The sequence below is a fragment of the Brachypodium distachyon genome, chromosome 1, assembly GCF_000005505.3.
Source record: "Brachypodium distachyon strain Bd21 chromosome 1, Brachypodium_distachyon_v3.0, whole genome shotgun sequence".
In the NCBI taxonomy this organism is placed as follows: Eukaryota; Viridiplantae; Streptophyta; class Magnoliopsida; order Poales; family Poaceae; genus Brachypodium; species Brachypodium distachyon.
In genome coordinates, this window is record NC_016131.3 from 69948629 (window position 1) to 70074428 (window position 125800).

At 46.8% G+C, this 125800-nt stretch overlaps 19 protein-coding genes and 1 non-coding gene across 25 annotated transcripts; 13 read left to right on the top strand and 7 right to left on the bottom strand.

The window, feature by feature from the left end:
- The first annotated feature begins 3135 nt into the window (after positions 1–3135).
- Positions 3136–10283, top strand: LOC100845431 (probable mitochondrial adenine nucleotide transporter BTL3). The gene is made up of 4 exons (XM_003558568.4): positions 3136–3943; positions 8445–8748; positions 8823–9290; positions 9885–10283. The coding sequence occupies exons 1-4, from the start codon at positions 3528–3530 to the stop codon at positions 9951–9953; spliced, it is 1257 nt and encodes a 418-aa protein (XP_003558616.1). The 5' UTR covers positions 3136–3527; the 3' UTR covers positions 9954–10283.
- A 1940-nt stretch (positions 10284–12223) lies between these two features.
- LOC100845729 (calmodulin-binding transcription activator 1) lies at positions 12224–19737 on the top strand. Of its 2 annotated transcripts, XM_003558569.4 has the most exons (13): positions 12224–12493; positions 13197–13316; positions 13526–13641; positions 13773–13861; positions 14045–14087; positions 14514–14664; positions 14776–14895; positions 14979–15310; positions 15975–16346; positions 16477–17168; positions 17243–17819; positions 18577–18918; positions 19351–19737. In XM_003558569.4, exons 1-13 carry the CDS (start codon positions 12454–12456, stop codon positions 19459–19461), a joined length of 3105 nt encoding a protein of 1034 aa, XP_003558617.1. In that variant the 5' UTR covers positions 12224–12453; the 3' UTR covers positions 19462–19737. The 2 variants fall into 2 exon arrangements, with proteins under 2 accessions (XP_003558617.1, XP_010229054.1); XM_010230752.3 differs by lacking the exons at positions 12224–12493; positions 13197–13316 and having other exon boundaries at positions 13622–13641; positions 14747–14895.
- Positions 19738–20960: 1223 nt separating this feature from the next.
- Positions 20961–26060, top strand: LOC100846342. Of its 2 annotated transcripts, XM_003558571.4 has the most exons (8): positions 20961–21430; positions 21524–21664; positions 23000–23227; positions 24204–24411; positions 24645–24781; positions 25096–25176; positions 25282–25348; positions 25431–26060. In XM_003558571.4, exons 1-8 carry the CDS (start codon positions 21201–21203, stop codon positions 25770–25772), a joined length of 1434 nt encoding a protein of 477 aa, XP_003558619.1. In that variant the 5' UTR covers positions 20961–21200; the 3' UTR covers positions 25773–26060. The 2 variants fall into 2 exon arrangements, with proteins under 2 accessions (XP_003558619.1, XP_024310888.1); XM_024455120.1 differs by lacking the exon at positions 20961–21430 and having other exon boundaries at positions 21526–21664; positions 23005–23227.
- A 943-nt stretch (positions 26061–27003) lies between these two features.
- Positions 27004–30517, top strand: LOC100846646 (ubiquitin carboxyl-terminal hydrolase 3). The gene is made up of 6 exons (XM_003558572.3): positions 27004–27344; positions 27897–28013; positions 28570–28668; positions 28779–28964; positions 29057–29238; positions 29758–30517. The coding sequence occupies exons 1-6, from the start codon at positions 27228–27230 to the stop codon at positions 30155–30157; spliced, it is 1101 nt and encodes a 366-aa protein (XP_003558620.1). The 5' UTR covers positions 27004–27227; the 3' UTR covers positions 30158–30517.
- A 7397-nt stretch (positions 30518–37914) lies between these two features.
- Positions 37915–42276, top strand: LOC100843628. 2 transcript variants are annotated; one of them, XM_010230755.3, is made up of 5 exons: positions 37915–38075; positions 38180–38843; positions 39151–40321; positions 40414–40560; positions 41391–42276. In XM_010230755.3, the coding sequence occupies exons 2-5, from the start codon at positions 38787–38789 to the stop codon at positions 41873–41875; spliced, it is 1860 nt and encodes a 619-aa protein (XP_010229057.1). In that variant the 5' UTR covers positions 37915–38075; positions 38180–38786; the 3' UTR covers positions 41876–42276. The 2 variants fall into 2 exon arrangements, with proteins under 2 accessions (XP_010229057.1, XP_003561958.1); XM_003561910.4 differs by having other exon boundaries at positions 38500–38843.
- Positions 42277–42525: 249 nt separating this feature from the next.
- TRNAY-GUA lies at positions 42526–42611 on the bottom strand. The gene is given in 2 exon segments: positions 42526–42561; positions 42575–42611. It is a non-coding gene; the product is annotated as a tRNA-Tyr (tRNA).
- A 2199-nt stretch (positions 42612–44810) lies between these two features.
- On the top strand, positions 44811–48055 carry LOC100820840 (2-carboxy-1,4-naphthoquinone phytyltransferase, chloroplastic). Of its 2 annotated transcripts, XM_010230757.2 has the most exons (11): positions 44811–45235; positions 45447–45519; positions 45593–45623; positions 45792–45863; positions 45959–46097; positions 46320–46435; positions 46611–46710; positions 46801–46839; positions 46938–47048; positions 47140–47205; positions 47300–48055. In XM_010230757.2, exons 1-11 carry the CDS (start codon positions 44987–44989, stop codon positions 47408–47410), a joined length of 1107 nt encoding a protein of 368 aa, XP_010229059.1. In that variant the 5' UTR covers positions 44811–44986; the 3' UTR covers positions 47411–48055. The 2 variants fall into 2 exon arrangements, with proteins under 2 accessions (XP_010229059.1, XP_003558621.2); XM_003558573.3 differs by lacking the exon at positions 45447–45519 and having other exon boundaries at positions 45520–45623.
- Positions 48056–49017: 962 nt separating this feature from the next.
- LOC100843936 (vegetative cell wall protein gp1) lies at positions 49018–50282 on the bottom strand. The gene has a single exon (XM_003561911.4). It carries the CDS (start codon positions 50260–50262, stop codon positions 49363–49365), a length of 900 nt encoding a protein of 299 aa, XP_003561959.2. The 5' UTR covers positions 50263–50282; the 3' UTR covers positions 49018–49362.
- Positions 50283–55339: 5057 nt separating this feature from the next.
- Positions 55340–57777, top strand: LOC100844236 (alcohol dehydrogenase-like 2). Of its 2 annotated transcripts, none has more exons than XM_024460746.1 (9): positions 55340–55558; positions 55644–55780; positions 55967–56022; positions 56103–56511; positions 56616–56682; positions 56764–56828; positions 56941–57036; positions 57139–57300; positions 57393–57777. In XM_024460746.1, exons 1-9 carry the CDS (start codon positions 55522–55524, stop codon positions 57516–57518), a joined length of 1155 nt encoding a protein of 384 aa, XP_024316514.1. In that variant the 5' UTR covers positions 55340–55521; the 3' UTR covers positions 57519–57777. The 2 variants fall into 2 exon arrangements, with proteins under 2 accessions (XP_024316514.1, XP_003561960.1); XM_003561912.4 differs by having other exon boundaries at positions 55341–55558; positions 56607–56682.
- A 1674-nt stretch (positions 57778–59451) lies between these two features.
- Positions 59452–63734, top strand: LOC100821142 (alcohol dehydrogenase-like 7). Its single transcript, XM_003558574.4, has 10 exons — positions 59452–59631; positions 59810–59946; positions 60101–60147; positions 61886–62211; positions 62317–62399; positions 62597–62672; positions 62774–62838; positions 62941–63036; positions 63126–63287; positions 63385–63734. Exons 1-10 carry the CDS (start codon positions 59592–59594, stop codon positions 63499–63501), a joined length of 1149 nt encoding a protein of 382 aa, XP_003558622.1. The 5' UTR covers positions 59452–59591; the 3' UTR covers positions 63502–63734.
- Positions 63735–63904: 170 nt separating this feature from the next.
- LOC100844535 lies at positions 63905–65648 on the top strand. Its single transcript, XM_003561913.3, has one exon. The coding sequence runs from the start codon at positions 64229–64231 to the stop codon at positions 65543–65545; it is 1317 nt and encodes a 438-aa protein (XP_003561961.1). The 5' UTR covers positions 63905–64228; the 3' UTR covers positions 65546–65648.
- Positions 65649–67045: 1397 nt separating this feature from the next.
- LOC104582408 lies at positions 67046–71284 on the bottom strand. Its single transcript, XM_010231930.3, has 6 exons — positions 70828–71284; positions 70650–70726; positions 70398–70434; positions 68527–68695; positions 67897–68227; positions 67046–67589 (listed from the first exon to the last, which is right to left on the bottom strand). Exons 1-6 carry the CDS (start codon positions 70952–70954, stop codon positions 67314–67316), a joined length of 1017 nt encoding a protein of 338 aa, XP_010230232.2. The 5' UTR covers positions 70955–71284; the 3' UTR covers positions 67046–67313.
- An 8678-nt stretch (positions 71285–79962) lies between these two features.
- On the bottom strand, positions 79963–81041 carry LOC100821440. Its single transcript, XM_003558575.4, has one exon. The coding sequence runs from the start codon at positions 80818–80820 to the stop codon at positions 80299–80301; it is 522 nt and encodes a 173-aa protein (XP_003558623.1). The 5' UTR covers positions 80821–81041; the 3' UTR covers positions 79963–80298.
- Positions 81042–86523: 5482 nt separating this feature from the next.
- LOC100821748 (homeobox-leucine zipper protein HOX13) lies at positions 86524–88780 on the bottom strand. The gene is made up of 3 exons (XM_003558576.4): positions 88413–88780; positions 87795–88165; positions 86524–87689 (listed from the first exon to the last, which is right to left on the bottom strand). The coding sequence occupies exons 1-3, from the start codon at positions 88465–88467 to the stop codon at positions 87168–87170; spliced, it is 948 nt and encodes a 315-aa protein (XP_003558624.1). The 5' UTR covers positions 88468–88780; the 3' UTR covers positions 86524–87167.
- An 8972-nt stretch (positions 88781–97752) lies between these two features.
- LOC100844845 (putative xyloglucan endotransglucosylase/hydrolase protein 1) lies at positions 97753–99081 on the bottom strand. The gene is made up of 4 exons (XM_010231931.1): positions 98913–99081; positions 98516–98616; positions 98235–98434; positions 97753–98137 (listed from the first exon to the last, which is right to left on the bottom strand). The coding sequence occupies exons 1-4, from the start codon at positions 99079–99081 to the stop codon at positions 97753–97755; spliced, it is 855 nt and encodes a 284-aa protein (XP_010230233.1).
- A 2435-nt stretch (positions 99082–101516) lies between these two features.
- Positions 101517–102232, top strand: LOC104581851 (classical arabinogalactan protein 10). The gene has a single exon (XM_010230758.3). It carries the CDS (start codon positions 101667–101669, stop codon positions 102036–102038), a length of 372 nt encoding a protein of 123 aa, XP_010229060.1. The 5' UTR covers positions 101517–101666; the 3' UTR covers positions 102039–102232.
- Positions 102233–103577: 1345 nt separating this feature from the next.
- LOC100822371 (classical arabinogalactan protein 5) lies at positions 103578–104221 on the top strand. Its single transcript, XM_003558578.4, has one exon. The coding sequence runs from the start codon at positions 103698–103700 to the stop codon at positions 104055–104057; it is 360 nt and encodes a 119-aa protein (XP_003558626.1). The 5' UTR covers positions 103578–103697; the 3' UTR covers positions 104058–104221.
- Positions 104222–106549: 2328 nt separating this feature from the next.
- Positions 106550–107237, top strand: LOC100822995 (arabinogalactan protein 1). Its single transcript, XM_003558580.4, has one exon. The coding sequence runs from the start codon at positions 106677–106679 to the stop codon at positions 107064–107066; it is 390 nt and encodes a 129-aa protein (XP_003558628.1). The 5' UTR covers positions 106550–106676; the 3' UTR covers positions 107067–107237.
- A 2059-nt stretch (positions 107238–109296) lies between these two features.
- LOC100822677 (arabinogalactan protein 1) lies at positions 109297–110014 on the top strand. The gene has a single exon (XM_003558579.4). The coding sequence runs from the start codon at positions 109425–109427 to the stop codon at positions 109797–109799; it is 375 nt and encodes a 124-aa protein (XP_003558627.1). The 5' UTR covers positions 109297–109424; the 3' UTR covers positions 109800–110014.
- A 4121-nt stretch (positions 110015–114135) lies between these two features.
- On the bottom strand, positions 114136–116031 carry LOC100845155 (transcription factor bHLH94). The gene is made up of 3 exons (XM_003561915.3): positions 115407–116031; positions 114743–115177; positions 114136–114581 (listed from the first exon to the last, which is right to left on the bottom strand). The coding sequence occupies exons 1-3, from the start codon at positions 115932–115934 to the stop codon at positions 114477–114479; spliced, it is 1068 nt and encodes a 355-aa protein (XP_003561963.1). The 5' UTR covers positions 115935–116031; the 3' UTR covers positions 114136–114476.
- Between the last annotated feature and the right edge of the window lie 9769 nt (positions 116032–125800).

A 125800-nucleotide genomic window follows, 5' to 3' on the forward strand; every position in this document is an offset into this window, starting at 1 on the left:
GCCCCTGGACGTACACACCCTGGAATTAGATTTCCGGCGGCCTTTTCTTTTCCGTCAAAAGAAAACTGTTCGATTTGGTGCCGCTGCTATCAAAGTTAGCTGAAAGACGCATGCAGCGTCTAGATATGTGCAGATAAAGCCATGAGCTAATCCGGAAATGGGATCAGATTGGTTCCGAGGGAATTTGAATGCGCCTCATTTACTATCTGGATGGCGGATGCAACGAACCGTCCTCTCACATATTGAAGCGCAATATGTTGCTGCCGTCTTTCCCTTGTCACGGCAATGAATCTGCTGATTAATTGCGTTGCATCCGGCCGGTGCGACGAGTTAAGCAAGCGAGCTGGATCGATAGCGGACGACATTAACTACGTGCCGCAGATTTGTTCGACCGTGTTGTCCCTGAAAATTCGACTGTTTCAACAAAAATACATCTAGTGATCGTAACCTCATAAGCAAAATCTGATACTTAGCTCTGTGCCGCAGCAGGGAATCATCGAAACTGTTGTGGTAATTCTGGTGCAGGTGCTCCATCCATTCGCATGCAAATTTTTCACGACCCCCAGCTGCTTGTGCAATTGTACTCTCCACTAAGACATCAGCTTGCTATGTGAGTACTGTCTTTGGGCTGGACTGGAGGGTCGCCGATCGTCCTCATTCTCTGGATCGTACGCCAAGGATAACTCGGGACTATGCGTGGAGAATATGGAACAGAGGCGAGGATGTAAACGAGACACGAATACACGATCGACCGGGGTTTGATTAGGCCGAGGCTTCATCAATTCCATGGGAACGAAGCAAATGACGGGGGGCCATGAGTTGTGGTTTATAGGTGTGGCAGAGAAAAATATTCAATGAGAAACTTAAGGAGCAACTAGCTATAGCAGCAGCAGTGCGGAGGCGGAGGGCAGTGAAGGTCGAGCGCGCAGCGAGTAAACGCCGGAATTAAATTGCTCGCCCCTCCCGCCGGCCAATGCTGGCGCCCTTGCCGGTCGATGGGCGCAGCTATAGCTGCAAATGCAATACTATCGATCGCCTCCGTTTAAAGCTTCAGCTATCGGCCTGAAGAAGCGGTAGGAGTAGGTGCCGAGAGTATATGCATTGTAAGTGTACGTACTGCGTACGTTGCAGCTCAGAGCCTGTGACAAACATCAGGAATTCAGGATCGTAGCGGGGGTACCGTACCAGTGGTAAATGTAAACACGCCAAGCGAATTCCCCCACGGCTTGGGCATTTGATGTTGGCATGCCCTGCTGCATTAATTATGCTGTATTGTACACATTGTTGTTGGAGCATTTTTACAAATTAATAGAGTTCCAAAGGAATATAAACTACTTATTCGAAACCAGAAGAAATTTCGAGCGGAGGAAATTTCATATTTAGAAAGTGCGGGGCTAGCGGAGTATGAAAGCATGAGAAACTAGAATTTTTCATGAACTTTGAATAGCAACTATTTTACCAAGTCAGAGCAATCAACCGAGTCCGTAGAAGTGACGAGCTTCAGGAGGTGTTTGGTGCCTTCAACCCCGTGCCGCCTGGTACCAAGGATCCATTTTGCGAATCGACCAACCTTGGGAAGCTTTTGGTGCTTCCTTCTCCAATCTGTCATGTGTGTCTTGAGCTCTCAATCGAAGGGAGAACTTTTCAGTTCACACCTCGACCCATATGTCTCCAACCCATCTGTTGTAAAATGTACAAAATATCATTCGGCGCCACTGAGCATGTCGAATCCGGTGCCACCAAACAACCCACCTACGTATGGTCAAGTCGAGCCCAATCCATGTATCGGTGACCCTGCACTCCGCTAAGCTAAGGTTAGAACCATTATGATATGTTCGGTTGAGCTTTACTCCTCTAAGTCCACCAAGAATCTATTTTCTTCCTATTGTGAGGATCAGAGAATTCCACCAGCCATTGGAGTGTCTACGGTTTCATCAATGTGAGCACAAGTTAATTTGAGTTATTTTCAAAGCTTTCTTGTCGGAGTTCTTTTCTGACTTTACAATCTCTTATTTGATTTGCTAGTTACTGACATAAATGGTAAAGCTGGAAGAGAAAATTGCAACCAAGTGGTTTTAGGGTGTTTGCTCCATAAGACAACAAGCCGAACATCAGTACCATAATGACTTCCATGGGAAAAAAACGAGACTACCGCAAAATAAAAAAATCTGGTCGGATTAGAAGACAAGTAAAAACCCAATGCTCTCGTTAGAGACTATGTGTCGCTAAGCTATGGCCATTTGTATACATAATCGTTTATGAGGGCTAAAGCATAATATTCCGTTCCTATTAGAAAGCAAAGATATAGTATCAAGATAAGATATGTTTTGACGGCATAATCTTATGTATGTGGCACACCCTATTTACTCCCACATCAACATACGGAGAACTGAGAGCTAAAGAATCAGGAGAAGCGGTTTTGGTTGCCTGTACATGTTGAGTGGAGCGTATTACGACTTTAGACGAATTATCTTTTCAGTCGCGGGTGATATACCTGTCGGCAGCATCAATGGTGAGTTCGTCAATCTCAAGACGTTCACGTATGAGTGAGCACGTGTGGTGGTGTTTGCAACTGGTGTCTTTCAAAAAGAAGAAAAAAGTTCTATTTCCTCCGTCCAATAAAAGATGTCTTAATTTTGTCAAAATTTAAATGTATTCAGACATGACTTAGTATATAGTTGCATTCAAATTTGATCAAATTAGACATCTTTCGTTGGACGGAAAAAATATACGATGACCCGATCCAAAACCGATGCAGAACTTGTCTGATGTCTCGGGCTCTCAGTTAGGCAATGCTGGCACCATATGATTCGTGGATCCCGCAGACGCCACGTCGGCTTGTCATGCCACGAGCCAAGGAGAGCATTCGGGCCACTTGGGATTCTTCGCTGATTCCTGTTGAGGATCGCAGAATATACGAGCCCACGATTATCCAGGCCAAGCGCCATTCATCCTCTTTGCAGGATTCGTACGACCGAGCATGCACTCGATGCAGGCAGAATTTTCTGCTGTGATGCAAACCAAAATCTCCACGGAGCATCTTTATCCGACAAGTTCTTCGTCGTTTTGATACGCACGTCGTGGGGGAGAAGAGAACGTACTCTTGCGCCGTTAGCTAGCCTCCACTTAAACGAATGGTCAAAAAACGAAGAAGAGAAAGCGCGATAGAAAAATGCTATCCGAAAAATATTAAAAATCCCCGCCTTGTGCAAGCCTTGTTCCTGCTGTTTCCTTGGCCTCCTGCCAACAAATCGGGCGGTAAGATCCAAGGAGGCAATTTCCTCTACCCGCGGCTGCCAAGCAAATCGCAACTCGCAAGAACAAGAATAAAATCCCCCCACTCCGCATCTGCTTCATCGCCACCCAGCCAGTTGCCGCGCTTCCGGTGCCGGATCGAAGCGAAGGTGTTTGTGATTGTTGGATTCAGGCCACCGTTACCCTGTCGATAAAACCGATGCTTCGCCTCGCAAACCCTAGCAGCTGCCTATAGCGTCCGTCGGGAGCGTGTACGTCTTCGACCCGCCGCCATGTCGTGGCTGGAGATGTGGCTGCCTTACGCTGGCGAAGGGGCGGCCGGGGGGCTGTTCCTCGACGGTGGCGACGCGGCGGCGCACGGCGCGCTCCTCGCGGCGATGCCCGGCTGCTCGGCGTCGTTCGGAGTGCCTCGGCGGCGGCGGCGGGGGACGTCTCCGGGGTTCCTCTCGATGACGATTTCGGTCAAGGGGGGCAGGGGGCTCGTGTCGGCCCCGGTGGGGCTGCTCGCGAGCGGGGAGGAGAAGGGCGGAGCGGAGGAGGCGGATGGGTTGATTGCGGGGAGGAGGGACGAGGAGGTGGTAGTGGATGAGGATGGGAAGTTGGCGAAGAAGGAGGCTCGTTCTGGAGCGGGCGCCATGAACACGACGAAGCATCTCTGGGCGGGAGCCGTCGCTGCCATGGTCTCGAGGTATAGCCGCTTTGTGCCTTTTCATTTGGTTGGGACTGGTGATGTTAGTTATGAACATATGATCACTTTCTCATTCCGAAGTATGATTGCTGAAAATCCACTGCATTTGAAGTTGCGTTGTTTGGACGGACAAGCTGAAAAACACCATGCTACCTCTCCGATGCAATTAAATCGATCTGAAACTTACTGTTTGTGTAATGCTGTTTGCTCTCGGGGAATGAATTGAGCTTTTGCTGGGATCAGCAATTGCCGGTCTACTACATTGTTGCAGTACGATCCTATAGAACAGATCCTGTTCAAGTAAGGTCGTGGTCTACAGTATGTCTACTACATTGTTGATACGAGGTTTTGAGCGGCACGAAAGACTGTTTTATTTGATTCAGGTTCATTACTTCCATTTAAGCGCCATAGGACTCTGGGAGGAACAAACATGAGTCATGAGTGTCAGATACTGATGAATTAGCCAAGCTGTGTGTTGTGGGCTCAGGTTAAGGGGTATGCTAAATGTTAGCATATGATTGAGATGTTAGCCTTCCAGTGTCCTATTGCTCAGGGTTTTGTGATAGACCATGCATAAGTTGGGCACTTGTGCATCATTTTACTAGGAGGGTAGATGCTCTTTGCGGAGCCGGTGGAAAGGACATAACAAAATTCAGAAATGCATGAACAATGCAAGTTTTAGCATTGAATTATTTGCCATTAAATTTCGGTCCATGCTTTCTTAGATAAATGACAAAGTAATAACTTCTCATGTATTAATAAAATGTGCATCGGTAACTCCTAATGTGGCTAAACATAATATAAACATCAAAGTTGAGTAAAATTATGTTGCATCCAATTTGAGCTGCGGAAGCAAACCCTGCTGGAGCCAACTTGAGCTGCCGCAAGCAAACCTTGCTGTCGCGCCCCTAGCTTCAGCGGAGGTGACATCTGAAACAGAATCGAACCAACCGCAGCATGTACCAATAAAACAACCTTCTTGTTAATGGTAAACATTATGCATCTCAACATAACATGAGCTTACTTGCTGCAGGGTAAAGGAAACATATATGTCAAAAAGGCAATAATAAACTGCACTTGAATATCAAGGCACACAGGAGCATTGTAATTAGGCCAAATCCTAAAATATTGACTATGATTATAATATGGCCTCATATTCCCTACTTACTCCCACATGTCCACATATATAGACCATCCTACACGGGAATTATGGCAGGTTGATAACATGATTGGCACATATTTCCTATGATTGCTAAGTGTTAATGAACTGATACTGCAACTATTGAAGCAGTGATTAAAGGGAAGCACGTTCATGTTAGAAAAGTTTGGGATACAACCACCAAGTTATAATAAGATCTAAGAGTTCGATGTGGAAGCCACAAAGAAAGCAAAACGTTTGTGCCAACTGCTAAACTCAAATTAGGATGTATATTGTGGTAGTTGCTGAAAAAGATTGCACTGCTAATGTTAGCTACTAAATAGAATGGAAATGCTAGTATCACATCAAATCAAGGTGAAGTAAAAATTTACTCCCTCCGATCCATAATAAGTGTCTCAGATTTAGTACAACTTTGTACAGTACTAACTTTGTACTAAATCTGAGACACGTATTATGGATCAGAGGGAGTAATTATTAGCACATCACCCCCTGTACAGCCTGATCCACAATTGGCAACACATAAGCATGTCTGGTTACTAATAGTCTAGCAGCTAAATCTGGAGTGTACATAATCTGCTGGGACTGACAAACCATGGTTCAGAGCTCGAAGAGCATAACCACATGAGTAAATAGGAAGGGCACCTCACCTTTGTCTGAACAACGACTATTTCAGACTGCATTTCAGCCTGAGGTAGTGATATCAGCCTGCTTCACAACAGAATAATATAGGTTTATGCGTGGTAGTTTGTAAATCGAATAGTTTTGCACCTATTGGTAATGAGGAGGCCAAGAATGAAATTGAAAGGAAACTGTGACATGAAAATTTTGAATAAGAAGAAAAATTCCCAAATCATCAGTGTTTTCTCTGGGCTTGCCTAACAAGATAGAACCAAATAGCAAAACAGTCCCAACAGTTTTGACATTTCAGTGAAGACTTGGGGGCAGAGTAATGCAATCACATCCTAAAAGGAAATAAAATGACCCGCAGAACCTCACCATCCTCAATACCCTTAACTGATTTGTACATTCTGTAGGTGAAACTCCTGATCCTCCAAAGAATAAAAGTAGCGTATGTTCCTACAGAGAAATTGGTTGTGAAAGCACACATTGTAAGAGGAAGTGTGAGCATGGAGTACTCTGCAGGGAGATTAAGGAAAAGTTTAAGAGCGAGTGACGGTAAGCATGCTGTTTTGTGCTGGCTGATGAAAAGGTAAGGAGCCCAGGAAGGGAGGGCAACGAAACAGGGCTTGGGCTGGGGCTTGGGGGAGTCTGGAGAGGGATGGAAGGAGAAGGATTAGGAGGGGAGAAGCTTCTGTACCTCCAAAGGCGGCGCTGGGAGGAAGGGCTCGGGAGCGAAGGGGCAGTCTGGCGGTAGAGTAGTTAGTGTCGCTTTGAGTTAATAGAGATCGACCTTTAGATGTAGCTGATTTGATTTGATTGAAATTGACCTTCTGACTTAACAATTATTCAGTACTCCCTTTAGCTCTCTATAGCTTGTTGCTTAGGGGCATATCTGAAGTCAAACTTTTGAAATTTCTAGTACGTCAGCATCCTGATTATTTAAATGAGATACATGATAATCATATAGGTAAAAAATTTCTTTAAAAAACACTTTGGTAATATATTGTAAATACTGTCGGTTTAATAAATACATTGAAGCAGAAAATTGTGTTCATTGTTGTGCTTTGTAGACAGCGTTGATGTCCAAAATGGCAAGGTTTAGGGAATTGGAGGTTACTACGTCAGTAGCATTTGGACAGGATATGTTTGTGTGAATACACGGGCTATGTAGTTAGGCAGTGTATTTTACACTGGGGGCCTGAAGGTGACTACAGTTCTGTATTGTGGCACATGCCCCTGTTCCATCATCCACCATGGGGAAACTGGATCTGCTCCAAATCACAGCCAAAAGAATAGAGATCTTGGAAATAGAAAATCTAATATATCAATATCTCTTTGGTTAAGATCAAGGTTGCACAAATGGGTCATGACCCCACTACTTGAGATTCTAGAGGAACTTCTACTTTGCTTTTCTGCCCTAATGGGTCATGGTCTTGCATAAATGCCCTTCTCCTGGGAGTATATTGTATACTTCAGTACTGTTGTAAATTTCTTGAAAACTTTAAAAATAATCACCTAGTTGTTAAATTTGGCGTCTTTAGTTTTCATCGTTTGCCTCTTTGGAGCATCCGATCTCTATTTTCCACTTGTTTTAGGTGTTTGATTTGATCTAATTGGACTCTGCCATCTGTCATGTTTTGGGTCGAAGAAAGACCGGGACCTCTATCCACAAACTAGGATTCTGAGTTATTTCGTTGATATGACATGTTCCGGTGAAAGAACTGGTTATGTTTCACTTTCTATCATACCATTTTATCTCATACTGTTGATGGTCCCAATTGTGCTTTAATTTGCACGAATTTGGTTGGCTTTGTGCTCAGTGGGTTCAACCTTAGCTGCTTCCATTTATTTGTAATAGTTTTGATTTGTGGTTTGTTGCATTGTTATTGGCTCATGGTTGATAGGAACATCATCCATTTGGAATGCTGCTTTTTGGCAAGAGCTCGGTGTAATTCTATTTATTTTTTATTTTGATCGTATCTAAGATCCTTTTCTATCTGGGTTGCTAACTCAATGGTAGAGTGCTCGCCTTTTAAGCCTAACTGTCTTGATATGAAAGTTCTGACCATTTGCATCAGTTTTCTAAGCACCGATTGTTTACTTGTATTTTCAAGATCCCTTTGCAAATTAGCTAACTCCATGTAACCTGTATCTAAGCCTTACCTGTATCCCACCTGGGTTGCTATATCTAGTCGGAGTTGTATTCTTTGGAACTTTTCCTCTTCTGGCTGTTTGATTTGTGTTACAGCCCATAATTTTTTTCCCCTACAGATTCCTTTGCACTATGTATTTCATAGAAAAGTTTCAGATGACTCAACCTATTGGAAATATTCCTATGTTTTTCCTGTGGTGCAATCAAACACTTTTTGGTGCAAACTCTTGTAGTATTTGATGCTGTATGATTCATGGTATTGCAATCATGCATTCTTTTCTATTCCTGCATTTTCAAAACTGCTCAATTGCAAGGGATTCTATGTAGGTAATTGTTTTCTCATGCTAAGATGTATAGACTTCAAAAGAAATACAAATAAAAGGCAATCTGAAAAATAAATCTGATGTTCCATGACCTCACTGGTTTCTGGCCTGTTACTGCCAACAGGACGAAACCCAGGATTCAGCCAGTATCAGTAACTCAAACTGTGATAAGTATATGCAGAATGGGCCTATGTTTCCATTTCTCCTACTTAAACATTTTTTCCCTAATTTTTATATATCTTGCAGAACAGTTGTTGCTCCTCTTGAGAGGTTAAAGTTGGAGTATATAGTTCGTGGTGAGCAGAGGAATCTATTTGAGCTTATCCAAGTGATTGCATCAACACAAGGGTTGAAAGGCTTTTGGAAAGGGAATTTTGTCAACATCCTCCGTACTGCTCCGTTTAAGGCAGTTAATTTCTATGCATATGACAGTTACAGAAAGCAACTGCTCAAATGGTCCGGTAATGAAGAAACTACAAACTTTGAGAGGTTTATTGCTGGTGCTTCTGCTGGCGTTACAGCCACGATAATGTGCATACCCATGGATACGGTATGTGTACTTTAGAAGATTAGGTTCTGAACTACATCACTTTTCGCTGGTTCTGATTAAGCTGTTGATTTCAGATTAGGACAAAGATGGTAGCACCTGGTGGTGAAGCTTTAGGTGGGGTTATTGGGGTTGCCCGCCACATGATCCAGACTGAAGGAATTTTCTCGCTGTACAAGGGATTAGTGCCTTCACTTATTAGCATGGCGCCCTCTGGTGCTGTATTCTATGGAGTGTATGACATATTGAAGATGGCTTATCTGCATTCCCCAGAAGGAAAGAAGAGGATATCAATGATGAAGCAACAAGGTCAAGGTGCAAATGCATTAGACCAGCTTGAATTGGGTACTGTTAGGACCTTACTCTATGGGGCTATTGCTGGTTGCTGTGCCGAAGCCGCTACATACCCTTTTGAAGTAGTTAGGAGGCAGCTACAGTTGCAAGTCAAAGCAACGAAGATGAATGCACTTGCAACTTGCCTTAAGATTGTTGATCAAGGTGGAGTACCGGCACTTTATGTTGGCTTGATCCCGAGCTTGTTACAGGTACATTTTTCTTCCAGAAGAGAATCCACTTGCACAAAGGTTTAAGGCTACCTGTATGAAAGCATTCCATTTGATTCGCACATTTTACGATCAGGTTTGAGCCTCAACTCATGGTGTCCTACGCAAACTGGGGAGATCTCAGGGGGATTATTTGATAGATAATGATATCATTCTTGTAGTAGTCTTGCAGTAGTCATGATTAGGGGTGTGCAAAGACAGGTGCAGTACAAACTGTGGAAACTGGCAACCACACTGGTAGTTCATTTTGTTTTATTGATTTTAACCCTAGCTGCTAGATTAGTACTCCCTCTGATCCATAATAAGTGTCTCAGATTTTGTACTAACTTATACAAAGTTGTACTAAATCTCAGACACTTGTTATGGATCAGAGGGAGTACAAAAACTCAACCATGGGTTCACAGCTTAAGTTGAAACCGTGTTTGAACAGCCCTAGTGCTGATTTTCCTATAAAAGAGGCAATCGACCGTAGCGTTGTGCCTAGGCAGGTTGATCTGAGTGTTTGTATTATTCAAAGGTGGGTGCTAATTTGTTTCAGATTGTCTGATCTAACTGATTATTTCTCCTCTTCTTCAGGTTCTGCCGTCGGCATCTATCAGCTATTTTGTATACGAGTTGATGAAGATAGTCCTGAAAGTGGAATGAGTGCAGACTAATTCTTGAGCTCATGTAGCAAGTTCACGGGACTTAGCTGACATCGCCTTGATAAAAGTGCAAGCAATCAGCATTTATCATTTTTCCGGTAGGCATACTTCACGAAATCTTTAGAGATTGTGAGTGTAGCTTCGGTTTGGCCAAAGCGTTATTCATTTGAAGCCTTGCACCGCAGTATTACCTCCTTGTACACGAGGTCTTCCACACCTCCAAGTGAATCGCTCATCTATAGCAGATTGAGCTTGTGCCTGAGTGAAAACTTGTGGGGCAACTTGCCCTTGAAATTTCAGTTAACAAGTTCTCAATTTTCAATTTTTGATACTCCCTCCGTCGGTTCGTCCCAAAATAAGTGACGTGGATTTGTATAGATTATTATACAAATTCAGTCACTTATTTCCGGACGGAGGAGTATATGGTTGCATTGCTTGCAATTCAAAATGGTTTTTGTTTGTTTGCTACAGGGTCTTCAGAAGATATGTTTGCCTCCAGACCCTTTTGCAGACGTCTTACGCAAGTTTTTTGTTTTCTTATTTGGAGACGTCCGTTGGTTCAACTTAATGCCAAGAACTGTATATTTACAGCTATTTTGGTAATTGTGTCGGTACTCGGTACCATTGTTCTGCTCCGATGCTCTGTTCACCGTGCAGTCGTGCACGGTGCACTGGCAGCAAGTTGGGATAGACATCCTGAGCTCCGATTCTCGAGGTCGTTAACATTCTTGCGGACAGGTTTTCTCGTGATGCACAGTTGAAGGATACCTACAGGTCACATGTGCGACATGTAAACTTGGCGCTTAATCATAAACAGGATTCTGATTGGAATCATGCGTGGTGCATTGTTGGGCGTGGGGGTAGGGAGCGGGGGTACTGTCTGCAGTTCCTCCGATCCCGACGGCAGAACGTCGCACATCACACGGTTGGGCAGCGTCGGCATGGCCACTACGGCTGCTTCATTCAAGCTAGACCCATTCCCACGGATGCTTCACCTTCCCAAGCCATCTGGGTGAACAATCCAAAAGCTGTAGCTGATTGGTTTGGTTTTGCCTGGTGAGTGGCGAACAGATTGCACACCTTGCCTGTGTCCGTGACTAGTTTGCAGGAACTTGGTCCTGAGGAGTCAGCCTGAGCCACCTGCTTCTCTGCATCTTCAACATTTGACGAAATCGACGGCCGTTGGATTTGGGTGTATCCGTGGTCTGCATATGCCTCCGGGAACTAACGTTCTGAACTTCTGATCAGTGATTATCAAAACGTGTGAATCTGCATCAAAGCGGTTTAAGCATGCTTGAGCTGTAAAGCTGAGGTTGTTCAGTGGTTAGGTGCAAAGCCACTAGCTGCAATAAGACGTCGCAGGACTGGATCGATGGATATACTACTAGCCTACTGTCGGATGACGCCTAATCACCTTTTTCCCCTTATGCTAGTTTTGTTAAAGACGCGATCGCCGGGAAAGCTGGGTGACGCTTAGTGGCTGCAAATTTGCAATCATGCGCGCGTGTGCCAAACCGCGACCCAAAGTCTCTGACGACAGGCAGGCAGGCATACCGATCGGTGACCGGGACGTCGTGTCTTGCTGCCTCGGTGAAGATTATCCGGTTAATTATGCTTTTCCGCCTTGAACGGAGCAGTATAGCATCAGCATCAGCATCAGTTTGCGCTGTGAGGAGATGATCAGGGACGATGAAATGTAAGCAGGACGGCGGAAGGAGACTGCGGTGGGGGCGGACACGGGCCCGAGAGACCGAAAGAGACGGTGCGATGTCCTTTCGCTTCCCCGCTACCCTCCAAGGATTGAGAGCATGCGCCCGCCCGCGCGACGCGGCCCTCCCCGAACGAAGCGCTCCCCCGAATCGGTCGACAAGCCGCGGATCCCCTGCATCACGAATCTTCCTCGGACCCGGCTATACGTGTCGCATTCAACGAGCTACTGCCATGGGTACTCGCTTTGCACGTGCAATATGCAGCAGAGGCCTCTAGCAAAGGGACACAAATACGACACGACCGGAGTGGAGTATACTATTGTGCAGCTCGCGACGCTGACAGATTAGCTGAGGCGCCGGCGGACGCGGCTTGCTCGGCGCCTTCACCTACCACACGTCCCCGCGGCCGCGCCGTACCACCAACCGAAACGGAAGGCCAAGATCGTCCGTCCCATCGTCACGGCTCCACACCGCAGTCGATCTCCCCGGTTAACGCAAAGGGGCATAACGGACATTTCCAGCCACCCTTCTTTAGACAACGCTAGTGGCTGCCCCAGCTGTCTCCCTCTTTCCTTGCTTGGCCGATTCCGTCGGCTAAAAAACCATCACCACCTGCCATCTCTCGACTCTCCCTCTGCACTGCACCCCCTGGGACGGAATCTCCCAAAACCCTACGAAAAATTCGCCTGAATCGCCCGGGGAGGGAACCTCTTCGGGGTGGAGTCTGCTCGATCGGGGGTCCGGTGAATTCGCGGCGGTGCCCGGTCGTTGACGAGGCGGCGGGGCTCTGCGATGGCCGAGGGGCGGCGCTACGCGATCGCGCCGCAGCTGGGTGAGTGCGACCGGACTCCATAGGGCCTGCCTTGGATTTTTTTTCGGGTTTCGTTCGTTCTGATCCGCCTGACCGCTGCGGCTGGCCGGCTCTGGTCAACGCCTCGTTCTTTGTTTGGATTTTGATTTGTGTCCCTCCACGCCTGCGTTGCGTGTGGGAATCGGAGTTTGTAGCGTGGAACCTGGTGGGACTGGAAGTTGGTGCGTTGCGTTCGCCCGGTGATTTTTGAGGCCGCGTATTTGTTTGGTGCGTAGTAATTCGCGAGAATTTTGTGTTTCTGCGGCGGAGTCGTGTGCGAATTTAGCCGTTTGGTGGCTGCCGCGATGTAGAGTGGAGATTTCACGCGCAAGTGTCCTGGGAGTGGAACCATCGGAAGCTGTACCAGCTACTCGAAATAATTGGGGACTTTTGGGGTTTCAGTGGTCTGGAGATGAATGGATTTCTGCCAGTATCCTGCGTTTTCTAGGTGTTCAAGTCGTACCTTCTAATCGTTAGTTTATTTTTGGAGAAATCTATATTCTAGTGATGTGTCCACATGAACTTGAAATATGAAATTATACCGTGCAAGTTAATTTTGGCCATGGTACATGTTTCATTTGTGAAGATTGGGAAGCAACAATGTTGAAATTTTCATTCAAACGTCTTTAAATACTTTTTTTTAACGATGATTGCCTAACTCTACATTTCAATGGCTCCTGAACAGACATTGAGCAGATACTGAAGGAGGCTCAACATCGATGGTTACGCCCTGCTGAGATTTGCGAAATACTTAAGAATTACGGAAATTTCCGTATAGCTCCAGAACCACCAAACAGGCCTGCAAGTATGACTTCTACTGTTGAACACTGTCTGTAAATTGATGTTATTTTTCTAGGACTTTTGAACATTCAATTTTACTATCCCCACACTGTAATGGCATGTGTTTGGACCCTACATCTGCAAGTAAACATGCATGGGAGCTGATAAAGTGTCTCTTAATAATCAGTTCGCGGTGCAGTTGTATCTCACAAATATTCGTATCTCTTGTATTAGGTGGTTCGCTGTTCTTGTTTGATCGGAAGGTATTGAGATATTTTAGGAAAGATGGCCATAATTGGAGGAAGAAAAAGGATGGAAAGACTGTCAAAGAAGCACATGAAAGGTTAAAAGTAAGTAAAGTTGAATATTAGTAATTATTTCTGATATCATGCCGCGTTCTTCTAAGGGTTCCTGTACACCCTGTATTATTTGCTTATGAAGGAAAAATAACTGATAATTCTGTATAAATCATTAAATTTAGTCTGGAAGCATCGATGTGCTTCACTGCTACTATGCTCATGGGGAAGAGAACATAAACTTCCAGAGGAGGAGTTACTGGATGTTGGAGGAGTAAGTACAATTTATATGGTGACCCATTCCATTCTGCTTCTGTAATATTGCATAATTTGCATGCGCTGAACAACTCATGGCATGTGCATTGTGTAAGCCTGTATGGAGTCTACATGCATGCATGGGGACTTACAAATTCTACAATGCATTGATATTTAAACAGTCCTATCTTCTGCTCTGCAGGGATTTCATGCACATCGTCCTTGTACATTATCTTGAAGTCAAGGTACACCTATTTCTTCTATTTCTGCAATGTAGTTAGCTACTTGTTCATCTTATATCTGGATTTGGCCATTCTATATACTCCCTATGTCCTAAAATAAGTGACGTGGATTTGTATAAGAATCTATACAAATCCACGTCACTTATTTCAGGACGGAGGGAGTACAACCTTGTAGCGACTAGGAAGCTTCATGTTAAGACATTGCTTCCATTACAATCAAACATGAAGCTTCCTAGTTGCTAGTTGCTACATTCTATATACAACATCAAACATGAAGCATCCTAGTTGCTACATTCTATACCGTAATGGAACCTATGACGGGGAATTGACGTCATTATGGACAGATGTGTTGTGAAGAAAAGCTCTTTTTCTTGCAATTAGTCGTTTAAAGTTTCTTTTTCCTCTCTTATATTTGGTGTTGACCATCAGGCTGGGAAATCAAGTTCTCGTACTAGGGAACATGATAATATGCTCCAGGGAGCCCGTGTGGATAGCCCTTTAAGCCAGTTGCCTTCACAAACTACAGATGGTGAAAGCTCACTTAGCGGACAAGCCTCTGAATACGAGGAAACAGAATCAGGTAGAATTGTCCGGCCATCTTCTTCTGTTCTGCATAAAGTCCACTGAAATAGCTTCACTGATACTATTCCAATTATGCACAGCGTATCTAAAGCAAAATTCGGTGCAACAGATATTTATTCGGGAGGAGCCGGATACCACTCTATCTCTGGGATGCAGCAGCATGAAAATGGAGCTGGACCCATAATTGATGCTTCTTTTTACAGCTCTTATGTTCCTGCATCATCTGTAGGTATGTGGCACTGTATATTTTTATTCTGGTTATGAACCTAAGTTGAATGGATTGATAACTCTTCATTTGCTACTAATGTTTAGGTAATCATCAAGGATTACAGGCTACAGCAACTAATACGGGCTTCTATTCTTATGATCAAGATAATTTACCCGTGGTTCCAAACGAATCAGGTCATGGAATTCCGTTCAATGGACCTAATGGTCAGTTTGATCTGTCATCATGGAATGAAATGACCAAACCAGATAAAGGGATCCATCAAATGCCTCCATACGGAACTCATGTTCCTCCTGAGCAGTCTCCTTTCACAGAAGTCCCTGGAATTGAATCTTTCACATTTGATGAAGTGTATAGCAATGGGCTGGGTATCAAGGATAATTCTCATGCAGACACGGACGCAGAACCACTATGGCAGGTATCATGACACATTTCTGTATGGCAATATATATCTATATATAACAGTTTAGCTTCTCTGATAGTAAAAATCCTAGCCATATATGTCGAATTGTCGATGTTATCCCCTTATACAAGAATTTAGTGTCTGTCAGTTTTGCACAAAGTAATCTAACTAAGCACTGATTTTGTAATGTAGCGTGGTTCTTCTCAAAATTTAACCAGGAACACAATTTCTCTATAAGAAAGTACCAGACTGGAAGTACAATAATGCCACATTGTGCGTTACATGAAATAGAGCATAGAGTGTAGCCAGGTCTAACGTGTTTGTTTTTCCAAGCTTTCAGTTATCTTGGTATTATCCACTTTATACAAATTAAAGTTTCCAACTCTTAAATTGGTGGCCCTCTGGGTGGCATAGATTTATTTTCTTTGAACATACTTTAGTAGTATTGCTTTGTAGTTTGTACTACATTACTTAGAAGAAAATTTCTATTTTTTTTTGTTTTCCATAGAGAGAACTAGTTTTTCTCTTACTGGTTCTTGCGATCCCAGCAGATCTTTTGTTGTAGATTTTTTTGCACACTGCGATTAATTGCATCTGCTCGAGTTTCATGCTACTACTATTATTATTGTGCGGCTTCAATTTGTTTATGGCACTTACCCGTGAAGCTACTGAATTTCAGCTTCCAAGTGCTATTGGTGGTTCATTTGCTACAGTGGACAGTTTCCAACAGATCAATGGATTTTTGGAGGAAGCCATTAATTATCCTCTCCTGAAAACTCAATCATCCAATCTTTCTGATATCCTAAAGGACAGCTTTAAGAAGAGTGATAGTTTTACTAGATGGATGACCAAAGAACTTGCTGATGTAGATGATTCCCAAATTAAGCCCAGTTCTGAATACTGGAACAGCGAAGATGCTGACAATATCATTGGAGCATCAAGCCACGATCAGTTGGATCAGTTTACTCTGGGCCCAATGCTCGCACAAGACCAGCTGTTTAGTATAATTGATTTTTCTCCAAGCTGGGCATATGCAGGTGCAAAGACTAGGGTATGTCTTCTAAACTTATTTTCATGCTAATAAGGTTGAGTGTCCTATGAGTGTCATAAGACTGTCATGGTGGCTCAGAGTGAATTAGTTTCTTTAACTGCTTACAATTTTTTTGGTGTTTGTTCTGCAGATTCTTGTTACCGGTAAATTCTTGAAGCCTGATGAAGTTATAAGATTCAAGTGGTCATGTATGTTTGGAGAAATTGAAGTTCCAGCAGAGATTTTAGCAGACGGGACTCTTGGGTGTTATTCTCCCTCACAGAAAACTGGTAGGGTCCCTTTTTATGTGACTTGTTCCAACAGGTTGGCCTGCAGTGAAGTACGAGAGTTTGAATATCGACCAAGTAATTCCCAATACATGGATGCTCCGAGTTTACATGGTGCTAGAAACAAAACATATCTCCAGATGCGTCTTGATAAATTATTGTCTTTGGGACCAGATGAATTCCATGCAACTCTATCTAACAACACAAAAGAGTTGATTGATTTGAACAGGAAGATAAACTTATTGATGAAAAACAATGATTCGTGGTCTGAGTTGCTAAAGTTGGCTGGTGATAATGAACTTGTCATTGAAGATAAGCAGGATCAGTTCCTTGAAAACTGCATCAGGGACAAGCTGCATATCTGGCTTCTCCATAAAGCTGGAGATGGTGGCAAGGGTCCCGGTGTGTTAGATAAGGAGGGGCAAGGTGTGCTTCATCTGGCAGCTGCTCTTGGATATGATTGGGCTATAAGACCAACAATAACTGCTGGTGTAAATATAAATTTCAGAGATGCTCGTGGTTGGACTGCACTCCACTGGGCTGCATTTTGTGGCAGGTAAGTTTTCAGAGGGTGATATTTTTTTATTTGCACATCTTATGTGTACTGAACTTGATTGGCTTGTTCTGCAGAGAGCGGACAGTTGTTGCACTTATAGCACTAGGTGCGGCTCCTGGAGCTTTGACAGATCCAAGTCCTGATTTCCCTTCAGGAAGCACACCAGCTGATCTTGCGTCATCCAATGGACACAAGGGTATTTCTGGTTACCTGGCAGAGTCTTCTTTAACATGCCATCTTCAGACCCTCAATCTAAAGGAGGCCATGGGTAGCAATGCATCAGAAATATCTGGTCTACCTGGTATTGGTGATGTTAGTGAAAGAAGTGTCTCGCCATTGGCGCGTGAAGGTCTTCAGACTGGATCGATGGGAGATTCACTAGGTGCTGTGCGGAATGCTGCCCAAGCTGCTGCTCGGATATATCAAGTTTTCAGGGTGCAGTCCTTCCAGCGAAAGCAAGCAGTTCAGTATGAAGATGACAGTGGTGTGATATCAGATGAGCGTGCCCTGTCACTCTTGTCTTATAAAACATCCAAACCAGGGCAGTTCGATCCCAAGCATGCAGCTGCAACTCGAATACAAAACAAATTTCGTGGATGGAAGGGAAGAAAGGAATTTCTGCTTCTTAGACGGCGAGTCGTCCAGATCCAGGTAGGGATGTTGATCGTATGAATAATAATTCCATGTTTTTTGTATTACAGTTCTGAAAGCTCCAGATTAATACCTATGTATTTACCTTGCTGCAATATGTTCAAGAAGACAGATTCTTTGGGGTTAATTGGATCTATGCCATTATAATTTCCACCGGTTGGAGACATGCCATTACAAAAACTTGATTTGGAGAAATGCCACTCTAACTTTCTTATACCTCTAACAATGCCATTTTGTCCAATACCATCACGTATACTGTCTAAATACGTATATACATAGCTCTATATGAACAGTTTTTTTTTCATCTCAAGTCAAACAATTCTATTCCTCTTCCTCTTATTATCCCCCACGCGCTCCTCTATCCTGACCCTAACGAACCCTAGAAAAACTGGAGGCAGGTTCTGCTGTACACGCTGAAATACATGTATTTTATGAACAGTAATTGGTCTTAAGTGGACAGAATGGCATAGTTAGAGGTATAAGAAAGTTAGAGTGGCATTTCTCCAAGTCAAGTTTTTGTAATGGTATATTTCCAACCGGTGGAATAGAGAGTGGCATAGATCCAATTAACCCTTTTTTTTCTATTGCAATTTTAGTAAACCTGCATTTCTAATAAACATGCATCTCTCAATCATGTAGTGGCAATTCTGCAGGATAGACACCATGCCATTCTAACAGCTATCGTACTTTGTCACTCCAGTATCTCTTATTATTGATGCTATTATTATGATTAACCTTGTTATTGTGTACTGGCTAGGCTCATGTGCGGGGTCACCAAGTGAGAAAGCATTATCGCAAAATAATTTGGTCGGTTGGGATAGTGGAGAAGGTTATATTGCGCTGGAGGCGACGAGGGGCTGGGTTGCGTGGGTTTCGGTCCACAGAAGGTGCACCAGATAGTACTAGTAGCAGCGCCGTCGATGTGATCCCAAATAAACCTGGTGAGGATGATTATAGTTTCTTGCAAGAAGGAAGGAAGCAAACTGAAGAAAGACTGCAGAGAGCTCTTGCTAGAGTGAAGTCCATGGTTCAGTACCCCGATGCTCGGGACCAATATCAGAGGATTCTGACTGTTGTAACAAAAATGCAGGAATCACAGGTAGTGTTACGTTTTCCCATTCTTTCGGCAGCAATATTGATGTTTTAAGCTGACTTAGGCATTTTTTTAAGGGAAAGTCCATTTTTCACCCTTCTGAACTCTCGTCAGAGTATAGATATTTCCCCTCAACTCTAAATCCGGGCAAATCATGCCATCAAATATCAAAACTGGACAGATTACACCCCTGGAACTATTCCAAAGAGGTATTGGGTGACATCAAGGTCAAAGCCATGTCATTAAAAACCCAATTAGAAATAGTAAGTGGGATGTGATCTGCCTGGTTTAATAGTTGGGAATGTGATTTGTCTGGTTTTAGAGTTGAGGGATGAAATCTATACTCCGGTGAGAGTTGACGGCTGACAAAAAAACATGGACAACTGTTTTTCCTAATGGTGGGCTTACTCAATTCTTTGCTGCTTATTAATGTGACAGCCTATGCAAGAAAATATGCTCGAGGAGTCCACTGAGATGGATGAAGGCTTTTTGATGAGTGAATTCCAAGAACTCTGGGATGATGACACGCCAATGCCTGGCTATTTCTAGGAACTAACAAACCGGTGCATGTTCTTGTAAATTACCTCCCTGCTTTGTTTGTTAGCCTTACCAGATTGATAGTCCCTAATCGTATTGCTAAAGTACCATCCGTTATGGTTGTGAGTTTTCTGGATTTTTTTACTATCTAGCTCTAGCTCTTTGTACAGTATATCTCGAGGGAACTATACCTACCTAAATGATGAATTTCATTGGAAGTGCTCTGTAGTTTTCTGTAACTAAAACTGAATGTGCATGACATTTGACGAAGTTTTCATGTTACACTTTTGCCCCGTGTGAACCTTAGTTCCAGCCGAGAAAGGAAAACTGCAGCAGTGTTCATTGATGTTTGACAATTGACATGTTTGCATGTAGCATCATCCATAAACAGATGCAGATATTACCGCGCTGAAGTGCACGAACATTACCGCAGTGCTGTTGTTTTCACGCTGCGATCAGTGAGAGTGTCGCATGTTATCTCGCTTGCTTGCTTGAGCCGAAACTCACCTGGTCGCACGTCTAAGAACTATGATTAGGCACGGCTCTTGGGTCCCCAGACGCCAAGATAGAAATACCGAAGATGCTTTTTGGCAGCTCAGCTAGAAGTTACCAAACAGGTAGAAGAACGAGCAGCAGGTACGTGTCACCCTAATAAAAATGATAGCCTTCCTAGAGCCGTTTACACGTCCCCTCGCGAAAGCGATCCGCTGGCGCTTTCAGGCCACACAGATTCGTACAGAAGAATGCGAAGCGAATGGTCTGACCGTCTGAGCGCGAATATGGATGCCGTTACAATCATCTTGCTTTCCCAACCCAAAACCACCCCTGGAAAGAATCAACGCGCGGTCACAAGCCTCCAGCTAGCAATACTGGAGTAGCACAGTATTTTTTTTTTTTAAAAGCACAGTACTTCATCCGTCCAGCAATAAGGGTATATTAGGGTTCGGTTTAATTTTTGGACAGAGGTAGTATTGTTTTAAATGAATCGGAGATGGACGTATAACAAGACACGATGGGGGCGTGTGCGTGTCGGCTGTTGCGTGCACAACTTCCACTCTCGAGTAGACACGTCAACACCCCGCCCACAGTTGCCTGCCCTGGCCTGTCCGTACCCTTGCAGCACCTTTCCAGTTTCCACTCACTCGCTACCAGAGTCTGCTTCTGCCGGCCACAGGTGGAGTGGATTATTCGTGTTGAGTTATTTTTATTTTGAAACCGGTAATCTGCTATTGGATGTAATCTCAGACACAGCAATTTCGGCAACAGCCAGAAATCGGACGGAAATATTAAATTTTATTCGATTGAAACATTTTTGTTATTCAATGAGAACATGTCTGAACAAAAGCTAGAATCAAACAACCAATGCAAACCATTTGAGCATTGTTTTTTTCACATATAGTAGAGGCATATAGATCCTACCTGCAGCATGGCTTCGTCCTGGAGAAATTAAACACCACTTGGCACTACCTAGCGGCTAGCATCTTAACCAGAAATAAAACCAGCGATGGCTGCAGCCTGCTGGGCACATGCCGTTTTCCCCCACAGATCACAATCAGGTCGCCCCTAGTCGCGCAGTTCGGAGTACCCAAAGTCCAGACTCCAGAAGCAACTGAAACTTCGGTTAAATTCCAGCGTGACTCTTCCAAACCCCACGCATTGACACACGTTGTGTACGCACGCAGGCCGCGCGGAGCGCAGCTTCCTTCCTTCTCTCATCGCTCCGGCGGGGATCCCATCTCCTGCTATAGCCCATGGCCCCCGCCTCGCTGGATGAGCTCCATTGCGCCGCCCTGCTGGAGAAGCCCCCGGCCGCCGCGCCGCCGCCGTCGGCGCTGGCTGCCGTTGAGGGCGAGCTCCGGTGGCTCCGGCGGTGCGTGGGCGCGGCGGCGAAGGGCTTCGCCATCGGCTCCGGCCTCAAGGGTGGCCTCGCACTCTTCTCCGTCCTCGTCCGCCTCCGCAGCCGGCGCTCCCCTAGATCGAGGTCTCCTTCGCGCCACTGGCTCACTGCATCCCTACGGAAGTTGGCTGGATTTGTGTTGCAGCTTGTGTAATTCGTGTGGCCTGGTGCGTGTAGGAAGGCGGGAGCGATGACGAACGAGGAGGCGGTGGTGCTGGCTCTGAAGGAGACCGTGAGGTACGGCATGTTCCTGGGGACATTTGCCGGCACCTACGTCTCCGTCGACGAGTGCATCGCGGCCCTTTGGGGGCGCAAGAGGTCAGTTATCTGATACCCTGCAGTTGAAACAGTTCCCCCTCTTCTTATTTATATTTGCAAGAGTGGAAACATACAAACTTCTATACAAAGGGCTGTGGGCTTTAGCGAGCCGTGCTGTGAATTTGCATGTAGCAAAGATGGTGGGCGACTCATTTGGTGATGATTCGAGCAAATACTCCAGTTGACATTGGCGTTACTTAGTTAAATATACAGACAGTATCTGAGCAAACACTTACCGGGCAAAAAGACAGCAGTATAGCTTTTGAGGAGGTGCACTTTGATGTGGACCAGTTAGTTGTATTGTCATAAAAAAATTTTGTTGTTCGCTGGCACTGTGAGTTGAAAGCAAAGATTGTTGATTTTGGTCAGGACCTGAGCTCAACCTTTTGCATTTGCAACTTGCAACAACTATCAGTGTGGATATGGTGCTTTCTTTTTTGCTAGTTTTGATTAGATTAGTGGTGTACTGTTTGCATTGGTTCGTCTAAGAGGAGTTTGTGGACGGCTCTTTAAGAGAGAAAAAAAAGGAATCTCCTGCTACTTTCAGAGTCACATTCAAAGGTAACACCGTGGTAAGTAGGGGTGTTCAAAATCAGGTTGCCAATCACCTAGTTCATTTGCCTTCAGTAATTGGAACCTCATCTCTGAAGACAGTACCAAAATAAATAAATGAATAAATGAACTGATGGTTTTGAAGGGTTGACGTAGTCGTTGCACCTTTTCCTTTCGTGAATAGTTATGAATGGGGATCAAGAACTTGTAATTCAGCAGTAATAAGCTGTTACCATGTCAAAACAAATCAGTAACCTATAATTTGTAGTTCTGTGGTAATATGTCAAAACCGATCTGTAATAGTTGGTTCCTAACGTTGGACATCCATAGTCCATTGATACTAGGGGAATATTAAGTGGTGCAGCTTCTGCATGATCAGGAGATATTGTTTGTTGGCTAACCCAAAATAAGGTCCTAAGAACCACCTTATGGCAATCTGCTAAGTTGTTTGGATGATTTTAGGTCTCAAAACTTCATGGGATACTGCATAGTACAAACTAGAACTTGCAAACTTCATTTGCAGAGCACTGGTTCACAAACTTCACTTGCAGAGCACTGCAAACTAAAACTCACAAACTTTGCCTCATGTTTTACAATAACTAGAAAACAAATAAGAATCTGTATATTTGTAACGATAACTTATGGTTATGTCGTTTTGTATTTGCTTCTTCTCGGAGTTATACCACAGAATATGTGTTGTTTTCTGTTCCGCTGTCTTTCATGATATCCTTGTGCAACATCGGTGTCTGTTTTGATAATAACCCAATATTCTTGTTGCTTCAGAACAGCAAGGTGGAGGTCATTATTATCTGGGTTAATTGCTGGTCCTTCTATGCTCTTGACGGGGCCTGGCACGCAGCATACCAGTTTGGCAATATACATTCTCATGCGTGCTGCCGTACTTGCATCCCGTTGTGGAATAAAGAGCAGAAGGTTTGGAAAGATTTGCAAACCTTTGACCTGGTCACATGGTGATATCTTCCTTATGTGCCTTTCATCTGCACAGATTTTGTAAGTTCCATTCCAGAATTCTTTGCATTTTTTTGTTACATTAGTTGTATATATATGTCAATGTCACTACTTTATGTTCGTATAGAGACTGCTTAGCAACTGCATACTCTGATTGTAGTGAACAGAGTTATTTGGGTCTGATGACCATATATCCACATCTTGAAACTAATATAGCATGGATATATATTTTGGTGTACTCATTTTTGTAATGTCAAGTTTATATAGAAAAATGGGCCAAATACCAGTATGCCTAACCATTTTAATTGATTTCTGGAAATGTTGTATTAGCACATGGCACTATGGAAATAGTATGAACATTTTTTCCTGAAATGTAAACATTTCATTACCTTATTTCTGACACATAAGGCTAATTTGTTAACAAAGGATAGCTATACCACTCTTCAGTGGAATTTAAAATGCTGTTACTGAAATGCCATCTGCATTTTATTAATGTCATAAGCAATGCCTATAAGCCTAAAAGGCAATGCCTCATCTTTCATGTCATTCACTCTTGTCTCATCAAAATCTAAAATTCTCTTCTGTCAGTACTTTTATTTTCCGATAATGGGCAATATATCATGCTGATACCATCAACTCTAAACGAACAGAGCACAGAAAAAAACAGAGAACATTTTGATCATAGGTAAGCCCACATATCAATGCTGGGGTCATATTTAAAAAAATATGTAAATGGAGTGTGTTCTTTTTACTTTAAATTGATTTTAGTCCAGACATTTGAGTCATGGAATCATAGAGTGCATTGTTGGGGCTGGAATGTGAATGTCAAATGTGAGATGTTTGTAGATGCAAGGGCATTTGCCTTATTATATTGTTATGAAATAACTTCAATTATTTTGTTACATCATTACAAGATATGCATCATGCACGGGTAATTTGTTGTGGTTTATGTATTTTCTGGTATATATTTGGTAGCATGTGGGAATAGTGATTTTAGTCTATACTATTCATTCTGCAGATCTGCGTACATTCTAAATCAGGACAGTTTGCCTTCATCATATAAATCATTTCTGAACAAGCATGGTGGAAAGGATCATTCTATCCTGCAAGGCCTGAAGGAAGTAGTCAATCACACTGCTTTCACTAACCTAGCGGGTATTGAGAAGTACTACAAATCTGTCGGTGTTGACCTTAAATTAGATCCAAACATGAAAGTGCCTTGCTCAGTAAGTACTACAAATCTGTTGATATAATGTAGTCCCATATAATTGAATCACGCTAATATAATTTAGCCTATCAAGCATTCATTCCACAAGATCAGTTTTATGGACAACATTTTGCCATGAAATAACTGTCCTAGTGTTCCTTGCTAGCTTCATTCATTTGTTAATATTCCTTCTGTTAAGAGTTCTGTTAACCTGAAATGTTCCATTATCTAATATCTCTTTCTTCAATCCAGATTGTGCATGGTAATCAATCATGTACAGGACATTTTATTTCATTCTTGTTACAAGCATATGGAAGAGCAGTTCCTGTCTATGTTCCAGTCTACCTAGTACCTGCACTTGTAGTTCATCGGCAGGATCTCATGAAAAGGTATACAACCATATCAAGTGAATGGACATGTTAAGTTCCTAATACCTGTGGATGGCATTTTTTGCGCCCAAAATAATATTTACACCCTGCATTAGGTTAGCCTGGTACCCTGACAGTAATTGTGCTTAATTTAAGAATCACAACATAGAAAATGTATTCTTCCTATGTAGGTTGAGAAAACAACGGGTGTTGTTTAATGTTTATAGTATAGTATCTATATATCTACATCCTGTGCGAGCTTTCATGCTGCCTACTCCAGTTTTTGCAAAAGGTTTTAGTTTCTCTAAACGTGCTGCGTCCCTCACAACATGCAGGCCTTACACAATACTTGGGAAGAGTCTCCTAGGAACAGCAAGATCTAGCCTATTCCTCTCAATGTATTGCGCATCTGCATGGTGAGTTTCCAACATTTTAGTTCCACCCGTAACTTCTCATGTTAGGCATGTAGATCATCACGATTCTTCATGTCCCAATTCATGGTGTTTCTTTCTCTATTTCAGGGCTTGGACATGCTTCCTTTTTAGAACCTTCGAGAAGTGCAATACTCCACTCGTTGTACTTGGCACGGTAAGCAAAGGCAAAAATGTCTAATGCATGGTCACTTAACCATCTGTATGAAAGTATTCAAGTAACTGCTTTTCTATGACAGTTCCCAGCAGGTCTGGCACTGACCATCGAGAAGAAAAGCAGGAGAACTGAGATATCCCTGTACTGCCTTGCCAGAGCCATCGAGAGTTTCTTCACATGCATGACCGATGCAGGGCTCTGCCCTCCGATACTGCAGATCAAGCGAGCCGATGTAGTTGTGTTCAGCATGGCTACCTCGATTATTATGCATTGCTATGCCCAGGAAAGAGAGGTCTTCCGGTCCAAGTACCTGAATGTCCTTGACTGGGTGTTTGGTGTGCCGCTTCCGGCAGATGACGACGAAAATAAGAAATATTCGGCATCCAGCGATGGAGTCAAGAAAGAAATATTCTACATTGGATGATGTATTGATGTAATCAGAAATGTTGAGTAGCTTGCTGGTATTTAGATATTCCTCTAGGTGGTTTAATAGTGTTTGTGATCTTAGTGCAAGAGTAGGTAGGCGCATTAGAAGGGCTCTCCTAGCTTACAATGAGCCTTGTACAGGAGGCTCTTCCCAAATACCCACAAGCGGAATTTTGTGGGGGTAACAAATCATAGATTTATTCAATTGATTTATCCCTGTTGGGACATATGTACTGTACACTTATTGATCTTATTATGTCATGTTGTACTTCTTTATACTGCTTGAGAATGGACCTTGCTTATTCAGTTGCGGCTGTTGCGCCATACCGTTTGCCTCTTCTCTGTCACTGACTTAATTAAAGGATTACTTTTTTTTGACCAAAAATGAAAGGATGACTTCGCTCAAACTAAAAGGAGCATTCCATGATGGCCTTCCCTCAAAAAGAAGGGGCATTTTATTAAAGTGCAAACTAAGATCACTGCATTTTATCAATCTTTCCTTGCTTGGGGGGTGTCCCCTCTTCTGGTAGTGTTACCAATTCAACCGTGCCGTCCGGTTTGCATCTTCTCTATGACTAAATTTCAATCCAGTGAAATTTATTTTCTTGTGGTGAATATTTTACACTTTCACCAAGTGTCAAAAACAGTGATATGATGTTGCAACGATAAATTCCCTTTTCTAAACGAACCAACAATAAATTCATGCGTAGTTTTTTTTAACTGTGTAGTGGTCTAGCGGATGTGCACAATTGTGCTGGTGGAGTTATGCTTGCGGTGTGCACTGTTTTTGTGAAGTTTGTACTAATTCAACTACTCCTTCCGAAAAAAATATGTCTTAATATTTGTCAAAATTTAGATATATTTAGATATGACTTAGTGTATAGATGCATTCAAATTTAGCATGGTTTCACTTGGCCCGCCAATAAAATAGACAAACTCCAGGGACAAAATCTGAGAGCGACAAATTCCACAATCGGTCCTTCCACAATTTCTCTTGTCGACTCGAGGGTGTGGCGGCCTGGCGGGCGGTCTAAAGTAAGAGCCTGTCGCCATCTTTCCCAACAATGACCGATCCCAGTTTCGATCCAGACCGTCGAAACAAGATAGACATCGACGAGATAGGTCGGTTTCATCAGAATTCAGATGCCCGCACACCGGACCGGACAGGCAATGTCGATCTCCAGCGCAAGGAGGGGTTTGGTCTGATGACACTCCAGTCCTGTAGCGGCAGCGGCACACCTTTATTACATTTCGCCCGTTTCTTCCCGTCCTCCAACCATCCGTTTCCTCCTCCCTCCCTCCCTCCTCTGCTCCAGCCTTCCGCCGATCCCAACCCATCGAGAGCGCCCCCGCGATACTAGCCGAGTCGCATCGCATCGGAGCCACCGACGAGCCGGCGGTGACGTCCGCCGATCCGCCGCGGCGGGCAAATGGGAGTTGGGCGGCCGCGGTGATGGGCGCGGCGGGGTCCAGGCTGGAGAAGGCGCTGGGCGAGCAGTTCCCCGAGGGCGAGCGCTACTTCGGCCTCGAGAACTTCGGCAACACCTGCTACTGCAACAGCGTCTTGCAGGTACGGCCGACCGGGATCGTTTCCTTCCTTCCTTCACTCCCAACCCCCCCACTCGAAATCGAAGCGGTACGCCGTGCGCGCGAGGGTTAGCAGGGAGCGTGATTTTCCGCGGGATCGTGGCGCGTTAAATGTGATCCTGCGATGTTGGCATCGGTGGTCGCGGCGGCTTTTGTTCTGCGTCAGATTTGTGTGCGGGGTGAGGGTAGCGACTAGCGAGTGAGGGTTCTACGTGGTCATGGCTCCAGAGTCTAGCCCTCCTTGTGTTGTGTGGAGAACTTTTGGGGATGGCCTGATGACGAGATGTTGTTCCTGTTCCGGTTACGGTGTTATGCTTATGAGTTGTGATGTGTGTTTGAACCGAGTGATTGCATTTTTTTTTTAATTTGACAAGGTGTGATTGGGGGAACTCAGGCCCGGGTTCTGCATCGATTGCATGTTGAATTCCTCATGGATGGGAAACATTGTGAGAGGGGAGATGCCTATACATTGTGAGAGGGGAGATGCCTATACATTTTCTCGATTTATGGGATGGGCTTAATTGGTTTATCGCAGGCACTTTACTTCTGTGTTCCTTTCCGTGAGCAATTACTGGAGTACTATGCAAACAATAAAGGCGCCGGAGATGGTGAAGAGAACATGTTAACCTGCTTAGCTGACCTCTTCTCTCAGGTACAGTTGCAAGCTCTATTGGTTGTTTCTAATTTTGTGGTCTGCCCTCAGTTCTCTTCATTTGGTGCATCATGTAAAAATCACATATAGGCATATTAAATCATAACTGGCAATTTATCACATGTCCTCTGAATAACATGGGATTCCCTCTGGTGTATTTGGTGCTTGTGTGAAACTCAAGAATTTGGACCACAGAGCAACCAGGAGTCTGTGTATGAATAAACCTGGATGTGATTATAGCTATAATGTCTGTTAAATGGAGAAGTTCCATCGGAGAGCACTTGCTATTCTCTTGCTCGATCCCTATGATTTAACTCAGTAGTGAGATGATGTATAGGTGCTAGTCAATTGCTTTAGTTATTCCTTACTATGTTTTTTAATCATCTTATTATGTTTTAGTTTGAAAACCAATGTTCATTAGGTAGTTACTTTTACCTGGAGGTCTATTGGTTATCTCAAGTAATATAATTCAATACAAGTGGGAGTGCCTATGCTACACCGAGTAAAGGGATATCAAATTGCAAATAATAATTGTCATGCTCCTCTGTGCATACAGATCAGCAACCAGAAGAAGAAGACGGGGGTTATTGCTCCAAAGCGTTTTATACAACGACTGAAGAAACAGAATGAGCTTTTCCGCAGCTATATGCACCAGGTAATACATTTGGTGCATGATGACGCATTTGATATATTCCGTAGTTTTGAGTGTGTCATGTCATCTTAATATCCTAACTGACTGTGAACTGAAATATGTTTATTTTACAGGATGCTCATGAATTTCTGAATTTTTTGCTGAATGAGCTAGTTGACATTCTTGAGAAAGAATGTAATGCCACTAAAGAACCTCCTCAAAATTCCTCCTTGCAAAAGAATTCAAATGGCCCTATTAATGGTCAGCCCAATGGTAGTCACAGAGAACTGGATACTACATGGGTCCACAAATGCTTCCAGGTGAATTCTCATACATTTCTGCTGCCATCTTTTTGTGCGTGCAATCCTGCTCTTACTGATAAAGATGAGCCTGACACTCTTTGTTTCTTTAGGGAATACTGACTAATCAAACAAGATGTCTCAGATGTGAAACCGTCACTGATAGAGATGAAACATTTCTTGACCTGAGCTTGGATATAGAACAGAATAGTTCGATCACCAGCTGTCTTAAAAACTTCAGCTCAACAGAAACTTTGAATGCTGAGGATAAGTTCTTCTGTGACAAATGCTGCAGGTATGTTATTCAGTTATTCTCTCCGTTTTGACTACCATTTGTTTACTCATGTGATATCAGGTATCTCTATTTCCTCCTGGGTGACAGTCTGTAACATGGCTACACTCAGTGGCACAATTAATGATTCAGTAGAGTAGGATCAGAGGTTTGTGGAAATGTTAGTTATTACTCGCTCCATTCCATAATTCTTGTCTCAAATTTGCCAAAAAATGGATGTATCTATTCTTCAAAAACGTCTAGATACATGTAATATTTCGACAAGAATTATGGAACGGAGGGAGTACTTATTACCATTGCTTACTTGCTTTCAATTAAACCATGCATTAGGACATGGAGCTAATGTTAGGTGACAGGCAAACTTTGGTATATTTTGAATGTTAGCAGGCATTCCATTTTCGTTTTGCCTGCCGTATTTTGATCTGATATTCATGTATCACAATTGTTGCAATACTCATGCGTTCTCTATATTTACATTATCTCTATTTATCGTGGATTGTGATGGAAATTGTTCTATACCAGTTTGCAAGAAGCACAGAAAAGAATGAAGATAAAGAAACCACCAAACATCCTGGTAATTCATCTCAAGCGCTTCAAGTACATTGAGCAGCTTGGCCGCTATAAAAAACTATCATACCGAGTTGTTTTCCCTCTGGAGCTTAAACTCATCAACACTGTCGACAATTCAGACTTGGAATATTCCCTTTTTGCTGTGTTAGTTCATGTTGGAAGTGGGCCAAATCACGGCCATTACATCAGCTTGGTAAAGAGCCACAACCACTGGTTGTTCTTTGATGATGAGAATGTTGAGATGACTGATGAGTCCATGGTGCAGACATTCTTTGGCTCAGCACAGGAATTCAGTGGTAACACTGATAATGGTTACATACTGTTCTATGAAAGCGTAGCTAAAACAAGTTGATGCATTTCTCACATCTCGCAATTAGTTACACAGTTTTCCTTTTGTTATCACACTTCCTACTCTGGGCTATATAGAAGATTCAGTATATTAGAATAAGTTGAATGCAAGACCGTTCAACTTTAGATGTTATGGTGGATTCAGCATTTAGCAATAATAATAAACTGTGGCAAGTTTTGGGTAATATAGCCGCAGAACTCCACAGTTTTGTTTTTGTTTTCTTGTTATTTGGTTCATAGTACAAGTTGTATCAATCTTGGAATAATTTTTGTTAAAGACATTTATCATGTAAAGTGAGATGTTTGTATCTGGAAGCCTTTTGGCTTTTGAGTAAAATTTTGTCCGAGAGAGCCTCTGACCTGATATGCGTGGACCTTAAAAAACCTTGCTTCTTGCAGCAGCAGCTTGCTAATTCATGTGGAATACTATTTTACGAACTTGCTTCCTTTGCAATTACATACCGTACTCTGATTTGGAAGTGAAGATTGAAATTGTTAGAATATGGATTAGTGTGTAGCTGCAATTTCCCACGATCGAACTAATCTTTGCTTGCAATATCTAAAGATTAGTAGCAAAACCTACATGAAGAACAGCACACTGCCAAACTGGTTCTGCATTTGGGATGTATCAAACCGGCAAAGCGTACAGTGAATGAATAATGCTCTGAACTAACTGTTCTCCTCTAGCCACAAAGTTCTGCATAAGTACTACGGAAAAACATCTGTTTCCCAAAGTTATGCTTAGTTACTACACCAACAAGATCTTTTGCCCGGCTTGAGCTAAAGAAAGCTTATCAGCCACAGCCTTACAAGTCCAGGCTCGAATCAGCCTTGGACCAAAGCGACAACAATTACCATACACTGCTACACTGTGTAACAGAATATTCGCTGATGCTTACTGATTGATTAAGATGTCCGCTAAAGGCTAGTGGACTGCGATAGGAGAATCGGTGAACTGAATGGCAAGGCAGGACAACTGAATATCTCAAATTCTCAATGCAGCATCACTGATTGATCAGATAAGTAACAGTAACCAGAACGACAATTGTCAAGAAAAAAGTTGGACGTTTTTGTGAAGATTAGACTGGAAAACAAAGGTTGCGACATTTTTTAGAGGATGCGTAACGTCGCAACAGCGAACAGCATCAGCAGAAACATCAAATCAACAACGGCCAACAGAAACGGGACATCAAGTGCATCTTAGGCTCTTTGACCATTTCTAATAATAGGCAAAATTTACGGCACCTAATGCTTTCTGTCCAAACAGAATACCAGACAAGGGCAGTTTAGACATTTTACGTGTGAGTTGAGATCTATCCAAGTTTGGGAAAATTACAAACCATTTTTGCTAATAGTACGAGTTTACCCATGTTTTATGTTACTCCAATTTTTTGATTATTTCACAACCACCGGTCCTTGAACCCATGTATTTGCATATTTTTGGTTTTTGTTCTTAATTTGATTTTCACACAGCATAATTCGATGAAATTAATTCGGTTTTACAAACGTGACGATTACAAGCAAAAGATAAAATTAAATTAACCAATAATTTGACTAATTCGGTTTTGGCTTGGTTTATATATCCACACACAAGCTTAGCGGACCAAGCTAACAGCCCACCAAAATTCCATATGTTCGGACTGGGCCAGGGTGTGCTATTTTTGGGCTGATTATTAAAGTCTAGGACTGGTGTGAATTATTTTTCGGGCTACGAATAAAGGTGACATGTTTCTTGGGATGGGCCGTATGGAGTCACGGGTAAAAATGGGCTATGATATCCTACTGGGCCTGTGAAAGGCTGTGACACGAGCCCATATGATCTAATCTCCCTGCGTCAGTTTCCCAAAATAAAAGTCGAGATTTCTCCCCCTAAATTTTTTGAAAAAATTGAGATTTCTCGGAAGACAAAAAATGCTAATTAGTGGAGTAAAATGTTTTTGTTTCGAGGAGTAAACAGGTTTACGCTTCTAGTCTTTTTTTCTACTACTTATAAAGGCACCAACATATTCATTCCAACGTCCAACGTACACGGATGCTAATAGCCCCGCAATCAGACTCGCTAACCACGAATTATTCGCTAACCGTGTTAGCTTAGTGATTACCTGTTGAGGCTGAAATTCCACTCCGCAGGAGAATCTTTCAGCAGCCGCCGCCTCAACCCCCCCGCGAGCCTCCATGCGATCCGCCGCTAGGCCGTAGGGCGCCTCCTCAGCGGGTTAGTTGTGCGCGGCGGACACAGATCCAGCGGGTCGTTAGCACGCACCACCCTCGCCGCGTGGTGTCGTCATCTTCGGCTTCCTCCAGCGCCGCCGCAGCAGGGTGTCGTCCGCCATCTTCAAGATCTGGTTCGTCTGGGCGATGGGTTGCGGCGATCCAGACGACGAGGCCGCCTGCCTCCTCTGCAACCCCAAAACGCGCACCAACTTGACCCCTCAATGCCGCCTAATCGCCACCGTTCAAATCCAGGTCCGCCACCACCAGCAGCCCCTGTCGGTGTTCATGGCGCTGCTCGGACGTGTGTGTAGAGATCCTCCTCGGTGGTGAACGGGCGGCGCTCCACCCGCGCTCGACTGGTCAGCTCCTGGCCCCGTGGGTGCCCAGCAGCTCACGCAGCACTGCGTCCATCCAACACTAGATTTCTTCCATCGATTCATGCATCAAGCCAGGCACTAGATCCTTTGCTCCTGAGCTGTTGCCTGCCTTGGAATCTTGTGAAGTTGGAGATATGGGCAAGCCATTAATCTACGAGATTTTGTAGTCTGTTCTTCGTGAGATTTGTTCGTGTGATTGATGGACGAGATTTTCTCATGGTTCATATCAGTATTCATCTGATATGTTCTTCCTAATTCTTATGCCTAATTCATCATGTGTTCTTGATAAATTTCCATCCAAAATTCCATGGCAATTCGATTTCCCACAATTTTTCTGATCTCAAACGTGCATTGGAAACTTTGTCCAGTTCCTAACTTCTGTTGTTTGAGTTTTGTTGCCCAGTTCCTAATGTTTGATTTAGATCCGGATTCTGTCAGGTATCCGGTCCAGGAAATTTGTGTAGCTGTACAAAATTTGCACTGGACGGTCCAGCAAATGTAATAACTTTTGCTGCCCGGCCCTTGTCGACAAATTTCAATGATTTCCTCCAGTAATTTTCTGTCTAATATGAAATGTTTGAATTTGTAGCATTCCCAGAATAGTTCTCGTCGGAAATGTTATATGCCAATTATGCACGCTGTAAATTTCGGTGTCTTTCTGGAGGTAGCCATGATTTACTCTATGGAATATTTAGGAATTATCACAATACTTCTATAATTTTTAGTCATTAATGAATGCTTCTTTGAAAATTTAAAGAAACCTGATCATTGAGACTTTACCATTGGACTTCATTTTTTAAATGCTTCCTTGGAAATTTAAGAAACGATGATGGAATCTTAATGCTACTGAGGGTGGAGTATAGGAGTGAAAATTTTCAGTTTAATAGATGTATGTGAACATCATTCTTCACCATCATGGTCTGAACCGGGTAAGTAGTTCTGTTTTTCCTAATTGAAACCTGATGCTATATCTACATGTGCTTACAGTTCAAATTTTCAGCAAAACTATATTTTCTGTCTACATTGTACCATGTGCAGAAGGACCATTTTCTTTTAGGAAAAGGTACGTGCAGAAAGAACTTTTGATAGCTTGTATCCTGGTTCTTGAGGATCTTTAATTTGAATCATGGATGGTGACATGCTGTTAATAATGGGTATAGGTCAATTTCTAAAGGGTGAACTGTGCATGATTTGTAAGAAGGAGCACACCACTGCCTCCAAATGAGCTTTCGGACAATGCTAAAATGGAATTTGCTAGAACATCTCCAACCAATTTTTAAGAATATTACTATCAAATGACTGAAGCACCATAATATTGTTTTAAGTTTCGTGGAGTTACAATCAAGAACCACCAGTAGCACATGTTCATCAATGGTCTCAATGCTGGTAAATGATTTGTGGGTAGGAAAGATAACAAACTGTTGAACTTTTTCTGCATGCCATAAGATAACGACCATGGTGCCATGTTTGGTTTTGGTGGCGAGGTGTTTCCATCGGCCTAATCCTGTAATCCTAAATTCCAACTCTATCCTTAATGTTCATCATTATACCCTACCTTTGCATTTAGTCCACCGTGGCACACTAACTAGTCCAAAGAAAAGATCTACTACCACTACTGTGGAAGGGAAAAGATGTACCGAGTCCAACCAAATAATTGTCAACCATACATTGTACAAACACCATACACTGCATGGAGTAGAGTAGATGCTAACGCGGTGCTCAAACACCATACTTGTTCGGCCTGTGATCCCGTCGCAGTCATCGATCCCGTGGTCTCGCGTTCCCGCGCGTGACCGACTGACCGTACGCGAAGAAAAAACGTGTGACAATCGACGCCGCGAGGTCTGACGCGCCGGCAAACCATGGCATGCTGCCAAATTGCCAAGCAGACTGCATGCGTCCCGCTCCAAACAAGATGATTGCTATTGCTAGCCAAACTGCCGAAGCTGCGGCGCACGCATCTCCGTTTTCTCCTTGCAAAGGCTAGAGCTACCGGAGAGCAGCAGCAATTGACTGTGAATCCGCCTGATCCGTTGTTGTGTCCGAGGCTCCCGAAATCCGAGGAGATATTGAGGCAAGTTTCCTCCCTCGCGGCCTACGGAGGAAAATGGAGAGCGAAAACTAAACTCCACGCAGCTGCTCTGCATCGTAGTGGGACTGAGAGAGTATAACTTAGTGGACAAAATATATTTTAAACAATGTGTTCGTAGAGCGGCCGAAATCGAACCTTTATTTTCTAATTCCTCACATCAGCACCTTGAGCTTATCATTCCCGGCCAGTTTTGTTCACAATCCGGTTTACATTTCCGGATTGCTGACGTGTCCACGATCAAGCCTAATAACGTTGACCGGCCTCATTGCTTAAAACAAGATGGTGCTATTTGAATGATTAGTGTTGGAAAAGAAACCTCACATTCAACATCTTGGTCGTGTCTATGATTAACCGAAGTGATGTACATTTCAACTGAAATATGAGTCATTTGTGCAACTAAACTAATCAGAAATTTAAACCATCAAAATAAAGCTGCAATCTTGTAATTTTCCCGCCACACAAAATCCACCTGGCGGTAGTCGGTTGCTTGAACGTCGCCACGCCAACGATCGCTATTTGTATACGTTCCTAAGGTCATTAATGACTGTGAATGGTAAGGGCAGAGTGTTGATTTTAGAGATCAAACAAACCTTATTGGCAATAGTCAGTCGACGATCCTAGACTCGACCATGCCCGTGGCGGCGATTCCTGTTAACGTACGCTCTTAAGGTCACTAATTAATGACCCGAATAGTAAGTTCACCGTTTTGGTACGTGAATTCCTGCTAGTTTGGTGAAGGGTATAACAGCTGGGCGATGTCGATATGCATGGTTTAGTTCACCGGAGCTATTATACCGGTACATTATTTGTGCAGAAATAAATGGCCGCGATCGCGACTCGTGTGGCCACACACATTGTGGCTTCTGGCCGCGCATGGTCGCCAGGGTCTCGTATTCATGCGTGTCGATCTCGATCGTTGCATGATTTGGTTTCGCATGTGGTTAACACGAGCTCAGCTATTATTATCCATCGTTGCCAGCGGCACGATAGCCTGAAGTGGACCGTTACATCTTTGTGGGGGGGAGCCATGGGGGATGACACGAAAAGCTGGCGGCAGGTCATATCCGGGCCAGGCATCTTACCAAGCTAATATATAGCTGAAGGAATGCGCAGGACTCCACGTGTTTGCTAGCTACTTAGTAACGCAACCTAATTATATTTGGTCATCCCAGCAGAGTGTTTTCTCTTTAGAGGTTGAAGTCAGCTACTCGCCGGAAGCAACTGCCTTTATTTGTAAATCTCAAGTGAGATCGATGCGTCGTGCAAAGCGGCCGGTTCGCACTGGGCAAAGGCTGACGCAGCAGATACAATGCATATGCTAATGCCGCACTTGGCCGGCCGGGCCTGGCAGCTACCGTTCTCGGAACCCGTATATATACGTCCTTCTGGCTAAGGCATATTTACTCTCATACTCTTACAAAAGCAGTGAAAAGTTTGTAGCTTGCACGGGTACGCTTTAAGACCGATGGACTTAATTCAAGACGTGTAGCGAAAGATGATCAGGATTCCTGCAGGGGAGATGCTATTGTGATAACAAAGGAACAATGGACGTGCGCCTCCCGTTCCGATATTATCCGTCATCGTTACTTGACGTGCGCGCTGTGTGGGCTGAAGAACGCGAGGGCGATCCTTTGTGCTAAACATAGCTAGAGAGCATCTTTTTTCTCCTATTGCAATTATATATTTATTATGTAGTCCGGTTCGGAAAATATATTTATATAGCAGGCAGGGCGCTACGGACACGTCGACGAAACGGTCGCGACTTGGCAACCTGACGGCAAGATGAGAGGCGTTAACAGAAACGAAAGGGACGGGCGTACGGATCGCAATCTATCTGTAATTCCGTACGTACGTTTCACGCTAATATAAAATCTGCAGTTTATATATCTAGCATAAAAAAACCGAAAGGGCGAGTTATCCCTCGCAACCCCGCAAGAAGAGAGACGTATTAAGAGATGGATCGAAAAGGACGGCCCGGGAGCAATCTATCCGTAACCACATGTTACATGTACGTGCGTTTCACTCCTAAAAACGCACTCCTACTGGAGAAAGGACGGCCAGCGGAAAGAAATAGCTAGCGGAGAAATAATGGCACGAGCTAGTATCATGAAGCAGAGCGAAACGCACGCACGTCCCGGCTGGCCGGGCCGGAATTCCTGCGCCGGACGCTTCGACGGCCGGGGGATGGACGACACGGAAGGGCCCTTTGGTTTACGGCGGTGCGGATACGGCCAGAATCGAACCAAAACCTTGCCGTCACGTCGTCTCGTCCCGGCCGTAGCTGGCGGTGCGGATACGTCTGCTTTTGTGTGCGGTGGGCATGTATGTGTATGTCTCAGCCTCAGGTTCTTGTGTTCGGGCTAGCGTTCCCCACGCGTCATTCAGTCCGGCGAATGAATTCGACTGTGGGGGACGAAGACCGTTTCTGCAACTGTATCGTGCGCAGGCGTTGTGGGGAATAGCCGTGGATAAACGATGGAAGCAGTGCTTCGAATTTGGACCGATTTTACTAGTAACATGGAAAGCCGACAAAAACATTGATAATGAGACTACCGCTCAACGAGACGTATACGTACGTCAGCCCCCTGATGCAGCAAAAATAAAATACAAAACCGATTAAAGCACTTTGTTCAGACGAAATCATATCCGATAGAGGAGTACAGAGTACTACTATATCTCTCCCGTCAGTCAAAGCCCCCAAAAGACTCATGCGTACGTTCGTTCGAGTTCGACCCGAGGCATACTATATCTCTCCCGTCAGTCAAAGCCCCAAAAAAACTCGTGCTTTCGTAGGAGTACCGTTCGACCCGAGAACCCGAAATATTTGCAGAAAAAAGAAGGACCCGGCCGGCCGAGGACGCAACGGTCCGGAAAGAACCGGAGCAGAAGCCCCAACTTACACAAGGTTGCAGTTTTTGTTTCTCCGGCGCATCGGGGTGACGTCGCAAGGCGCTAGCTGTGCCGTGCGCCGTGCGTGTCGTGGTCACTGGTCAGCAGGTTTCGGCAAGTGTCCTCCTGATCGATCTCGACCCGCACCCGCTCCTGGAGCCTCCTTCCCTTGGCTATATCTACCACGCCTACTCCCGCGTCCTCCGCATCTCCTTCCTTCTCTTTCTCACCTCCAACTGCTTCTGCTTGATCCCAACAACAAAGACTGATAACGAGATCACCGGCACTCCGGCAGGGTTGCGTCCACGAGTCCTTGGTGCCCCGGCCGACTCCCTCCTGATCTTGGCCTGGTAATGTCCTTGCCTCCTGCTCCTCTTCTTTGATATTTTCTCGCCCGGGCTCCTTTCTCGCCTATTTTTAGACCCAGAGGAGGTCACATGGATATATGGCCCAGATTTTGCAGAATAGCTAACGAGGTACTACAGTTTTATGGGCACTCCATCTCCATCCATCCAGCTGCTTTACGATACGACCCTAGCTAGATCAACAACAAGAAGAGATCAAAACGAACTCCCCTACACCACATCCCAACCACCGCCCATCGCTACCAGGAAAGGAGACGCACAAGGCAGAACGGACAAAAATAAATATAAGCGAGACAGATTTTCTTGTTGTTAATTATTAATGGCGAGATATACTGAGCACTACTCCTATACTACGTTTGCACTGCGTTAATGGTCTGATCATGCCCTCATATTCTTTCGCTCCGTGCAGCGCCGCCGCCGGCCGGCTTCTTCCGCTGGTAGATACGTTCGCTCTGGCCTTCTCCCCGGCGGTGCCGCGCGGCGCATCAGCCAACGTGCCGGCGCCGGAGGAGGATGCTGGCGCTGTTGGCGTTTCCGCTTTTCTCCTTTGGACGGGCTCCCCGATAGACAAGGGCTAAAGCAACTGAAACGCCTGGCTGGCTCCATCTCCTGCGTACCTATCTCTTGCACAGATTCTCCAGAACAAGTTGTTTGAAGTGTCTCGAAGAATCGCGATCGCGGTGTGAGTTTCCCAGAATGGCCAAGATCAGTTGCTTCTGTGTTCTGCTCGGTGGCAGCAGGAAGAAATCAAAGGTCAGTAGTCGACACACTTTTCATTCATTTTTTCCAATCCCCCCCCCCCCCCCCCCCCCTGCAGTATTTGCGTGCAGGCACCACAATTAATTTACCAAATTAGTTAGTAGAAACACACAATTAATTTACCACATCAGTTAGTAGAAATCAATTATTAGTGTGTGGTTGTAGCATCTTTGCACTGTATGGACCTTCGTGTGATTATTTTTCCTGACTTCAGCACTGGTTTTATTTTGTGATTCTTTTTTGGTAAAATATATAAAAATGACCAGAAATTTGCCTACGGTCATCCATGCAATGTTCGCAGGACATGCAGAAGGTTTCTTGGGCTAATGGAAACGACTGCCCGAAGGTGAAACCGGTGGAGTCCATGGAGGGGACGGACGCTGCTTACACCGGCACCAAAGCCACTGGCAATGCTACGGCACGCGACACAAAGCCGGTTATCGCCGAGACACGCGCCGAGTCGGCATGTCAAGGCCATGCCGGGAACGGTGAAAAGGCCTCGACAGAGAGTAACGTCGTGGACATCATCGTCAGCGGCCCAGGCTCGCCCGGTGACAACAGCAGTGACGGCGCCGACAAGGATGCCTCACCGGACACGGGCAAGTTCCCGACGGTCACTCCATCGAGGCTGGAACGCTCGTGCTCCAACATCGAGACGGCGAGGCCCGGCTGGAGGAAATCGTCCGGGCACGACATGGCGCTGCTGGCCAAGTCACGCTCCCACGACGACCTCATGTCGTCGGCCTTGGCGCCGCCGGCCCGTAGCCATAGCATCACCACCAGCCCCAACGGCGCGCCGGACGCCAGCCCGACGACGTCCACGTGGAGCGCCGACCGCGTGATGCTGAGGCGGAGGTCGTCGAGCCAGGTGCTGCCGTCCCGGAGCCGGAAGCTCTGGTGGAGGCTCTTCCTCTGGAGCCACCGGAACCTGCACCGACCCCAAGGCGGCGGCGGCGCGGCCACGTCAGCGTCGCCACGTGCGCGCGCGGACGAGGTCGACGTGTCACGTTCGCGCCAGCGCGACGGGTACACGTCGGACACGCTGGACGCCGCCAAGAAGAAGGACAAGGAGATCGTCGCCGCCGTGGAAGAAGAAGAAGCAGAAGAAGAAGTACGGGTTATCCCGAGCCAGTGGGTCGCCTTCTCGGCGGAGGCGTCGACGCCGCTCGATCGGGTCAGCGCCTGGGTGAGCGCCCTCGCGGACCGCTCGTTCGACATCGAAGAGGATCATGAGATCATCAGTGAGATCGGTGAGTCGTCGGCGTCCGGGGCCAAGGCCGGCAACGCGCAAGCGCATGCTCAGGCACGGCGGCGAGCTGCGGTGGACGAGGCCGTCCAGGCGAGCAGCATCGTGCAGACGCTTAATGGATTCTCGTCCGTGGCGCACATTTCTGGCATGGGGCTCAAGGTCGTCCCCATGATCTCCGCCTTCTCGAGCCTCCGGGCCGTGAATCTGTCCGGCAACTTCATCGGTAAGTAAAATTCACAGCACATTCATCGGTGATTACTTTCAAGTTTCAAGGTTTGTGTTTTCTTGGGATTGATCCGTGTGTTCGTTTGGCAGCTCACATCGCCCCGGGGTCGTTGCCCAAGGGGCTGCACTCGCTGGATCTGTCGAGGAACAGCATCTCGACCACGGACGGCCTGCGGGAACTGACGAGGCTGCGCGTGCTCAGTCTCAGCTACAACCGGATCTCGCGCATCGGCCATGGTAACCATTTCTTCACAACGAGCTAATCCCTGACACAGAAATGCACGATGCACGCACCTGTCTTCAGTTATTTTCCATGCGCTTCTCGTACGTGTCCTGGTGAAAACCAGGGCTTTTACCCAAGTTGCATGCATGGAAGTATCATTCTGTTCATTGTTCAATGCTCCTGTTCTGTGTCCCTCCGGTCCTTCTCCACGATGGCATTACTAGCTAGTTGCCAGATCTTGGCCCGCTCTAGGCAGCAGTAATAGGCTGATAGCATGGTCCAAAGTACTACATACAGGTGCAGCCTTTAGTCGTGTCGACCTCGGAAACAAATACGGTGCGCTGGAAAAGCGCTTTTGGCTCGTCGTAACGCCCCAGATCCCACACCCAGGATCGACTTCATGTGTGTTTCGCTTTCATCTGGCTACGGGCAACGCCAGAATGCCAGATAGGACACGCCCGTAGTACTTCTCCGGTACCGATCGATATAGACATGTCACAATCTGCTTTTCGCTTCGGAGCTTTTGATGATCCTCGTGACCTGATTTCGTGGAATTGAGTGGATCCACTCATCTGGTACGCAGTTTTGCTGATCCCTATAGAATGACTGGACACCTAGTCATCGGTGAGCTGGTCCATCCGCTGCTCCTTTAATGAGCTCGTCTCTGTCCGGCGGGAGCCTGCTAGTACTAAACTCGGAAATTTGACGATCCTGCCGGCTGCCAGGCTTCCTCCAAACGTGTTTGGCATTTGCATGCATGCTAGATTACCTAAATCCGTAACAAACTCTGAATCGACGAGACGAGACTGACAAATGTGCGTGTTGTTCTGCTTGCTAACTTCAGGACTGTCGAACTGCACGGCGATCAGGGAGCTCTACCTGGCCGGGAACAAGATCAGCGACGTGGAGGGGCTCCACCGCCTGCTGAAGCTGGCCGTGCTGGACCTGAGCTTCAACAAGATCACCACGGCCAAGGGCCTGGGCCAGCTCGTGGCCAACTACAACTCCCTCAGGGCTCTCAACCTCCTCGGCAACCCGGTGCAGACCAACGTCGGCGACGAAACGCTCCGAAAGGCGGTATCAGGCCTGCTACCGCGGCTGGAGTATCTCAACAAGCAGGCCGTGAAGCCGCAGCGCGCGCGGGAGGCGGCCAAGGACAGCGTCGCCAAGGCGGCACTCGGGAACACCGGGTGGAGCTCCCGTAGGCGGGTGTCACGGCGGCTGAGCCATAGCCCCGGCTCATCGTCGGCGAAGAACCGGGACAGGGAAGGGAGCAGCAGGAGCAGGTCCAAGAACAGGCCTCAGAGCTTGAGCCTCACGAGGAGGTGAGAAATTAAATCAGGCAGGAAGTTAACCGTGCCATACGTACGGGAACACCGGAGGGCGTTGAGATTGCAGGAAAACGCACTGCAGCGTTTTCAGATCGGTGATGCGCATCCTCCGTGGTTATTCGCTTTGTGATGAGCTTGGAAAATAAGTGTGTTTCAAGCATTTCCTGATTGTTTTTGTACCCGAAATTATTCGGGAAAGAAGAGAGGTATGCAATCCTAGTTAGGATGCTTGCATTCGGGATCTAAATGTGTATGTTGACCGATCGATGAAGCAATTTGATTCAGGGGACAAGAATTAAAAACAAGGTTTTTACTTGTTTGAAGTCCCGTCCATACATAAGGATCTGGGTAAATGTACACATATTCACCTATAACCAGATGTACCTACCTGGTGGCTAATCCGTATTCATTCATATGCTATCTGCCACCACAACAATCCTTTCCTCCGTGGCCTCATCAAGGAAAAGATGTGATCGGACCCCGATCACATCAATGATCAATGACGCAAATGCGATTTTACACTTGATCACGCAAACAGTTTAATAGGGATATCACGGGATCAAAGGGGAGATCGGACGACTCAAATTATTTGAGAGAGATGGACTCGGCGAAAGAAAGATATGCTTTATTATAGCAAAAAAGGATTAATCCGACCTGCCGGATTCGAACCAGCGACCTAAGGATTTATCTGCAACGACTACAGTCCTCCGCTCTACCAACTGAGCTAAGGTCGGTTTTGTGAACAAATGCAGGAACAATCTATATCTACTAGAGCCGAAAAAAGCAAAGACATTCAAACTAAACCCATGAGTCATCGGTGGAGAGAAGTACTTTTTTAGTCCTCAATTAGTAATGAAGTTCATAAATGATCACTAAACTCGAATTCATATACATTAGTTCCTTGGTTGGAAAAACCATATTTTTGCTCACCGTTTCACATTCAACTGGTTTTGAATCCACACGTGTCGCGCACATGTCACCGAAGCACATGCACCCTTCGGTGACGTAGAACACGCGGCCGGCGCTGAACCGGATACACGTGTACCTCTCCCGCGGTGCCTTCACCATTACCCGTCGGACGACGGGTGGTACTCCTCAATGGCATCGTCGTCACGGACCTGCCGGCGACGTAGATCCACCCTCTGGATGTAGTTGCCGATTCTCTGGATGGAGCTGGAGCAGCGCCTGGACGAAGGAGACATCGTGATAGAAGGCAGGGACAGGTGGAGTTGGCCGCGCGTGCGCCGGAGGTGGAGGAAGCTGTGCAAGGTGAGAAAGACGGCGAAGTGGCGGCGGGCGGCAGGGAGCGATGGGAGGGAGACACACTTGACTTTCACAGTGTGGATTATTGAAACCATCGCATTCCGAAACGGATTCGGTCAGTAATTATCCTAACCACTTTCATCCTTACTTTTGTGAGTCCAGCCCGTGCGGTTCTTTTTCTCTTCATATTTGATAGTTTGGCTAGCCGATCGAATCAGCAGGATGCCAAGTTAAGTATTCCAAAATCCTGAAGAACAGAGAGGTTAAATAAATCAATAAAACACTTTTGTCATTATCTTGGTTGTGACATGCCATATCTAAGTTAAAAAAAACATTACACGTGAAATCTATGTTCGAAGAGAAATCAAGGCGTGCGTTTAGCACAGCAACAAGTTTCCTCCTCTACGGGCTCTCCATATTGATCTGGGCAGCCCCTACCCTTTCTTAGTGATCAAAAGATACAACGGGCCATCGGCACAGACGTTGGACCCAAACAAACGGAAAACACGCTCTTTGAAGGCCCAGATCTCGACGACGTCGTCCACCTTGAAGCTGGAATTGGCGAGGAAGCTCATGTACCCTTCTCCCTTGATGATGATGCCGCGGCTGCTCTCCCAGCGCGACATTTGCAGCTCCCTGATGCCGCGGTTGGAGTCCACCACGAGCACGGGCAGCCCGCCGTGCTTCTTTCCCTTGCGCTTCTTCTTCTTCCCCTGCGGCGCCTCCTGATCCTGATCCCCCGGAGCCTCCAGAACCAGCTGCTTCTTCGGTGGCCTTGGCCTCGGGACATGATCGTCGTGCTGCAGGTTGGCTGCCGCGAGCTCCAGAGGGGAGAGCAGCGGGCGGAGGTTGCGGATCACGGCGTCGCTCGGCAGCCGGAACCGGTTCTGGTGCGAGTCGAGGTCGGTGAGTGTCACGGCTTTTTCGGCGATGAAGTGCACTGGCAGGTCGAAGCGGAGATTGTGGTGCGGGAACAGCTTCTCGCGCAGCCACCACGGCTCGGCTCGATCCTGAGGGGCGAAGGCGGCGAGAGGGATGGCGTTTATGGGCTCCGACGACGACGATGATGCCACGTACGGCACCAGAGCAGTACCCGAGAGGATTGCCGCATTGGCACGTTGGACTGCCTCTGCGGCGGCTGCGGGGTCGTAGACGGTCAGCTCGAGCGGCCGCTTGCTGCCGGCGTGCCGTGTCGTCGTCGTCGGGATGGAGGTGCTGGTTCGGGCCCGGGCTTCGACGAAGCACATCGCGAACGGTTTGTTGTTTCGCGGTATACGGTTGTCTTCTTGTCCCGGCGGGATGGATGCCGGCAATGGAACAACGGTTGTTGGGTTGGGAGGAAACGAGAAGGGCGCCGGCGTATATGTAGCGGACAGACGATCGTGCATCTGCCTGCGGAGTTCGTCTCCGACTCCAGTTGCGAGAGATCTTTACTTCACAGAGTCCGTACGGGAATAGGATTCCACGATCAGTCCGACGCGGTTGCCGCCCCACCCCCCCCCCCCCCCCCCCTCATTTTGGGCCGGTTAATTAAGCCCTCGCTATTGGGCCCATATAGTGCATTCCACGGCTTGGGCCGAATAATGCATTCCCGTGGAGGCCTGCGGACGACGTGGAACGCGTCTCCACCCCTCGAACTCGGAACTTTTTTCTCGGTTTCGCTTCAGATGGCACCTCGCCACTGCCTGCCGCGTCGACGTCTTCCGATCCCGAGCCTTATCCATGCACGCCCGAGCCGAAGCACCGCCGCTCCCGCTATCCGTCACCGTCGGCGCCGCGCCCGCGCCGTGCTCGACGGAATGCCGCGCTTAAGCTGATTACGCTCCCGCGGAACCCGGAGAAGACGATGATGCCGCTCGCTGGCATTGCCCTCGCGCCTCTCCTCGTCTCCCCTCCCGCGCTTCGTCCCTCTCCCCGTGGCAGCGTAGCAGCAGAGGCCGCGAGGAGGCCCCGCGCGCGAGGGCGAGTACGGTGCTCGGCTGCGGCGGCGTCCGGCGGAGGCGGAGGCGGGGACGCCGGTGAGCTGTCCCGCGCGACGCTGCTCTGGAGGGCGGCCAAGCTGCCCATCTACTCCGTGGCGCTTGTGCCACTCACCGTGAGTTCCTGCAACTCCAAGCTCCAGAAAATTTCTGCGATTAAGAATTGTAATTCTAGAACTGCAAGTGTGCTTGCATGCTGACTGGAGCTGTAGCGAGAACAAGCCTAATTGACGGGTCCATCGCAAAAGATCGACAACTGGGGGTCGTTAAATCACAATCTGACAAGGATTGCAGATTTATTTATTTTTATTTTTGTTTCTTTGCTAGGAAGGGATTGCAAACATTTGGTGCTGTGCAATGACGAACCCCATAAGCATTTTGTATTTGCGGTTGGATGCAGGTAGGTAGTGCTGCTGCTTACAATAATGCGGGGTTGTTCTTCGCTAAACGGTATTTTGGTCTCTTGGCTGCAGCTGTCCTTGTGATCACCTGGCTCAATCTCAGGTAACACTGACATATATGCATAAAGTTGCTAACATTTTAAAGTAGAACCATACTGAAATAAAAATAATTGTTCATCCATTGATATACCTTTTTTCTGGTGAAACATCGATTACATTTACCTGCTCTTGAGATAAAGGGTATCACTAATATTTTGGCAATTGAGTGCAGCAATGATGTTTATGATTCAGATACTGGTGCTGATAAGAACAAGAAAGAATCTGTTGTGAACCTTGTTGGCAGGTACTGCTTGTTACCAATACCAAATAGGAACAATTCCAAATGCTTGCATATCTGTTTTAGAAGTGAAACATTTACTAGTGTAATCTGTTGTGCAGTCGAGCAGTGACACAATATGCTGCAAACATTTCTCTTCTGCTCGGCTTTGTAGGGCTATTTTGGGCCTTTGCAGAAGCTGGAGATGTCAGATTCATCTTTTTGGTGATATGTGCAATCGCTTGTGGTTATGTTTATCAGGTAAATTTCGTGTACCTCTGAATTTCTCCATGTTATATATCATGAAACAAATGTAGTTGCCATTTTTTTAATAAACTATGGGTTTTTCAATCTGAAACAAGCCTGAAACATTTCAGAGTTTAATTAACCATATATCACTTGCCGTCAATACTTCAGTTTATCTGGCACAATGACATTATGCTTTAATATTTTAAATCTCTTCATCCATGTGCATTTCTGCAGTGCCCGCCATTCCGATTGAGTTATCGAGGGTTGGGTGAACCATTATGTTTTGCTGCATTTGGCCCATTGGCCACCACAGCCTTCTACTTCTCAAACAGCATCAGAAGCATTTCAAGGTACCCTTTAGAATCTAGAACAATCAGGTTCCCAACTACCAACTGTTGATGTTAAGTCCTAATTAAACGCAACATGTACAGTGTTGATCGTTTGAGGCTTTACTTTCATTTCCATAGAAAATTGTAGGAACTGTTTATAGCTAATAAATTCTCTTGAAATATCATAATCTGTCAGCGGAATTATGCTTCTCCCTCTCAACAAAACAGTCATAGCTTCGTCCATTCTTGTTGGGTTGACAACTACCCTGATACTCTTCTGCAGCCACTTTCATCAGGTATAAATAGTACCCCTGACATAAATGATCTATGAATTAATTTTATACGTATGAAAGGATTATTAGCTGATAGACTCTGCTAATCTATAGATTGACGGAGACAGGGCTGTTGGGAAGATGTCCCCCCTGGTATTTTTGCTACCTCTGTTCCCTGCTTCAACATTTCTGATGTCACATGTGTATCTTTTTAGTCTGACCTATGTTCTATATTTCGAAACTGTAAATAGGTAAGAATTGGCACCAAAGCAGGAGCAAGATTAGTCACGCTTGGGATTGTCACGCTTTACACTCTTTTGGTCGCTTTTGGCATAACCAAATGTCTCCCGTCATCCTGCATTGTAAGTTACTGATCCGTGTTGTTTCGTTGTAATAAAATCACCCACAGACCAACTTCTAATCAGAAGCTCAACCATTACAAATCTATCTCAGGTCCTTGGTGCCCTGACTCTCCCTCTGGGCAAATGGGTTGTGGACTATGTGCTGAAAAATCACGATGTAAGCCTCCCTTCCCGTTCCATCCTTTTATTTTTCCTGAAAAAGTTCTTTGTTTTTACACTAAGCACTTAATTGGGTGAAATTACATACGCAGGATAACAGCAAGATTTTCATGGCAAAGTATTACTGCGTGCGGTTACATGCCTTGTTTGGGATGGCACTGGCTTCTGGTTTGGTGTTGGCTAGAAACGGTGTACTACTCTAAGTCTGACAGACAAATGGCCAACCATCGACAAAGAGGGTACAGACTACAGAGGAATGCTTCTTGCAGTTTCAGATCGAGTAAACACACAGCCTTGAACAGACATCTTTACAGAGGCAGTGCATGTGTGAACTCCTCTTGCTGAATGAGAGCTGTGGCAGCCGGTTTGGGCAATCAGAGGTTCAGAGACGCAGAGCTGAGCTTGCAGGCTGGTTAGGCTCTAGCTAGGCAGCTAGCTAGCCCTGTACCCTCCCAATGAAATGCCTTCCTCCGGAGAGGGAACCCAGCTAGCTGGCGTGCTCGTCGCTCCCTAGATCGCCGTTTGCGCAGGAGGAGGTTCCCCAGCAGCATGAATTGAATTCTGGGCCAGGACGGGACAAGCCATGCTCAGCCATTACTTCTTTCTACCACGGACCTGCTGTTTGTAGTACGCCGGGCAGGGCAACTTGCCAACATCACATATGCTTGCTTTTATGTTTTTATCATTGTTTTCCAGATCTTTACATTTACAGAGTGCACGGGCTACCGGGTCAGGGTTTGTAATTGCAGGATGGCAGTATCTAGTACTGCAGCATATTTATCTCGTTGTCCAAGCAAGTGAGAATCGCTGATTAACGTAACCACACCAACATGGCAATTACTGGCATCCTTCTCACTCAGCATACCACTTTCAAAAGTAGATGACAGAAATGGGCATGGGCATCTGTGATTCTCAGTTTCTTTCCAATCAATTCGACACACAGTAAAATTCCTTAATTCCTTTAAGTTGAGAATATCTCATTCTCACCTCCCGTTTGACCTCAGGTAAGCCAGCGTGCAATGGCCACATGCTAGTAACTCGAATATGTTCCTTCTCCACAGTCCACATCCAGCAAGAACTATTACAATGTCGGCAGCCTGATACTTGAGCACTGGCTCACTGTATAACAAAGCATCAGAAAGTAAAAAATGAGAAAAAGGTGAGAAACCACCACTCTTGCAAGCAACCCATTAACCATAAAATCTTCTGCTTATCTAAGCATCAACGACTAGATAATCAGCATCCCTAACTCACATTTTCATATTCAAACGATTCTCAGCCTAATTACAGAAGTAACTTAACAATATGCTAAAGTAGAATCTAAAGTGGCAACAAAAGAAGCATGGTCTGTATACTAGTGACCTCAATATTAGTAGGACATATGAGTTACTATTAATAGTACATGCAATTTCTAGTGTGTGCAACCTGCAAAGCCTATATTAGATTACTAGTCACAATAAACAAATGAACCCATCATTAACAAGAGAAAAAGGCAAAACCAAACGGCGATGCATCACCAAACACACTTTACACCCCATGTGAACATAATTAGATGACCCATAATAGCACATAACAAAACAAAACAATGTCCACATCACACCAGAAATCCAAGCCTCATTGTAGTCGCCTACAAACAAAATCATGTAGTACAACAATCCAAATACTAATCCTTCAACAAAGACCAAGTCTAAAACCACTGCCCACATGCACCAAGCTTATATTAGAGCAGCTTGTATGCTCTAACTCTTGGTCTGAGCAACACTGTCAAATTGAGCCAGGCAAAACATTTCCAAGAGTAGCCAAGCAGAAATGACAAATACCTTTCAATATCATATCATAATAATCATCCATAATATATCCTGAACGAATTTTGCATATAAAGCTTTGGGTTTTGCATAAGCTTGTTACAGAAAAAATGACCAAACCTGATAAAGTCATCTGTTGTCGAACACAGCATGTTCCATATACACCAACAAAATATTAAGGCAGGTAGAACACGCTACAAAAATAGAAGCTAAGATTTTACTGGCGAAGCTAACACATTGTAATTGTATTGCTACTCCGTCCCCTTCTGCTAGCCGCCGCCGCCTCCCCAGATCTCTCCTAGACGGGCCATATCTACACATCGGGAGCAGCAGCATCAGTTGTTTCTTGATCAGGGGTCGCGGACGCGGGGGCTGGTGGCCGGCATGGCCACGCCAGGCGACGTCGGCGTCCGCGGCGAGGGGAGGCACCCGAACCCGAGCGGCGATGTCGGCACATGGATCGGCGACGGCATCCCCCGCAGCCGGCGCATGTAGGCCGAGATGGGGGACTCCGCCGTCATGCAGACGGAAGGGAGCGCGGGGAGAGGGGAGAGCGTGGGCGCGGCCGGCGGCAGGATGGGCGGAGGCGGGCGGAGCGGGGCCAGCGGCGGGGGGCGGATGCGGTGGAGGCGGGACGGAATGGCCGATAGCGGGGGTGGAGGCGGGGCCATGATGGGACGCGCTGGGGGAGGGGCCATGATGGGACGCGGCGGGGGTGGGGCCACGACGGCGGCGGCGGGGGCGGCCGCCGGGGGCTGAGGCGGTAGGAGGTGGGAGGGGGAGCCGGTGAGCTTCTGGACGACGTCGCGGAAGTTTGACTTGTCGATGTTGTAGACGGGGGGCTGGGGTGGAGGGTGGTCAGGCAGGACGGGCGCGGCGGTTTGAGGCGGCGGCGGCGGAAGAGGAGGAGATAGGCGGGAAGGGAGCGGCGGCGGAGGAGGAGAAGGCGCTTTCATGGAGGAGGAGGAGGGCTGCTTGGAGATCTTGTAGGAGGACTTGTTGAGGGACTTGAGGGCGGAGGAGGCGGCGGAGTTGGAGGGCGGCAGGAGGTTGGACTTGTCCATGGCCGCGGCGATAGGGGGAGGAGACCGGAGACCGACCGGGGAAGAGGGGGAGTGTGATGTGGGAGTGGGAGATGGGGATTTGGGGAGTGAGGAGAGAAAAGGAGTGGGCGATGGGATCTTCTCTGTCTCTTGCTCTTCCGCCTGGTTGATGACACGCCACCTCATTGGTGGCTGGCTGCTCAGCATCTCGGGCCGTCGAAAAATTTCGGCCAAGCGTCTCGTTAGCCGAGACGACAATCGGTGGGTGAGTTTTGCCTTCCTCTTTATTCTTTTTTTTCCTTCTCGACCTGGATCATGTCAGGCTATGTTACTAGCGGTGAATTTTGTCGTTCATCAGAGTCCGGATAAGTCTGGCCTAAACCCGTGCGATCTCTAAAAACTATTTTTGATACACTTAATTGGAGCCAGAGAGGAGGGACACAGAGAACAGATGTAATGAAACTTTCAAGAAAAAAAATCATTAGGTTAGACCTCACATGCTCGGATTTCTCCAAAATTTGGAAGAACAAAAATCATATCAGATGATTTTTTTTGGTGCAAATGCAGTTTTATGGTTCAAAAGGCATATATGGGACTATTCCTTGTATGAATTCTCTATTTTTCCTCCGAAATTTATGATGTAATGAGTGTCTTAGACTAGTAAGAGTTTATTCTCATGGATCATTGTATCCTTACGGAACAAATATTTTCTACTGACGTAACTTTATATCCATATGCCAGATATCATTTGCCTATTGGTCTTGTATATCAGCAACGACGGAGTATTCGGTTACTATTTTTATTTTGTCACTGCAGATTCCTTATGTGGATGCCGTCGCCAACTTGTGATAACAGCGAGGGCGGAGCAAAGGTGGTGTGGAACGAAGCCACCGTCAACATTGAAGCGACAACGGAGGCCAAAAGTAGGATGTGGGGACCTTCAAGAGCATGCACAATAGCGTAGCGAATTCGTTGGCAATGCTAGGACATGCGGATGACTGTGCGGAGAGGGGAAACCTCGCCTGGGCTGTTAGGTTAGGATTCACTAACGCCAGAGAAGAGGATCGATTGGGAGGTGAATGAAGGGTTAGAGGAAATACTTGATCTAGTGGCATCAAAGCTTGGGAGGAATGTGCGTTGGATGAGGGGTTTGAGGGAAGATTTGATTTAGCGCCGGTGGTTTACAATAAGACAAATAGGCAACCGTGGCAACAATGACAAAAGAGAAGATGATCGAGGAGGCAATGATGGAGGCGGTGAGAGGAATATTATAAAGGTGAAAAAAGACAAATAGATGGTTGAATTCGCTTGCGAGTTAAAATCACTTGTGACGCGGACAAATCGTTTTCATGTAGAGTATTACTACTTCGATGATTATTCTTGGGGAAACCGTTGATTCGCCCTGATGAACCTTTTTCCTATTAATAATGTGTTACTTTATTATGAAAATGCTCTTTTATTCTAGCGAGCATATAAAAATCAGGTTAGGCTGCTCATGATTGGGTATGTACGTAGCAAGGCATATAAACAATAAAAATATATATTGTAAAAGAGATCTTTAAAATTTGTGTTATATTTTTTTTGACAGTTTATTGGTTATACGACGCATTAGCTAAGGCATTAATTTGTTTCCACAAATACTCTTCTCCTCATAATTCTCGCAGTTTGACCAACCCTTAAGATCATGCCTGCATTAATTTATTTCCATTGTTGCAAATTTTTGCCACGAAGCTTCCTTAGGGCGCTCATAATGCATCGTATCTTAGATTGTATCTTATTCACTAAATATATGTTTAGATAGGCTTGCATCTCATTGTTGTATCTAAACAAAGCTCTCATTTTTTGGATAGATAATTCATGAGTGTTTTTGGGTTTGACAATAAGAGTTGTATCTAGATTTAGATATGATACCCATCTCTATCTTCATTAGATAGGGTGCCACATCATTTTGTCTAGGTGGCATACTTTATACTCCGGCCCTGCAAACAGTGGTGTAGCTAGGAGGGTGGCCAGGTGGACCACCTTGAAAATTTCCAATCATCTAATAACATAGATAAAAAAATCAAAATCAAAATAAATAAATTAGAGCGAAACTAAATAAGCTGTTTTTTCACAAACCATTTATCTAGACGAGCAAAAACTTTTCCATAACAGTAAGGAGAAAATTTGTAATCTTCTGTATTTGTAAAACTAGGGCAAAACATGTCAACATAATAAGCAAAGATTTTAAAAGATAATTCTTGAAGTTTAATGCGTACCAAATAAAGTGAGTTGTAATTTAAACTTAGGAAAAATTTAAGGGGTAAACTAGACTGTTTGTTTCTCTCTGCAAAGAGTAGGGCAATCCGTTGTGCAGCTACCTATACGTGCTAATCACATCACTAGCGCGTAGTCTTATGGAAGTCCCTAGTGTTGTTATGCACAGGTAGTCGCACAAAAGCAAGCAATAATACACCACTGAAGGCCCATGGCCCCAGAAAGAAGCAATCACAACATTCCATTGGCAAGAAACCGTACGACCACACAATCTGCACGCTGGACCACCCATCGAAGTGCAAAAGCAGTCGAAGAAGAAGGAACAGCAAGCAATCTAGCAGCAGCGAAACATATCCTCCTACCGCGGAGGAAACTAAAAAAAAAGATGTGTTGGAGAAAAGGCGAGCCCCGAGAGATTACAGTGGGGGTTAAGGGGGCCGGGCCATGTGATTTGAAGACGTAATCGGGTGCCTCTCTTCTTTAAACTCCAGTTGCTTTCTGGCTTTTTTAAAAAATGTCGACAGCACGCACGGGAAGCTGCTTTGACCAAAAGCTTGTCTTTGACTGGACGAGGGCACAATGGTCCATTCATGCAGATGTGGGAAGGGAAAACGAAAACGACGCGCGCACAAAGGATTGTGCATTGGCCGTTGGTGTTTATCGTGACGATAATCAACTGGATTATCTATATCGTTCTGAAGAGAAAAAAATCCCTCACGAATTTCAGGAACGACTCATATTGTCAAGTACTGTAGTGCTACTAGACTGCTACAACCTCGTGATAAGAAATTGGATTATCTACTCCGACATCGTCGTTACGAAAAGAAATTCACCTCACGAATTTAAGAAACGAGTCATAGTATTAGTGTCAAGTGTCAGCTGGTACTCCGTATTAGACTGCTAGTCTGCTACAGCAGTATAACATGATTGTTGCTCTTGTTTATTCCCGTCAAATCAGAAGAGCTGGTGCGCACAAGTGCACAACTCAAACCTCTTTTTATTTTATTTTATTTTATAATAACGGGCTTGGGCACAACTCGAACCTGTCCATGTTGAAGAATCGTATGGTAGTAATTTTGAAAAGTTATACAAGAAGAAGGTAATTTTGAAAAAGCAAAACAACTTCCCCGCGAGGCCAAGTTATGGCCCATAGAAACGCAGCGTTCTCAGCCCACATATATCACAGACGATTACGTTGGGTCTAGCCAAATGTTTTTTTGAAGGAAAACGATTCCATTAAATCAAAGAGTCCAGGGGATTACAGGCGGTAGCAGCCGTGGGCTGAGAAAGCCATGGGACTGCACCGAGCTTAGACCCAGAAGTGTTACTGTTTCTAGCAAATTGGGCCAAGTCATGGGCCAAAGAATTTGCCCTCCTACCAGCCCAGCTACAGCGATCATCATCAAATTGTACTTGTAACGATCTAATGTCTCGAAGAATGAAGCAGATAGCCGACCTGTCCCCATCGGCATCCTGGGTACGTGCCCGCTGTTTGGTTAGAGTTAAATGTGGTTTTTTTCTTTGGCTTTTGGTTTTTTTTTACTTGATATAGCTAGATGATGGTATAAGCAAAAAACCAAAATCAATAGGCTTATCAGCCAAAAGTTGAAAGCCACATTTGAGTCTAACTAAACAGGGCCTAACTGTATTCTGACAAGGAGCTTTATGATCAGATTGGTGATTGGGCTGCCAAACATTAAGCAGATCCATGACAAAATAAAGACAAATCCTCCTCTGTTGCTGTAAAGAAAATAGTATAGAGTAGCAGTGTGCTCGAGAAAATCATCCCCTGTTTTGATACGAGATAGACACCAAGGAAACCCTACCCACCAGAGAAAAGCCACCAATTCAATCTTCATCGGTTCCTCTCGCCTTTGACAGCATTAGAGGTGAGAGGAACCATGTCAACATCTGACATATTGTTTTAGTATCTTTGGTGTAAAGTTTTGTGTGTCTTTGATGACGACGTCCTAATGGTGGACTATCACGATCTACTCCCATGAAGATTGTGGATCTCATGGCTCGTAATTTCATGATTTTCTTCAACTTACTCATCGGTTCGGCGATGATTCAACGGTTCGATTGCCTGTCTTGCGTGGGATGTGTCCTCAGCTACCAAGCGTTCAACGATATTATGTTCTCACCCATCGAAGTGGCCCGCTCATGTGGCTGTGTAAAATCTATAAGGTTATTTCAGCTTGTGCAGGTATGGTCTTCTATTGTCTCGTCACCGGCATAACCAGAGAAGTTGGTTTCAAAGGTTTTTGTTGTAACTTTCAATTGATCTGAAATCATTGTTGTCGTTTTAGTTTTTTTTATTAACCTTTTTTAGTTCTTCTTCTAAGAAAAAAAGATATCATCTCCTCAAAAAACAGCATTTTCATAGATTTCACAAAAAAAAGAGTGGAGCTGCCTACGCTCGCGAGCTTGATTCAGATCACCCCCCTTTCTTTTGGCTTCTGGGAAGCCTAATTTAAAAACCTAGGAAGCTTCTAGGAAACCCTGTTTGGTTGGGGTTAAAACTGTGTTTTGACTTTTAGCTTATAAACCAAAAAAGCACCGATTTCGGTTTTGGCTTCAAGTAAAAAGCTAAAAGCCAAAGTCAAAAAACAATTTTAAGGGCAACCAAACATTGTCTTAGATGGCTCATAAAAAAACTGGAGAAGAACAGCTTCACGGGAAGCTCGTCGTGAAATCTGAAAAGAAGGGGACGTTACTGTCTGTCTGCAACTATGCATGCAGGCGCAGACAGACGGCTGCTGCTGTAATCCGGTCTATTCAGCAATGCCGGCTTGATTGGTTCGATGCTAGTATTTACAGTATTACGGACTATTCTTTTTTCGTCGTTCTTCAGTGTTGCTAATTGGCATCTCTGCAGTCGTACCGCAGATAAATTAGTCTTCCTTTGTCGCATTCAAGCAATTTACGCAGAAGTCGACGTGGTAGAAACTATAGACTGTCGTTGTCAACTTGCCGCCTGGGGGAAAATGAACTGGTGGACAGATATAGGGTGATTCAGTTCGATGACAAATCAATTTGATATCCGTCGTATTTCGGCCGATCTGCTTATAAGTAAGAGTATGGGGTTGTGATCCGGACCTCCGTGCTTCATCAACTGAGTACTATACTGTCAAAACGAAGAAAAACTAGTGCTGAACGCATTCGCAGTGCTGCTAGTGCTAAGCTTGGCATCCTCTCCGGCCGGTCTGAATGGAGGATCAAAGCCTGAAGCCCATCCGTTGCAAAGGTAATTACAGTGTTTAGATGATACTAGTGCTGATAATATCTGGCTACCGATTACTGACAGCGTCGACGACCATGGTAACAAGCAGCGGCGGTGTGCAGAGCCAACGGCGCGCCGCTGGTCATCGAGGATATCTTCGTGGATGCACCCAAAGCCTACGAGATTCGCATCAAGATCATCTGCACCTCCCTCTGCCACACCGACCTCACCTTCTGGCGTGTGAAGGTACATACGCAATTACACGGCGCCACTGACATCAGAAGATTCAGATGCCCCTTTCATGAGCTTCTTTTCAGAGATCGTTTCTTCTTTTTTTGCGAGTATTTTTCAGAGAATGTTCCTGAGGCTGCGTTTATGTGTACACGTATTTGCTAGTAACTCATTAACTAAATCACTTCTGTAATTTCGTAGGAGGAATTTGGCATACCGCCGTTGTTTCCGAGGATCTTAGGCCACGAGGCCTACGGGTAAGTTTCTCTGTTCTTCTTCTGCCGGGATTGGAGTGTCTATTGGATGATGACGGTGTCTGCGTGGTGATCGAGTGCAGGGTGGTGGAGAGCGTGGGGGAACGCGTGGAGGGCTACGCGGCGGGGGACACGGTGGTGCCGACGTTCCTGGGGCAGTGCGAGTCGTGCTCCAGCTGCGCGTCGGAGGGGAACAACATGTGCTCCGCGGTGCCGTTCGCCCTCGGCCCCGGGATGCGGCGCGACGGCACCACCCGGTTCAGGGACACCCATGGCGCCCCGCTGCATGACCTCATGGCCGTGTCCAGCTTCAGCCAGTACACCGTCGTCGACGTCAACCAGGTCGTCAAGGTCGACGCCTCCGTGCCGCCCAAGCTCGCCTGCATCCTCGGCTGCGGCGCCGGCACCGGTGTGGGAGCTGCGTGGAAGTTGGCCAAGGTGGAACCTGCGTCGTCTGTGGCTGTCTTCGGGCTGGGAGCGGTCGGGTTGTCGGTAAGCCTGTGGTGCAGGCTGCTGCTGCGTCTGTTAATTTTGAATTCCAGTTGATTGGTGCTTGAACTTGAGGTGAACAACATTTTGAGCTTCAGGTGGCACAGGGCGCAAAGATGTGCGGAGCATCGAAGATCATCGGTGTTGACCTGAACCCTGACAAACGGGAACTCGGCAAGTCCTTTTCCCATCAGCGTTTCGAGAAAAAAAAGTACAGTCATCAACCCTGACAAAGATTGACTATTCTTGTTGCAGGGAAAATATTCGGCGTGACAGATTTCATCAACCCATCAGAACTCGGCGAGAGTTCAGTCGTCGAGGTAAGGTCCAGAGCACCCGGCCCAATTAGAAGTACAGTCGACTAAAAGAATTTAGTTGAAGAACAGTTAAATGAAACATCGAGACCTGTTCTAAGCCTGCTTAACACTTCAGGTGATAATCAAGATGACAGGAGGCGGCGCTGACTACTGCTTCGAATGCATTGGTTTGGCCTCGGTGATGACCGATGCATTCAGAAGCTGTAAACAGGTCCTCCCGATCCTACAACCGAATTCAATGCAGCATCGCCTCAGATGAAAAACTCGATCGGCGAGAATAATGCCGTTGTTTCCCATGTGTTGTCCGTCTCAGGGAAAGGGGAAGACGGTCATCCTGGGGGTCGAGCAGGACGGAAAGCCCATCTGCCTGCCGGCCTTCGAGTTCCTGTTCGGCAAGTGCGTCATGGGATCGCTCTTCGGGGGCATCAAGCCCAAGACCGACATCCCGATCCTCGCCGAGAAATGCATGAACAAGGTCACATAATCGTATATTTCGTGGGCTTCAGATAATGTTGATTGCAGCCAGGAGCTGGGAAATGCTGACTCATGTGTTGTGTGGGAATGCAGGAGCTAGAGCTGGAGAAGCTGATCACACACGAACTGGACCTGCAGGACATAAACACGGCCTTCGACCTGCTCGTGCAGGGGAAGAGCCTCAGATGCATCATCTGGATGGAAAAGCTCGTGGTCTGAAGTCTGAAGAGGACAGGGGCAGAGATATTGGCTCGGAATTGGCTGATGCAGCGATCGACTAAATCTGTTGCTTATTTCCCTGGTGCTACTCATTTTGCTTGAGACGCCGGTGTGGATGGCCGGAAACGGAAGCTAGATGTCCCATCATGAATAATTGCTGTACTTTGTATTGACATTGTGTTGTGCCGTACCATTTCGATATCAGGCAGAGGAACTAAACTGTTGCCGTATTAATTTGTGATGCAACTCTTTAGCGATATGTGCTATCTTGATTTGGATCTGGCCGCAGGATAGAGGTCGGCAGGTCCACTCTTTTTGTGCCGGCAAAATCCCACCCAAATTTGATAAGCTCGCAGTCTGGCATGAGATAAGCTCGCAGCCTGCAGTCCTGCAGGTGTTCTCACCCAAATTTGAACCACCGGACGCACCGCGGATATAGTCCGTTCTGCAATTGTTTATACTGGAAACAGCTATGGAAAACGTAAGGAAGGAGAAATCAGGTCTCGGCGAAGTGGTGAAACAACTGCCAGAACGTGCTTCTCGGGCCAGCGAAGATGCATGAGCCAATCATTTTTTTTGGTTACTTGATTTGCTTGTGAATCTGAACACAACAAAGGTTTACCGGAGCTAAACAAACTTTCAAGAGCATTATTAAATGAACCTGCGAACAGATTAACACAGATCCATCCGCACATGGTGGTGCACTGGCGCTAGCCGGAGGAAGAAGGTGCTTGCAGGAGCAAAGCCGTAGACTTTTTTTTTACCCACGCCTGAAATTGTATAACAAGAATCAACATATTTGGAAATACGCCGACAACCCATAAAAACGCCAACACTGTCGGCTATAGCCCATGAAAACGGATAGGACGACGATGTTTCTCAGCTCGCCGAAAACGATATGAAATGTGTAATGAGGGTCATGATACTGGAAAATAGGTGAGAAACCCCAAAACCGTGGCTAGTAGCCCACGAAAACTCATAGAACAGTGATTTTTTTTTCGACCAGTCAAAAAGGCCCGGAACTGTATACCGTGGGCCAATATATCAGAAAACTGGCCGAAATTGCCCAAACGGGTGATTTTTTTAATGGACAAAAAACATGATCTTTATGGCTGGCCAAATCAGCCAAAAGCCAAAAATTCATTAAAATCGCGGGTTATAGCCCATGAAAATGCATAGGATAGGCCACGATACCAAAACATGTACCGGAGACACAAAACCAAGCCCAAAACGGTAATATTTTTTGACCTACCAAAAAATGCCTGAAATTTATACCGCCGCTGAACATATAAAAAAATCGGCCTAAAAAAAACGGCCCACGAAAACATCAAGAATACTGTTTTTTTTATTTGCAAAAAACTAGCTAAATTAGCCAACATGGGAGTCATGATATCGGAAAATTAGGTGGAAACTCAAAAAAGTGGGCTATATAGTTAATCAAGAACATTTTCGAACCTGCGAAAATAAGCGTGACAATCGTCCGGAAACTAAAAAAAAAATGGGCTATCCAATGAAAACGCCAAGAAGGATGTTTTTACTTGCCAAAAATGGCCCTGACAGTGTACAGGGGTCAAGTATCGAAAAATTCACATAAAACCCAGAAGTCATGGCTAGTAGAACGAAAGCGTCTAGAACCATGGAAAAAAAAACAGCGGAAAAGCCCAAAAAATGTGGTTAGTAGAACAGAAATGCCTAGATTTTGTGATTTTTTACCAACCAAAAAAGGCCGGAAATTGTTTAATGCTACTTCCTGCTGAAAACGGTTCATGTCAAATGACGAGGAAGAAGAGCATCTGTATTAGAATTAGAGTACTGACAAGTGGAAAATCGAACGGCATCTAGATGTGGAGCAGCAGTACTCATGGTGCCAGGAAATAATTTCGTATTGAAAACTACGGCTGCGAGCGGCAGATACCCTGGTTTGACGCTATCGAAGATTGAAAGGAAAACTGCAGGCTCTCCCCGATCCACATATTAAAGACGACGCTCTCCCCGAGGCTTCCTTAGATTACAGATCTCCCTTCGAAGTTCGAACACTCGGAACCACATAGTACATCGTTTCTTCTCTCGTCGATGGAGGATAACAAGTGCCCCAAGCCCATCCGGTGCAAAGGTACGCGCCCGAAACTCAGCTCCGAAACCTCCATCTTTTTCCCCATAGAACCCAGCCATGAGCTTTGCCTGCCTTCCCTAATTAACGCAAGCCGTAGCAATTCTGTTCCCCTGTACTACGCGTCATGGCGCCTAACCGTGTTATTGTCCCTGCCGCCGCGCCGGCGACGACCGAGCAGCGGCCGTGTGCAGGGCCGCCGGCGAGCCGCTCGTGGTGGAGGAGATCGTCGTGGAGCCGCCCAAGGCCCACGAGGTCCGGATCAAGATCGTCTGCACGTCGCTCTGCCACAGCGACGTCACCTTCTGGCGCATGAAGGTCAGCTGTTTCTGCATTCGCAGTACCGCGCCATTAATTGCTGCGGCCGTGCGTGCGGCGTCAGCGCCTCACGTTCTGGCAAAGCCCTCCGTGTGTCCACAGTACCTGACACGTGTGTACGCCATTTTTTCCATTTCTGTGGGCCGAGTTGCAGGATTTCCCAGGCGTTTTCCCGAGGATATTTGGTCACGAAGCATTCGGGTGAGTATGTGTGCTCCGTTTTTTTTCCACCCCGTGTCTTCCAGTTTCCAAATTCTATCGCACTCGGTTGAAAAATCTGCACGTGCCTGGCTTGCGGTCCATTTTGGACGTTGATTTTATAAAGCTAGTCCACACCTGCACGACACATTAGTTTATGATGTTTGAGCTTGATCCACACAAATGTCATTCTCGCTTCATAATTACCTCTCACGATCTAGTATTGTACTTCCTTCCAATTGTCAAAACGGGAGCGCAGATGACATTTAATTCACAAAAGGCGCCCGGAGATGACATTTGATCAACGATTATGCACGTTTTTCAGCAGTGTTTCCCATGGAGTAACCTACACGGTTAGCTGTACACAGTAGACAGTATACCGCTTGAAAGGCTTTAGCGTCAAATCTCCGGAGGAGCTTTGACCTGTGCCACCAACAACAGAAAAGTCAGTTATGGACGTTTCTTTTTAGGGGGGGTTAAAATTCCTATGTCCATTTCTGTCTGTTTGAAATACACCGTATCACCTCTTTCTATTAGCGTAGACTTTTGGATGAGCTGGCTAGTGCGTGCAAATCAATAATATGGCACATCATTAAAATAGAAGGTCTTGACTTCAAGCCGCATTTTTTTAAATATGTATGACCCACTTTTATAATCCCAATCACAGTCAACAAACATATTTAGTGAAAACGGACATTATTGAAAATTTAAAGAGTAAATCGATCGTAAGTTCTCTTATTGATTGGTACCTACCGAAAAGAACCTAAGCGTAAACATAACTCTCTTTTTTCTCTCCAAAGAAAGCGTCAAGTAAACCAAAGCTCTCTTCTTCTCAATTTAATTGTCTCCCTATGGCTTCTCATTTGACAATGTGTCCTGGTTACCTAGTGATTAGGTCACTAGATTACTTTTTCTGGACAAGCAAATGTTATTCCTACTAGAGTTTACAAGTTTGAAGACACAACTGCCAAATGTTCAAGATAGAACACATACATAGAAAATGGAATCAAATCCAGTTTGAACGACAGATATCTTAAATTTATTGGACTAGATCTTTTTGCAACATGTAAAACCAGATTTATGCACCAATATTCTAGTTTGAAACAGTCTTAAATCTCACCCCGGTCCTTCAATCTAGTTTGGGCCCACATGTCTGGATGGCATGGGCCTTACTTGGATGCCACTCTCCGGCATGCGGGCCTCTCTCTCTCTGGACAAGGAGATTAAGTGGAGGAGGTGTTCAATTTTTTGTTTTATGGGTGTGTCTATGTATGAGACGTCAGATTTTCAAGTAAAACGCTTTCAAGTAAAACGCTTAAATCTTAGTCGACGCTTCATAGCCGTTGGATTAGTACTGGGTGTCATCCTCACTCTTTTCACCCTAATTTGTTGTCATTTGATTACGATCCGACCGTGAAGCAGTGGGCTGGTAACTAACAAAAAAACAGACAACTTCTCAATAACAAATCCCATTTTTTTATTCAAGAGATACTGAGGTGCAAAATTTGAAGTTCTGAATGTAAACTAGGCCAAATTAGGCACCACTATTTCACCGCCTAGTCAGACCGACAGATAGGGCGACAAATGCGCCAGGACGGGGAACATGTGCTAAATCTAGTTCAAAATTTGAATTGTGGTGCTTAAATCCGGTTCTATGTGAATTCTCGGAGTATATGTCTACCATGGAAGAAAAACAAAAACCACCAATTTGAATTGTCGTGTTATCTGCGAGCAATTGCAGGGTGGTGGAGAGCGTGGGCGAGCACGTGGAGGGCTTCGCCGCGGGCGACGCGGTGGTGCCGACGTTCCTGGCGCAGTGCGGCGAGTGCCCGGACTGCAAGTCGTCGCGGAGCAACGTGTGCTCCAAGTACCGGTTCATGGTCCGCCCGGGGATGCCGCGCGACGAGACCACCCGGTTCGTCGACGCCAACGGGAGCCCTGTCTACCACTTCCTCGGCGTGTCCAGCTTCAGCGAGTACACCGTGGTGGACGTCACCCAGGTCGTCAAGGTCGACCCGTCCTTGCCGCCGCCCACTGCCTGCCTCCTCAGCTGCGGCGCCACCACTGGTTTGTACATTGATCAGTACATGCAGGATTGCAGGGGGACTTGTTTCAGTTGTGTTTGCTTGGTTGGAACCGGTAGATTTTGGTCAGAATCGTCTGAAATTGCAGGGGTCGGAGCGGCGTGGAAGCTGGCGAAAGTCGAGCCGGGATCTTCAGTTGCTATCTTCGGCCTCGGCGCTGTCGGATTGGCGGTAATTTTGATACTTACGGAGTTCTGATTTGACTAGCAAACAAGAACACTTCACTTCCTCCATTTTCTTTTCTTTTTTGAAAAGGGGATAAAGTCTCCGGTCTCTGCACACTTCACTTCCTCCATGATCCCAGTTCCCCACACTGCACACATTTTAGTCATTTGCCATCCGTTAACTGTCCAACATTTCAACGTCAGGTTGCTGAAGGAGCCAGGATTTGTGGGGCGTCAAAGATCATCGGCGTGGATTTGAACCCCGAGAAGCAAGAGCTTGGCAAGGCCTTTATTCCTTTTATTCCATGGAACTGCTCTGAATGCTTGAGCTTGAGAGTTCTGAAGTCTAACGCATTTCAGCCACTGTTTTTTGTGCTGCAGGAAAGAAGTTCGGTGTGACACATTTCATCAATCCAAAAGAACTTGGTGAAAAAACTGTCAGCCAGGTGATTAGGCATACTTCTCCTACCCATGAATCTCATGATCTCCTCAGTTTTTATGTCGAAATCCTGCTCTCACACACCTGATCTACCATGGTACGTAAACAGGCGATCATAGAGATGACTGACGGCGGCGCGGACTACTGCTTTGAGTGCATCGGGCTGGCGGCGCTGATGAGCGACGCATTCCAGAGCTCTCGGGCTGTATGCACGCACACATTGCTCCATCTTTCATGCAAAGAGGACTTTCGCTCTCTGACATGTCTTGCGATGTCTGAACCTTGTGGATGCAGGGATGGGGCAAGACGATCATCCTCGGAGTGGAAATGCACGGCTCCCCGTTGTCCATACCTTCACATGAGATCCTCCACGGGAAATGCGTCATGGGATCGCTCTTCGGAGGCGTGAAACCTAAGGATGATATTCCGATTCTCGCTGACAAGTACCTGAACAAGGTAAGATTAAGGCACTCACCAAACTGACCATACTATCAACTTCATTTGTAGATTTGCCGTTTGCGAGGTGTTTACGTTTGACTGACAACGCATGCAGGAGCTGGAGTTGGACAAGTTCATAACTCACGAGGTTCCCCTGAAGGACATCAACACGGCATTTGACCTACTGCAGCAGGGGAAGAGTCTCAGGTGCACCATATGGATGGATAAGTAAAAAAGCTGCAGAACGAAGCTGCTTGGTGAAGTTTGCTGCTCATTCCAGTGATAATTGGATTTTACTGCTGCTGGAAGTACTACTGTGTGTGGTGGACTGCGTGTTAACATCTTGTGCCGAAGTAACTTGAATACCTCCCTGTAAAACTTCATTGATCATCAGACATCAGTGCTATATGCTGTCTGAATTAAATAACGATCTCTGCAAATGCAATTCTTTGACACTTTGTACAATGCTTTCGCAGGCAAACAGAGAATTTTCGTATTCTCCATATCAGTTGTACCTTAATTCGGGAGCATGTGAGAGAATCATATATGCATTAGTGTTCATGTCCAAAATGAAGCGAGCGTCACCAATCCCGTTTAGATTAATCCTCATGGCGAAGTCGCTGGTTTTGGCCTTGTCTTCCTGAAACAAACTAGCCATCCTTAATCTTTTCTTCTTAACGGAAACTTAGAATTTCTCCCATGTTCCTAAATAGGAGTTAAACACCAGCCTCATCTTCTCATGGCACCCAATTTAGACTCCCATTTCCCCGCCACACATTTACGGGAACCTGCGAATTCACGCATGCATCGCCCTCTTTTATCCTCTGCTTCCTCCACATGCCTCAAAGTTTAGCGCATTTCCAACCGCAGCACCATTATGGTCTTGCTCCGATCGCCGAGCAACAATTCAAGAATCGAGCTTAATCCATCCATCCAGTAGGCAGGCGGGAAGGGAAGGGATGCAGGAGACCCGGCCGGACATGGAGCAGCAGATCGCGGAGCTCCGGGGCGAGCTGCGCAAGGTGCGCGAGGAGCGCGACCGCGCGCACCGCGTCCTTGAGGTGACTGAGTGGAAGGCGCTGGCGTCGGCCAACGACCGCACGACGATCGAGACGCTGGAGGCCCAGCTGGACGCGTCGCGGGAGTCCGAGACGCGGATGCTGGAGTCGCTGTCGCTGCAGACGAAGCAGCTTGAGATCACCAAGATCGAGCTCGAGGAAGCCCGTCTCGAGGTGGCCTCGATGCAGGAGACCGTGCAGCGGCTCGAGGCTGCCGCCCCCGCCGTGGCCAAGCCCAGGAGCCGGTACGAGCGCGACCTGCAGCGCGTGAGCGGCGAGCTGCGCGTGGCGCTGGCCGCGGAGGAGAAGAGCAGGCGCGCCATGGAGGAGCTCGTCCTGGCGCTCAAGGAGGTGAACGCGGAGCTCCACGCGACGCGGCAGCAGACGGCGCGCGCGCGGCACGAGGCCGAGACGGCCAGGCTCGAGTCCGACCGGCTGCACGTCTCCGTCAAGCGGAAGGACGACAAGATCCGGGCGCTGTCGGACGAGGTTGTCAGGCTGCGTGCCGACGCCGAGGAGTCCTTCGCGGCGTGGAGGGGCAAGGAGGCCGGGTTCACGGCGTGCATGAAGTCCACGGAGGCCGAGCTCGCCGAGTGCCGGCGCGAGAACGCGCGGCTCCTGAGCTCGCAGCGCGCGGGGAGGAACGAGGTGGCCAAGCTCAGGGACATCCTGAAGCAGGCCGTCAAGGACACCAAGTTCGTCAAGGAGGCCCTGGAGGAAGCCCGGAGCGAGAACGCGTTGCTCAAGGAGGTCGTCGGGAACAAGGACAACGCGGTCAAGTGCACCAAGGAGGAGCTCGAATGCCTCCGTGTCAGCGAGGCCGCGGCGCGCGACAGCGTCAAGGAGCTGCAGAGCTTGCTGGTGGCCACGTCGTCCAGCCCCACGGCGGCGTCCGTGGCGGGGAAGTCGTTCGACCTGGAGGACCCTTTGTCGCCGCAGCTGGCGGGGATGGATCAGCTGCATGGTGGGTTAATGGAGAACGGTAGTAGCGAGAACCGCTTGTCGGACGCCAAGATGAAGCCGCCGGACGGGCTCGCGCTGACGCGGCGGATGTCGGAGAACTTCGAGGGGTCCGTGTATGATATCTTCGGGACGATCGACGAGCAGAAGGGCGAGCTGGGCGTGTTCACCACGATGCCGAGGTTGCCTGGCCGGCGGCGCGTGGTCATGCGCAAGGTCGGCAGCTTGCTCCGGTGGAAGAGCTTCAATAACAAATAGCCACTGAGGCACTGACGATGCTGCTGCTGATACTACAAAGGGAATTGCGAGCGGTTTTGTATAGCGTGTATGTGTGTGTAACATGTCCACAGTGTTGGTTACGTAGTTTTGGTTGATCAATTGGCTTCTTTCATCGGGCGGGTGGGCGGGATTTTGTCCGCTGCCCGGTGAGAAGCTGGGTTAAGTGTACATATGCCATTACCTAATTGCTGCCTGGAAATGCTAATTTTTGCTAGCACCCGCCCGGAATGGCCGCTTGGCGCCTGAAATATCAGCCTCCAGATTCATCCGCTCGCAGGGTTTTTTTTTTATTTTTTTTTTACAAAAGAAGCACAGCGTGCCTTTCAATAATAAGTAGTCGAGAAAACTCAACCGGGAGAAAAGTAACAAGTTATGGATTTACAGAGGGATGGAACGGACAAAAAGATCCCAAAAGAAATCACGGGACATCGTCATTCCAAGACAGGAGGGCACCGATCCCTAAAGAGTCAGCATGACTCCAAAGACGGGCGTCCTCCCGAATGAACTCCACCGTCGCCCTCGCCGAACGTCTGCAGTTCTTGAAGATCCTCCCATTTCTTTCATTTCAGATAGCCCATAAGGTAAGAAGGAACAGAGAGGTTGATACTCTGTAAGTATGGACTTGTACTTTAGTCTGTGATTACTTGAAACACAAGCCAACATAGTTTTCAAGTTTGCCAGGATTTTTCACTCGGAGTCCAGCACCGTCGATCGCGTCTTTGACCTCATCATTGATGATCTTCACTCCTGGAGGGTGGCCGGCTGCATCATCGCTTTCTGAGGGCTCTTTGTCCAATTTGTAATCTGTAGTACTTTGAGGCTTCAGTAGTTCAGTTAGTGCCTGTGGTGTTTGCACTTTGAGGTTGATTTCCTGCTGCGAATTCTATTCTCTTTGCAGTTTGACGATGTACTGTCTTTCTTTCTTTCTAACAGAATTCGGCCTCCGGCCCTTCGAGATAGTTTTCAAGTTTGACCAAGTGTATTGAAAACTTCCATGAAAAAAGGTGTATTGAAAACTTGAATGAGTAACATCTCATATAGAAATGGAGGGTATTATTTCAGAGTGAAGGTTCAAAGAAATAGGTTTAGAATGATCGTATGAATCAAATGAATCACATTTAAAAAAATTCCAAAGGATCATTCGCCTCGAAGATTCAGTTAAAATACTTTGAATCAAAGAGGCCATAAGTTAATTATATTTAGGACTACTTGTTTATCGTCTTAATTTCTCGAATGCATTATCTTGGAGTACCCCACTTAAAGAAGATTCTCTGCTAGTTTTACTTATATTTTTGCAAGCTGATGTATTCCATCTTGATTTCTAATATCTTCTTTTTTTTAAAGTGCTTTTATGCCTCAAGGGAGCAAAGGATGACATTTATTAGTACTTTTTTTCTTCTTCGAAAATATGCTGAACACATGATTAGCGCTGGGTTTAAGAACATATAAATCATGCTCAATCAAAACTTGATGATCATATTCAGACAATTTTTCAGACTTCCATCGCCGGCTGCAGTGTTGCATATGCACCCACCCACCCTAAAAACAGATGGCCAAACAGTTTTGTTGTCTGGTTCTCGGATCTTGGGCCCAGCAAACAAACCAAAGGCCGCAAACTGGAAGTTGCGGCTAAGCCATATGCTGGGCCAGGCCTGGGCCTAAATTTACACTAAACTGACCCCGAAAGCCCGAAAGGCGCGGCTCAATAACTCCATACATACGGCATATATGCGCGCGGGCCGGGATCTTAGGAGTCCAGCGTGGACAGCGATAGGTCGAGGCTGATCTGGCTCGCCGCCGATGACGACGACGCTGTGGAAGACGCGACTTGGCGGCAGCCGCTTCCGGCGCCCGGGCACAACGCCAGCGCTAGCGACAGCGAGAGAGAGCAGCCATCGTCGTGATCGGCGGCCGGGGAGGCTGGATTCACGAACCCGGCGGGGCGGATCGTCGACGTCGGCTGCTCGAACTTCTTCGCAGAAAAAGACGTCGGCTCGAACGGCTGGCCGGAAACCGTGCAGACCTGCATGGCGCGTTATGTTAATTCTTCTACTCCAGTAATTTCACGTGAAATCTTAGAACAGGTTTGAAATTAACATGTTGTCCTGCTAGACAAAAGTTTAGAACGAGAAAGAAGACTGCAATTAATCGAACTGAATGGGAACAAACACATCCACCCATGGCATAGGCCACAGGCCAGTGCACCTTGCACGCGTGCCCAGCCATCCAGAGTTTTGCAGACCATGAATCTGACCTCTGGCAACAGTGATATTGTAGTTTCTGAATGGATTCGTACTAAGAGCAGATAGAGGAGCGGCAGCAGAACATACCTCAAAAGGGAGGCCACGGCGGCAGGCAGCTGGAGGAGCCACCAGAAAGCCCAGGAATTCGAGCCCGGATGGCACAGCATGTTGGGCATCCCCGTGCAGTTCAGGAGGCATCCATAGCTCTCGCTGCAGACGCTTTTGCTTTATTCCCGGCGCACGGGGCTGCACGTACCCGAGGCCGCAGCAATGCAGCCGGCTCGACGACGACGACGTCCTGTCCCTCTCGCGTATTCCTTCTCGTTGGCCTGATCCAAGCAGGCTCGTGGGGCTCGCGCCCGCGTCCTCCTCCCCATGCCGCTCACGTCTCGCCTCCGTCGTCTCAGATGCTGCTGTCCTGTTATTTGGTACAGGAATGTTAGAAAGTAAGAAGAAATTGCATGGCAGATCAGGTGGATCTTATTCAAGAATTGCAGGTAAAAACTAGCCTGGAATATACTGATGTGACGCCACAAGATGCATGCAACCCCAAAAGGAAAAGTGCACGCAAAAAGGGAGTTCTGGTCTGAATCGTTGTCATTATTCATGGTGTGACTGACAAGCTAGACTAGGCTAACAATGGAGTGGAAAAGAATATAAATAACTAGAAAGATTGAGATAGAACAAGTGATGAGTGAAAATAAGAAAGGCAGTGACCTTTTCAGGTTGGGGTGAAGGAGCAGCAGCGGCTCCTTTCTAGGCTTTGGGGAGTCGTAGAAGGGGACGTCGCACTCATGATCACGATGCTGCTGCTGCGTATCAGTGATGCAGACTTCCATCCCTCCGTATGTGTGCTCCTGATCCCACTGTTGCGCTTGCATCATTCCTGGTCGATGGCAAAACGGAGAATGGTTTTAGGCTTTTGTTAATTTGTTCTCAGCTGACTCGCTCACTTGTGTCGTCGCGTGTGGAGTAGAGCATAGAGAAGCTGCATACATGCATGGAGGAAGGATAAAGCCATCGGAAGGTGCATAAAGCTAGCATAAAAGAATTCACAGTTGCCCACGAGTGTGGCTATCCATGCAAATGCATATGGCTTTTCTACAGTTCCTGTTACTCCGTGGGGCTAAATGGAGTATCAGGCGGGGCCATTACGGTCTTTTCACATTAAAAAAAAAAACAGCTTTCTCTTTCTTCCCCATTTTCTCCCGATCCCGTGATCCTCCAAGTACTGGCCGCCGTCGGCTGCACTGCTCGCAGTGGCCGCCCATTCCCCGTCCCTATCCCGACCTCCCGCATCCGCAAGCGAAGCCCCAGCAGGAGGCGCTCCTCTCTTCTCTGCGTCATCGCGAGCCAGAGGCGCCGCCTCCCGTTGCCGCGATCCGGTCGCTCCGCGTGCGGCGTGCCGACCGTGATGGTCCTCACCGTTGCTCGCCATGGCCGCCGCCGTCCTTCGCGCCACGCGCCGCCCGCTTCCTTCTCCGGCGCATCCCCACCACCCACCGCGCAGCTCGCCGTTGCGGCTCGGCGCGGTCCTCCTACCGCGCCACCGCGGCCCTCCTCCGGTGCGCCGCCCCAGCCCTTCGAGCAGCACGCCGTCGTGGCGCTCGTTGCGGCCGCCGCCGTTCTCCGCGCAGCTCGCCGACGCCGTCATCTCAGGCGGCCGTCGCTGTCCTCTGCCGACCTCCTCCAGCGTGCCGCCGCCGCCGCCGCACAGCGCGCCGCCAGTCTCACAGTTGCAGCGTTCGCAGCCGCCCATCCCAACGAGCTATTCCCGGTTAGATTTACGTAAATAACCCTGCGTCTTAATATTCCAGCCAGATACTCCATATGTCTTGATTGGAGTAGCAAGGCTGCTAATCTCAGCCCTTAGATTCAGAAAATGGATGGTTCAAATTAATTTCAGGGTACCATGGAAGAGCTCATGTATATGCTTTTTCCGTCCAACAAAGTATGTCTCAATTTTGACCAAATTCGAATATATAATAAGTTATGTCTAAATATATTCAAAATTTGACAAGTTTGAGACAATTTTTGTTGGACGGAGAGAGTACTTAATTTGCATGATTCGAGAGAAAGCTACGGAATTTCATTGCGTTTTTTTTCTTTCGAGATGCACCTACGAAAATGATTCAAGTTAGTATTGCCTAGACTACACTCTCCGACCTTATGCACAAGGCTGCACGGTGGGAAACAAGGACGCTTCATTTTCGTTTCTACTCCACTAACATTTATGTGGGCAAAACAGAGGATGAGCTGTGCGTGAAGATCTGAAATACGCAAACAAGGAGAAAGCCTGTAGCAAAATACTGGAAATGGAAAACGGAAAATCAAAAGTTCAAAACCATACATGTGTTTTCCATACAACCTATACGGCCGGTTTTCAACCATCTCCCGGAAACGGGATCGGACAAACAAAAAGAATCGACAGGTTCACCAGTACCAACGGGGGGGGGGGGGGGGGGGGGGCGAATCGTGCATGTCTCGCCTTAAAAAGAAAAAAATGTGCATGCATGTCTCCATATATGCATGGAATATATCATGCAATAATTAAGTACGTACGCAGCAAGATCGGTACGTATATATACCTTGCATTCCAAGATCAGTCCTCATGTTTCTGTACATCTGCTTCGAAGAGACAACCCGCACGTATGGAGTACGTACGTACGTACGTCAACAACATTATTAGCCATCAGTTACTGTATACTCTGAGAACTTCATGAAAGGAAATTAACCACTCGGAGATCGGAGCAGATTAACCGACCGATCGAGCATGCAAGCAACACTACACCTACAAGGATGAACGATGGAAATATAAGGGCGCCGGGCCCGGGACCGACCTGCAGATGGCTTTTGACATGAGAAATGGTGAGCCCGCCCACACCCATCAGTTGCAGAACTCGCTTCGGCGTCGCCCCTGCAACGACACCCGCATCAGAATGGCAGCTGGGCGAAGAACTCTGGTGAAGAATTGCAAAAGGCATATATAGCATGGACGATCGAGATGGGCGTACGTACTGTGCTGGCCTCCGAGGCTGCGGATGGCGTGGACGAAGCAGCGGTGCAGGGCGGGCGTCCACCGGAGGCGTGGCACCTTGGACCTCTTGTACTGCCTCACGCCCGCCATTGTTCTCGCCATGCTCATATCTCGGTCGATCTAGATCCCAGCTTCGACGTACGGAGCGAAGCACGAAGGCAACCGAGCCACACAGCAAAGGAAACCGACCGGCCGGCTACACCTACTTATTATAAGCTTGGCGTACCAGTAGTTCATATGCTCACGCACGAGTCGAGAGCGACCATCCGGCCTTATATATAACGCTGCAACTTAACACCTCAGCTCGTGTGTACTCCACCAAAGGAGAGAGGAAGAGAGAGGAGAAGTGAAGAAGTGTTTAATTTTGCCGCCTAGGAGAGCAGAGGGATCAGGAAGAGACAAACGGTTGGAGACAAAGGAGATGTTTCAGAGGCGGTGCAGAGTGCAGGGGCATATGCCTGCTGCCATTGGAGGGGATAAATATGATGAGATTGGAGCAGCCCTGTTGACCCGAGCGGGATGAAGACAGGCAACAAAAGGAGACAGGGGAGAGGACCAGAGGCAGAGCTAGCTGAGCCGGGCATGCCAAGTTTTTCCGCCTGCGTTGCTTGCCACTGGCACGCACCTGGCTTGTCCTCCTCTTGCTCTGCTTTGCTAGAGTTACATGAGGCCTCAGAACACCTTGGATTCATTCCGTCGCATTGTTTTGTGTTTGTTCCTTGATGGTGCTAAACCGCTGCGTCAATGGTCTTAAACTCTGGTCTCACTGCTCTAATTACGCTTCTACTACAAAATTAGTCTTGCTTGACTGCGAAATTATCTTAGGTACAACTAGCATGGTGGCCCGCGCGAAATGCGCGGGCTATGTTTATAATTATCTTGCACGGAGAAAATTGTAACCTACGTGTGTGGGCTATTTCTCAGTCGATTGACTTTTAAGAAAAAGAAAAATCTCAGTCCACACATCAGAGCCGATTGGATTAAAAATTTGAATGTCATCCCCACTCTCCCACCTCCCACGTGTTGCTGTTAGATTAAAATCAAACGGTCAGCACGTCGACTTATCTCTAACTAAAAATCAGTCGAATTCTCCATAAAAAAACCGTTTTATTATTTTTCTTGGATATAATTGTAGCCTTTATATGTTATATTATTATATTTTTGTAAGTATCTTATGCATAGAGAAAATCCTAATAGATGTATGGTGATTCCCATTGTCCATCGTTTTTTTTAAAATTTTACTACTCCGTATATGTTTAGAAGAATGACAATCATGTTGTAGGTCAGTTATGGTATGATCCAGTCTGTAAACGTTAGTTGGATATAGTGTTAGCTTGTTAGACCATTCCATCATTGACTTAAAAAAGAAAGTTAATGTTTTTCACCTTGTATTTTACGTATCCTTTACTTTCGCTCATATTTTTATATTAACTTGTATCACTAAACTTTTTTTCACCACTTAGCGGATTTTTTGCACCTTTGTGCAAGCGTACCCAAAATCTGATTAATTAGATCTTGTCTTCAGATTTGTACCGTTATATTTCCTTTGAAAATATAATACATCTTCTATACACTGCCATATACATGATGGTAGGCCCCACACCCCACCTGCCGCCTTGTCCCTCCTCTCTCTCCGTCAAGTGCCGTTGCGTCGCTCGCATTTTATTTGCATCGGGACCGTGCATTCCCTCATTCCTTGGTGCCGGTGGCGGGGACGGGACCGGGCACAGACGCGAACTGCTCGTGCTCGCCAATGGGCGGGGAGGCTCGTATGGGAGGAACAACGGCTGTAGGAATTTCTAGCGCTCGTTGGTCATGAGCTTGCAAGCTTCCCACGCATTACCAACAGCTCGATAGTCACGCTACCCGTCCCCCTCCTCTCTCTCCCTTTCTCTCTACACGCTGCCGGTTAGGATGGCGCAACGCTGATCGGATCAAGGACCACCCTCGATAGATGGAATCTAGATATGCCACCCATCGTCGCCGCGGGATATCCTGTCCTGCATCCCGTCCAGCGGGCCGATGCCACGGGCTACGAGGGAGAGGGAGAGGAGGGGGTGACACAGGGTGGGGAGAGAGACCAAGGAGAGAGCCGCCCCACGTGCTAGGATTGCATTAAATACCAATAAAAATTTATTCTTACAAATATAGACACATGTTACTATTTAATATTTTCATGACATGTGAAGAAAAACAACAAATTAGTAAAGTAGAAACGCCGTAACATATATTTCACGTAACAGAGTATTACGGTTGGCATCACAAAAACAAAATATTAACTTAATTATCAGTAACTATAACACATTGGGTCTATATGGGTCTTAAACCACCTTAAAAATTTATTCTATCCCATCAAATATACTACCACTACTTAATATTCTCATGATATCATGTGCATATATATCGTCTAACGCAGTATGTTGCGTTCCGATAAATAAATATTTGACTTAGTTAGCATATTGGACCTACTGCGAGCGGTGCATATACATGATTTATATGACTAATACATTTTGAAATACTACCCGACCAATCTCAAAGCCCAATACACATTGAGACGATACAAAGTGCGAATGCACACCGTCCCGTCACAAGAGGCATTTCCCAGGTATCATTTATGTAATCCTAGTGTTCGTTCGTCTCTCCTTTTCTTCTCCCACTCTCACACAACTTCTCTCCTTTTCTCTCTGAATCTTGTATAGTATAAATCCAAATCCTGCCACCTTTGAGTAAATATCATGTCCTCTCTCACTCTATCTCTCGATTACCTCTCTCACCAAACCGGTAATGCTTCTTCCCCTTGAAATTTAATTTCTCTCAGGGATAAGGAAGCAGGCGTGCAGTTGGACAGGTGGAGCAGTCGGTGGTGGCTTCTGGTTTGGCATGCAGTAGTGTAATTTGGTACTAATTCCAAAACTTATTATGCATTGGAGGGAGTAATTATTTCATGTAGTCAAACATCATTAGTGAAATAGAACAGTGGAAATCACCATTGTTTCAACTGCGCCAAAATCTCCAAATAGCATGATATATTTATCCCAAAACTGGATCACTTGATTATGATTGTGCATGCATGCCTAACACGAACATAGCACGTAAGTACACTGGCGGAGCCAGCCTAATGCCTGGGTATGCAATGCATACCCATGTATTTTGGCAAAGGAGTACTACTTGTATATTTGTAGGCAAAATTTTGGAGTTCGTGTATTGTTTAATTATTTACTCTGTAGAGTTTATGTCCTATTTACATGTTGTTTAAATCATTGTTGATTGATTTAATTAGCTAGCTAGTTTTATAGAGTTTGTGTCTTGTTTAGTCGCCAAATGTATGAACGCTTTTTGCATGTGTTGGTGTTCATTTGGCGCTGGCTGTGTTGAGGTGTGTGATTTATACTCCATCATATACATTAAGAAATTGTATGCGGTAAGAGATCAATTTGCCAAGTGCATGTGTAGTATGCTTGTTCAACGCGTCATAGATGCTATACCTACCGTCCTTTAGATTATCTCTAATAAATAAAAATGTGCATACCATGTTCCAAATCCTGGCTCTGCCCCTGCGTACGTATAACATATCTGTGGAGCTGCAGCAAAAACTTTAACGAATCTTACTTGCATGGTGGTGCACTTGCGCATCGATTAGACTATGAGTACACCTAATTAGTCCATGTCCTCGTCTAGACGTCAGACGTCCACGGCTTCGATGCAGAACTATGCACTAATCTTGAGGTTTCATTTCTGTGATGATCCTGGGCAGGGGGCACTAGGGCAGCCGTGAGCCCGTGGTCTTTTGGGTGCAGACGGTGCACCGTGAACGACCACTCGACCCGTCCGTACGGGCGTATGGCACCGAAAATTCCGAATTGAATCGGTACTCGCTCGCAACATACGTAACCTAAAACAATTTAAACAGTTTTTATGATCCTTGGATCCCAGATCCAACGTCCAGAATAATTGAGGTGATGTGGATCAACGTGGAGCCCCCCCTCGGTACCCATCATATTGCTTTTAGTGTATAATAGATAGATAAGCATCGTACATTCTTCATTTAATCAATTAATTGGTTCAGGCTGGCTAAAGTCCGCCGTAGTTTCCGTCAAAAATAAACTTGTAAAATCATATTATTATTTTAGCATACTAGCAGCACGAGACCGAGATTTGCTCTTAAAAACAAATTAAACGAGATTGCTACATGTCATCTGACATGTGGGCCCGACCTGTAAGAAAAACTGACAACTCGTTTAATCACATCATTACGGACTTGTTGTTACATTGTGACTGAAAATGTGTGGTTTTTGGGCAAATTAGCAAAAGTGATGCATGCGTGAGAAGACTTCCCCAATATGTGCAGTTTTGTAAAATTTACTCTATTTATTTCATACTCGGCATTATACATATTAGTACATTTTCTATAAGTATACTGGTACTTAGAAAAGAGACCACCTTTTGCAGGGTAACATATAAGAAGTGTGACTTAAGACAAAGCTAAGAGTAAGGACAGTGTTGGTCAAAACCTAAAGCTTCGGCGGTGCTAGAAGAAGTTAGAACCGGGTCTAGCCTTGCAGCAGCACGGTGCTAAGAAAATAAAAATCTTAGCCGGATCAAGTACTTCCCACCGGTTCAAGCAAATCCGTTTGACAATTGGTGGACCCCAGACATCGTCGTCCGACTGCCGCAACTCGCGTTGGGAATGTGGGGATTCAAGTGGAGAACGCGACAGCAGATTGAACGAGGCGCTGTGAATTTGGAGAAGAAGAGAGCGGATCGAAGAGATATTTTGGCCTGAGGTGTGATTAGTTGGGCCCATGAGTTGAGGCTTTAGTGGAGTCTAAGAAAAAAACGTATACTACGTTGCAACAGTTTTTCGATTTCCTAGAGCCGGCGACAAGTTTTCGTTAGACTCTTCTCACGTTGGCCTTGCTCCAAGACATACTCCTCCGTACTAAAAGAGGCCGCAGACAAGTGAACACCGAAAATGAGAAGCTGGAATGGATACGTAATGAGCTTTCCTGAAAAATCAAAGGTCGGATAATGAGTGCACGTCGCTATGGCATGCAAAACCAAGGACCAATTAAGAAAACTTCAATCTTGTCACCGGGCACCGGCCCTCATATGTAAGAGATGAGTGAGTACCGTGTAGAGCTGTGTGTAGGTTGATCGAGATGCATGGCTTGCACGGTTAATTGTGACTAGCTTGCTAGCTGCAGAATCTTACAACCCAAGTAAAATTAAAGGAGCATGTGACTTGAAGGATTTGAGCGCTGATTTAACTTTGACTGAAAAGTACTCGTAGTACCAATCTAACGCAAGAAAAGCTGGTTAAGGATTTATTTTTTCCTATTTTGTCTTGGGAAAATCGAAAGCTTAGCTAGGAGTATCACACAAGCTAGCGATTTAATTATCTAAAAATCTAGGAGGCCCAAGAGAGGTTGCATACGCTCCCGACACTTGTCGCGTGGAGACCAAGTCCAATCAAGGAGGATATCTGTTTTTTTTAGCAAAAATATGTTTGTCTACTCCTAACATTTTGATTTAACGCTAGCAAATTAAACATATCTTCTTCACTATTTTTTTTTTCGAAAAACTCTTGTTAAATCTTGACCATTCATTAAATACAAAAAATATATATAATGGTTTCGATGATTTAAACGATGCGGATCAACCTGACTTTTTTTCTCAGCAATCATGTATCATTGTACTTTCACTATATACTCTGTATGATATGATAGATTTTGGTGTCATCAGCTAGCTAGTACTCCTATGTATCAACAAGAACATGATGGAGAAATGGGGTAGCTAGCATCGGTAGAAATTAATGAAGTATTAAAGTATATATCATATCACTCAAAGATTATTATATGTCCAAAAAGTACGAAGAGAAACGCAATCAACTCTCAACTCAAACATAATGCCATGCATGAGTGTTTCCCTTCAAAGCTCTGACCGGATCTCTCTTACCAGTTATGATACCTAACAATCAGCAGACCAGTGACCAGCGGTGCATATATGCATGCGGATCCAAAAGGGATCGATGGCTCTGGATCGAGCTTTCGAAAGGAATTTAGTAAGCTATACACAAATTTTTAAATCTTTGAAGAGGCTCCATGCACGATCTCGATGCATACACGATGCCGGGATCGAGCTTCAGCAGCTGGATCGATCGGCCCGACAATTAGATACTCCTCGATCTAGGTACGGATAGAGAGGGAGATTTCGAATGTGGCAAACACACACACGCACGGACAGAGAGGAGACGAGAGAGAGAGTGAGGGGGAGCAGAAGGCACTGGACACCGGTGGAGCATGAATTAGTTGCACAGAGAGCCACCATCATTGCATGCAGCGCGAACCAAGCGGATCATGTGGCTCATCATGCCCTCCCAACCTAGGGACACTGATCCTCTATGCCATGCATGCGTATACTGATGTGCTCCACGTTAAATTGTTATATTATGAAACTAAATTTCAAAATGGCCGGATTCAATGATACTAATTTAGTGTCATAAATGTTGCTACATTTTACTATAAAGTTGGTCAAATTTTAATATTTTTGACTTAGAACAAAACCTAGAATAACACTTGTTTGCGGACGACCGGAGGGAGTACATACGGCCCGGCAAACCGGCAAAAGCTATCCTTATATGCAGTATGCGTATGCCATGCTGGCATGTCAGTGTTCATATAGTATAGCCTAGCTACATATGTACTCTCCTCCAACTGTGTAGACGATCAAGTAAATTGCTGCGAGCTGCTGGGAGGCCGGTGTTGCAAAATAGAGAGCCATAGCTAGCTGGGATTGACCGGCGCGTGCCGTGGATGCATGCATCAGCACATAATTCGATGCAGGGCCTCTCTCTGCTCAATCGGCTTTCTGCCTTGGCTAGCTAGCTTTCGGCCGAACATCGACGGGGAAGACGTTCATTTGGTGCGTCGATGCACTGTACACACCTCGTCGCCGGAGCCTGTGGCTACGAGCATCATATGGTTCACAGCTGGTCGCAGTACGTACGCACGACCGTTTTTAATTAGTTGAACTGGTAGTCGATGGCGCACCCAAGTTACCACGAACGCGAAGAAGAATTAAGTAATTATGATCTACAATGCACGCTAGTAATCCGTAGGTATCTCACAGTTTATCGATCTGCGGAGATTAATTGTAACTCTATCATTAGATCAAGGAATTCTTACTTCTTCCTGCAACAACACGTACAAGAACCAAATAAAATGAAATTAAGAGGGCAACGACAAGCAACGGATCAGGTACAACGTCAGGGAAACGATCGAGCCAGAGAATGACGAGAAGGACGATGAGACGGGAAACAGTATCGACGCAGAGGCAGGGGGGGAGTACTGGAGTAGGCTAGCATCATCATTGCAAAAGGGGGCGGCACCGGCAGAAGGGCATATTCAATTCTACTCGTTAGCTAGGTACGAGCCTGACTGAAAGCGCCACATGTGCGCGTGTCTGTTATTGTTTTCCCCGTGCCATCATCATATATTCCCCTTCCCCTGCTGTCTGCTGACTCGACTACGCCGCTACATGGCTCCCGGGCTCCCGGCCGGCCGGCCCTCTCGCAAGTCGCAACTTGACACACGCATGTTCGCTGGCTCCCCCAGGGGAAGAAGGGCTGCCATAGCTGCGTGTGTCCGGCCGTCCGGCCCGTGCACGCGTATGCCGCCGACCGATGCGCCGTGCTTTGCCATTTCGCTGTAGCTAGGCTGCCCTTGTGCGTGCATGCCGGCCTACATGTCCACGGGCAAACAGGCGCTTCGAAAGTTCGAGGCCGATGATGCTGTAGGGAAACGTTTTGGATCGGCGGCCTCAAATATCCGTCTTCCGCACATGTTATCGTCTGCAACAACAACGGGCCAGCTTCTGAGGCTGATAGGCCAAACTGGGCCGACTCTCCGGTTCGACCGTCCGTCCTCCATCGTCTGCTGCAAACGGGCCAAAGGTTTGACTTTCCCCGGCGGAACACGATCCACACACCGTGTCCGCGCCCACGACTGCGAAATCGAGCACCCCAAAACAGCGGTGTCCTTTCCGCGGAACGGGCGCCCCGTACGTACGTGCGCCGCTGGGCTCCACGGACCACGGCTTAATTTCCACGTCAACGGAAGGAATCGTTCGCTTGCCGGGTCGCTGCCAGGTCCACATCGATCCGCCGGTCACAGTTTCGGGTCAGGGGCGCAACCGTACGCCCGAACTTCCACACGCTTCGATGGGGGGTGGGTACACCGTACGTCCGATCGACCGAGCATGGGCGGCACGATCCGTGGGGACATATATTCGTGTTATCAATCGAAATACGGATTTGTTATGCCTATCAAACGTCAAATGGTGTATATTATTATTGCCCATTTAATCTGATCTTGTGCAGCTACGGTCAACGGAGTTTTCTGTCAGCTATATTCGTTCTGTAGAGGCCTACACGTACGAACGAGCGATTAGTAATACCCTCGCCAGAGAGATCTTTTGGTTTCCGCTCTGTTTGTTTGACCTTCTCTGGCCTTTGTGATTCGGCCATACACGTTTGCACGCGCATTTGTCCTTGTCCTGCCCGTCCATTGATTTGAGGTCCACTACTCGACAAACCTGTAGGACTATGCACCTGAAGCTGCCAAATAAAGATCTTGTGTGCGCCTGAAGATACTCCTTTGGTTCATACTTGCTCCATGTTTCGTTTGCACCATTACTGACGTGTTTGCGACCTTGCCCATCCAAGCTAGCTGCAGGGCCGACCGACGGAGTTGGCGAACATGGAAACAAATCGCGATAAGGACAACCTGCTTCATGTCGAAACGACAGAACACCGGCTGAAAGATCAAAAGCGGCCGAGATAAAGGAAAGAGGATTCGGGCCGCTAAAATTGAGCACGCAGAAAAGCAAAAAGAAGGCTGGAGTCGAAAATAAGCAATTGGAAACGAAATTAGTAGTTCTTCTATCAGTGTGCATGTTACCATTTGCGTGTACACGATACAAACATTGCCTTGTCTTTCGTTTTATTTTGTGTCCTCCATATGTTATCTGTGTGTCGTCTATACGTCGCCAGTCAACACAAGTAACAAGCTAGCATCAATAATACTCAGATAAAATGTATATGGAGGATGCTAGCCTGCTAGACCAAGGACGTATGTCCTCCCCGATCAATCCTGAATCCCATGAAACATTCATATGGTACAAACTATGATACAAAGACGTTAATTTACATCCGTATATACTCTGTTCTAAAAAGTAAAAAATTGTATAGGCATATGTAACTTCCTCACATGCTCCTCCCTCCTGAATCCTGATGGTCAATTACTTGATCTCGTATACAAGGTTCCCAAAGAACTTGGGGGCAAAAACATCAAATCAAGCACAAAAAATACTCGGAAAAAAGCAGAGGAAATCAATACCCGAGAAATCCCAAGCACGGTTTGCACGCGCGGCGCCCCATCCTTCCGCCGGTCCGATCAAAAGAATACCCACCTTGTCGACGTCTTCTCCTTCATGGTGCTGGAATGGAAGAGCTCGCCGCCATCGCCACCATCCCCTGTTCGCCGCCGCTTCTCCGTCCCGACGAGCCTCGACAGGAACCTCCCGATCTTCTTCTTGCTGCTGCTGCTCTTCTTTTTCTTCTTCTCCCCCTTCCCGGTCTCCCTGCTCGCCTCTTCTTGCCTCGCAGCCGCAGGTTTCCTGGAGGTCGGCATCAGCGGCTGCGAGAAGGCGGAGACGTTGACGAAGGAGCCCCCGCCGACGACGTGCACGGAGCTGGCGTCGGCGGAGAGCGCGGCATGGTGGAGCGGAGGGGAGCCGTTGGAGGAGTAAGGGGAGGTGCTGGTGGCCGAACTGGAGGCCCGCGTGAGCGTGGTGGTGGCCGAGGAAGAGGCGGAGAGGTGGGCGAGGCGATCGCGGAGGCAGCTCGGGCACACGCCCTTGGATAGCCGGTGCTCCGGGTGCCGCTTGCACCGGTCCTCCCAGTCCGACCTCCTCATGGCGCAATCAATCAAGCTTGGATCTTTCTTTGATTTCGATAAGCGTCTTCGTGCCCGCGAGTTGTCTGCTCAGGATGCTAATTCGCGTCTGTAGAACGGGCGTGGCGGTGGGTGTTCAGGTGGAGAGAGAGGGGGATAAAGAAGAGGAGAGACTGGAGGTCGACGAAGGGGAGAGGAAATGTCAGGCTTGCTGCCAAGGGTGAAGTACTGGAGTTGCACGGTGCGTGGTACTACTGTTTTATTGATGCTTCTTTTTAAAAGAAAAAGATTTTTTAATCATTTTGGGTAGCTTTGTGTAGTTTTTAGGCGAGTGGGGAATGAATTTTCTGTTGGGCACGAAAGTGTAATAATGTTAGCACAAAGGAGAGTGATGTTTGTTCCTCCAGATTGGTATTTTTTTTAATGGAAGATAGATCGGTAGACTTCCATGTAGTAGGAATTTATCTAACTAAGAACAAACGGTCACTCGACTGATCTCTAAGTAAAAAACAGTCAATTTTTTAATAGCAAAACCGTTTTTGAAATGCTATCCTTAAATATGTTACCAAAATACTCGCACAATAGCCAATATCTTATGGTTATATTTGATGCAAAATAGGGTCAACACTCTGTTTTGGATACATGCCAATGTGCGGATATGATAACCGCTTTTTTATATATAATAAGAGAAGAGACCCGCATCCTAGAGAATGACAAGTTTTAGAAACCCAGAGGGAGAAGATCCAAAAAAAAAAAAGTCGTCACATGCTCGCTCAATTACTCGCTGCTGACAGTTGAGAAAATGGCTCCGGACAGAATCAGGAACTAAACCACAATTGATTGTGGCGGCAATACTGAAAATAACACCTGGATTGAATTGAATTCTTTGACACGACCATTGCGGCAGGGGAAACTGGCGATCCATCTTGGGAGGGTCGCTTGGTTCGTGCCGTACCAGTTTCCAGTGCCGAGTCCGACTGCTTTACATCATCCCGGGCGTCGGCAAGACATAACAAAACAAAACAAAGGTTCTTGTTCCAGCGCCACCCCCCTGCCTTGCCTGGTGACGGAAACAAAAAGAAACAATTTATTAGTAGTACAGTGAAGAGATAAGAGGTGCCTGCACGGCCATGGCGGTCAAAAGAAGCTGGCTTTCTTTAATGGCACGTCTCCTCCAGTGGGATCTGGTCGCGCCTTGCCTTCTGCTACAGAACATGGCAAGTGTTTTGCACCTGAAAAAAGAAAAGTCAAAAGAAAAGAAAAGCTGAAAGGAGATACTATCGGGTTTTTTTTTTAGAGGAAGATACTATCGGGCTGTGCTGTGGTGTAACGGGGGACAGTGGCCATGGCCCACGATAGCGACTTCGGGGCCACGAATTGGTGGACGAGGCCACAAGGGATACGAGTAGTAGACTAGTAAGCAGTAGAGGAAGACAAGAGTTGTATTTTTCTGGTCATCACACGGGGAGTGGACTGGTCAAACGCGCTTCGTTATTATCTTGTCTGACGTGCACGTTCCCGCGTGCGGCTCGCGCTCGAGTCCAGTCGGTTTAGGCCGGACGATGTACGCACGTACGGAGACGTCGCCGACGTGTTTTGCTGTTGGGTTGGCCGCTTGCTCTCCTGTACCGCGTGGGTTCAGACTTCAGGCGGTCGTTCACATGGTGCCGTGTCACCCGGGTTGGACGGTCAATTTATATTCATGGGAGGACACGTGCGCTGCGGTATGGGCGTTGCATGGACGTGCAATCGAAAGGCGGCTTACGATATTATTGTACGGGATGGTCTCGTGCGTGAAGATGATACGCAACTTCACGGCGTAACATTGTCACGGCCGATTTGATACTACTCTGGGGACTATGTGGGCGTTCTGGTGAAATTGTTGGTTCAATCCTTCAAGGCATAGGTATGAGCTCTCGGTCATCGGGTGGGTTTTACGAAACTGGAACGACTTCATTGTATTTCACTTCATACTGTATCAAGTCCCTACGATCATAAATTCTTCAACTAAAACGACAACAAAAAATTAGGAATGGAAGCAGTACAATATATATCTATAGGTATTTCGGCCTTTCGGGACTGGACTTCGACAGAAAACAAATGTCGTGAAAAAAACCAATCGTAATTTTTTAGTACGGTACTACCAAACAGTCAGTAATTTTTTGTTCTGTTTTGAGAAACACCAAACAGTCGTAAATATATAGGAGTATTCAGAAGTCAGAAGTGTCTGGTAGTTTTTTTCTGTTCGGTGCGAAACTTGTTCACGGTGCAACTGCGAAAACAAATGCCTCGCAAGCCTGCAAAGGCCGGAATCACGAAATAGACTACCTGCGAGGCTGCGAACTTTAAAATGAAGTCCAGCAAAATACACAGAGTACCAGAGGCCCTTTGGAATCACAATAAACTGGGCCACCCAGGCAAAGCGACGGCCCAGTGCGACCATCAACGAAGCGAGCGGCTGCGTCGGCCCAGCAACAGCAAGCTAAAACAGTCCCACTTCATCTAATACGACGGGCCTAAACCGCCTAGGCCAGTGGCCAGATATCTACTCCAGCTTCCCCTCTAGCCCTCAAAAAAAAAAAAAAAAAACTCCAGCTTCCCCTCTAGCGTAACGAGGACATCAAGTCCAACTGACGCAAGTCACGCCGATCATGAACAGCAGTACATTCCGATACAGCCAACGGTCGGCAGGCCGCAGGCGGACGACACGGCCGGAGACGTCAGCCGCCGGACGTGACTGCAACGTTGGAGCTGAGCGGCTGGAGACAGGGGCGCGACCGCCCAGGGGAAACCGCTCCGACCTTTCATTTCCCAAGACAAGACATCAATCGAGAACACACTAGCGTTGGAAGATACATTCAGATATCCGCGATAAGTACATGTGCAAGCTTGTCGTGTCTTGTGTGATGAAAATCTGCTTATCAATCTAAAAGGAAAGTTTGATATAGACTTAAGGCGTGACAGCAATAGAACAGAGTGCAGTGGGTGTACCTTCACCGTATCACCGACGCTGTTATGCACTTCAGCAAAACTGTTCTTTCCGGGGGCTCAGCAAACTTGCTTCTCTGAACTTATCAGAGCAAGCAAAATAGTGTCTGCATTAGAACTGGGCGGACGGGCCTCTCTTAAGTTTTTTTCTTTAGGGAACCGGTGGCCCCGTGGCAGTCCTGACTCCTCCACAAATCCCGGCCCATCCCTAGAAAAGCTGATGTATATTTCCATGGGAAACAAGACGAAAATCAAGATTACAACGCCCGCAATCTGGCCAAGCTAGACCCAATCCACAACCGACCGATATGGGCACGACAGCACAAAGTCAACAACACACCACAAAGAAATTGTGATGTAACTCAGGTTGCTAAGCATGGTCGAAACGGGATTCGCAGAAACTACGATGCAAATCTGAAAAGAATAATAAGGGGCTTGTATTGAACATACCACACACAGGACCATGGATCTCTGATGTGGTCTGTCCCTTTCTTCTTTATTTCGTGACGTCTCAGCGTATGATAGTATCACCACTCGTACTAATATTGATTCTTTTTCTTATTTGCGATGCTTCTGCCCTACAAGCGAAAAGGACGCGTACCAAACATTGGCATCATCAGTTCACTGGTGACCTTGGAGATGACCTGACACGATTGAAAACCACCAGCCACTTTTTTTAAATTGAAACTACCGTTTTCGTTTCTCCCTCGATGACACCTGCAAAGTGGAATTTTCTCGGCTTTTCCAAAAATGGAAACGAAGCATCTTTGATTTCTTCTCGGTTCAGTAGCGAACTCTGCTTTACATTTGCTGATTGTTTAACTGAGCAGTAAATTTGTTTTCCGAGTTTCCAATCGGACGATACACGTGAAAAAAATGTCAATGAAAATAAGAGAGGCAAAAGAAATATGTTTGGCTTCTCCCTTATAATACTGCATGTCAGAGCTCCTATCTTTCTTGACAAAAAATAATATGCCAAAACAGGAAAAAAAATCCTCTTAATGCTTTCTTTTGTTAGTTCCATACACAGAGATGGTCGGCGCAAACGTAACAGAGTGGCCTCTAATATGATGAAATATAACATTTGTGAAATACTGATTCAGAAGGAAGTCGCTTGCTTTAGTTCTCCTTTAGTTAGTTCTGCATCTTTTAGTTGTTACATCGCCAATTCATTTTTGTTCTTCTATTTCTTATAGCAAGATACGTTGCATCCATTCAGCTGTGTGGTGGAAGGGGAACATGCTAGCCAGCCCGAAGTATTGGGCTCTTAGCTGCCTCACATGCTATGAATCTTCAACAACTTCGTCATCAATAGATTAATAAAACTGGGCAATGTTCTAATGCCATCTTGATTTTTTTTTCCAGCAAAGTTGTTGGTCCCTGCCATAAAAAAAAGCTAATATGCGCAACATCATGTGTGTGTTAGAATCTATGTTATTTAATGAAGAGCTCTAAAGACATTACTTTTTGGCAAAATAAAAGGTGTATTTACCCATTCAAATACATGTTTTTGGTCAATGGTTAGCTCGATATACATGGCTCTATTATAAACTTAATATCATTGGATTCGTATCCAAATCACTTCCTACTCGTTGCAATTAGTAACTTCGTTTTTTTTAAAGAGGGTAACCTCCGACATATGCATCGATTGATGCACACGAACATAATATAATTAATTAGTCATTTCAAAGCGTGTCGTACTAACGAAAAGTCATTTGAAATTACAAATCCGTTGGTGCATAAATCAAGTAGCACTAAGCCTATAGCAAGCAGGCCACCCAAATTGGTTGAACAAGTCCCATGCGACCATGCGCCCGTTCCAATCAGTTGCATCCAAAGTCCATGGACGTCCATGTAACTTTGTAACTATCAATATAGTGTTGAACAAAGTTACAACCGAAGCTAAAAAGAAGACAATTCAAATATGACTTAAATTTGCACTGGAGGGAGTATAAAATGAGCTCACTATCCCTGATGGGATTCGAAAAAGGAAAACATTAAGACTGCCTAACTCTCAGGCAAATCACAAGTAAGGATGGCATTACTACCCAGTCGACGCGACCACAGTCCCCTTCAAACTAGAAACTGACTCTCAATTTGGATGTAACCACCTAGTGGTTAATACAAATAGCCAACAAATTGATGACACGGTGCTTTGTTGGTCAATCGGCAATCCTAAAAAATTGCTACTCCATCCGTCCAACAAAAGATGTGTCAAGTTTGTCAAAATTTGGATGTATCTAAATGTGACTTAGTGTATACATGTCTCAATTTAGAGAGTACTAGTTTTGTTTCCTTTTACTTGCACATGCAACGTTTTAGAAAAGAAATAAGCTAGGAGGATAAAAGTACGTGTTGCATAGCATTAAAACGCTTTGCTTAGGTTTAAAATTGTGCTCTATTGGTCCTCTTCATATTCGCATGCTCCATCTCAGTATCGCTAGTACAACTGTTTGCTCAGCAAAAGCAATAATATAATGATTAATTATGTTTTGAGATTTTATATATATACAATTATTGTAGAAAAACTTCTAAGCGTTGCATGTACAATAAAAAAGACAGAAAGAATACCAAATGTCTATCCAATTCGTAAAGATAATTGTTACTGAATCTCGCATCATCCAGTATGAACTTATCTAAAAAAATCACCATACCAACTGCACACATAGATGTTTATATATGCTTTTGAGTTTTAACAGAAACTGTTAATTTCTCGTCCTAGACAAACAAAAAATATTGCATTGCTCTAAAAAGTAAATTATGTAAAGAATTACAACTACACAGAGTACTAAAAATTTTAAAGGTGATTTTTACAACATACCCTTCTGTATAAATTTTTAGATTACCAAGACTAGTCTCCAGAGTCACTTTCCATTGGCCTGTGAGAGAAAAATCGACATGGAGCAATTTGAATTATAGACCTGGCACATAGTGTTAGCAAGTCCGTGGTTTTATTCTAGCAAGTCCGTAATTTTATTGTCCCCCCCTTGAATCCAGATACATGCGCGAACCAAATTGGCCCTAACTTGATGGAGGAATGGTTTGATCCACCGGATCGGATAACATGAATCCTGAGAAGAGTGTTGCAAGTTTGGAACCTGCCTCCGCTGCCGTGTACTGCATGTGGTGCCACTGCTCTTTGCATCGAAGTGGTACACGCCAAAATGTTTTGGTAAGCAGTGGCAGGAGGAATGCTGTAGGAGGCAAAGGCTGGTTGTGACTTTACACCATGGATTAACCTAGGACGGTTATTTACCACTTCCTCCATGCACCTGTCTCAAATTCCACCTTTTTAACTCGCTCTCCTTGCCATTCTTGTCCGCTAGCAACCTAGCCGGTACTCGTACTACACGCTGCATGTACAGTAGCACTTTCTTTTTTTACTTCTTACAGTAACCGTGCAGGTCAAAACCCTCGGCGCCACTACCGCACCAGCCAAAGTTGAGGCTGGAGACGTGCTCATCGGCGAAGAACCCGGCGCCGGCGTCGTTGCCGATCGCGTCCGTGCCGGCCAGCCATTCCTCCGTGAAGCCATAGCCGCCACCGCTCTTGCCCGCGTCGTACGAGCCGTACGCGCCGGGCCATTTGGTCTCCAGCATGGGCAGCAGAGAAGACGAACAGCCACCCGTGGCCGCCGCCGAGGAGTCCAGGAACGTGGGCGCGCCGAACCCCATGAAGCCGCCGCCCGGCTGCTCGAAGACCGCGGCGCTGCCCGAGTACGGGCACGGCGACGCCTCGTCGTTGAACACCACGCTCGAGTCGCTGTCCGAGGATCCGTCCTTGTTGTTGTTGCAGACCGCCGCGCCGACCGCGGTCGCTTGCCGAAGCTCTGCCTCAATGCAGGCCTCGGACTTCACCGCTGCCGCCTCCGGCTTCGGCAGCTTCTCCCGCAGCTCCCGTATCTGAGACCACGCGAATGAAGCAGACAACGATAAGTAAGCGAGTACTAAGAATCAGCTAAGCTAACAGCAGCGGCAAGGCAAGAAGCGATTGATTTGATGGTGTACCTCGGCGGCGAGGGCGTCCTTGTCGCGGCGGAGCGCGTCGCAGTCGGAGCGGAGCGCGTCGTGGCGGGCGCGGAGCGCGTTGAAGTCGCGCTCGAGCTGCTTGGTCTTCCAGCGGGCGCGGCGGTTCTGGAACCACACGGCGACCTGGCGGGGCTGCAGGGCCAGGTCGCGCGCGATGCGGGCCTTGCGCTCCGGGTCAAGCTTGTTGTCCACCTCGAAGCTGCGCTCCAGGGCGCGCACCTGCTCCAGCGCCAGCCGACGCTTCTTGCCGCCCAGGCCGCACGAGAGCGACCCGCGTTCCTCCTCCTCGTCCTCCTCCTCCAAGTCGGCCTCGTCGTGCTCCATGTACGGCGGCAGCAAGCTCTGATCCCCTGCAACACACGGCAACGACCAACAATTGTTAGCTCTGTACTGTGTACATGTCGTAGAACGGGGAAAGGAATGCTCATGCAAGCCACCATTGCAAATTCCTATAAGCATGTCAAAAGGGGACGCACTTTGCGCTAAAATTTAAGCTCAAAAGCCATGTTGGTGCTCGTATTTTGTACATGTAAACATCAGGCATGCAGGAAGTACACCCAAAAACAGAGAAGATTTCGGAGCAGCCAGCCACAATACCTGGTTCTGGCGATTCTTGGCCGCCGCTGGTTAGCCTCTTGCTCTGCCTCTTCATTTGCGAGCAGTAATTGGAGCAACGAGTCGGTTCGAATTTGGAAATGGGGATGGTTCTAGTTATGATGTGGGGGATGGAGAGTGTTGGGAGGAGCTGCAAGACACAGATGAAACGACCACAGACGCCTTTAACTTCCTTCTGTTTTTGCGGCGGCAATGGCCTTGCCCTGCTTCGGGTTTCGTGATCGTCAAGACGACGACCTGGATGGGAGCGAGAACGGAGGGGAAGAGAGGGCCAGGGAGAAGAGAGGTGAGGTCACTCGCAGCGCGGGGGCAAACAACTGATGCAGGCGTACATGGAACCCGTATAAATAAAAAGCGGGCAGCTAGGCTGGCCGGGCACTCTCTACTCTGGTTGGGCAGGGCCGAGATATCATGTGGCATAGATTTTTGTATCACCCATGTGTTGGCGTGTTGGCAATTGGTATCGACAGCTTGCGCGCAGGATGAGCTATCGTTGCATCATATTCAGCGCAGCTTACCTATGCATTTTTCGCTTAAAGCTCGGGAATTTAGGGATTAACTTCGCAATAACCAATCCATATCCTTCGAACGTCGTACGTGCGTACAATTTTCTGAAGTAGAAACAAAATGCATCTATAAAACATCAAGGCATGACCGGGTCGACTGGATCACACCCTCGACAAACGAAATTGCTTCATGTACGATGAGTTTGCTTCCGATGGCTGTATGGTGATTCCTTAAATCTTTACTTCATTTTTTCCTCGTTACTATGCCCCGAAACTTGTGCTGCCACAACCCAAGTTTGCCACCTAGCATCGTACAGTTATTGGACGAAAATTCGTCGTAGCATGGTTCCTCGACAAATATAAACTTTTTTTTGTGTGTTAACCAAATTCCCATGAGTTTGCTGGGGAAACAAGTATAGGTATCTGCCGATACAGAGCCGGGAACTGAAACTAATAGGTTTATGACAGAACACTACACTAGAGCCGGTAAAAGAATGAAACTAGACCGATCAAAAATAAGAAAAGAGAAGTGTTTAGCCGTACCAAGCAGGCACTTCTGCCGCCGACTCCCGCCAGGTTGGCTGCCTGTCCATTCGGGGGTATATAGGGTGCCCAAGGACTCCGGTCTAAGGACGGACTGAATCTGAACTGAAATAGGGGGATAGGCTCTCGGGCGTTCTACCTTAAGGAAATGAACCGAAAGGTTCCATCCTTTAGTAGACTAAGTTTGAACGAGTCTCCATCTCCGCCTACATGTGAGAGTGGGAGGTCACGGATGAAACAAACTTGGCTACATTCTCTGCATAGTTACACTAAAACACACCAAATATATACTAGATATTAGTAGTAATTTATCCAAAATACTATTGATATATTATCATCGTATTAATCATCTGTAATATAGTTATCTCATCGCATTGTAAGGTGGTAATTTTTTCTATAGAATAAGTGAACGGATCACCACCACAGATTGGTTTTTTTTTTACAAAAGTAAAGAAGCTCATCTAAACTCTAGTCCTGTCTTTGAATCAAATCCGACTTGTTAGAAAATTTTGCAAGCACCATGATATAGTTTGAAGTCTTAGAGCTCAAGAAAAATTCCCCAAAACACTTGAAGATGAGGAAGTAGAAAGTCATTGTGGACTAAATCGATAGATGAAGTTAGCTAGCTCTAGTGAAACTCGTCGGGCTCCCACTTTAGAACGATTGTGTAAATATATGTGTTTTGTATCGAAAACAAACAAACTTGGACGTTGAATTTGCATTTGGCAATAAAACTGTGCACACGATTGCTATGCATTCCACCTAAATCGACCACAACATTTACATTGAACTTTTTGGCAAATTTTGAACTTGTGTGCTCGCAAAGTGTTACAGCCCCGCCGGTAAAATATTAAAATCTCTTACACGTACCCGCCAGTGCCTCACAGCCGCATGCATATGCAATGTAACCGCAGAGTATCAAGAAGTGGGAATTAGTCCAACCATGGTTAAGATGGCTGTGGTTTATCTAACGTGCAACATAGACCAAAAACCAAGAACTAGTATTATACCATTTGTGCCAGCTTATTTTCGGAGATCGAATTCTCGTTTGGGAAAAGGAGACTTCGACCCCATGTAAACTACTAGCAAATTAGTATATTTCTTAATCCAACCAGTGTTTGTTTCCCTATCAAGCAAGTAATAATGTCGCATAAAAGCCTGTCAACCATACCAACCGGCACGTCTGCATGATACTGATGAAGAAATTCAGACATACGACATGTGAACCCAAGATATAATATTCGACGTGAGGTGCGCGTATATAACTTCTGCACATCACACTAGCTGGATTAGATAGATAGATAGATATTTCCCACAAGATTAAGCAGGCGTGTCCTTCCTCTTCCTACGTACGCACGAGCAGAAAATTCAAGACACCTCACGTAGAAACGGCTCCATGCTTGAAATCCGGCGACGCATGCATCTCCAGCTAATCCATCGTCCGGCGACAACTGTACGCATGTTCTGAGCTCATTTGTTTACCAAAGGAGGCGGAGGGAAAGGAACAAAGAGAATTGGAGGTTGGCTGCGTTGTTTACCGATTTGTTCCGGTGGCGAAACGTGGCGGGCACTGTGTTGGCGAAAACGCCACACGCCACTAAGCCGGCACTCCAACTCACAAGTCACGACTGTGCTTTAAGGAACCTGCGTGGGGCCCCTACGGGGGCAATTAAAAAGAAACTGATCGAGGTCCTAAAAAGTGATTGGTAGCGACGTCGCAGCCCCGATCGCTAAAAGGATTGATTTGATAATATTATTATTACTACTGACTGGGCTAACAAGGGCTGGGTTGGGTTTTAGGTTAGGTAGACCTCGTCCGTGCTGCATATATCGCCATGCACCTGTCGTCAGTCGAGTAGCTAGCTGGGCCTTGTGCAGATGTTCTAGATCCTTTTCTGAGCAACACATATTCGTTGAGCAGCGGCAAAGGATATATCTGCCAGCTGAACATCTTTAGTCAGACTGTAAATTTCATTCTACTCTCACTGCACGCAGGTGATCACTTGTGTGCTTTTGTTGGTGACTATGAGTACCGTGTTTTAAAGTCTAGGGATACTTCTATAAATCGGCGGTCGTGCTACGACGTGCCCATCACTTGATGGTAAGCCCGCCAACCAATGAACTCCACGCAAGAACATAACCGAGGAGCCGCGTAAATAGTAGTAGTCTGAAAAACAATGAAACCAGTATACAGTAGCAGTGCATACGCCTAGCTCGCAACGGAACGGAAGCGATGCCAACCTAACGAGTAGTAGGAGTATATAGTTACGTAGTGCTGCCGGCCTCCTTTTCCAGCCCCTTGAAATGGGGGACCTGGGAATCTATTCTTAGAGCTCTGAAAAGCAGGGCGCAGAAGCAACCTCTTTTGGCCCCAAAAGTCGCAGGCACAGGCACTTGATTGATGGACGCATCAAACAACTAAAGTGCCCACACGCACTCACTAGCTTATCTAGGGCGAGGACCATACTATTGTGTGCCGCGCTACAAGAGCCAGGACAGCGACCCGCCTATATGCTTTCTTTGCCCTTGCGAGGTTTTCTCTGTTTTTCCCCATGACTCTGCCCCCATTGGCCGCGACGGAATCACCCTCCCACCTTGGCCGTGGTGCCATCCGTGCCATCCAATCCTATCCACGACGAGTGGCAAAACAAAAAGAAAAAACCAAGCCCCGGAAAGAGAGCGAGATGCCACAGCGAGATGTGCATGGCAGGGCCGAGGCGAATGACAGAAAGTGATCGCTGCGGCTGCCCGCCTGCACCAAGGGAAAAAGGACGGCCTTTTCATCTCGTGCTCCAAAAGGCAGGTCACTGCTTCTGTTCCCACAAAGAGAACAGGATCGAAACGGCAATGTACGTAGGGGAGATCGATCGCGATCTTCGACCGAGCAACATATGGCCGCGGCAGGCGCTCAAGACTGTGTTAAACGTTGAACCAGCTAAGCTGTACGCACAGCCGCCTCGATCGTCGTCGCGGTACTTGCCCAACGTACGTACCAGCCACCAGGGGTGAAGAACATGAGGAGATAGACAGGGTGGAAGTCTCCTCACAGCTGCTGCCCGTACCTATCGCGTCCGGTAAGACGATTTAATTGTGGGAGTTAGGGGAGGCGTTAGGTGATCTGATGATGATTAGGGGGCGATAGGCTGTATATTGGGCACTGTTAGGGTCAAATCTGGTCCTGGCTCCACCGCTTCCCCCCAACGATAAGAAGCCCGGAAAGGACGAGTCCCGTATAGCAACAAAACAAGGACTGTTTGAGCCGACAAGCCACGAGTGCCGCTGGACGATGGTTGATGGACAACGGCGCGGCTTGCAGCTTTTCACCACGGAGATTTGTTTGGTTGGATCGATCGATTTTAACGTGCTCAGGATGACGAGCGGGCCGGTCACTCCATGACAAAATGACGCCGATGCATTGCATACACAGGTCCGCGTGCGCGATTGCATTGTATACATCCAGTTAACCGCCTTCTTTGCCCTCGACCCAACAGCGCACGCTGCACTCAGATTCTTGGGATCGTTTCAATCGATCCCACACGCCCCGTAGCTACTGCTGGCTTTATGTGCAGGCGATGGCGCGGGCCGGCTGTTCCAACTCCCAATTCGGTGGGTTTATGGCCGCTAGTTTGCTGCAGGGGGATGACGGCAGGATGCAGCAACTGATCAACTGAAGCGCGGGGGGGCTCTGAAATCAATGAAGCGAATTGAAGCAGCCGACCCGGCCGGCCGCGTGGTTCGGGGGCGTCAACACTGGCGGCTCTCCTCTCGCCTAAGGGGATCCGGACACGACCACGGCCACCGAACGGGTCGTACAAACACCGTCCCGCGTCAAGCCCGCCTACCAACCGATCAAGGACCGGAGGAACGTGACGGGACGAGACACGCCCCGACTGCTAGTGAATCGCGTCGCGACTCGCGAGTTCGAACGAGGAGGGGGGGGTGTCGTGTTTGTCGCTGGGCGCGTCGCAATCGGCGGGACTGCACGGCGCGACGTGACGTGTCTCGACCAAAGCTTCCCTCTCTTGATCTTTTTCACCTTGTGTGCCGTGCGTTGTGCGTCTCGGCTTAGCCCTGTGCATCGAGACAAACATACTTGTACAAGTAGTGCCTTGGTGTGTCCAGTACTGGTCGATCCAGTGAAACTCTAGAGGCGCCGCTGCTTCAAGTTGAAAGGTCTTCTGACTGACGTATTGCTAGCGCAGAGCGCAAGAAGGCCCACCACATCGAGACCCATGTGCGGCCGGCCACCAGCCGCCTGTACTAGGGGGGTCTCGTCTCCCGTCCTGCCCTGCAAGGCTGCAAAGCCTCGTTTCTTCACTCTCTGCCGTGAGCGACACCGCACCGTAAGAAAATGCCTTTCTGATGATATGATTCTTCCACATGCGGCAGGGCCGGCAGCGGTTGCCTACTCCGCAATCCGGGCTCGTGCAGTCGTGCTTTGATCTCTGACCAGATCGGCTGAAACGACGTGGCCAATCGAAGATCGGATTGACCTGGCCGACCGCGTATGGTTGCTAGCCTGCCTGACACGGCTGGATCTCGCAGGGCCGTTTCGTGCGTGTCTTCTCAAGTGAGGCGCGGCTCTCGTCCTTCAGTTCGATCTGGGACCTTGGTGATCACTACTTTTGAGAGCGCGCGACGCCTAGAGGAAAGATCAGGTACAATACTATGGTGGAAACGGCTCTCAGCACTATGGTCTAAGGAAGCCCTCGGCACTGGCCAATGACACTTCACTCCTGCACCGTTGTCTCCCTACAGTGCTCGCCCGACGTACGATCTGCTCGGATCACGTCCACCGTCTCTGGGACTCGAGTGTCTGTCATCACGACATCACGCGTAGTAAAATGGAGTAAGATTGAGCAAGTAGTCCACGTTTTCTTCGAACTTTGCGTACGTGTGCGGCATACTACTCCACTAGCCGTGTGCTCAGATATGCATGTCCTGTAACTTGGGTTTACAGTCGGACCGTCAGTTGGAGGCCGTCGTAAATGAACCTTGAGGCTAGTTTGACGTAGCTTGCCGTGTGACTATACTGCTTTGAGACAGTTCCATCAATTAATTTGATGTATCTCGTGAGTGTGTGACGTACTGTGAGACAGTTCAATCAACGAAGGCTTTGGTGGAGTCTAGCGTAGCTTAGAGGCTAGCAAGAGAGGTGTTCCGTTCTTCAAATATGGTCCAGACGAAACAGCGGCCCGATACCACAATCAATGTGTTACAGTTAGAGTGCTATCTTATCCGTTCTGGCAGAGGCTGCACAATCGGTCCATGACCACGGTTAAAGTGACGCCCGAACTGCATGTTTTGCTATCAATCCCTGTTGCCCCAATTCCGCGTTTTACCTTTAACTTTGGTAGTCCGATCACCTCCTCTGAAGTCTGAACCGTATTAAGGCCTTGACAGAGATTCCAGGATTTGTGTGCGGCCACCGAACGGAAACCAAGGCCATCCGCTAGGTTACCACCTATTGTTCCCTCGACGGCGTCCACGAGCCAGCGAGCCGGAGAAACATGGGCTCACCATCCGGGTTCTGCAAGCAAGAGATCATGGCACCAAGTGCACGGCTCATCCATAAGGAACTTGCACCGCCTTTCCATCTGACTTAATTTCTGCTGAATTTGAAGACGCATAGATCAGTATTAATGAAGTCATGGAGTCGGTCAACTGGTTGCATAATTCAGATTGCCCAAAAATAAGGGAATGTAGAAACGCCGTAGAAAGGGTGCAAAAACGAAATGGGAAATGTGCAAAAAAAAAGTTGTAGAAAAATGTGAGTCGAAACCATTGCTGAAAGGTAATTGAAAAAAAAAGACCATAAAAAACATATACAATTAGGATCGTGTTCTGATGATCTAGTCGGAAGAATACAATATTGAAAACAGATTTTGATTTTGACATTCCATTTCAAAGCAGCGGTTTAAAGAAAATCATATTGTTTTAAGAAGGAAGCATGTGTCGGAAGACATAGAAGAAAAAACTTGGAAAACTAGATATTGGGAACATGCAAAAAAATAAAAAATCTGCTAGGTAAAAGAGATAAATGTTTTCTTTTTTTTCAGAGTATGTTTTCTTGAGCCAAGAGTTTTGCCGTTACTACAATTGCACCTTTTTCTTCTTCTTCTTTTCTTTTGGTTTTTGGGCTTGAGATATCTCATGGGCTCCCTAGACGGGTAGATCTGCATGCTGTTAGCGTAAGTTGGGCTGCAAGTGTTTTCAAGGTTGGACTTCGAACATATCTCTGAACCTAGCAGCTTCAAAAACCCTTTGGATGAGCTCCTCAAGGAACTTTTCGAAACCCTTGAAGATAGTCAAAGTTCGTGCAGAGAACATGGCCAAATCAAGAGAACACCCGAACTTTTGACAGCCGGAGACTGCAGTAAATCAGCAAAGCAATCAGCAATCTTTTCCAAGAAGGAAACGGCAAAACTCTAAACAACAGCTGAAAATGCAAGTCCGCAGGTGTTATAAAAAAGAGAAAACGGATGAATCCTCGGTTGCTAGATTAATCTAGAAAACACAAAATGGAAAAGAGAACGGATGAATCCTCGCTTGCGCCTGCCTGTGACTCCATCAATCGTGATCACTGATCGATTTGATTAGAATTTGGAGTTGGAAGGAACTGGCGTGGCGAACTGCAATCGCCCTGGCGCTTGCCGCCTGCGAGCAACGGAGCAGACGAGGAGTCGGGGAATTTGGAACGACACAGAAGCGGAGGCAGGAGATCGAGGGAAGGACCGAAGGGTTACGGGCCAGGATCGATCGAGGGAACGCGCAGTCCAGCTGGGCTTTCTGGCCTTTTAGGCAATTTCCTTTTTGTTTTCATTCCTGGGCCTGTATACCTGGTAGTATTATATCTGGGCCCCTGCAGGCCCGGGGCCAGCCCTTTGGGTGAAGTGTGCGTCGATCGATCTAGAGAGAGAATCCACTCAAAAAAAAAAATCTAGAGACAGAGAGTATTCTAAAAAAAATCTAGAGAGAGAGAGGAAGCATGATTTTAAGCTAAAAAAAAGAAAGAAAATAGATAGAGGATGGCAAGCCAGGTGGCCACCCTTCAAGAAATGGTAATTCGATCTACCACCTCCAAGATTTGGCAAGGCACATGCCAGCCCCCTCTTGATTTCACACGTGAATAAATTCAGATTTCCAAACTCCGGTGGGTGTCGAGAGACTAAGCAGCTTATGTTCAAGATACTATAACTTGTTGGCCCAGAATATATATGAACGTTTCATAGGAATTGCAAAGTTTTATCAAATTTATGTACAAGATCCTTTTTAAACAGTAAGAGTTCAGTGCAAGTTTCATAAGAGTTTAAGCCATGCATAAAAATAAATGTTTCTTGATGGTTGGGCGAAATTTTGAACATATGTTACCTATATGACTATATTTATATCTATATCTATACTATTCTTTAAGTCATTCACCCTCTCCTTCGTATGTGACCGCTTCCCACCCCACGTCCAGAGAAACCGTCCGTCGGGCCACGAAAGAAAATTAAGCCCATACGCAAGTTAAGTTCCACAAATTAAGCCCATAGTAAGGTAAGTTTCACAAATTAAGAAAACCATGCGTAATCTGTATTTGAAAAAACTAAGTCCATATGCAAGGTAAGTTTCACAAATTAAGTTAAGTTATGTGGTTTGTCAATTATGTTTTGGAAGGAAAAAATCCGATCGGTCCATGGACATGCGTAATTTATACTCCCTCCATTTCATAAAGGTTAGCGTATTTTGTTTCCTTAAGACAAGCCTTTAACCAAGAATTACTTTATTAATATGTAAGTTATATGATACAAAATCATAATCATTAGCAAGAACTTTTAAAGACGAATCCATTAATATAAATTTCATGCATGAAAAAACACATATCAATAGGGTTTTTATTGATCAAAATCTTGTCTTAACGAAATAAAATACGTCAATCTTTGTGAAATGGAGTGAGTATTTGATACGTGAACCATTGAAATATTTGTATCTCTGTTGCAACACACGGATATTTAGCTAGTATAAGTACAATTTCAAGAAGTTCATGCCAAAGTAATCTCTTATCGTCTGCTTTCAAATAAACCGACCTGTGCGTTCGTTAGGTTGCATTAATATTCGTGCAGGATGTTTTATGCCTTACATAAACAAACGGAGGGAGTACAATTTAGATCCCATAGAAACTTTTATTCTTCCTTCTAATACTGATGCTAGATTTGAGCCCCTTGTATCTATATATTCTTTTTTTAGAGGATTATTGTATCTCTATATTCTGGTCCAACAAGTTGTAGTACTCAGTTGTAGCCGCACTCTACCGGCAGACAGCCATGGAACTTCGCCTTGTCGCGACAGTAGTCGTAGGTCATGTACTTGCCCTTCACGTTATTGTACGCCGCCTGCTGCGCGGGCGTCACTCTCTGGATCGCGTTCCACGGCAGGGCCGGCGAGCTGCACTGCGGGCCTCCGGCGCTGGGGCAGGCGTCGACGTTGAACCCTTGTAGCACGGCGGTGAACGGCGCTCGGTTCCAGTCGACCTTGATGCTGCCGCCTGCCGTCGCCCAGGCGGAGCCGTCCCAGATGCTCGCCCGGATCTTCATCGGCCTCGTCAGGAACTGGTACCCTGGCACGCGACCCGCCAGGTTCTTCATCACCCGCACCGGCGTCTCGTCAATGAACATCCTATGATTTAACATTGCGCATCATCAAATGAGAGCGAGCTCCGATCCGGTGCAAGCATAAGAAGAAAGGGCATGCAGGGAACGGTCGATCAACTTACACAAGCTGGTGTTGGTTCCAGAGGATCTTGTAGTCGTGGAAATCGGCCGTCGGGTCGAACCACAGGTCGAACTGCTGCTCCCTTAAGCCTACGCCGTTTAGGAAGACGTTGGTCTGGAAAACGACGTGCTTGCCTTCCACGTTGCCCAAGAACTCGAAGTCCACCTCGTCGTGGTCGCCGTACTCAGGCTCAGACGTGAGCTGCACGTACGTAAAAGAATCGACTTTCAGTTTCCATCAGATTATCTTAGGAAATGGAACACATGGTGCAATCACACTCACATAGAAGGATGTTACAACTCCGGCCGTGTACCCGCCGGGTATCTTCATCCTCAAGTGGAACATTCCTGAGCCATATGTCACCTTGGACATAAGTCCAGCACCTGCAGAAGCAAGGCCAAGAAACAAAAATTTGCGTCAACTTTAACCAATTTAGGGTAAATTTTTCCGTACATCAATTTGGGTCAACTATGATCAAATCATATTGATGATTGTCAGCTATAACCCACGTACATAGATGATTAGCATAATATCGAGGCTGTATATATATCCATGTGGCCATATTCGTAGGTGTATGTGCATTATTATATATTGTGCAACAGAAAGTGGTGTACTATATACATAGCTTTTTTAAGGGAAAAGTACTATATTTATAGTTGAAAGGGAAATATATATGTACCGGCACTTTTATCCATGACGAGACGAACTTGTGTCCCCTCATTGACAAGGTGACGACTATCTATACCCGCTACTGGACTGAAGTTCTCATCGAACACCGCCGCCGCGGCCAAGCTAATCACCGCAGGGAGGAGGTGGAGGAGAACCCATCGCTGCAAATTGGAAGCCATGCCTACTTTGACCAAGATATCTATGTGCTATTCCTACTAGGTTAAGTTCTGAATCCGGTCTGTCTACACAATGGACCAAGACCCTTATACTTAGACGAGGTGTGTCACACCTGGTCTCTACAAACTAGAGGCTATTAAATAGTAGCAAATAAATACCAGATCAGACAAATGCAGAGCAACGTTGTAAAGAATAAAGAATTGCAAGCCCTCTTCCAAATGATATAGTCTTGTCACAATCTTGAGAGTTATTTTTCCTTATTTTCCATATGATTAATGAATTGTTATCAATTTTGGATATGAAGTTGGGACCGACTCGATTTATTCCCCCCAATAATTGGAATTACTTACCTTATCTCATCACAAAAAATAGCATTTTCCTATTAGCTTTCATTTTCTTAAATGATCTCAATCCATCCCTTCCCTTTTTTTGACGGTGCCTATCATATCCATTTAGTAGACATAGTTGGAAAATTAAGCAATGATATACTACCATTTTTTTTGAGCGAATGATATACTACCATTTATACTTCTGCTCTCCAACGCACCCGTGATTCAAGTCTCTCTAAGTTTCGTGGCCTGCGTGGCCTCCTCAGCCTGGCCCAACGGATGCAAAAATAAGGCCCGAGTCAGGAGCCCAGGGCGCAGGAATCAGCCTTTTCCGCCCAGCCAGTACCGCATCCCCCCAACGCAGCTATTTTTCTTTCTCCGTCCCTTCTTCCCCGACCGTCCCGAGAGAGAGACCGAGCTCTCCCATCTTCGCCTGTTCGACGCCCACCCCGATCCTGGCTCTCCACCCCATCCTAGCTGGCATAGATGGCAGACGGTGGCCGGGGTAGGAGCCGGAGCCGTCCTAGAGTGGCGCCGCCGTCGACCGGAGACCGAAGTGCCGCCACCGCCGGCTAGTCTCCTTGACAGTACCGACAGGGATTTCGTAGTGATCGATTAGGTGACTGTAATCGGTAGAGCTATTTTTTTGTTGAGCGACGGTAGAGCTAGCTGGACTTTGATACGGAAGCCTTGGGTGGAATCACAAGATGGGCCGCCTGAATGCCTGATGGATTAATGGGCTGGGCGAGTTGCTGGTTGGGCTGGTGAGGGACGAGCTCCTGACTTGAGATCGTTTGTCAAGATCGTTAAGAAAAAAAAAAGTCAATCCGAACTTGGCGATAGGATTATTTTTTTTCGAATTGGGCAACACTCTTAGGCCTACGCAAATATGTCCATGCATTCCTGATCCGTGACAAGATGTGTATAGATGTATCACGACACGAGTCCCATAGAGTCCTCCTGGCCATGGGCTACAAAAAGAGATCTCCTACAAAAAACGCTGGCGGCACATAGATATTTCCGGATCGCTGACGCAATTATTTATATAGTGTGCCCGCTAGCTCCAGCGAATTTCCGTTCCAATTTCAAGCTGGCGCGCGTACGTACGCACGGACACGACAGGCAACGTGCATATAGAACGTGTTGCTTGTGCTCGCAAGACACCTCGTTCGTTGATGCATTGTCAGTTTTGTAGCTGGATCTGAGAGAGGCTGCACACTTCAATTCAACACACAGCTCATATCCACAGCGGCGTCCGTCTTTCCAGGCTGATGCCATGCCAAAGTTTTGCTTTCATCTCCTATTCTCTTTATTAGTCGTTCTTAACTTTAACAGCTACTACTACCCACCAACGGCACTCTGTCTTGTTTTTCTTCTGTACTCGGCCTATCACTGGAATAATCTACTCAATAATTTAATACACACGTATTTCGCGCTGTCCTTCCATAGAAAAAACACGGCAACGGTCATGCCAGATTGCAACGGAAGCAAGCGAAACCGCCAGCCCGTAGAACGCCGTATCACCCGGCGGGGGCCAGCATTTACTTGTCCAGTTTACTCTGAATCAATCACCCAGCCAGTACGGTTCTGCAGCTCTGAACGAGTTTTTGCATATATTTCCATGCCCGGAATCGGTCGGGGCCGGACGAGATCAATCGATCAATCACATGGCGCTCATCTGCTGCCATATTCGCGAATCATCGCGGTACCCGATGCCCGTGGGACCCCCACGTAACGTCACATCTGTCAGGACAGGTTCTCCGAGCCGTTTAAGCGACGGAACCTGCCACAACGGCTAGTTGGCGACCGGCCCACCGCCCGAGGAAAAGTCAAGGAAGCATCTGCAGCGTCCGATTAAAATCCAACAGGGAAGTGATCTGCCGCGTGGCACAGGAGACTAGTCGTTAGACCGGGAGCACGCGGTGCCTCAGCCCGAAGGGTCGGTCGCCGGGCGCCGCTCCGCGTAGAGAGGCCGCCAAACGGGAAAGTGACCTCGCTGATTGACGCGGCATCTCGGGGAGACTTGAACGTTACTTACAGCTGTGGGCTGGCTCGAACCGACAATTCAGAACGCGCTCCTCTTCCTCTTCCTCCCGCTATAAATACCGCCCCCCGCCTCGTTCCCCATTCACAACTCGCATCGCACAAACCCCAAACAGAGAGCCAAAGCATTCTCTGTCTCACATCACAACCACCGTCTCCGGACTCCTCTTCTCGTAATCTCTAGGCTTTACACCGCAAGCACCAGCAAAACACAAATGGCTCGCTTCGCAATTGTCGCCGCCATGGTCGCGCTCCTGGCCGTCACCGCGGCAGCGCAGGGACCCGTGCCGGCCCCGAAGATGGCCCCGCTCCCGGCGCCTCCGGCAAGGTCCCCGACCGCGGCCGCCCCTGCGCCGGTCGCCACGCCTCCCATGGCCGCGTCGCCGTCGTCGTCACCGGTGGCGTCTCCCCCGGCGCCGCCCACCGACGCCCCCGTCGGCGCTCCTGCCGCGATGACGCCCTCCGCCGTCTCCGCCACGCCTGCCGGCGCCCCGGTAGTCACTCCCGCGAGCTCCGCCGTGTACGCCTCCTCGGTCAGCTTCGTCGCCGTCGCCGGTGCCGTCGCCGCCGCCGCCGTCATGTTCTAGATGTGGAGCGAGCGAGGAACTCTGTTTTACTGCTGTGGCTGTTTATACTGCGAGATTCTTTTCTGATTCTTTTTTAGAGACCGCAGAGAGACAAGAGAGGGAGGGAGAGAGAGAGGCATGACATTGCCATGTTATTATCTTGTTACATATGGACGAGATTATATTAATGGAATTCTTTGATTTGTTACACATTATCTCCTTTGGTGGTGTCTCGTCTCTGCTTTACCTACAGTGCGTATACGAGATAATGTTCCTTTCGGTGCGTGGTGGTCACAAACGTCACATGGGCACATGGCAGCACGAGATGCTGCCTAGTTACTTTTGTTTTTGCTCGTGTTTGTTTCCTTTCTCGGGGGAGAAGTTGCGAGACCTGATGAGCGTTTGTTTTGGACGCGAAGAGAACAGAGTGGTAGCTTTGATGCAACCTTATTTTGGTCAGGAATATAGCTGAAGTTTTCGTGCTGAAGTATGCAAGTCCAGTTTCCATCAACAACGTTGGACAGTTCTGAGTCGATACCTGTTTTAAAGAAGAAGATTTCATTTCTACAGTAGCAGCAGGCCTTTTTTTAACCGTCGAACCTGCACGCACTGTCTCGGACTCCCAGGTTCCATCCCGAATAACCTGGTTAAAGGCCTTGTATATTTGCACAATCATATTTCAAGGAAATGTTATATAAAATCAATAAGACGAAGCAATTTTGTTTGTCTTACCGGCGTCTCTGATCGAGAGGTTCTCCAACATACTATGTAACACGGGAACAGAAACGATGCAACTTCCAGTTGGTGTATGAACTTCAGATGCAACATACTATGAGCTTGTTTTCAAGGAGATGCTTTTAGTCGCTCTTATCACACGAGATAAATCGTAATGCACGTACAATGAGAGTTAAATCTCACTGTTTCTTTCACACGCAGGGGACGAAGGAGTTGATGTACCACCGTGTAAAAATATCGGTTACACATGTACGAACCAAAACATGTCTCTATCAAATTATCTGAATTTTCGAACACACTTGCTAAAACAACACATGTCTGACAATATTTTATTGAGAAATCGTCTGTTTTTAATTAAAAATCAATGGATGTGTTTGGCCGTCGGATTTAAATCCAATGGTAACACATGAAAGATGAGAGAGTGAAAATGAACATCAGGTTGTAATCCAAAGGTTGATACGTCGATTGAGATTTAAGCTTTGAAAAAAACGATCGAGAAATAGCTCCCTACTTTTAGAATTCATTCATCTTGAGTAGACAGGGTGAAACCGAGCACGTGTGCCCCGGAACTAGTCGTTAGACCGCGTCCTGCTCCGGTTGAGACCCGGGGCCGCTGCCCTCCGCGAACCCGAAGAGGTCCGGCGCCGCACGTAGACAGTCTGGTCTCATGCGCTGTCCCACAGGCCCACACCGACACATGACAGCCAGCGCGCTGATGGCGCCGCGTCTTGTGGGACATGAACGTTGCTTTAGCGGGGCTGGCTGCTTCAGCTGGCTGTTGCTTAACGGACAAAATACGCGCTCCTCCTGCTATAAAACCCCGCCTCTCTCTCCTTTGATTCACTTCACAAATCGCAGCCAGAGCACTCTCTTTTGCTACCAACTCTTCTTCTCCAAACTTCGGCAATCAAATTCTTTCGTAGAAGACACCAACCTAAACACCAAATGGCTCGCTTCGCCGTTGTGGCCGCCTTCGTCGCCCTGCTCGCCGTCACGGCCGCGGCGCAGGCCCCTGGAGCGGCTCCCAAGATGGCCCCGCTCCCCGCACCGCCGGCGAGGTCCCCGGCCACCGCCCCTGCGCCGGTCGCCACCCCGCCCAGCGCCGTGGCGCCGTCGTCCCCGCTCTCCTCTCCGCCGGCCCCGACCCCGGAGACAGCCGACGCTCCTTCCGCGATGACTCCCTCCGCGGTCTCCGCCACGCCGGCCGGCGCCCCCAGCGGCACACCCGCGAGCTCCGCCGTCTACGCGTCGACCGTCAGCTTCGTCGCCGTCGCCGGAGCGGTCGCCGCCGCCATCGTGTTTTAGATGGAGCGAGGACTCTGTTTTTTAGCCGTTGTTTATACTGCGGGATTCGATTGATTCTTTATTACAGATCGGGGAAAGATTATTAGATTGATGCGGCTTCGCGATGTAATCTTGTCGGTACTCATGCGTGAGATCATTATGAATATAATTCTTTGATTTGTCATACTCTCCTCCCATTCCATGGATGTGTTCATGATCATCATACCATCTCTTGTCAGCTCTGTGCTCTGAAATACTACAGTAGAAGTACGACGAGGCAGCATTCTCTTTATTCTTCATAAAGATCAGTACAAGCAGTTCTCTTTCTCTACTACTCTGTTCCAGCATACTGAACACAGAACACAGAGGAGACTCGCCTCGGTTTTATCATTGGTGCCTACAAGTTACCCCAGCTCTCTAGCAGGATGGATGGGAAAAACTACAACTATATAAACTGTACTCCAATATACCGAACACTGAACACAGAGGAGACTCGCCTTTCTTAAATTAGCAGGGAAGAAGCACACATTCGTTTTGGAGATCGAGCTCCACAGCTCCTTGAGTTAATTTTGTAATGTTTGGCACCCCTGAAAACTGAAAACAATATGGCACATTTTCAAGTAAGAAGACTAATTTCTGTGAATTGTTCACAAACTGAAATTTCATAACACCGGTATGAAATTTCAGTGGAGTATCTATACTGAAATGTCCCTCTTCCTTTTATTCTTTTTTAACACAGACTTAATATGAAAATGGTTTTATGCGAAGATGTTTGGACACTGTTTACAGCTTTGTCTGACAAATGTTTTTCGTATTTTTTTTGGAGAAAATAGATACTGTACTTCACTGCACGTCTGAAGAGGAATATCCTTCCTCACAGAAAAAAGTCATGTTTGCTCCTTGAGCACTTTTTTCTTTGAGGATTGATCGTGTCCGTGCAATCACAACGCGTACTGTAATGCATCCGGACTATGCTATGATTAATACTGATGATATCCCTACGCAGGCCCTGTCCCTACGAGACTATTTTAAAGCTTGAGATAGCAGAGCCAGTTGAAATCGAACCTTCGATTTTTAATCTCTGAAATCAACATTCTGAATTTAGTATTTCGAGTCATCGGTGTCCATAAGTTAGTTCCTGAATTGAATTGTTGACGTGGCCAAGGTCAGGACTAGCATGGTTGCCTGTTGCTAACTCATCTCGCCACGCTCTACAGAAAACATGATGGATATTCAAATCGGGAGAGTTGGAGAACGAAATCTCACGTTCGACATTTTGGTTGGGTCCATGATTAACCTAAGCGACCTAGACTGCAACTGAAATATAAATCATTCATGCGTGACTAAACTAATCAGAAATCTAAACCATCCAAACAAAGCGACAATCTTATTAATCTCCCACCACATAAAGTCCTACTTTACCCAGTAAAAGCCCTACAAAAATTGACCAACACTGGAGAGCCGAACGAATATAGGAGCAGTAAAGGGAGGGCGTTACCTTCTTTATTTTTCGCTGCGGTCGTCATTTGGTGGCCGCGTGATCACACGCTGCCTACCGTTCCCGTCTCGATGAGGTGGAACCTTAGGAGCCGTGGCAACTGAGAGAGAAAGGAGACATGGCGAAGTGGGTTTGGCCGACTCAACAAGTATTTTGCTTTGCGGGACCGACCCATTCCACTTGACAATAGTCACAACGATCGATCGTTTGACTATGGCCACGTCAGCAGTCCTTGTTTGTATTATGTCTAAGGTTGCAACTGATTGGGAAAAGTAAAGTTAGGGTGCTGATTTTAGAGATTAGAAGGTCGAGTTTTTATTTCAATTTGCCCCACGTTTCAAGGTTGAAAACATACTTTACTCAATTTCCTACGGCATGGTGTCTAATCATTGCTCAAGATTAATTCAACGGTTTTCTATTATGAAGTTGATTGTTTTTTGGTTAGAAATAAGTCAGCGTGTTTGACCTTTGGATCTTAATCCAAGGACAACACGTGAGAGGAGAGTAGATGGAGTTGTCACTCAGATCTTAATCCAATAGCTGTGATGCATCAGCAGAGATTTAAGTTTTTCTTAAAAGTCAGGCGCCAGATGCAACCACACCATTTAAATCTCAAAATTGTAAGTTTTTGGTATGGGGCGTCCGACCTGATGCAACGTTGTTTCATGATCCACATTCCACACCGCGTGCAGAAACTATTGTTAGACGCCCTCAAAAACAAAAAACAAAAAACAAAAAGAGAAAGAAAAACGAAAACAAAAATCAAAGACTGCCTCGTGTTTACCCTCAGGACGCGGTGCCGCTGCCCGAAGGAACTGGCCCGGCGCGGCGGCGCGTCCGTCGGAAAAAGGAAACTTGCCTGGCGCCGCTCCGCGTAGGAGGCACACACCCGTACGTTGACAGCCTTGTCTTCACGCGCTATTGCTCACGCCATCTCCGGTGACTTGAACGTCACAGCTGTTGCTTACCGACGTCGGGGAGCGCCTTCCCCCGCTATAAATACCTGCCTCCTCCCCTCGTTCCAGAATCACAACTCGCAAGTCGCAAGCAATCAATCCCCTCACGCCGTCTTCTACACACGGCCATCATCTCCACCTAATCCTCAGGCAAAGCAAGTTCTTCCGCCAATCACAACAACTCAAATGGCTCGCTTCGCCGTTGTCGCCGCAATCGTGGCCCTCCTCGCCGTCACCGCCGCCGCCCAGGCCCCAGGAGCGGCACCCATCCCGGCGCCCAAGATGGCTCCGCTCCCGGCGCCCCCGGCGAGGTCCCCGGCCACCGCCCCTGCGCCGGTCGCCACCCCAGCCACCGCCCCCGCGCCGGTCGCCACCCCGCCCACCAAAGCGGCGCCGTCGTCTCCGCTCTCCTCCCCACCGGCCCCGGCCAACGCTCCTTCCGCGATGACTCCCTCCGCGGTCTCTGCCACACCGGCTGGCGCCCCCAGCAACACACCCGCGAGCTCCGCCGTCTACACCTCGACCGTCAGCTTCGTCGCCGTCGCCGGAGCGGTAGCCGCCGCATTGGTGTTTTAGATGGAGCGAGGACTCTGTTTTTTTTTTTTTTGCTGTTGTTTATACCGCGGGATTCTTTTGATTCTTTGTTACGGATCGAGGAAAGATTAGATTGACATGGCTTCGCGATGTAATCTTGTCGCTACTCGTGCGTGAGATGATTAAGAATATAATTCTTTCATTTGTCATACTCTCCTCCCGTCCCATGGATGTGTTCATGATCATCATACCATCTCTTGTCAGCTCTGTGTTCTGAAATACTCTATGGAGTACTACAGTAGAAGTACGACGAGGCAGCATTCCTTTTATTCTTCATAAAGATTAGTACAAAGATCAGTACAACTTGTTTAGACAAAGAATTAAGTATCGCAAACTATTTACAACTTTGTCTGACAAATGTTTTCCGTATTAAACTTTTGGAGGAAAAAGATACTCCTTTTTTTCGCTACAGGTCTGAAGAGGAATATCATGTCTTACAAAAAAAAAAGTCATGTTTGCTCCTTGAGCACTTTTGCCTTTGAGGATGAATTGGGTCGGTGCAACCACAACGCAGACCGGACTGCACCCGGACCATGCTACGATTACCTATGATATCCCTATCAGACTTTTTTATACCTTGAGCTTGCAGAGCTGATTGTCGAACCTTCAATTTTTAATCTCTGATATGAGCATTCTAAGTTTACTATTTTGAGTCATTAGTGTTCATAAGTTAGTTTTACAATCCTGTGTTGCTGACATGGCCATGGTAAGGACAAGCATTGTTGGGTGATGCTAACTCACCTTGCCACGCTCTACGGAAGGCCCCATTGCTCAAAAAAAACATGGTAGATATTTGAATCAGAAGAGTTGGGGAACGAAATCTCACATTCAACATTTTGGTTGGGTACATGATTAACCGAAGCAACCTAGGCTGCAACTGGAATATAAATCACATGCGCGACTAAACTAATCAGAAGTACAAGCCATCAAAATAAAGTGGTAATCTTATGATTTTCCCACCACATAAAATCCTACTTTAGGCCTCGTTCGGTTTGCAGGATTCTTAAAAGATTTCTACAGGATTGAACCCTTAGGATTTTTTTCCTTTGTGTGACATTCGTTTCATAAGAATGGACATGCTAAATTCTTAAGGAATGTGTCCAAATTGTCCTAATTCCTAAGGATTCTAAGCATTAGGTGAGAACTCATTTTAAAATCCTATGGATTGGAATGTGCATGGCATTCCAATCCTCCGCTTTCCCTATTTCTATATTTTCAAAATCTCATGAACCGAATAACCCTTTAGGAACCTGGCGAACACAAGAGAGGCAAACTAATAGAGAAGCAGTTTAAGGAAGCCATTACCTTTTTTATCTTTGGTTGCGGTCGTCATCTGGCAGCCTTGTGATCCCGCGCTGCCTACCATTGCCGCCGCGATGATGTGAAACCTTAGGAGTCGCGGGAACAAAGAGAGTGAAGGGAGACATAGAGAAAATTGGGCTTGCCCGACTCAACCAGTATTTCACTTCATGGGATCGACCCAATCCACTTGGCAAGAGTCACTCAATGATTGTGGGTTTGAGTGTGGCCACGTCAACAACCCTTGTTTTTATTTCAATATGCTCCACCATTCAAGGTTGAAAACATATTATACTCAATTTCCTACGGCATGGTCTAGTTAGTGCTCAAGATTAATTGAACGTTTTTTTATTAGGGATTATTAAGAAGCTGTTTGCTTTTTGTTAGAGATAAGTCGACTCTTAGCACTTAGATATTTAATCCAACGACAACACGTGAGAGAGAAGAGGATGGAGATGACACTCGGATCTTAATTCAATAACGGTGATGGATTAAACTGAGATTTAAATGATTTTTATATAAAAAAATCAAACGACTGAGATATCCACCCCGTATGTTAAATCTCATAATACGCAAGTTTGGTACGGGGCACCCGACCCGATGCAATGTTGTTTCATGATTCACACCACGTGCAGAAACTATCGTTAGACACCCTCAAAAACAAAAACAAAAAACAAAAAGAGCAAGAAATAGAGTCAGTACGCGGTGCCGCTGCCCGAAGGAACTGTGCCCGGCGCGGCGGCGCGTCCGTCGGAAAAAAAAAACTTGCCTGGCGCCGCTCCGCGTCGGAGGCACCCACCCCTACGTTGACAGCCTTGTCTTCACGCGCTATTGCTCACGCCATCTCCGGAGACTTGAACGTCACAGCTGTTGCTTACCGACGTTGAGGAGCGCCTCTACCGCTATAAATACCTGCCTCCTCCCCTCGTTCCCAATTCACAACTCTCGCAGCTCAAAGCATCTCAGACCATCTACACATTACCATCATCTCCTCCAAATCCTTAGGCAAGGCAAGTTCTTTTCCCAAGCACAACAACTCAAATGGCTCGCTTCGCCGTTGTCGCCGCAATCGTGGCCCTCTTCGCCGTTACCGCCGCTGCGCAGGCACCTGGAGCGGCACCCATCCCGGCGCCCAAGATGGCTCCGCTCCCGGCTCCCCCGGCGAGGTCCCCGGCCACCGCCCCTGCGCCGGTCGCTACCCCGCCCACCGCCGCGGCGCCGTCGTCCCCGCTCGCGTCTCCCCCGGCGCCGCCCACCGACGCCCCGACCGGCGCTCCCTCGGCGGTGACACCCTCCGCCGTCTCCGCCACCCCTGCCGGCGCCCCGAGCGACACCCCCGCGAGCTCCGCCGTGTACACCTCCGCCGCCAGCTTCGTCGCCGTCGCCGGTGCCGTCGCTGCCGCCATCGTGTTCTAGATGGAGCGAGGATCTTGGAGTTGAGATGATGAGATCTTCCGTCGACCGCGGCGCTGGGACTCTGCTCCTCTAGTAGCGTTGTTTTATACTACAAATGATTCTTTTTTTTTTGAGATTTTGGGGAGTGAGTTATTCATGTGACACTGCGGTGTCACTGTCCTGTTACACATTCACCCAGATTGTTAGCAATGGAATTCTTTCATTTGTTACCTGAATCATTGGTCTCCGCTTCTGGATGCATGTCTCTGTCTCTACTCGTTCTGAATTTCTGATTAGCCTCAACTGCAACAAAATAACCACCAATTCCAACTAGTACTCCATGATAGTATCGTCATTTTCGGAAGTTGCTCTGCGAACTCGGAGACTCCCAGCTCTGGTAACAAGGCGCGGCGTAGCACGATGAAACGCTAGAACGATGTACTAGTGTAGTTGGATGAGATTTTGAGTGCCGTTGTTGATCTATCCGGGGGGGACGAAGCCATGTGCAGATGTGCTGAAATCTGTGTGTGTTCTGGGGAGTATTTGCACGGTGAAGGCGATCGAGGTCACATGGTCGGTCGCATGCGTCGCTGCCGTTACTTTGATTTCTCGTCGTCTTTCTTTTTCTTTCCATGCTGAGGCCATGTGACCGTTCGCGCTCCAAATACAAGAGGCGGCCAGGCCTGGAGCCCTGGAGGCAGCTGGACATGTCGGAACTCGCCACCGGTGCAATGAGAATAGACAGAAGACACTTTCGCTTCGGAAAAGTCTGCAGAGCTTGAAGGATGGATTTGTTTTCGGGATGGTTCGCTACAACGCGAATTGGCTACTGCGTTGCCGTTAGTTCAGAAAGGTTTTTGAGGCAAGTTAGTGCAGAAAGGTCGCTACCTCATCGGAAATTATAGGCGTGCAGAGGCTGAGGGGATGCGTAACCGTTTCACAAAGGAGGCTACACATGGCTGCCCTTCCTCACTCGTCGTTGTTACCTTGTTGCTTATATCTTTTTCTTCTTTTTTATTACTAGCGTTAGCTTGTTTTTGTGCATTTTAATTCCCTTCGGTTGCCGAAAACTAGACCTGAGATGGGCTATAGCAAGTTTTATTAAAGTTTCTTCTGCCTATTCAGACACGGGAAGCCTTGAGATAGATAGCCCACGAGAGCTAAGAGTTAAATGGGCTGGTTTGCTAACTTGGGCTCGATACTGTTTTATCTTTTCCTTTTTTTCCCTTCATTTGTTGTGTTCGTTTTTTCCTGGAAATTCGATATGGTGCCCGAGAATCATCCGTTAGCCCGTTGGAGTATTAATCGCTGATCAAAAGCACTGTACCAACGGATGTGTCGGGATGTGTCATCTGTCGCCAACGGGCCAACGGGCCGACCACAAAATGCACCGGTAACGGCCCTCTAGCGTTTGCTGGACCACGGTCCAGCAACTTCATTCCGCCGTGAACCAACGGTACAAGTACAACAGCGCTTCTAACGGCCTACCACCCAAGCCCAAACGCTTGCTCCACTTTTTTCTTGACACGGAAAGCTTGCTCCAAAGGGAACACGTTGCTCCAGTTCTATCTCACTCAGACGACTGTTTTACAAAACATTGACACTGGCATAAATCCCAAGCATCAAAACAACGTGCCGGTTAGTTTGCCATCAAAAAAAAAACGTGCCCTGTTTCTCCTATCAAAGAAAAGTATAATCCTACTCCGTAGTACTCTACATAACAATTAATTCCAGGATACCCCCAAAAAAATATCCGCAAAAAGAACAGTTCGAAGGAGGCAAACTTTGCTGCGTGAATCTTTATGTAATCTTTATGGAACGGAGGGAGTAGTAAATTGCAAGAGAGAGGATTTGGTGATGTATGGTTATATAAATGATCTTGATATAACTAAGAAACGATCTCTATTACCCATTCAGCGAAAACTTAAAACCCTATCTGCTGTAAAGAAAACTTAAAAATCTTTAAGTCTTAACATTAGATAAAAGGTGCAACTTTTCTCGCAAAAAAAGAGATAAAAGGTGCAACTTCTAATTAGTAAGTGTTTATATGAAAATCCCCACGAGGTGAGACTCATGATTAAAAGTCTAGGTTTTTCCCCCATAAAACTAGCACAATGCTCGTGCATCGTCGTTAGTGACTTGGCCAAATTCCATATTATCTTGTCATACATTATCTTCAATCGTATAACTCTCACGGATCTTCATTTAATTGAGCCAAAACAAAACAACAAGTGATGCACACTGAAGGTGTGAAGGACCGCAGCCATTAGTTCAGTCTCTTATATGAGTAAAGACATGTTTAATTATGTGAATAGAGGTTCTGCCATACACCCGATCTATTTATTTGAGATCTTATGGCTACGGTTGTGATTTTTCAAATCTTTTACTCCCTCTGATATCCATATTACCTGTCGCAAATTTCTCTAGATACGAATGTACCTACAGAATGAAATGCGTCTAGATCATGCGTATCTAGACAAAGTCGCGACGAGTAATATAGGTCGGAGGGAGTACTAAATATAGATTTTCACTTGATAAGTCCTCATGCAACTATGTTTGATCATTACTATAGTTGCATGAGTTAAAATTAGTCCTTTTTTCTTTTGAAACTTCTACACTTAAAAAAATTAGCTTAACTTTTGTCCGGAAAGATGGATGCTTTCCCAGCCTCTACATCAAATGATGAGAGTGCACTCAAATTTATTAAACAACATGTCTTACAACAGAGAGTCTGGAAAAATCATAGCCAATAGTTAATGTATCAGAAAAGCCGTCTACAACTGGAGTATCCAAGAGACCGTCTACAAGTTGTTGCCCACACTATCCAAAGACGCTAGCAACCCCGCATGTTGTAGTAGGAAACTTTTATTTCTATTAGAAACTATATCATTCCGACAATCCAAAAATATGGAAAACCTGTTTCCACATGTATGGGCACGCGTAGAGGCCGGTCTATCTACACATATGAGTCACTTCCCAAACTTGTTACAAACATTACGAAGGGGGGAAAGGTTGAGGCCATAAAGGCATAAAAGGCAACCCACCACATGAGACGAGCAAATGGGGATGATATATATGAATAGATGTTCAACTGTTTACTGTTATATATTTTATTTTCTAAAAGGTGGCGTGCATTCCTACAACCAATCAAATAGTACGTCTGTTTCGACATGTTCATCAAGCTGACATGCTACTCCTACGTGACAGTATAAATTTTGGAATCTTGCCAAGTCACTTCGTGTTTCTATGCGTGCCGTTTGCTCAAGGAGTCTGCACAACAAGGCCCGGTTCGTCTGAAGGTTGGAACTCATCCAGTGGTGTTAATTACTTAGCTCTCAAGCACAAAGATGCTTCAGCTGAGCGCGAAAGTTCTTAGTTGATCTACGTACGTGTCGACTGACCAAAATGTTGCCTAAAAGACTGGATAAGCGTGGACCAGAAACGGACGAAAATAATTGATGAACTGATTGATCCTTGCAAGAAATCAGGAGTGCACCACAGAATATCATTGCCTGCAGGTTGATCAAGTACTTGTACACATTTCATGTTGGTACAGCGCTACAAAGACCAATCTATACGGCACTTGTCTATAATCAGTCAGTCATGTCATCCAACACAGCTGGGGGCGTCGCAAACTTGTCTTTGAAATCACAAATAGAATTAGGCCGGCCCCAGACCCTGCAGGCAACACCTGGCCGAAGAAGTACGTGCAGGCGTAACCCGGCCGACCGGCATCGTGAAATCACTGATACCTTTGTAATTTCGTAGAGACCAGCAGTTTGATTGATCGTACGATCGATAGATAAAATGACCGTCGATCAATTATTTATTTAGCTGTCTGAAATCAGAAGCAGTTCCAGTCGTATTTTGCCTGCCGTCAGATCCACACTCTTTTGTTGCCAACACGCTAACCACACAAGGGGTCTCCGCCGCCATGATGCACACATATGATATGTTGGATTGGATGACGAGCACAGGAACACTTAAACCCCTAACAAGAAATAATACAACTGCAGCAAAGCAGCTGCTTGCCTGACCTTGACGCATACACAGCGGTGAATGGAATCTCTAGTCTCTAGCCGATACCACTCATGTTGTCTGCACAGTACGCTCGTGCACGCTGCACGCTCCATGCACGTACGCAACGCACATTTCTCTGCACAACATTATTTATTAATTCGCCTACGCCCCCACAGCCGCGCAGAACCGAGGAGTACGTCGTACTAGCTAGTACCCAAAAGATAAAAGGGGAACGAACTCATCACATCATGGGGCAATCATATTCTCCCTATATGCCTACCTGCTGGCTCGATCGATCGCTGTTCATCTCTCGACAAACCGTACCACGACGGTGAAATTAACAACAACCATGTGTGAATGACTGAATTCCATCGAGACATGCGCGTGTAAAAGCGAATCCGTGAAATCCACGAAAAAGAAAGTGATCAGCGCAGTGCATAGTTCTGATATGTTTCTCGCCCTGCAGTGCAAGATTGAGTTGCATGCGGCCCGCAGGGCACAATCACACATTCACGTACAAAGCTAGCGGCAGCAGGACGATGCTGGATTCCATTTCCTGCAGGTACACCGCATGCAGTCCCAGCTGGTGCAGGTGCAGTGGGGGTGAGTCACATGCAAGCACGATATGGTCTCCTTGGTGGCGTGCATCATCAGCTCCATCAGCTGGCTTGAACCTAATTAAGCCTGAGCTTCCTCCTCTTCCTCCCGCTGTACCCTCGCCAGTATCTCATGCACAGCGGCGGCAATATCTTCCACAGAACCCAGCTTGGAACCATCCTCCACCTACCATCCAAACGAAAACGATCGATGCATATCACCACCGGTTCGGTGCCGTGGTTATATAGAAATGGAAAACGGAACTAGTCGTCGACGTGCCATCAATGGCGCTCTCTTATTTCTCGATCGATATAGATTTGTCTCCATCAGAGGCAGTAGTTTGTTACCTTGAGGCTGAAGGAGTACAAGGCCATGGTGTCGAGGGTGGTGACGTTGAGGTGGAGCGCCGGGACGCGCAGCTGCTGCAGCCCGGCGACGAGCTTCAGGAGCTGCCTCGGCAGCCGCCGGACGAGCACCTTGAGGCTCGCGTGCCCTTCCGCCATAGTCACCTCGATGTCGGCCACGCCCGCCTCGGGCTTCACGACGTTGTGGCACGCGTTGCTGACGCCGGAGCTGTCGGGGCTGCAGTGAGCCGACGAGGCGATGGTGGAGTACTGTGGGAAAGTGAAGAAGCCTGCGAAAGGGGATCGGCCGCCGGGGTCCGTGCTGCGGCTGCCGTCGCGGCTACTCCTGACGCTCTTTTGGACCTCGAGCGATTGGAGGAGCTGCTCCAGCTCCTTCACGTAGTTGATTGCGCCCCCAACGATGGACGCTTGGTCACCCTAATTAACCAAACGCGGAAGAATCAACACAAGAGCACCTGGTATATATATGAACTCATCGTATTGGTGACAGATGTATACTTAATGGAGTATACTAATACTAATTTGTGATTAATTTAACACAACGGGTGAGCTTGAGATGCTAATAATGGATTAAATCGTAGAAAAGGAGATCGATCTCGATCATGCAAGATTGCAAGGGATTGTGGCAGTGCGTCTAGTAAAGTACCCTTTGAGCGTAGGAGGGCGGCATGAGGGAGCGGAGCCCGGCGAGGTAGTCGTTCATCTGGCGGCGGCGGTTGCGCTCGACGGCAATGTGCGTCCGCCGCTGGCACTCCACCTCCTCCTTGTTCTTCACGACCTTGGCGCGCCTCCGCTTCCTCCTCCCGGCTGCGGCCCCTGCTACCACCGCGGGCTGATCTTGGGCCGGCGCCTTGCCCTTATTGCCCTCCGTGGAATAAGCGTCCGAGGACTGGTACTGATCCTTGGAGCCCGCCTCGAACTGATCCTCCACGGAGGCGGCGGCAGCCAGCCGGTGGTGATTATCCCAGTCCTCGAAGATATCGCTGAGGCCGCCGCTGCCGCTGCTCCCGGCGCCTGCTTGTGCTAGCCCGTCGTCGTCGCACCATGGCGCGAGCGTGTAGGAGGCCGGCGCCGCTGACGACGACTCCCAGCTGCTGCCCGGCGGCGCCCCGCCGTAGCCGAGATGATGGCCATGGGCGTCTTGTTGCGCGAACACCACGGCCTCCAGCGCCATGAGCAGCCCCTGTCTGCGACGGGCGACAGAAATCTGATAGGTGGCACTTCTCTTCTCACACGGCCGGACAGGATCGGTCAAGTACGCGACACGAAGTACTAGCCGGCGTGTGAGGAGGCCAGGGAGGAGGCGAGGCCGGGTTTTATAGCAGGAGGAAGCAGGCCGGGCTGGGCCGTGAGTGGGACCAGGGACACGTAAGCGCGGCGGCCCGAGAGAGGGTGGGACCATACACGCACACACAAGCGGCGACCGTGGTGACATGGCGCTGTGGGCTGAAACAGGGAACTTTGAGGAGGGGAATTTTAACGGAGGCGCGCGGCGCCCAACGGCTTTTGCCCCAAAAGTGGCACCACCGGCTCGGCCAATTGGCGAACGGCAACATCGGAGATCCACAGGTTCCGCTTGTGTTCTGTTCCCCGTAGCCAGTTGCATAATTAGAAAATGCGAGGCAGTACGTGTACGGCTTCGGTTTTCTTCAGGTTTGGTGGTGTGTTTTTGGAGCTGGTCAATATCAACCGAGTGCGCCCTGCATGCGCAGATCGAGAGATGCATGCATGCATATGGGTGACTCGGGTAACATGCCGCGCCAGCTTTGCACACGCACCTCTAGCCCTAGCAGCAATAGTTCGTACGTATACGTACTGTTCATGTCCACCTATAGCCTGTCCAGAATTTGCGGTTAAACAACTTGAGATGATGCGGCGTTATAGTACAGTTTCAGTACTGATTCTCTCTATTATGATGGATAGTAAAAGTTCATCCGCGGCGCATCCGGTCGATCCACCGAGCTGCGTGCAGTACGTATTAGCTGAATTAGGAGCTAGCTAGCGGCCTCTATAGGATGGAAAAGTTTTGGTGCATGTATGTGTAGCTTGCTAGTGCGGTCATGTGAAAATTCGCACTGTTCAGAATGTGCTGTGATCTAACCATTCAGCAAACACACCTCCTTGGCTTCTTGTACGACAGTCCTACTGCCCACTGGACCCCTAAAAAACCTACGTACTGTAGCTCGCGTGACCTTTTTACTTCCTTGAGACCTCGTGATTTTCCACTGCCTGCCCTCTGCCAATAAACTTAATTGTGTTGTGCTGATCTGTGCAGCGTACATCACCAGCATCTGTGCCTCCTGAGATACAAGAAGTATATATCCGCCAAAAGATGAAATTTATCTCTTTTTGTAAATAAAAAATAATATTTAAGCATGTCCTACTTTCGTTCATGTAATTTGTACTCACTCCTTTAATTCAAAAGCATAGAAGTAGCTAATTTCTGTAAAACGATATCATGTACTCCCTCCAATTTATATTACTTGTCGAAATATTACATGTTATCTAGACGCTTTTTAAACATATATACATCCGTATTTGGACAAATTTGAGACAAGTAATATGGATCGGAGGGCGTATATTATTTACCCTAAAATTGTGCATTGAGGGATTGCATTTATCGAAAGGAAACTGCAATTTTAATGTTAGTCGCTTGGCCCTACAGGAAGTGATGTGGAGTAATTCAAAAGATGTGCTCCTAGAAAAAGAGAGATGAGATGAAGGCTAACACCATGGGAGATGAGACACCATGGCAATTTTAATGTCCATTTTAATGTTAGCAGTTTTAATGTTAGTCTCTTTTTCTAGGAGCGCAAGTGCAATCTGAACGGAACCAAACACCATGGCAATTTTCTTTTCTTGGCATATTTCCAGCGGTCTGAAACCACCACTATTAATGACTCGACGTTATCACCAAGTACTAATCAATGATTTAATCTCAGTAGTGAGGTGTTAGCCACACAAGGGTGGGTCGGCTACTTGTGCCATTACATATATACAACGTTCTGTACTGTTCTACGTTTTCGCCCCAAAGAAAAATGATGGAACATGAACAAAACCCGCCGCCGTGTCAGCAACAAGAGAAGGAAAGCGAAAGATGCATGCATAAGGGCTCTCTCTAGACGTTTTCCTGCCAAACAAAAACGCAAAATGTTCTCTCTAGGCGACAAAAGAATCCCGGTGTCAATTTTATATCGATCTATTCCATTTTGGGGCTAGCCGGCCGAAATGTTTTTGTTTTATAATTTTTTTTCCAAGCGTAGCATGCAAGCAACTCTTTCAACTAATTCCTAAATGTGTTTTTCTTATTTCTGTAGCATTCAACATTTTACCCGTTCTTGTCTTTTTGGATTTCTGTGATCCCATAGCCCTTATACTACTGAAAACTCTTAGCTTGCAGCTGTATACACAATTCTAACATGTACTCATACCTGCAATATAGTAGCTAGAAAGACAGCACATAATCTGACAAAAGCTACCTTAACAATTTAATCAGGCTATCTTAACACTTTGATCAGCCTAGGAACGACAACTCCAGGTACTGTTTATCACACATGGTGGAGAATAAGACCGTACCAAGCGCTTCTTGAGATTTCTAAACTATTGCTCGATGCGCCCACGTTAGATACTGTCCAAAAGGGGACCTGAAACCGCTCTCAAAAATATTTCCCACGAGCCAATGAAACCAGCGGCAGGGGACACAAGATTGGCCAAGCGCACTTGTTTTGTTCCTCAGGTGTCGCACAGGACTACTGGTGAATTACAAGTGTAAGCTCCCTATTAGCTTGTCTGCAATCACACGCCTGGAACCTAGTGAGGCCAGGGTTAATAAATTGGATGCAGTGGCAAATGCTGCGTCTATTATAGTTCTGGAAAAGGACATGTACTATATATTTTCTTTCTCTGATACAAGTGGTGTGGTGTCCTTTCGAGATGCTTGCGTTTGGAGAATCTGCACAGATCAAGGACTGAAATGCTTATCTTATTTATCTCCCGTTAATACACTTCGACGGAACTGTAGGATCATCAGAGGGAAAATCTTTCTGAATTTTCGCTTTGCTTTTTGTGGCACCGACAGACTCATTTCAGTTGAAGCCTAATTCTTCCCGATGTTGACAAATATGGACGCAATTTGCAAGTTCCTAAACGCTACTGATTACTGGGGTTTCAGCGTAAACCTTAACTGTTCCTCGGAGCTTAACCTCGCTCATTATTTGCTCGGGCAAAATTAGAAGCTGTCACATGGGTAAACAGTGCAGAGCATGCAAGTGGGTTTCGTCTTCCAAAAAAGCTCATTTTTATATAACCATTTGCTAATGTGAGTAACAAATCGTGTTAATGTTCAATGTACTTTAATAATATATGTGGTATATTATTAGTGTCCAAGTTAAGCCTTTGTGATACGTCACATGCATTTAATGTTAACTCTTAGTATGAACCCAGCTCAAAAAGGTATTCTCGGATGATGTTCCGTGAGTCCTTTGCTAGCGTTTTTGTTAGCTATTTAGTGTTCTTTCTTTTTGTCTGTAAAAATGTGTTTGTACTCCTGGGTTAGACTCTCCTTGATCTGCTTTGATTAATGAAGGGCACGCCGCGCCGTTTCGTAAAAAAAAAAGGCATTCTACTGCATGACTTGGTTTATAATTTCATTATATCAACTCTTCATGTTATGAAGTGGTCGAAGAGTTGATGACCGAATATGGTATTCCTATAGTGTGCGACTCTTAGTTAAAAGTTGGCTATATTATCTCCATCCTACATAGCAGGACGATACTCCAATTATTTCGCCCATTTCACGGACGAAAACCGTAGACCGGCGCTCATGCATTAGCAGAGGTAGCACGATATGTGCAAACAAACTAGATTAATCCGTCTGAAATCTCGGAGATCTCGTGACGGGGTCAAATTTGATGTAATGGCAGTTTTGCAAGTGTGGACTGCAAATCCTGGAAGTATTGGTAACCTCTGCCGTCTTCCGCTCAGTGTCGTACGCGGCTGAGGTACTATGCACCTTAAAAAATGGATTTGGTGTGCTTCGTGTTTGTGCCGGTCCTGAGGTATACTGGAACCTTTGGATTTACCTCAAGTTTATTGCAACTTGTCAGAAGAAAATGGTTCGCCGTACAAGCTCATTGTAGAGATTCTTCCTATAACCCTTTATCAGGACAACCCTAGGCTCTAGCTGCTATATTGTTATGCCAACTCCCCAGATTGACATGATTCTTGCAAAAAGTATGTCCACTTACATAGTAAATATACTTGAAGTTCTGAACCAACCTAATATTCATGTACTTTATATTACGGCTGTGTTGTGGCAAACAACTAAAAATTAAATAAATTGTGTCACTAAGTTGCAACGTGTGCCAAGGGCATTTATGACATGGAATATTTAAATTCTTGAAATAGTCATTTTTATAAAAATTTATCCAGAAAATCCTGGAATGTTACTAAACAAATCATCATATGCAAACATAATATGCGACATATTATAGAGTAATAGGCTGTCTCAAACGATAAAACTAAAACTCGACTCTAACAAAAGGATATGTATTCGTAGAAGTATTTGGTTGCCACAGATGCAACCGGGCCGACGAGGTTGCCATTGGCCTCGTCGGTGTTTGTTGCCTGGTGTTTGTTGCCTGTGGTGATGGAGAGGACACCAAGGAAGTATTCGATCGGTTGCAAGCAATCGTGTGAGCTGAGGATGCTCTCCATAAACCTTATCGGCCCTCACCTGGTGCATTTAGGGACGTGGTTTGAAAGGCCTGCTCTCCTGAACAGCCGTGCACGGGCTGGATCCTAAGGAGCACAACCGATCCTAGCAACATCCATGTGCGCATGAAAAAAGCATATGCAATATCGGGTTGGATGCGCTCCACCTACGCTATAGCTACTCAGAAAGGAAGTGGGAAAATTTACACGACTGGAAACCACATCTCCATGCTAACTACGCTGTATGTCCTAGGGGTCATTATTCATGTAAAAAAGTTAGTGACCACTTTGTTAATTCAGCCTTCCTCACATAGAAAACTCGAAACCCGGTTAGTGGGCCGCCTCTCATTGAGCTAAATGGAAAACCCACACGTACATTCCAATACAAGTATCCACACTTGAAAAAAAAGATCGATCTAATCATCCAAGCCACAAGAAGCCCCCCACCGTTCGATCTAATCATTCAAGTCACGAATGAAATATATGCTACGAACATATACAGATATAGTCAAGTAGCATCCCAATTATATATCTCCAAAACTAAAAGAGAGAAATCTCAGAATCTTCGAGAACATTTGCTCCAACACGAATATGGTGGCCTTCCTGATTCGGGATGAGATCAGCCACTGAAAGGAGGCCTTTCGAGAGTAGTTTTGCCGCTTAAATGATTGATTTATTTAGGATCTAATGGCTAAGACTAAAGTTTTGAAATTTTCACCTGAGACATTCTCTTTTAGCATTTACAATACATATAAGAAATTTTCCTTTCATTAAGCACATAGTAGAATCTTTGATCCCCGTGAGGATTCCGACAAAGCAAATAATACTACTGGTAGATTGATCAGGGCCACAGCCTTACACAAATGTTTCACTAGTACTGGGAAGATTGATCAGGACCACTTTTCTTCTCTTCTTACGCACGCGAATGTTTAAGTACTAGTCCACTCGGACGGAAGGGAGGCGCATTACCCGGCCATACAGCTTGGGCGCATGAACCATCCTCGTACACGCTACCGCTAGGGCATTTTTTGAAAGATCCAGCAATTAGTGCTCAGGGGCAAGGAGAAAAAGAGAGAGGAACTGAAAACTAAGGGCAAGAAGTCCTAAACGAAAAACAAGGAGAAAACCTCGAGGTGGTTTAGCGCGGGCAGAGGCCCATTCCCGCGTCCTTGATGAAACATACGATTTGCGTAGGAGAAGTAGCTTTGTCACTAAAAATTCCGGCGTTCCTCTCGCGCCAAATAGACCAGCAGACGAGAATGAAAAGCGAGCACATTCCCCTCCGATGAGCTGCCGGGGAGGCAAGGATCATATGATCTCAGAACTCCGCGACGGACGAAGGCTCCTCGAGGGAAATAATGGCCGCGCTTGAGCAGTTTGCCCACTGCGCGACGCCAAGCCAGATGACACGGGTGGCCGGACAGACGGCGAAAAGGTGAGTCGAGGTCTCGATGTTGCGCTGGCAAAGGGGGCAAAAGTAGTTGTTTGGCCAGCCGTGACGCTGCAGCCTATCGGCGCACCATAGCCGGTCTTGAAGCAGGAACCAGGCGAAAAACTTCGATTTCGGAGTGGCCCAGACGCGCCAGACCGCATGCTCCATCTCAGTCCGGAGCCGCCCCTCAAATTGAATACTATAGGCGGACCGAGCGGAGTAGATGCCATCGGCGGTGAGGATCCAAGAGATGAAATCTTGGGCAGCCGGGCGCAGGGTCGTTGCCGATCGTTGGACCAAGCTCCAGAGCGCAAGGAAATCGATGAGAAGCGGCGTGGTGAGATCATGATGCAGGTCCAGGGGCCATCGGTGCTGATCAAGGGCCTGGGCAACGGGCCGGCACTTCCGGAGGGCATGACTGTAGAGCGAGGGGAAGGCCAGGCGAAGGGGAGAGCCGTTCAGCCAGTTGGAATCTCAGAAAATGGCGGTGTGACCATCACCGATGGTGACGCGGGTCGCGGCAGCAAAGAACTCGAAATCCGTGGCGTCGCAAGGCGTGGTGTTCCAACCCAGGGCCTGTCCGGCGCGTTCCATTCGAACCAGCTAGCTAGGGCATCAACGACCTTGTTACAGGGTCGATTACAATTAACAAACTTCCACACTGAAAAGTTTAACAAAAGCTAACGCTTTGGTCTCACGGGATAACACTCCGTTAGTATAGCCAGATCATGGGCGTCAGATTCAAACTATCACACGATTCATACCCCATTCCTGGGCAGCTAGCTGCCTAGCTTCCATGGCATGGATAAATGCATGCTTGAGCTTCAACCTGCAGTGGATCAACGACATGCGCCCAGACGTTCCTGCCCGGCCCTGAGCCATCCATGTCGCCCCCAGCGGCCCAGCTGGCGCCCAGCATCTCATCGATCCTAATCTTTCAGGCAATCTTCTGACGGTGGGGACCAATAGTCAGTGACTTGTTGTTTCAGTTAGGTTAATGCATACGAGTAGAAGACAGTCCAACACTCTCTCATGCTAGCTCTCGTACATATACTCTTTTATTGCTTGAACCACGTACAACGCTATTGGCCAGTAGAGAAAGCTGCCATGGCAGACAGCTAATTAAACGTTGTAAACCCCGTCTCACGAACTCATGCAAGACAAGCGCTAAGCTAGTGCGTCCACAAAAATTATCAGCTAGTTAATTGCAACCAATGTCGTCACGGGCCGAAATTGCGGAATCCTTGTTGCTCAAGAGTCAAGACAGAATGTTGTCTCGGCAAGGAGGAATTAATGGCCTATAATCTGTAGGCCCCCCTGCACACACATGCAAGAATCCAGAGAGATAACGCTTTTTATTTACGGGTAAAGAGAGAGAATGTTGTCTTCGCAAGGAGGAACTAATGAGTTTCATAATGCTTCCAACCTATGTAAAGTAGCGTCCATTAGTTAACAAATGCATGCTGCATGTGTGACTCAATATATGTGTCCCAGCTGGTCTGCCTACCACACTCTCTAGGTTTCGTGAGGCTTACGATGCATAATTCCGCCTGATTATGCTAGAATCGCGCCGATTGATGACCAGACTGCCTATGCCTCCCGGTATGTTAAAGGCCTCTTTAAATCATAGGTATTGAATAGAACACGGGAATAGGAAAAATTGGAGAAATAAGATGTCAATGCTGAATCCTACAGAATTTAGAACATATATAGAAACGGTCATGCTATTTTTTAGGCGACTAAGAAATATGCTATTTGTATGTCGATGATAACAACTTTTTGATTCAATCATTGAGATTCGTGGTCCGATGGATAATTTTTTTTTCATTGGATGGTTATGATTGTTGATCGAGAAATAGCTATTTATTAGACGACTGAGAAATAGACGTTTCCATCTTCTAAGGTTGAGTTTCTTTCTCGCTGTAAAATTGACGTACTCGTACTATTAATCTGGACGACTTGGTCATTGGGTGAATAAAAGTCTCGACGAGTGCTTCGGACTGTTCACCCACACACGGTTTTGCCCGTGCCCGGTGCCGGCCGGCCGTAGATCGACGGAGCCACCCCCGAGCCACAGAACGCGCGCTCCTCCTGCTGGCCGTAACCTGACCCTGTCGACCTGACACAGTGGCCACGTTCGCGGGCGTTTTGCCCCCCGCACTAACGCGGTCGCGTTGGTCTCCAGCCCCACTACGCATCACATGATGATCCATCAGCGGACGAGATTCCCACTGCACGGCCGGACGCCTTCTGCCGTCTGCTGTATTGCGCCTGTGCCAACCTCGTTGAACCAAGGAACGTGGCCGGGGGACGGACCTGAGCCCCGCCCGGGGACAGATCGACGACAGGGATCGATGTGAAACGAAACCGATCGATTTGCTAGCTTTAGGTCCCTGTAGGGGAGCGCGCGCGTACACGGTACACCTACGGTGTGGCGGTGGCATCCATTGGCAGCGTCAAATTATTCGACCTACCCGAATCACGAGGCTACGGATCGAATACATATATATATAATCACCAGCAACAATCATGCATTTCGTTCTCCGATCGCAGAATCCGCCGGTCGATTCATGCAAGCAAAACGTTGTCCTAGCTAGGCTCTCTTCGGCCGATGGGACCGGACACTTGTGCATGGCACAGGTTTCGTCCCGAAGCGAGAAAAGAACACATACGAGATAGGCCAGTAGTTCAATCTCCGCATGATGTTGTTCCTACGTGCAGCAGGCCAGGTCTCCGCGCCAGTCGCGTCAGATTACATGCGCGCCTATCTGAAGAAACCCACACCCTTGGCTGCCTGGGCTAGGCTACGACGATCGACAGAGACGCGTCGATGATGATATATCCATCGGCGGCGTTGGACAGGATTCCCATCATTGTTTGTTTTCACTGCGTGCACATGTTAACAGCAGGCCCATGATGCAATCAGGGAAAGATATGTGCGTGCATGGTCGACTCGATCGTAGGGCGAGGTAATTAACGTCGTCGACCTCCATATTCTGGCTCGATCCAGCTGGGTAGAATATGTAGAACCGTGTCGTCGTCCAGGGAAGCAGCACTTCTCGTGACATATATACTCGGTCTCTGCCATCTCATTACTTGTTTGACAGTCAGCTGGCTACACTCATCCGGTCCTGACTCCTGACACACAGAACCGATCGATGGAGCGAAATTTCGTGACGTTTCACCCCAAAATTCCTGAACCGCGCATTGCGAATATATGTACGCTGTTACTCTGGAATATGATGCTTTGGAATGTCTTCTAGCCAGACAAGCTAGGCATACATGAGGTAACATCAGCACACGACGACGGTATAGGCTTGGATGCCAGAAAAGGGCCAGAAAAGTCTCGTAGAATCTGAAAAGCTGCTTCTGTAGAGCAAACTTAAATTTGGGCCGGCCCGTAGAGCAAACAAGGCTTAACAGTATTCCATGGAACCGCGACCGTTCCTGGCCCAGATTTGACCGACCTTGTTGGGCTTGATCACCCCCAGCCCATGTAGAGCTTCGATTAAAAAAACAAAAAAAAGACAGACATGTGCTGCTATTCTAAATTGTGCTGCATATGATCCCATTTTTTTTTAAAAAAACTTCATAGATTGAGCAGAAACAGTATCAGTTCATTACTTACGAAGAGCCTAAACTACCTCGTCGCAGTCGCTCTCTAGGATGACTAGCTGCGCTGCGACATATGGTTAACTAATTATGCGAGAAAAGAACAAGTCATTCCGTTCTAACGTCAGCCACGCGATATACTAATTCCGCTAATAAAAGCTACGTAGGTGATACTATATAATCTACAGACTACAGCAACCACCAACGAGAATCTATATGGATCGTTCACCCAAGTGTACAACCTGCCTCATCAAACGTAGATTATTCTTTCGATTCAGTACTCA

Coding starts and splice junctions, on each gene's coding strand:
- LOC104581851 (XM_010230758.3), top strand. CDS start 101,667: ATGGCTCGCTTCGCAATTGTCGCCGCCATGGTCGCGCTCCTGGCCGTC.
- LOC100822371 (XM_003558578.4), top strand. CDS start 103,698: ATGGCTCGCTTCGCCGTTGTGGCCGCCTTCGTCGCCCTGCTCGCCGTC.
- LOC100844236 (XM_003561912.4), top strand. CDS start 55,522: ATGGAGGATCAAAGCCTGAAGCCCATCCGTTGCAAAG. Junction 55,781..55,966: donor TCACCTTCTGGCGTGTGAAG/GTACATACGCAA, acceptor GTAATTTCGTAG/GAGGAATTTGGCATACCGCC. Junction 56,023..56,102: donor TTAGGCCACGAGGCCTACGG/GTAAGTTTCTCT, acceptor GATCGAGTGCAG/GGTGGTGGAGAGCGTGGGGG.
- LOC100843628 (XM_010230755.3), top strand. CDS start 38,787: ATGGCCAAGATCAGTTGCTTCTGTGTTCTGCTCGGTGGCAGCAGGAAG. Junction 38,844..39,150: donor GCAGCAGGAAGAAATCAAAG/GTCAGTAGTCGA, acceptor CAATGTTCGCAG/GACATGCAGAAGGTTTCTTG. Junction 40,561..41,390: donor GATCTCGCGCATCGGCCATG/GTAACCATTTCT, acceptor TGCTAACTTCAG/GACTGTCGAACTGCACGGCG.
- LOC100821142 (XM_003558574.4), top strand. CDS start 59,592: ATGGAGGATAACAAGTGCCCCAAGCCCATCCGGTGCAAAG. Junction 60,148..61,885: donor TTTGGTCACGAAGCATTCGG/GTGAGTATGTGT, acceptor GAGCAATTGCAG/GGTGGTGGAGAGCGTGGGCG. Junction 62,839..62,940: donor GTGAAAAAACTGTCAGCCAG/GTGATTAGGCAT, acceptor GTACGTAAACAG/GCGATCATAGAGATGACTGA.
- LOC100821748 (XM_003558576.4), bottom strand. CDS start 88,467: ATGAAGAGGCAGAGCAAGAGGCTAACCAGCGGCGGCCAAGAATCGCCA. Junction 88,166..88,412: donor CCAAGAATCGCCAGAACCAG/GTATTGTGGCTG, acceptor CGTGTGTTGCAG/GGGATCAGAGCTTGCTGCCG. Junction 87,690..87,794: donor AGGACGCCCTCGCCGCCGAG/GTACACCATCAA, acceptor GCGTGGTCTCAG/ATACGGGAGCTGCGGGAGAA.
- LOC100846342 (XM_003558571.4), top strand. CDS start 21,201: ATGGCCCCCGCCTCGCTGGATGAGCTCCATTGCGCCGCCCTGCTGGAG. Junction 24,412..24,644: donor ACATGAAAGTGCCTTGCTCA/GTAAGTACTACA, acceptor TCTTCAATCCAG/ATTGTGCATGGTAATCAATC. Junction 25,349..25,430: donor CACTCGTTGTACTTGGCACG/GTAAGCAAAGGC, acceptor TTTCTATGACAG/TTCCCAGCAGGTCTGGCACT.
- LOC100822995 (XM_003558580.4), top strand. CDS start 106,677: ATGGCTCGCTTCGCCGTTGTCGCCGCAATCGTGGCCCTCCTCGCCGTC.
- LOC100843936 (XM_003561911.4), bottom strand. CDS start 50,262: ATGCTGAGCAGCCAGCCACCAATGAGGTGGCGTGTCATCAACCAGGCG.
- LOC100845431 (XM_003558568.4), top strand. CDS start 3,528: ATGTCGTGGCTGGAGATGTGGCTGCCTTACGCTGGCGAAGGGGCGGCC. Junction 8,749..8,822: donor TGTGCATACCCATGGATACG/GTATGTGTACTT, acceptor TGTTGATTTCAG/ATTAGGACAAAGATGGTAGC. Junction 9,291..9,884: donor TGATCCCGAGCTTGTTACAG/GTACATTTTTCT, acceptor CCTCTTCTTCAG/GTTCTGCCGTCGGCATCTAT.
- LOC100844845 (XM_010231931.1), bottom strand. CDS start 99,081: ATGGCTTCCAATTTGCAGCGATGGGTTCTCCTCCACCTCCTCCCTGCG. Junction 98,617..98,912: donor CGTCATGGATAAAAGTGCCG/GTACATATATAT, acceptor TTGCTTCTGCAG/GTGCTGGACTTATGTCCAAG. Junction 98,435..98,515: donor GAGTTGTAACATCCTTCTAT/GTGAGTGTGATT, acceptor ACGTACGTGCAG/CTCACGTCTGAGCCTGAGTA.
- LOC100820840 (XM_010230757.2), top strand. CDS start 44,987: ATGATGCCGCTCGCTGGCATTGCCCTCGCGCCTCTCCTCGTCTCCCCT. Junction 45,236..45,446: donor TGGCGCTTGTGCCACTCACC/GTGAGTTCCTGC, acceptor TTTCTTTGCTAG/GAAGGGATTGCAAACATTTG. Junction 46,436..46,610: donor AGCATCAGAAGCATTTCAAG/GTACCCTTTAGA, acceptor ATAATCTGTCAG/CGGAATTATGCTTCTCCCTC.
- LOC100821440 (XM_003558575.4), bottom strand. CDS start 80,820: ATGAGGAGGTCGGACTGGGAGGACCGGTGCAAGCGGCACCCGGAGCAC.
- LOC104582408 (XM_010231930.3), bottom strand. CDS start 70,954: ATGAGCATGGCGAGAACAATGGCGGGCGTGAGGCAGTACAAGAGGTCC. Junction 70,727..70,827: donor CAGCCTCGGAGGCCAGCACA/GTACGTACGCCC, acceptor GTGTCGTTGCAG/GGGCGACGCCGAAGCGAGTT. Junction 68,228..68,526: donor CTTCACCCCAACCTGAAAAG/GTCACTGCCTTT, acceptor ACCAAATAACAG/GACAGCAGCATCTGAGACGA.
- LOC100822677 (XM_003558579.4), top strand. CDS start 109,425: ATGGCTCGCTTCGCCGTTGTCGCCGCAATCGTGGCCCTCTTCGCCGTT.
- LOC100844535 (XM_003561913.3), top strand. CDS start 64,229: ATGCAGGAGACCCGGCCGGACATGGAGCAGCAGATCGCGGAGCTCCGG.
- LOC100845155 (XM_003561915.3), bottom strand. CDS start 115,934: ATGGCGCTGGAGGCCGTGGTGTTCGCGCAACAAGACGCCCATGGCCAT. Junction 115,178..115,406: donor CGCCCTCCTACGCTCAAAGG/GTACTTTACTAG, acceptor TTGGTTAATTAG/GGTGACCAAGCGTCCATCGT. Junction 114,582..114,742: donor TGTACTCCTTCAGCCTCAAG/GTAACAAACTAC, acceptor TTTGGATGGTAG/GTGGAGGATGGTTCCAAGCT.
- LOC100845729 (XM_003558569.4), top strand. CDS start 12,454: ATGGCCGAGGGGCGGCGCTACGCGATCGCGCCGCAGCTGG. Junction 14,896..14,978: donor TGTTCCTGCATCATCTGTAG/GTATGTGGCACT, acceptor ACTAATGTTTAG/GTAATCATCAAGGATTACAG. Junction 18,919..19,350: donor CAAAAATGCAGGAATCACAG/GTAGTGTTACGT, acceptor TTAATGTGACAG/CCTATGCAAGAAAATATGCT.
- LOC100846646 (XM_003558572.3), top strand. CDS start 27,228: ATGGGCGCGGCGGGGTCCAGGCTGGAGAAGGCGCTGGGCGAGCAGTTC. Junction 27,345..27,896: donor ACTGCAACAGCGTCTTGCAG/GTACGGCCGACC, acceptor GGTTTATCGCAG/GCACTTTACTTCTGTGTTCC. Junction 28,014..28,569: donor TAGCTGACCTCTTCTCTCAG/GTACAGTTGCAA, acceptor CTGTGCATACAG/ATCAGCAACCAGAAGAAGAA.